Raw genomic sequence first — 144,179 nt, forward strand, 5'->3', positions numbered from 1 at the left:
TTGATCATAGTTTCTCTCTTATCTCTCTGCCTACAATGCAGATATGGAATTCTGGACATAATCATATCTAACAAAAGTATTCTCAGATTTGGGTTTGTGAGACATCTCATCAAATGGAGATCTGTCGGCCCTAATGTGGACTAAATTAGGGGTCCTTGATATGAAAAAGGTTGACTCTAAATTTGAGAGTATGGGACAAAAGTTAAATGTGAAACTCTGCTACATGAACGACAATGTGCAACAAAGCATGCAGTCAACAGATCTGCTTTACAAATCCCTCTCTTCACTGGGCATGTCCGGCCTCTGTCTGTCTTCCATGTGGCTCGAATAACCAAGAACAGACTCAACTCTCGCGGTGCACGTCGTTGGTGTGCTTGGTGAAATAAAGTGAGTTATATCTGAGGCTGTTTGGTCCCTGTTGGACCCGGACCCAGGGGGAGACAGACAGACTGAGAGGCTGCTGCTGCTAGGAGACCTGCTGTAAGCTGGAGCCAAGCTCAGGACTGCAGACACTATAAATAGCTCAGGCTCTCTCTCTCTCTCTCTCTCTCTCTCTCTCTCTCTCTCTCTCTCTCACCCGCCCCCTCCCCCCCCTCCCCGCTATGTAACCACCCACCCTGTCTCCATGTGACAGAACAGCAGCACCAAGCAAAACAACACCATCGCATAGACTGTACCACACCATCCAGACAAGAGGGCAACCTCCTCCCTGCATAGACTGTACCACACCATCCAGACAAGAGGGCAACCTCCTCCCTGCATAGACTGTACCACACCGTCCAGACAAGAGGGCAACCTCCTCCCTGCATAGACTGTACCACACCGTCCAGACAAGAGGGCAACCTCCTCCCTGCATAGACTGTACCACACCGTCCAGACAAGAGGGCAACCTCCTCCCTGCATAGACTGTACCACACCGTCCAGACAAGAGGGCAACCTCCTCCCTGCATAGACTGTACCACACCGTCCAGACAAGAGGGCAACCTCCTCCCTGCATAGACTGTACCACACCGTCCAGACAAGAGGTCAACCTCCTCCCTGCTGAACACATAGACTGTACCACACCGTCCAGACAAGAGGGCAACCTCCTCCCTGCTGAACACATAGACTGTACCACACCATCCAGACAAGAGGGCAACCTCCTCCCTGCTGAACACATAGACTGTACCACACCGTCCAGACAAGAGGGCAACCTCCTCCCTGCATAGACTGTACCACACCGTCCAGACAAGAGGTCAACCTCCTCCCTGCTGAACACATAGACTGTACCACACCGTCCAGACAAGAGGTCAACCTCCTCCCTGCTGAACACATAGACTGTACCACACCGTCCAGACAAGAGGTCAACCTCCTCCCTGCTGAACACATAGACTGTACCACACCGTCCAGACAAGAGGGCAACCTCCTCCCTGCTGAACACATAGACTGTACCACACCATCCAGACAAGAGGTCAACCTCCTCCCTGCTGAACACATAGACTGTACCACACCGTCCAGACAAGAGGGCAACCTCCTCCCTGCTGAACACATAGACTGTACCACACCGTCCAGACAAGAGGGCAACCTCCTCCCTGCATAGACTGTACCACACCGTCCAGACAAGAGGGCAACCTCCTCCCTGCTGAACACGGACATTAGAGACAGAGGGAGAAGTGCACAACAATGAGTATAAGCAGTGATCAAGAGTGGGGTTGTTTTCCCTGTTTGGTTTGGTCTAAATCAGGGGTTTCTCAAAGTGCGGCCCGCGGGCCAATTGCAGCCCTTGGAAACGTTTCTGGTTTCCTCCAGAAAACACAACATCCATTTCTCACATGATTCACAAATGCCATGACTTTTAGTCTAGAACAGGCTTTTCAAGAAAATATTTGTTTTGGAATTATTATGGAATTAATTTGTGTGCCATTTTTTCCAATGTTGGGTCCCTAAATTCGCCCTCAGGCATTGTTTAGGGCAGCCATGTCCAAAGTCTGGCCCGGGGGCCAATTGTGGCGCTGCAGGTCGATTTTAAATGCCCTTCGGCTTGTCTCTCAAAATATAGTATATGTGGCCCTCCACACACACAGTATTGGTTAATCAAGCAAGTTCACTTTGCATTTTTTTCCATTCACCTTAAACGATGACAACACTATCATACAGTTTGTAGACAAGCACCAAGTAGGAACTATGCAGGCGGAACTAATGTTTTCAGATGGTATTACAAAATCCGTAAGAGTGTATGAGTGGTATTGTACAGTATGTGATTTTGCTTAATAACCCATATCATGCGAGAAGCAGCTGGACCCCCGGTATTTTCACATTATCTAATCTGGCCCCCATTCAAAAACGTTTGGCCACCCCTGGTTTAGGGGAATGTTTCCTAATGTGATCATTTATTTATCCTATCCTCGACAATCTGGCAACTTCATCAGCAAGCGTCCCCTCTGCAGCGCCTCCTTCTCTCCCGGGTCCGTGCTCAGACCCTCTGAACTCACAAGAGTTACCCAAACACAAAGGGGTTTGTGGATACATGAACAGTCACCGTGTATCCGTGTAGGTAGTAGTTTGGTGATGTCCAAGATGCAACTTTGTCAACAACAATGATATGCCATCTTTTCATTTTGTTCCCTCCTGCCCAGTTTCTTTCTCACATTGATTTTGGTCTATTTTTATTCCAGCTGATAGTGTTGCCTATCTGCATTTCCTCAAGAGGTCTCCCAGGTCAACAGAACGGATAAAAACATCTTTCCAGCAAACCAAAAGGTTAATGTTGGAGATATCAAAAGCTGGATCCATGCCAGGTTAGGAATACATAAAGGAGGGAATAAGCAGGCAACATTAATAATGCAGTAGGTGTGGTCTCTTAGAACGGGGAGGGGGGGTTATCATAATGCCTTTAGGTTTTGATTGTGTTATACTGGAGTCACTGCTTCGCTGGGGGTCCCTTGAACTGCTGATCAGGCGGAGAAAAGAAAGTAAGACTCTTAACAGAAGATGTGGTTGATCCTGGAGCATCCTTTCCCCCCAGATTAAGGATTTCTGTAATCTCTTCACGGTGATTTCAGATTACACGGATTCATTTGACCACAAGTCCTGCAATACTTCTGACTCTGTGTGTGGCAGGTGTTTTGTGCTTAGTCCTTCTTTTAGGAGGCTGAGAGGCAGCTACAGGGCAAGCGAGAGACTTGTCTTGATAGTTTGACAAAAATGCTCTTTCAAATTCCATGCCAACAAAGCACTCTAAATAGAATTGAGAGAGAAAAGCTTTCCCTGTCACCTCTGAATCCACAGAGAAAATGGCTACCTGGAGCGTCTGTCGACGATGCTTTTACTGGAAAATAAATCTATCCCCAAAAATCAATTAAGTGCATCACGATTTTAGCACCGCTCTGATGTAAATGTGAGGCTATAGAGGTAATCGACCCCCACTGCCTCCCTCCAACACACACCAAAGTCTCTCTCAAAACACACACCCCACCTCCTTCAAAACACACACGCTCCCTAATGCGTATGAACTTAATCTGATTTACTGCATATTTAACACACCCCATTTACACATCGTTTTAAAACGTGACCTGTATCTGGAGAAGGAAAAACATGTTTAATGCAAGGTGTAAAGACATCATGATCAGAGGTAGTCCGGCTCACATTGTGATCAGATCTCTTAGCTTCTTTATCTCACTGCAAACAACCACAATCAGCCTTGGGTCTGTATTAATGAGTTGAAATATTTATTTTTAAAAACTGAAAAAATAAAACAAACCCACCAACATAGTTTTAGTATATCATACAAAGACATATTTCAATGTTGTTATTTGAGTATTTGTTTGTCCTTGACTACAGTGTGAGGCAGTTGAAAGGCTGGCTGAGCTGGTAGAACTACAGACACAGACCCGAGAAGGGGGGGGATAGAGGTTAATAACAAAGACCAACTCTTATTTGGGCAGAAATACAACTGAATATTGTTTCAAATATTCAAATCACTTGAGGTGTGCTTGATTCATCTTTCAAGACATTTAAAATACCCTAAAAAGTGGACACATCACTTGCCATTTTAATCAAGCGCTCCTTACATTTTGTATTCCAAATATTCAAATGAAAAGCAGCTACTCTTTTGCCCAGGTATGGAAGAAGTGACAGAACATGTCTAAAATCATTATTAAATATACAAGACCTGGATCCAACAGTATCCACAAATAATGCTTGCCGTTTGTTTTAACCTGGTTGGAGTGGCAGATGAGTGGTGTTTGCCAAATAGGATACCACAACAAGCATCATCAAGTTTTAGACTATCACCGGAAATGATTTGAAAGTCTATTTAACACACTTTTCTGTGATTAACAACTTAATCTGAACTGTCTGGTTGCAGCAAACCCTACCCATCTGCAATTCCAAGTGGTTTAAAACCAATTCTAAGAATTACTCGCAAATACCGCTTGACCAGAATCCGTTAAATACCCAGTGTCACAACTTTTTAGAAATACACAGCGGAAGCAGAGCGTTGAGAAACTAAGTAAGGATGTTAAAGGGATAGTTTGGATTTTTTGGTGCGGGGTTGTATGAGGTAATTGAATTGCATACAGTCAGTGTACTACATGCAGTAGAATGCAGCCAGCACTGACTGTCGGCAATGTACCTCATACAACCCCACATCAAAAAATCAGAACTATCCCTTTAAGACACAGAGAAAGACAAAAATCAAGAGTATCATCATCATCATCAGACGGTAAGGTGATGGGTTCAAAACCAACGCCTGCTCACCTCACGGTTTTCTCAATAAATCATAAGAAGGCGTGATCAGTCTTTTCACAAAACCAAACTGAGGAGCTAACACAGCCAACTGGAAACAAGCTGAAAGTCAGTCCATGTCTCAGTAGGAACTCTGCCGGCCAAAATCATCACTGATATTAGTTAACTTATGGGTGGCATTCATTTGCACCATTTTGCATCCCCAGTTCAATTAGACTGAGTCCTTGCAGGGAAGGATGCAAAACTGCTGCCAATTAATACTTTCAGATTAAGTAAAAGCAAAAGATCATTACAAACAATAAAAGGGTTGGCATTTTTTTTTTTTAAATATACACAGCTACTTGGTCTTGGGGAAGTGAAGGAGAACACTGAAGTATGTATGTGTGCTGCTCATTTCAGAGCCTATTTGTCCATCGTGGTCCTGGTAATGCAGACTGTTATCCATGATTGCAGGCGGCCATCAGTCCTGCAGGGTATTTGAAGAAGCAGGATCACATAATAAGCTTCTTTCATCTTTCATATATCTCGTATAACAGGTTTTGGAATCAGTATGTGCGGCGGGACGGCTGGACATCCCGCAAAAATCAACATTCAAGTTGGACTTTAAAAAAATATCTGAATATTTAGGAAATAACATTTAGCCAAAGCTATCTGACTGAGCGGGCCAGTCCCATTTCCTGAAATACCCTAAAGGGATCATGGTCGTCACCAGGAGCACCGAGTCTTCAGAAACCAGCAGTGTGAGGAACTTAGAACTTAGTCTGTCAGAGGGCAAAATGCAACAGGGCCCCAGCTCAGTCTCTTGGTTGCTGCTCTGAGTCTTCACTGACAGATTTGTGGTGTACAGTTCGTGTATGAAGAAGCCCTTGACCACTGATTCAACAGCAGCAAAGTCATTATGTCAAAACAAAAGAACAGGAAATCAATGTGCTATTTTCCCCGCCTTTTCTTTTACATAATGCTTTGGGCTGCCTTTGCTAACTTTAACCATTAGGGACAGAAAGAAAATGACGGCATAGCATGTGTTTAAAAAAAGTTTCCATGCAAGTGTCTATAAAAAAACAACAATAACAACAGTCGGCTCAAAAAACAGTCACGGTCGTTAACGATGGTGAGGAGGCGAAAAGGCAGACAAGTCCAGTGGTCCGGTGGAGCGGTACGGACCGAAGAGGTATTAAATCACAGTGAGAAGAGAATAGAAAGAGACTAGGGCCGACTGGGGGGGGGGGGGGGGGGATGGCGGACTAGACCGATCAGGTGAGGCTCCCAATGTGGCACGGCGCACAACGTCAAACTAAACACTCGAGAGAGCATGCATGCCGTCTATGTTACACAGACGTGATTTGGGAGAGGGGGGGTAAATAGTCACTGAGCTCCCCTCCGCCGGTGAGGCTTTGGCCCTGGTGCAGTGCGTCCCGGGACGTCCGGAGAAGAACTTGTGCTCGTAGAGTCTCCTCTGTGTGAATCCTTGGTGGTGCTCCGTCGTAAGAAAAAAAGGGGGGGGGGAACCAGGGAGATAAAGAAAATAAATATTCGACTCGAAAATCAGCGCATCTGCTGCTATTCACCAAACAGTCCGGGAAGAGAGGGGGTGGGGAGGGGGGTCTGAGGCTGCAGAGTCAGGCCGTATTGTTTTTTGTTTTTCTATTTTCCCTCCATCCATCCATTTATATTCCTCCCTCCGTTTCCATCCTCCGCTGAACCCCCGGCGTGGTCCTCGTGGAAGCTTATGGACACTGGAGGAGGAGCGGGTCTAGAAAAGAAGCACCTTTTCATTTGGCTTTACATTTTAAAAACAAACAAAAAGAGAAGAGAAAACGAGGAGGAGGAGTCCGAAGTGTGTGTGTGTGTGATGGAGAGAAGCAGACAGAAGCCAGTCTTCTGCTGGAGGAGAGGGGGGGGGGGGGGTGAGGGGAGGTCTCAACCTGTGCCTGTGGAGGAGAGAGAGAGATAGAACAGGGGAGAGAATGAAACAGAGATTTATTTTTTAGAGCACACTTCATGTAAATAAATGCAATACACTTCACATTAAAATTACAAAAATACAACTAAAATAAAGACAAGAATACATAAAAATAAAGAATACAATAATTGATAAAAAAAAAAAAAAGATAAAATACAAAAGGTATTGACTATTGATACAAAACAAACAAACAAAAACCCAAGATAAAAGGGTGCAAACTATAAAATGAAGTGCGAGAGAATTTGGAGTTGAGGAAGTAAGATCAAATGAAAAGAAGATAAGTAAAAAAAATAACAGTGTGTGGGCGGCCTCACCCTGGTCGTCCTCGCCCCAGCCCTCTGCCACCCCGGCCAGCTCGTAGTGCTTCTTCCTCAGCTCGCCAAGACGCTCTCGCTCCCTCTGGAGCCGCGTCTCCAGCTCCAGAACCAGGACCTGAACACAGAACCAACTCTGCATCAGCCAGCATCTTTTCTCTTATTTCCCCTTTCCTTTTTAGCGTATCCAGCCAATTTATCATCCTACTATAAGATGTAGAAAAGTGTCTGTCTGTCTGCATCTATTCATCTCCCCAATGGGTTGAGCAATCAATCTGAAACTGTGCATGGGCATAGAGTATTGGCATAGGCAGGAACAGACTGATTTTTCCATTTTCCCAACATTATTTTTGGCAAGTCTGTGTGGTGTTGTGGCATGCGCTTCCCTGGGTATGGACCATGGACTAGTTATTATTATTATTATTACTCTCAGTATGGGCATCGTAACATTGTTACAGCCATGCTCATCCATCCATCCTATCATTAATTTTATTTTCTCTTGTCTTCCTTCCTTCCGTCTCTCTCTCTCATACTTTATCAAATCCAAGTTTTTAACACGCAGATATGAGTTAGTTAAATTAAGATATACGAGTGAAGAACACGCTCCACATTAGCTATTTGTACAGTGTCCTTGGCTATCATGAAAGTGCCTTTTGCAGTACAGTTAATTTGTCTTTTTTTTATAACACAAAAATACAGCATAGATTGGATTAAAAGAGAGAGAATGCAGGGGTAAACAATATCCTTGTTCGCCCGATGCCATTTTATTTTCTCTAATGTCCCTTGTGTCCTCGGCCACTTTCACAAACCAAATGAACGGTAATTAATTATTTAACACAGATGTGGGCTAGACTATTGATGATGCACTAAGAAGAAGCCCTGTGTATGTATTTACAACATTGGATTGAGTTTTGAACAAGACCATATTTAAAGGCCAGTGCTTTATGTCTGTGTTTGACTGCTACAGACAGAGTCAAGTCAGTGCCACAGTATATATAGAGCAGTGGGTTCATCTGGGTTTGACATTTGGCTACCCAGTCGCACTGCACTCTCCCTTCAAACTCCTATAAAACATTTAGCATACAGCTACACTCTCATTCTTATGTAAATTCTGAAAAGTGGTGATATAACAGTTAGTAGTGGAGTAGCCTGTGTATTTCCAGGTGCTGACTGTTTCTTCTCGAGAATTCTCTGGGAGCAGATGAGGCTCCATTGGAAACGGGTGAAATCCTCTCACCCCTTGGCAGATGTTTTCACTAGTTTTAAAACAGGATTCTGACGCTCAGTACTTGACTGCATGACTTGTTCAGAATGATGGATCTTTTTTGCTCAGGACCTTGTCTGTCCTACGCTGCTCCTTCCTTACCTGGGCATCCATCTCTTGTCGCTTGATCTGGGTGAGAGTCATACTGGAGAAGTCCATTGTATCTGCAAACGCACGGCCAAAGAGTCACGTCATGAAATCCTCTATGGGATATACAACACACACTCTCAAAACGGTGCCAGGTTCACTTTTCTCGTAATGTATCTTTAAAATACAGCAAACTCTTGCGAACTAAACCAACACAAGAATTCTGTCAACTGAAAGTCAGAAACAATAAAAACAAAGCTTATGGATTTATTATGTTGTCATTTTAACTTGCGATATAAAACTTAATCACACACAAAAAACCAGCCCACCAGTGACATAAACCACCACTCAACTAACCATACAGCCAACCAATCAACAAGCAATCTAACCATCCAGTCCCTGTGATCCACTCACCCTTCTCTTCAATCTGGGACTTCCCAGACTTGGTGGAGGCCACAACACCTGCGGTGGCCTGGGTGACCCCCCGGGACGCCTGCTTCAGGCGCTGCAGGTTGCCACTGTCTTTATCTGCCTTCACCTGGGGAGGAAGGAGGTGAGAAGAGAGATGATGAGATCTACTCGCATCACAAAAAAGTAACCATCCACTCAAATCAACTGTTACCAGGATCAATCAATTTCAGCAATCCAATATATTTTATGTCCTTTCCTTCCATAAAACCCAAATATCCACACAGGTCAAGTCAACCACTACAAGATCAATGCACTTATAGGGATGACCTACAATTGTCTCTGTAGTTAAGAGTCCACAGGTAAGAGTGAAAACTGGATGTTGGTTGCTCACCTTGGAAGCAGCCACGAGCTGTGCCGTGCTGGCTGCTATTTCATGAGAGCACACCATCAACTCCTCAAACTTCCCTTTGCCCTGCACCACCAGGTCTGCAGCATCTCTGCAGGGTCACAACACACACACACACACACACACACACAATCAGCAAACTGACGGAGGCAACACTGCGGCTTGAACCTGCGACCCTCGTGTTGCTAGGCAGGGAATCTAGTGCTGCACTACACGGATGCCCAAAGAAAGGGACAATTTGTTCCCTTCATCCAAACTAAGTCAACTGATTCATTCTTTCACAGTAAAAAACACGCCCAACAAGTGTGTTTGTTTGTGTTAGTCTTGATGATATCCTCTGCTGTAATAGAGAGAGTCAGGAGAGGACTGGCACTTACACCATGACTGTGGCACCCCAGCCCACTGCTTTGGAGGCAGAGATCAGGCCCTCAGTCCAGCGAGAGTTCTTGACATAGAATTCCTTTGTTGTGGCTGCCCCCTGGTGGACAGAAGAAGGTACGTTACATCTGGCCGATGCCACACTTTCACAGCCGTGACCTATGGGCAACAGACTGAGGTAATGTAGATGCGCAACACTGTCGTCAGCAGTGATAAGAACAGGAAAATAGGACAAACTGGATTAAATATTGGGCCACAAGCAATTAAAGTAGAACAAAGTAGGCTGGCGTTGTGGGTTACATTGCTTCAAGATATTCATAATCGCAATATGGTTTTCAACAGAGCAGAATTTTACTGATCTGAATCTCTTTTGAATTTAATATGCATAAAAACTTTGATTATATGTATGAATATATTAATTTCATTGTGGCAAATTATTTCCAATTAATCAACCAGACAGTTCAGAAGTTAGATGTTGGAATTAAGAGATTTTGTTGTAAAACGATACCCAATTTTGTAAAAATAAATAACTAAATAAATAACTAACTAACTAAATGAATAAAAAGGTCAACACATAGCACCCCTCCTCACTGTTTAATAAGAGAGATGAGAACAGGAGCAGTACTGACCCTGCCGCTCTCCACGATGTCCCTCTGCAGCTCTTTGGAAGACAACACCAGCTCCTTGATCGCCTGCATCAGGTCTGTGCAGGAGGCCAGGATCCTGCAGGCGGCGGCAGAGTACACTGACTGACCCAGTGGATCAGGCTCATGGGAGGGTGTGTGTGTGTGTGTGTGTGTGTGTGTGCATGTGTAACTTCCTTAATTATCTATGCTCAAGTCTTTCAGCGTATGACAACCACACTTGCTGAGCTTTATGCTCGCCCCCACGTCTCTGAATGCAAAACGCAGCGGGGTCATCGGGGTCCGGTCTGCTCACCATGCAGGTGGCAAAGTCAAACAATAACAAACCTGATCTCCAACTGCTGCGTTAAAAACAGCAGCAGAAAAGCAGCCTCCTCACTAGCCGCAGCTTCCCCCCCACAGTGCTTGGTTTGAGTTTCATTAGTGTATGACCAGACCAAGGTACCACTGACCTACATTCTCTATATATTCATAGCTGCAGTAGTCCTTTGTTTCTTCTTATCATCATCTCTCACAGCAGTGGTGCAGCAGCAAACAAATATTTGACCTTTCCTTTCCTTTTTACATTCAATCCACAGGCCATAAAATGGAATGTACATAAAGAGTGCGGAAAGTGCAAATTGATGCATTGATTAAAACTGTGATGAACAGGTTGGTTTCAGTACTGTTGAGATAATGCACTTATTTATTGTAAGTCGCTTTGGCCAAAAGTGTCTGCTAAATGACATAATGTAACGTAATGTAACATAATGTGTGAGGGATTTGTCCAGCATGGAACAAATCGCTGTTAAAGTTAGGAACAAGGGAGTTGAAAGTCTGACCAGTAATGCAAACAAAAGATACTGTACTTTCCATTATTGCCAGTGAGCAGCAGATGACCAGATTAACAGTTTATATACACTGACAGTATCCAGGGGAACTTGTGGAAATGGTTACATATTGTGGTTCAGGACAATCAGCGGTAGAATAAAAAAAAACTCATAGTAACAGTTTGTGGAGCTGCTCCAATGAATAGGAGACTGCTTTTGCAGACATCAGCAGTATTACGGTCGTGGTATACTTGCTGTACAAACACTTTTCAGCAGGTATGTATGCTATTCCTGGCAAGTTTGACATTGTAAGTATGACTTGCATTGTAAGTAAGTTGTAAGTATACGGGCAACTTCAAGGGTGAACCTTTGGTGTATCTGGTTCAGAATTTCTAGCACTTTTATGAACCTTATTGGGATGTAAAGGCTGAAGCAAAGTCTTCATCATCATCAAATCATTTGCAGCTACCATTCAGAGTTGATGACATTCACAAAACTGCAATGAACTATGCAAGATGAAAGGAATGACAGAATTTGGGGAAACTGATCCCAGTCTGGTTAACTGTGGCTTTACTGTGTGTGAGTTTTACCTCTCATTGACCTCCATCTTGATTCCTGTGTCGACCGCTCGCGACTTGTTGAGCATTTCCTGTTGGGGGGAGACAGAGGAGAGAGGAGAACAAAAGACACTTTGAAGTTGATACGGCTGGAAAGTGAGACAAGGGACCACTTTTTTCAATACACAACTGCAGTCACACAAACACAAACTGCACACGCACACGCACACACCTCTATCCTGGCAGCAGCCGATTCGACAGCGGCCGATGTGGCAGACATTTCCTGCTCCACGAGATCTCCCAGCTCCCCCTGCTGCAGCTCCAAGCCTCGAGGACGCAGCTTCTGAAGCACGGAGAGAGAAAACAGACATTGAAGGAATTGATTGGGACCATGTTAAGTTAGCATGTCGGGAAGGGGGCTAAATAAGGCTCCAAAGTTAGGTTACATTTTGGCGAGGGAAAAATTTAGCAAGGCCATTTTCAAAGGGGTCCCTTGATCTCTCACATCAAGATATCTGAATGAGAATGGGTTATATGGGTAGGGTTGCATGCACTTTCTGTCAGAAAGGTGTCTTTCCCTTTGAAAATGTTGAAGGTTTTTTCTTTCTTCAATCAACTTCTCTAACTCCAATAAAAGCTTTTAACAAAAGTTCTAATAATGTTTTTATTATTTTAAAAATGTATTTTAGATTTAACATGGCCCAGGCATCTCCATCCAGATTTATTTTTGGCCCTTGATAGAAAAGAATTTGGCCACCTCTGTCCTAAACCGTTCTAGCGCAAGCCAAATTTAGAAACTGGAATCTTTTGTTAGAATCTAGGTTCAGTTAAACTTGTCCCTGCTTCTGCTACGCGGCCGCCCTGGGGACGACCTGACCCATTTCTGTGAGCGTGGTTTAGGGAAGTGGGTTGCAAACAGGTGAGCGGTACGGTACACACCTCAGCTGTGGCCAGGATGCCTTCCAGGGCCGCCTTGAGCTGGAGGCCATCCGCGGAGGCCAGGCTGTCGCGCTCCTTCATCTGACCCAGCAGAGCCAGCGCCTCGGCCCCGCACGCCTTCACACTCTCTGACAGCGCTGCAGGGGGCACAAACAAGGACAGTGTGTGTGCCAAGTGAGTGCCATCAGAATAAACACACACTGAAAGAACAGGGTTAGCACCTAGCAGTGTAATACACACACAAAAATACACAAACTAGAACTGTGGCCCTATTCCGATATGATCATACAGGGATACTTTTTAAAATGTTCAAGCTACCATATTCAATACAGCGATATCATTTACATTCCATTTTCGATTAACATACCAAATTCTGCTTGTTATTTATTAAAGAGCGTGGTGCAGGTAAAAAATATATATATTTACATTTTGGGTAAAGAAAAAAGGCAGAAATATGGAGGAAAAAGTGGCATTCTAAATGGGCGTTCAAAACATCACAGGCGTACAGTTCCATTTCAGGAACAGTGCCCCCTGTAGTTTACAAAAATGAGTCTAGATGCAGCTATGTGTGATCCCATTGCTAATGTATATACCCCTCCCACATATTAATGCAATGTGGTCTCCAACCTGCACCACGCTCTTTAGCCACTTGTAGTTGCAGCAGCACTAATGACACTGATATCTCCTCAGGCAAACATGAGCGTGGGCTAACTTTGAAGCAGCCACCCTGAGCCTGAATGGAAGGAGAGGGAAATGAAAAAGATCTCAGCCGCAGCTGTTTGGCAGCTCTTCAGATTCAAATCTGACAATACAGGAAGGATAGCTGATTAATCTGACGATACAGGAAGGATAGCTGATTGGGATCAAGTCGCATGCAAGCTTTTAAAGGTTGTATTCAAATGGCAATACTCAAAAATGCAAAGCGCTTTCCCATTGATCTCCAGAGTCGCACAATAACAGCCTCTGCTTCAGTTTGGCGAAGAATGCACTGACCCAATTGCAACAACTGAAGCCGGACAAAGTCAACATGCTTGTCTATTTTGGAGATCTAACAGACTGTTTTTATTTACTGTGTTTATGTTCGTTGGAGTAGTAAGACTGCCAGAGCTCCGTTATATTTGGGCATGTTCAGACTCCAGCTCACACGTTAAAAGAGAGCAAATTCCACAAACATTATTTCTGTGATGTCAGAGTCTTGTTTTGGCTCACTAGATGCACTAAAACTTGTTTGATCTTTGTTTAATGAACGGTCTGTTCTCATTGTGAACGCTGCCGAGGGACGTTCACTTGTACAATGATATAAACAAGACGTTACTGCCGACTCAGAGTAGAACAAGAGACTGCAACCTATTTCTCTCTCTCTCACACACACACATACCATCGGCTTGCTCCACGTGCACCATGTGGGAGGTGGCGCTGCCCTGAATGATGGTGTCACCCACCAGGTGGCCACACTGGGTCACCGCTCGCACCAGCTCAGACACACCTGCAGAGACAAAGAGCCAACACATCAGTGAATACTTCATCTCAGGAACAACTTCAACAAATGCTTTAATAAAGTGTCTTTGAGTTCTTTAAGCGTCTTTGAGTTCTTGAAAAGCGCTATACAAGTTCCATTTATTATGTTACTATTATAATTGGGCATAGCATGCGCCTGCGAGCTCGCGCAGCAGACGAGACCTCGAGGGCAAACCAACGAGACACGGTAGAAATGAGCACTGCCAGTTCAGCAGGCGAGCCAGTGAGGGACGCTAGAAAGAAAGACATTTCTAGTTATTTATTATTATTATTATTATTATTATTGAATTTAGCTTGAAAGTTAGCTAGTTTACTATAGGCAGTTAGTTTTACAGTAGCTAGCTAGAGTGGCCCATAAAAGGTTTACCATAAAATGGTAAGTTGAGAAAAGTAGCGTCAGTTGCTAGGTAAAGCTGCGTTCACACCAACCTATTAAAGATTTTCGCTGGCATCGAGTTTACATTACAAAGTCAATGCAAATGAGCGATTGAGCGTATATTCGCCCGGGAGAAAAATTGCTGGGCGTCCAAGCGACAGAGACAGAGCGAAAGGGAGAAAATTAGCTCGTCGCCCGAGATGAAATATCCCAACTCGAGCAAAATTACGCTGGCATCAGTCGCTCGCTGTTCAACGCTGATTGGCTGCCGTGTGAGAGTGAGTCAAGGATCACACTGGCTTGGAACAAACCGCAGGTTTATTGTGTGGCAACAAACCGCATTGACAGCTGATTGACAGGCTGACAGTTGACATGAAGTGAAGTCTGTACTACCGGTATAGAGCTCGCGTTAGGAGCACGCTGATAGGCTTAGCTTGTAAACAACTACGGTGGCTTGTAGTGGACAAATATCATGACATTGCATGTCCGTCAATTATTGTGCCTGTTGACGAGCGATTTAAACAGAGCGACAGAGCGATTCCAAAGGGTTGAATCGAGCGACAGAGAGAAAAATAAATATCTCTGTGTGAACACACAACACAGCTTAACAGACATAAAAGTTGATAACCGATGTTGGATTGAGTATTTACTAAACAGACATAAGATAGGATTTAGTAAGATAAAATAGGATTCCTAAAGTTAGTTAGGATTTGCTTCTGTAACACAAAATCAGAAAAAAAATCATATCTTAGACATTTCCTATCTTAACTTAAGATAGGAAGGTTCTGTAATACAATTGTAATGAGCAAAAAAAAAGGCTCCAAGACACAGCAAACCCCAATGATAAGGCCTTGTGTATTTATTTATGCTGCCCCAAGGTCTTCATCAGAGTGTGGGACTGTGCTCTCACCTGTGTCGTCAGACAGGAACACCTCTCTGGTCGAGTGGAATCGCTCCATACAGTCTAATGAGGCCTGACACCTGGATGCCAGGTAGTCTGTAGGGAGAGAGAGAGAGAGAGAGAGAGAGAGAGAGAGAGAGAGAGAGATACATAAATAATGACAGACACACGGAAACATTCAGATTGAGCTTTAAGGCCATGAATCTAGCAGTATTTAGTGTTGTCAGTTACAATAACAAAAAAGATAATAATGAATAGGCAAATTCAGTAATTATAGGACCTCACTTTTCCCCCTCCAGGATTACATAAATATGATTATATAAAATGTATGCTATATTTATTATAATTATAATAAATAGATTCATATGGAAAGCAACACACAAAATGTAGTCGTGTGTTCCATTACTGAATACTGTAGCTGCAGTGAGCTGTGTTTTGACAGTTAAAACACTCCGTCCGCAGCAGAGGTGTGTGTGGGAGTGCCTCTGACCTGCGGAGCTGGTGCAGCTGACATGTGCCGGGTCGTCGATCTGAACCAGTGAGTCCCTGACAATCTGCTCTGCCTCCTCCACTGCCCCCTGTAGGCTGGACCAGCGAGCTGCTACCAGCTGGCTCTCCAACGCCTGCTCCCTGCTCTCCTGCACATAGAATCACACACAGGCACAGCTCAAATAATGACACTCCTTTATCTCAAAGGTCACAAGGCCAAATGTACCCCAAGGTGCAAGAAATTAAGAAATGAGACTGAGAAATGAAGCCAATAAAGAAGTGCCTTAAACCTGCACCTTTTTAATGGCCAGCAGGGGGCAACTCCACTGGCTGGAAAAAGAAGTCAGATTGTATAGAAGTCAATAGGAAAATGACCCTACTTCTCACTTGATTTATTCCTCAGTAAACACTTTCTAAATGAGTTTATGGTCTCAATCTCTTTTTTCAATAGCAATTCAGCAATTCAATACAGCAGGATGGTTATGGCCCCATTTTGAGTAAAAAAAGACAATAAAGCACACTATAGTTTGGGACGTGATTGACAGGTTGCCTGTCCAGTGATCGCGCAGCTCGCCGATCACAGACCATTAGCAGGCGGCACTGCTCTGTGGGAAACCCGTCTTCTTGCGCTAGCTGTTTCTGGCTCCAAATAACCAAGATGGCGACGGTCAAAATACCAAACTCAAGGCTTCAAAACGGGAGTCCACAAACCAATGGGTGATGTCATGGTGGCTAGGTCCATATTTTTATACAGTCTATAGTACACTCTGGTTCTCAGCCTGCGTATCTGCTTGATTGTCATTAGATACATAACACACAAAAATAACCTTTAAACAGACAACTGACCTTCTCATTGAGTTGATTCTGAAGGGCCTCTGCTGTCTTCACCCCGATCTCCCTCTCACTGGCCAATGAGCTCTGGACTTTCTCTAGCTCCTCCCCCGCAGCAGCCAGCTCCACCTCCTTCTTGGACAAGGATTCGACGAGCTCCACCTTCTCAGACTCCAAGTTGGACAGCTGAGTGCCAAGTGCCTCGCTCGACTGGATGGAGGGGTCAAAAGATGGAAGGATGAAAAGGTGGAGAAATAGAGATTGGTTAATTTTCTTAAGACAGAGGTGTGGCCAAGTCAACTTTGCTCGAGTTTCAAGTCAGTTTCAAGTACTGAGCCACAAGTCCAGTATCAATTGCCTTTTCAAGGCAATATCATTTTAATAGTATAAAAACTTGGTAAGAGCATCATGAGTTTGATTTCTATAATCAGTTTCAACTTCAATAAATTCAATTATTCCATACAAATTCAGAAAACAATTTAAACTCAGTCGTCTGGTGGAACAAAATAAGTCTCATAACTTTCAATTGAAGTCATTTACAAAAGAAACCTTTTCAAGTCAAAGAACCCAAGTCAAGTCAACTATTGTTTTTTGCATAAAGGCAAGCCTCAAGCAATAAAACTGACTCAAGTCAAAGTAATGCGATTGGCGTCCACACCTCTATTCTAAGTAGAGCAAATGTAAAGGAATGTGTCTTGAACTTTGGTTTAGGAACATGTTGAAGACATCTTGGTGAAGATAATCTGTGCCATCATACAAGAGTGCTAACCTCAGTAATAATTGTCACTTTCTGGATAATGCAGAAAGTAAAAAACATACAAACAAAGAAAAAAAACTATCTTTATATGGTGATTATCAGTCATCAGCAGGTCATGGGTGTGGCCAATCGGACAGTTGATGCAATAATAAGGATTTGTTTTGGTGAACATTGTGAAATTCTGCTTTTGCAACTTGGCTGCTGCGCAACAACCCTGAATTATGGCACAACAAAGTGATAGCGTCATCAGATCCCGTGTGTGTGTGCGGTGGTGTGTGTTGGAGGGGTGTGGAAAAAAAAGAGACTTTTCTGTTGGAAAAAAAAGTTTAAAATTTAAGTACCGTATACTCTTTTGTGAGTAGGAGTTTAAGGAGGTTCACACTTGAAATGACAAGCAAATGTGTGCTAGTGTACAATATAAAGAGAAAAAGGAGCGTGAGACTTACAGCCTGAGCACCAGCAGGTCCAGCAGAGAATGGAAAGAGTGTTTAAGAGATGAATGAGAAACAGACTTGTTAAAGGAGAATGTCGGTATTTTTCAACCTGACCCTATTTTCATAATTCTTTTTAATGTATAACTCAATGTGAAAATAAATCTTTGAAATTGGTGCAGTATTGACCAAGATCGCGTCAGTTGGCAGTCACTTTTCCCACATGCCCCTACTGCACTACCCTGGTTGGTGCAGGGTAGTGTGGGAAAAGCGGCTGCCAACTGACGCAATCTTGGTCAATACTGCACCAAGATTTCTGTTCACATTTTAATTATACATACAAAAAAATAATAATAAAAGGGTCCAGGTTGAAAAATACCTCAATTCTCCTATGAACATAAGTTGGCTGCACACAACATGAGCGAGAGAGCTGGAAACTGGAGGTAGAGCAATGTGACGGAGCGATGGAACGTGGGCTATGTGAGAAAGAGAAGAGGGAGATGAGAGAGACGGCAGAGGAGTGGCAGAGATGAGCAGCAGAGTATAGGGACATGAGAGAGATGGCAGAGGTGAGCAGCGGTTACAGGAATAGGGTGACAGGAGGAGTGGGAGGCTGGGAGACAGATGAGAGGAGGGAGAGGAGAGGGAGGGGGGTGCATGTAATCAATCAGTGGCTTTGCCTGGGACTGTGAGGGAATCAATAGCATGGAGTCTAATACACGGTTATTTACAGCTTAACAAGAGTCACTTCTGTCACTCAATTACCCCCAAAAACATTTCATATAAATTGTCTTGCATGATAACAAGATATAGACCCCCCCCCCCCCCTCTTTTACACCAAAAAATCAATCACATTCCTTGTGAATAATTGGCCTTTTTGTGTCTAAAAGGCAGGGACACAGGGGACAGGTGCAACCAAAACATAATGAGGGTTTCCAACTTCCAATCCACTTAGGTGTTCCAGTGCTGGGGCCCTCATTAATGTTTTGGTTGCACCTGTGTTTAGACACATAATGGCTGCTGTGAAAAAAGGCCCATTGCAGGATCCTCAAAATAGGGTAAAGGCTGGTCTAATAAGACTATGCTGACGAGTCCCCAACTTGCACTGGTTTAAACAAGACTGTCAGATAAGATCTACAGTATATTTATTATACAAGGCGTGGGTTGGAAAGGATTTTGACGTTTTATGGCTTCTGTGTTTTTATTCTAGGCGGCTATTGTTTCAAATAAACTTCTAATGCTTTCAATCCCGTGTTGTAAATATTTTTGTCTTGGCAAGTCGTCTCACTTGGCTCAGCTGTGCAGATAACTGCCCGTCCACATTGAGACAGGCTTAAGGGGAAAAGTAGGAGAAGGAATATTTGCTGCAACATGACTTAAATAATCTTCCCACCAGGGATACACCGATGTGAACATTTTGGCCATTACGATAACAGATATTAAAATTGCTGTTATGGCCGATAACCGCTATTTACCGATGCCAATATTATCTGTATCAAAACAAGTTTCTATGATAATCAAATGTTGTACATACTGAAAAAAATATATAAACACTGAATTTGAAAAAGTAATGTCTTTCTTCATTTCCAAAAACATTTGGAAAAGCCCATAAATCATAGATTTACTGCATTGTTTCCTTTCAATATGAAGATTTTTGCCGATATCGATAATCAATATTAACATTGCTGCTATTTTGCAGTTCGGACCGATACGATGCATAAAAAAAAGTGACTGATACCGATTGCTGATATATCGTGCATCCCTGTTTCCACAGGGAAAACCTATCCATTCCATCAGAGATGTTTAAGAGTTATTGTGTCAAAGCTGTCTTTAGTTGAAACCTTATGCTAATCCAACGTTGAACACATTCAAAGTTGGAGCTTATCTGTGTGAGATTTCAAAATGGATAGCATGTGAAGAGCAGTGAGTGGCTTTGTAGTAGAGCTGACTTGAATAAAGACAGTGAAGTGTTAGAGAGAGACAGAGAAAAGGAGCGTGACAACACTTAGTGAATGTCAGAGGAGAAGAGTGTGAGGAAGGAAGGAGATGGTGTTCAAAGTGTTGTGGACCATTTCACTTTGAGCTTGTTCAGAAACAGTCAACTTTAGCTGCTATGGGGATCTGCTGCCATATTGTTTATCGCCCAAACTATACTGAAACCTGGAAAAATGTCTTCTTGAATAGTTAGATTCCAGACACCGAATAGGACGGATCAGCGTGACTTCACAACCCCCCGGAAATGCGGAACCCCGCAGCAGTTACCTAGTATGAGTTGTGCCAAACAAACGTTAATATCTCAAAAACTATACATCACATCGCTTATATTTCGACATTCTGAGTGAGTGCAGAAGTAGCTCAAGAGTCTGATGTATAATATATGCATGTCGTGTTAAAGTTGTTTTTAAAATGAAGTGAATTTAGTAAACAGCACAGCCGGCTAGAGTGATACACTCAAGGCTGGCTCCATAGGGTCCCATTATAAAGTTAGCCCCAGTAAGCTGTTTGTTTACCAACACTGATCCCTCATATTGCTTGGGCCTGACTTTCTTTAGGAGTGAATATGTTAGACAAACTATTTTTAGATGTCGTTTTCAAAATCAATGTAAGAAAGTCCTGCTGACAACAGGTCCCATAAGCAGCCGATTTGTGTGGTTGATCATTCACGACCTCTGATAAAGCTAGGTACACACAAAATTAAGTATTCTACAAAAGTGCCACTTTTGTAGAATATTTACATTTGGAAAAACTCCAGATCATTAATCTTTTCAGACACCCGGTGTTAAAACCTTTGAAGGGACAGAAACCTTTGTCCTTGTATCCGTCACCACAATAACTTTTAACCGTAGCTTTTAACAGGAACATTGGTGACTAGTTTACTGATTCCAGGAATGTTGTTGTGTACAGAGTGACGTCTGAATGTGTGACGCTGAGGGAGGAGCCACCTGCTGTGAGGAGACCACGGTGCTTTTGATGGAGTCCATCTCTGCTCTGCTGGAGACCAGCTCTCTCTGCAGCTCCTGAAGCTGCTCCAGCTGCTCCTTCTCCTAGAAACAAGAGGCAACATCTCATTATATTAACATCAGTGAAAGCAATAGCCTTAAGTGAAAATTCAGTCATTATCTACTTGCCCTCACAACAGTCGAAACTCCACTGACCACCAAACACACACATAGCACGTTACATGTAGCTCCTGTAGTTTCAGCTCAGCCTTTTCGCAACTTGAGGCCATCTTTTTACAGCTAAAAAAGTATAAATGTCCATGGTGTTTTGTAGCAAAACAATTGCACTGTGGGTCCAAAAGTCAAATATATTTAACAAATGTATCTCCTATGTTTTCCTCACTGGCAATGCTACAGTGCTACATGCTACAATGCTACATGGAGTATGGTGCACAAGCTGTTAGAAGATGTTTGATGGGCATGTCATGCTTTTTTGAAGATAAACTGAGCTGCCACTACAGGGTCTAAACGTGCTGTGTTCAAACAAGCTTCAATAGAGTTTAGACTGGCATGGAGGGGAGTAGATGCCAGAATGTGCCATGCAAATAGAGGACTTTGACTTTAAATTGACAGATAGAGAGAGAGAGAAAGAGAGAGAGTGTAAATGAGTTTGAGACATTATTCGCTTCAAGGACAGGCATTCTCCAGCTGAGAAGCATCTGTCCCAGCCTCACCTGTCTGTCTGCGGCCTCACCTGTCTGTGTGCAGCCTCACCTGTCTGTCTGCGGCCTCACCTGTCTGTGTGCGGCCTCACCTGTCTGTGTGCAGCCTCACCTGTCTGTGTGCAACCTCACCTGTCTGTCTGCAGCCTCACCTGTCTGTCTGCGGCTTCACCTGTCTGTCTGCGGCCTCACCTGTCTGTCTGCGGCCTCACTGTCTGTCTGCGGCCTCACCTGTCTGTCTGCGGCCTCACCTGTCTGTCTGCAGCCTCCTGGGCGCCCTTCACCTTCTCCTGCATTTCTCTCTTCACTGCATCCACCTCATCCTGTGCTGCCCGCGCCACCGTCATCTGCCGGGTCACCTCTGCATTCTGCGCACGCACACACACACACACACACACACACACACACACACACACACACACACACACACACACACACACACACACACACACACACACACACACCAAAATAATTAGGACAGAGGCCAGATGAAACAGCTTGTGGAAAATAAAAATGGGGGACTAGGGGGACAGCAGCACTTCAGTTACTGTAACTTGGGCGTAGTAGGGTGTAGTGAAGGGTACAAGGACACAGAAGAGTAGAAGACAGTGAAAAGACAGCCATATTCCCCACCTTCCTCAGCAGGTCTGCGTGACTCTGGACCAGCTCGGTGTACTTCTCCTTCAGTTTGGTGTAGCGCTGCTCATTGGCCTGAGCTTTCCCTGGTAAGACACACACACACACACGCACACACACACACACAGTCATCTGGATATCAGCCAACATCAACAGGGACAGAGTAAATAACTACAGCATGCGAGGGAACTAAAGGTATGTCCTTGAGATGAACCAGCATGGCTAGAATAAAGGACTAGCTTAGCCTAGCGTCTTTTCCTTTTTATTGTTCTCCTTCCATTCTGCTCTCCACACTTGCACAATGTGGGAGCAATTAATGGATCCTTCCTGTTTCTTTTCTGTTCCTGTTTTGAAGAGAATGTGGTGAAAACAGTTAAAGCCCCAGACACACCAGCAGAACTAGAAAGGACTAGCGGCAAATAAGGCCCAACCGTCCCGATGCGTCACTTCACGTCTTTTGTGTCGGGGCCAAAAAGTTGTATTTTAACACAGCAAACACGACAGCCAACAGGCAACTAACACGTATGATCTGCATGTGCGTAAGACCTGATTCATGAAACAAAGCAGCGTTTGTCTACCATTTCGCTCACTGAAGCGGTAATGTAGCTACTTCTAATCGAGAATATGTCGTCTGATAAAAAGTCGCAAATGACACTGGTGTTGTCAGGCCTTGTCTGGTCTTTTGCTTGTGGAAGAAGAAATGAAGAGGTGGAAAATAAGAAGAAACTGTACTAAATGGGTGATATCGTACAGCAAGAGGCTCAATGGACTTTCCCAAAGGCACGTCGTCATGAAAATATCTGTGTTTTGGAATGATCAGATGAGATGAAGTTGTAAAATGAGCAGAGAGTTCTGTGTGCCCTCTCTCCTGCTTTGCTACTCCTGACCAGCCAATCAGAGTGATTTCTCTCTGACCGCGAATATCCCGCCCGGGGTAGCCAGTAGCCACTTACTATGGGATATCAAAGGACCCCTAAAGGACCCAAGGCAGTGGTAAACAATAGCCACGCGTAAACATCATGGGATATGCTTCCTTTCTTGCTCCATATATGGTCAATGATATCACCTGAATGTCAAACAGGAGTCTCTGCTGAAGACATGTTGGAAGAGAAGACGCGCTCGTATTATTTTCCCATATGATGAGGTCAATCCAGTCTTGATCTAAACTTAAAGCTATAGCGTTAGCATAGTATGCTACATGGGCAAGTGCTGGACTGGACAAAATACAGCATGGAAGTTTATTTGGAGTCGACTGCAGCGATCATACCGACATCAGCAGAAACAGTAAGTTCATCTCCCCAACTTGATCCTTTATAGCGTTGTGAAATGTCGAGTGCATGGCGGGCGCGCCGGCGCGGATCTATAAATAGTAGGAAATATTTTGCGCAGATTTATGGCGGGCGGATGGTTCATGCATACACGCAGATTAGGATGGCATAAAAGCTCATCTGTGCATCTCTAGTAGGGGTGGTGTATCCAGAAAAGTTAAAATCACATCCCCGTTGGATGGAGGAGGGAGCAACAAAGAACCCACAAGTGAAGGTGAGAAAGATGAGAAAATTCCCAAACTATTCGAAAGTCAATTTAATGTCTGACCCCACACACAAGCCTGCCTCCACCCTAACCCGTGTCTGAGGCACCCTGTGCAAGCAGCCTGCCTCCACCCTAACCCGTGTCTGAGGCACCCTGTGCAAGCAGCCTGCCTCCACCCTAACCCGTGTCTGAGGCACCCTGTGCAAGCAGCCTGCCTCCACCCTAACCCGTGTCTGAGGCACCCTGTGCAAGCAGCCGTAGTGTAAGTCAGCTAAGTCAAGCAAAGGCCGCCCTCACTCTCGATCTCGGTGAGGCTGCGCTGCTCCTTCTCCGTGTCCTCCTTCACCCTGCGCAGGTCATCCAGCTCCACCTTGAGGAACTCGCTCTCCCCCGCAGCCTGCATCCTCAGGTGGCTCTGCTCCGCTAGCTCCGCCTCCAGCTCATTGACACGCCCCCTCAGTGCCTGGCACAGCCGACCGCTCTGGTGATGGAGGATGGAGAGAGAGAGACAAAGAGAGGGGGAGAGAGAGGATGAAGCATGGGGAATGGGGGAGGGAGAGAGCAACAGAGATGGAGACAGAAAAAAGGTGATTCACTTGGATCCAAAAGACCTTTATAAGCCTGCAAGTGCAACTAACGATTATTTTCATTGTTGATTATTACTATTATTATTACTATTACGTATTACTATTACTATTATCTCGATTAATCAATTAGTTGTTTGGTATATAAAATGTCCGAAAATGGACAAAAATGTCTATCAGTGTTTCCCAAAGCCCAAGATGACGTCCTCAAATGTCTTGGCTTGTCCACAACTCAACGATGTTCAGTTTACTGTTTACTGGAATAAAGAAACCAGAAAATATTCACATTTAAGAAGCTGGAATCAGAGAATTTTGACTTTTTTTTTCTTTAAAAAATTACTCAAACCGATTAATCATTTATCAAAATAGTTTCCGATTAATTTAATAGTTGACAACTACGGTAATTGATTAATTGTTGCAACTCTAGACCTTTATGCATCAACTCTGTGTGTGTGTGTGTGTGTGTGTGTGTGTGTGTGTGTGTGTGTGTGAGTGAGAGAGAGAGTCCCAACTGGCCTTATCTGACTACAGCTCTGAGTGCAGTTGGGAAGATGCAACAATGTGTGTTTTTAATTGAGAATGATGAGAAAACTAAGCCTGTGCTATAAAGAGAGGTTCTCAATGGACACACAGCCTGACTCCCCTTCTTTTTCCTTACCTCCAGTCTAAAAGACTCCAGCTCGTCCTTGAGGGCCTGGATCTCCCTGGTTAGCTGTTCAATCAGACGGTCTCTGATGGATACAGACAAAAACAACCCAATCAACGGCCAAATCAACTGTATTGTCACTGGAGACTGAATGTCTATTTGTTTGATTTTGGTGCCATGCATATTCCTTTCTAATTGTGTTGTGTTTTATGCATAAGGATCTAATTATGCATCTAATTTTAGAATGATGTGTTGTCTTTTAAACATACAGTATATGCAAAAAATAAGTAAAATCAAAGCAAAGGCCTGTGTCAGAGGAATTGTATCTCCAAATCCATCTCACAGCAGAGCAGTGCTGTGAACTCACCATGTGATCACCACTGCTAATCAGTGCAGGAGTGTGAACAATGCAAATCAAACAGAGTGACCGTGCTGTGATGGACCTATCAGGCACATCAAATGGCAACGATTCGATTGTCTTGCTCGTCACGCCAACTAGAATCAGAACGGCCTCTATAATCATAAAGACAAACACATTCTGACGGGATGTCGTGAAGCCTTACTTGTCGTCCTTGCGCATGCCGTTCTGACTGTTGAAGTTGAACGGGTCTGTGGCTGCCGACGTGCCGAACAGGTCGTCAAACTTGGTCTCCACTGGACCCTTTGTGTTCAAAACAGAAGAGTTTTTAAAAGGGGGAAATCAACCCAAAATGATGTATATTGCGATTTTCATTAAAGAAGGAAGAAGAAAAAAACATCAACCACCCTGGTTCATTCTTTTATATTGATTGGTCTTTTAAATTGTGTTCTCTACTAACATGCGCAGATGAAGGCAGCATCCAGCAGAAGTCTGTCGGTGCCTCTTCAAGGAATATTTCAACCCAAAATGAGAATTCAGTCACGAGTTATTGAAGTTTGAATGAAAACCACATATTAAGTCCATAGTTCAATCTCAGCCTTCTTTAAATCTATTGAAGTTAATGGAACCGCACGCACGCACACGCATGCACGCACAAACACCTGCATAAAATGTCCCATCAAAATTCTTTCAACAGCTTGTGCAGTTTTGCACGCTTGCACTGTGGGTCTCGTCTTACAATCCAATATTGACCTTGTCATCTCCGATGTTTGGAAGAAGACAAAGATGGAACTCACTCTATTTGTTTTTTTCTACAAACTTAATGCAGTTTTCGACTGACGTGGAGGGCGAGCAGTTAATGACTGAATTTTCACTGTGGGGTGAACTTTGACGCTCGTTAGCATTACAAGGTAATCCATTCTTACAAATGTACAGTCTGTTGACAGCAGAGACAGCCAGCGTTGTAAAAGTCAACATGGTCAACGTCGTTACAAGAGAACAAAAATATAAACCAGATGTTTAGCGTTGCTTACCAAGAAATCTAACAATATGTGGTTTGGATGGGAACCTAGAAGTGTGTACCCCACTTGCGGGTTATTTCCTGTTTTTGTTTCCCCCAAATTCTCCGTGTATCAATTCCCCCTTACTACTTTAGAATCATAACATCCCTTCTGTTAAATTATTATAATCACTGCAAGTTACTACAGCACCGAGCCGGGAAGCCAACCAGCTACAAAACAGATGGATTCGATTTACAAGGCTGAGTTTGGGGGGTTACTTGTCTCATGGAGTTACCGGCAGGACGGGGATGTCCGTGTCCACCAGGTCCTCGGTCTCCGCCACGTGCTCCGACTCGGGGGACGAAGACTCGGCCGGGATCACCACCACCGGGCTGATGTGCTCTGACAGCGCCGAGGCACGCAGGAAGTTAGGAGGGTTCTGGCACGAAGACAGAGAGAAAATAAGTTCAAAAATAATGATTTTTCCCCATTCGTTTCTATTGGGTTTCAGTAACATTGAGGGAGGGAGAGGCGAGCATATAGAGTGAGGCTGACTGTAAATGATGCATTAAAATTGATTTCAATTTCAATTTATTTATTTGTTCGATAGGGTACAGGTTATTTTACATTAATGAACATTTAAAAAAAAATTAAATGCACGACAATTGCAGTCACAAGACTGATTTCCATTGTTAGTCCCCCTGCCAGATGATACAGGCTTAGAGTCCTGATAGGGGTAAAAAATAACATAGTGCAACAAATACATATTTAAAATGTAAACACAATGCAAAGTGCAAGTATGCAGAAATATACAATCAGATACTAAGAACCTGAGTTTGGGATCTACATAGCTAAGTGTAAAGTGCAAAGTACAAATATACAGGAATATACAATCAGATACTGTACTAAAACCTGAGTTTGGGATCAACATACAGCTAAAATGTAAGATCTACATAGAAGACTTACTCAACAGATATAAGAGAAAGAAAATAAAAAATACAGAGAACACACATATCCATACAGTATAAGCATACTGTGATGTGTACATAGTTGAGTGGACTTCAGCCATCTCTTCAATTGACCCTTAAACATGCCTAGTGTTGGACATTCCCTTATGGCGGATGGAATTGTGTTCCAGAGTTTGCCACCCTTGACAGACAGAACTGTCCCTCCAAACCTCCATTTAGGTTATGTTCACAATGCTCCCCTGAACAGATGTGTAATTATTGTGAACAGTAAAAAGCTGCACGGAAACACATTTTACCATCAATTCCGATCTGGATCACACGGACGTCTAGTACGAAACCGAATCCTTAAGTATGTGACCGTTACTGTTGAGATCATTTTTATTTGCTGTTGCAATGCCATTATGGTGATAAGAGGATGGTTGATATAAGAAACTGAAAGACACATAAAAAGAGCTCCTACAAGGTGTAAGGAAAGGGTTAAGAGAGCGAAGCACTCGCTTTTTACAGCTGTGACTGATGCAAGAACGTGAAGGACACCTAGGCTCCCATCCAAGAGCTCGCGAGTCTATTAATAACTCATGTATAAACTCAAGCTATCGAAGCTATCGTAGAGCCTTTCGATGGGGAATCATTTTGAGGGAAAGCGTGGGACTGAAATGTAAACTAATCCCTTAAGAAGCTCTCTGGAGTCGACTTGGGCGTTGGAGATGGTAGACAAGGTGAAGATGTATTTAGAGAAGGCGGTCCTCACCTCAGGCAGCTGTGGGATCTGAATCAGCCTCTTGAAGTACTGCAAGTTGCTGGAGCGATAGAACAGACTCTTTAACCTGGAATACAGAGAGAGAGAGAGAGAGAGAGAGGGAGAGAGAGAGAGAGAGAGAGAGAGAGAGAGAGAGAGAGAGAGAGAGAGAGAGAGAGAGAGAGAGAGAGAGAGAGAGAGAGAGAGAGAGAGAGAGAGAGAGAGAGAGAGAGACATGGTGAGTCTGAAAGAGAAGGAGCATACTGATAGAGATAGAGGCAGCCATAATAAAAAGAGAAGATGAACACAAAGGGATCGAGAGAGATGAGAATCAGAGCGAGGCAGACAGACAGGCAGACAGGCAGACAGACAGACAGACAGACAGGCAGGCAGGCAGGCAGGCAGGCAGGCAGACAGACAGGCAGGCAGGCAGGCAGGCAGACAGACAGGCAGGCAGCCAGGCAGGCAGGCAGGCAGGCAGACAGACAGACAGACAGGCAGGCAGGCAGGCAGGCAGGCACAGTTGGAACTCACTTCTTAAACTGCTCCTGGAACCGGTCTCTGTGGCCCTGGAGAGTGTCTGCTGGAAGGCCTGGAAACACACACACATAAACACACACACATAAACACACACACATAAACACACACACACACACACACACACACACACACACACACACACACACACACACACACACACACACACACACACACACACAGAGTTCAGTGAAAGTACACACGCTTGTGCTAAGTGTGAATGCATGTAAGGATGAGGACAAGCATGTTTGTGCATTGGTGAGAGTAGGATTAATTTTGTGCATGAATGTGTCACCGCTGTCAGGTGAAATCCTCTTGTTGCCAAAACTAAGAGTTTTTTTGTTTTTAGATTGGACACCTTTTTTTTCTTGCATCCACAACTTTTTTTTCTTGCATCCAAGAGTTCTTGCACCCAAATTACCTTTCAATTCTGGTTCATATTTGTTAGCGATACTGGAATTTAGACTTCATTTTGGTGTGACAACTCAACTCAGCATTTATTATTATTTAGCGTATGGCGCCACAAAGTCAGTGTCCCATTCATCGTCTATGGAGCAGCCCCTGATTTTATATCCCAGTGACATAACACAGGGCTTATCTTCGATTTCTAGCTATTACTGTTAAGTGCAATTATTTCAACTCTGTGTCAAAAGTTGATTTCTAATACAAAGAGCATCATTTTCTTTTACAATTGTTGATGGTTATATGGTACAACGTTGCAGGACTGAGTGAGAGCCTAACCTGCCCTAGGTAACTATCTATACCAGGGAGTAGATTAGAATTCTAAATCGGTTTGATTCTGTTGACACACAGAGGGTGAGTGTTTTTAAGGGGTGGAGCCTGTAGTTGTGCTCTTTGGCCAGCAGGGGTCTGTGCCACTCACAGGAGTGCAGCTTGAACAGCAGCTTGACGGTGTAGTCGTACAGGTGGCTGGAGTCCAGGATGACTTGGATGAGCGGAGCCAGGCGACACTGACCCGCCGCCGTCACCGACACCGAACGGGACATGTCCAGAGAGCTGAACACTGCAGAGAGAGAGAGAGAGAGAGAGAGAGAGAGAGAGAGAGAGAGAGAGAGAGAGAGAGAGAGAGAGAGAGAGAGAGAGAGAGAGAGAGAGAGAGAGAGAGAGAGAGAGAGAGAGAGAGAGAGACCCACCAAATCAATACAAGCAGACACAGATCAATGTACACATACAAAGATTGTCACAAACAGTCATATACACACACACACACACACACACACACACACACACACACACACACACACACACACACACACACACACACACACACACACACACACACACACACACACACACACACAGGTGATTATTAATGCAGAGAGGGAGACAGTCATAAACGAGGCTCATCAATCATGGATTGCTCATTGACCCATCGAGTCATAGTGGCGCTCTTCTCATTTCACCGTCTTGGTCACAATAATAAACTAATAAACTGGTTGAGAAGGGCGTACCACCGGCTCTCACTACAAAGAAAAGGGGGGGGCAGGAAAAACACGGTCTAAACTTTAGACTCTAAAGTCAAGCCGTGTGGGCGGCAGCAACCTGAACACTAACAGGATTGTCAGACTCTCTCGTTCACTCTCCCTCCATCATTACGGCCCTCTTTCATTCACTCCATCTCCAATGCCAGCAGGCCCTGAGAGCCTCTCTTCACTGCAGAGGCGTGGTTTCCTGCACAGCTAACACACATGCATGCACGCACAGACACACGCACACACACACACACGCACAGACACGCACAGACACACACACACACACACACACACACACACAGTCAGACACACGCACGCACACACACACAGACACACACACAGTCAGTCAGACACACGCACGCACGCGCACACACACACACACACACACACACACAGACACACACACACACACACACACACACACACACACACATGCGCACACACACACACACACACACACACACACACACAGTCAGTCAGACACACACACCTCAGGCCAGGCCTCTCAGCTCCTGAATGAGGTGATGCTTCCAAAATACACCAGTCAGATGGTAGGAGGGGGAATGACTGAGGCTTTGAGCTTTGGGCGTGCGTTACCCAGCCAAAACAGACTTACTTGGATCAAGGCTATGGAGAATGTTGTGAATACGGAGTGTGGGGTGGAATATCAAATGGCAGCTCAGTATCAAACTCTCATACACCATGGAACTGAGGAGAGGGAACGTAGCCCCTTTTGTCTTGTGCACTGCTGCTGAGGCACGGCTTTGGCAGATACAGTCTCACAGATATATCAAAATCTATACCCAAGCAGGAAGAGGAAGAGACAATTATCATCCTCATGAGGATGCAGAACGGAGCGTATGACATATAGAGCATGGCATGTGATTTCCTCCTATTCATTTCTAATGGGAGAAATGGATGACTGCATGGTCCTCCTGATCAGTATTCCAGACGTCTATTTTTAGCCTGGTGCTGCATACGTTAAGAAACACTGACCTGGGATGACTCACACACACAGACAGACAGACAGACAGACAGACAGACAGACAGACAACAAGACTACCGTATGTAATCACTAACAGCCTCAGAGCAGACAAGAGTCAAGATGACGTGGAGCACTGATGATACTGTGGGACTCTATTTCTGTCTGCCTATCTCTCTGTATCTCCTCCCCCTGTCTGTCTGTGAAGGTGCGTGTGTGTGTGTGTGTGTGTGTGTGTGTGTGTGTGTGTTGCATCATGCCCTGCCTTAGATAACCCCGGAGAGTAGAGTAGCGAGGAGCAAGCAGCGGGACCAGAATACAGAATAGCTTACCGCCCAGGAAGAGGTTGAGCTCAAGCTCCAGGTAGTCAAACATCTCTACTGTCAACTGGAAGCTAGGGAGGAGAGGGGGGGTGGGGCGAGATATTAGTCTTCTTTCTTACAGTACTTTCAGTACAGATACTCATCACATGCAGTCACTGTATAGCAATTGTAAATGCAAAACAAGGAACGTGTGAGAGAGCTTTAACTAAAACATGCCTCTCTCTCTGTGTCTCTCTCTCACACACACAATACACAGAGAGGCAGAGCAAAAGCATTGCTTGAGTCCACTAGCCTTTGGCATTAGCATGCTAATCAAAATTATCCTGCTTGGTGAAGAGTACAAGGATGCAATTACAGTATTCAAGTTTTCACAGGTATTTTGGATACACAGAGCGATCCCATTCTTCTCCTTTTCCTGTTCCAAGTGAGCGGGCTGATTTCAAAGCCCTGGCCAGGCTAATCACAAGACCATCAGAAAAAAACCCATTTCAAATCAACACTCCTATTATATTCTAAGATGCTCTTTGTAAAGACAACAGTTCCGCTCATCAGTTCTGATTGGCTGAGTCATGCTCATGGTTGTGTTCTGATTGGCTGAGTCCTGCTCATGGTTGTGTTCTGATTGGCTGAGTCCTGCTCATAGTTGTGGTAAAATGCCCGACAAACACACATGTGACCACATAACAGTAGGGGTGTCACAATATATCGTCCCACGAAATTTCGCGATAGTAAAACGTCACGATATGTATCGTTGAGATGAAATCTCATATCGCAAAAAAAAAAAAAAAAAAAAATTTTTTTTTTTTCAAAAATAGACTAAGAAACGTCTTTGTTTGTTGAAGTTCAATGTGTGGAAAGTAGTTCAGTTGAACAAGTCTCTGAAGAGACACATGAGAAGTTATACAGGAGAGAAACCATTCAATTGAGTTTCTGGCAAAACTGTTTACTTGACAGGAAAAACTGAAGCATAAAAAATAGACTAAGAAAAGTCTTGTTGTTTGAGTTTGAAGAAAAACTGAAGATGCATAATGAGAATTTATACTGTTGAGAAACCTTTTAGTTCAAAGTAAATCTAAGTGACGGTGTGACTCATTCTATTTCAAGATAAGCCTTATCTCCAATCTCATGTTTTTTCTAGTTGTTATTGTAATAACAATTTCCCACAACAGCATGTTTTGTATTTGTGCATTTCAAATAAAATACTACTTTTCCAGTCATATATTGTCATTATTCAAGTTTAAAAAAATATTGTTAAAATCGTATCGTATCGTATCGTTATCGTGAACCCAGTATCGTGATACGTATCGTATCGTGAACTGAGTGTATCGTGACACCCCTACATAACAGTCATTAAAGCGGTGACTCATACTGCTACGCGTGTGCTGCTCACCAGCCACTTTGTTTAGCTACTGTTCAAAAACCACTTTGGGGAAGAATAACATTTCATTATGACAACTGAATAATTACTGATTAAAATAAAAGGTTGGTGGAACATTTGCATTATAATTTTTTATTACAACGGTGTGTTATCACGCCCTCTTTGCTGTTTTAGAATGACTGTAAAGAATGGTCTTTTGCGTGGGTTATTCCTTGTATGAATGCATGAATGTGGGCTCTGGTGGTGCAGCGTGATGGAAAGTGACATCCAGTTCCATTTCATTTCACACTTTTATCAACCGCGTCAACAAATAACGCTGGATCTCATTACCGCCACTGCAGCCCCTGACAACAATGACAGTAATAACAGCCCCTGACAACAATGACAGTAATAACAGCAGCCATTCGCCACACTCACAAGTTGTTAACGTCGTTCTCTCCGGCCTCGTCAAGCTGTCTGTTGGACATCTGCAGGTTGCCCGGGAAACGGGGGTTCTGGAACACAAGAGGACATGATGAAGCCTCACGCTCTGTCTCACACAGGCCGTAATGCTGGCTCCGCACTACAGCTGCCTGCTGCAAACCACTAGTCGATCAATCGATAAGTCGATCGGCAGAAGTCTTCCAGTCTCCGTAGTGATTATCTTTGAGGACTGTTGGTCAGGACAAAAGGCGACATTTAAAGGGGGACTAACCCCCTAGATATGTATTAGAACAGTGATTTGAAAATACCTATGGAAAAAACCAAGAAATGACATATACTCTTGTCTATACTAGACTCTTTGGCTGTGTTAAGTCAAGATTTTTTTTCGGAAATCGACGCCATTACAGTTTGCCTACTGCCTCAAAAATAATTTATTTGAGAGGGGCGATATCTTTATAAATATCAACAATTAGCCAACGCTGGTGGCCTGTATGGAAACAGAAAATCCTGAAATGGTTGATAGTTATATCAATTTGGCCATTCAGTGGCGAACTAGAAATTTAATTATTTTTGTCCCATTTTGTCCCATGTGTGTGTGCGTGGCTTGCATGTGGCTTGTCTAAACTTACGTTAAGAGCCTCGCTGCTCGCAGCACACAGCACACAGTGAGGACAAACCTCTCGCTCTGGGGTAACACAATGCGAGATTTCTCCACGTAATTCCCTCGTCTAACTAGAGATAAACCGCGCAATGAAATCCGTTTTTAATTTGCGTTTTGGGGCTTGGGGAGAGCTCTTCTCCTCCTCACACTGTTCCCATGCGAATCCCCCCGAGCAGCACACACACACAGACAGAGCCAGTCGCTCTGCTCTGCTGACTTGATTTCCATAAAAGTTGGCGTTGCTTGTACACAGTGATGATATTATATTAGCCGATATGTTTAGAGAAGCTTTGTCACATTGTCACGTCGTAGTATAGCGTTATATTTTACATGTCCGCTAAACTGCGACGAGATTTGTTTGCTGAAATGTCAGACTGTTGAAAGCCCCCGCCTCTCACTGCTGCTGTGTGCTGCTGCTGCTGCGCGCCCCCGCGGGTGCATGAGAGAGCAGACTGGCCGAGAGAAGTGCTTCCAACTCGGACTGATAATATAAACATCATCATTCGAGCTTATCCAGGTAAGATATCAATAAAGTAATGACACATTCAGCGGGAAACTAACTATAATTAAGACATGTGCCAACTTTGACGACGTTTGGTTCAGTATTTTAAGAGCAAACTTCAATAGGAATAGGCTTGGAGTTCTGAGGAGCCGAAAGGGTACAGGGGGGGTAGGGGAGTAATTATCTTGAAATCCCATAGTCTTTGGGAACACTGTGACGTCAATGTGTTCCTAATCTCCCATTCATTTGAGAAAAAAAAAAAAAGCAGTCTTTGACCCTAAGAGGGCGCTTATGCCAGGTATGCTGCTGAAAAATGATACAAATGGTAAAATGGCAACAGTTTGGTGTCAAATGTGGAAATTCTGACCAGAATTCTTCACACATCACCCCCAAAGTCATATATATTGGTTAAAAGCTGAAAAAAAGTGTTTTGGAGGTTAGTTACACTTTAAGGATGTCATCTTGGGCTTTGAGGGAAAAGTGATCAACCGTTTTTTCCATTTTGTGACATTTTATAGACCAAACGACTAAATGATTAATGTCTCGACGAGTCAACTCAACTAATCGATAATCAAAACAATCCCCATCCCCCCATTTTTCTCCAATTTGCTCCCCAATTGTAATTGGCCAGTTCCCCCTGTTGTCCCACCCCCTCTGCCAATCTGGGGAGTTGTAGATACATGTGCAGTCACCAACTGCTTCCTTTCACGTGACAGAGAGGAGTTTCACGGGCAGGACGTAGCACGTGGGAGGATCACACTATTCCCCCCAGTTCCCCTTCCCACGAACAGGCGTCCCAAGACTGACCAGAGTCAGTCGGTGGTAGGCGAGTGCTTTTACCGCCACACTACCCAGATGCCAGATAATGAAAATAATGTGTTGTTGCAGCCCTACTCCACACAGCATCTTCTGCTAACTTTCCCTGCTTCTTCCACTGTCTGGATGAGTAACTAGCCTAACATGACTGTAGATGGATGTTAAAGCTTTTCCCTCAGGGCGAGCAGCTGTGAGGGCACAAGAGAGAATACATGTAGACAAAATGAAGAGACCCATTGTAGTTGGGTGACTGAGCAAGTTTCAAATTAAAACTCTAAATCTACTTTTGTCATTTTACTGAATAATCCGCACAGTAACCGATTCTAAACATGAAATGGCATAAAAACAGCATTTGCGACATTACTGAGAAAAATATACTGTATATTAATGATTTTGGCTGGTAAAAAATATTCTTGCCAGGTCATTTTTTGAGACAAAAAGTTTGTTTCAGACACTGGAAAATGTTTTAATAATTTGAATGGTGGTGTGGTCATTGTCGAGATGATATAAAGCTGTTTTATAGATTAAACATACACTGTGTGCTAAAGCAGTGGTTCTCAACGTGGGATCCAGGGACCACCAGGGGTCCTTCAGGAGGTTCTGAGCAAATTGATGAATTTTTAAACTTCACCCATCATCATCATTTACAAGAAGTTAACACAGTTACAGAATGCATAAGAGTGACTGTTTTGATCATAGTTTGCCTACAGATATTCAAAGAATTCAGGACAAAATATTCTCAGATTTGGATCCGAGACATTAGCCTAGGTAAACCCAGCCCCCACGTGACCTGCTCTCTCAGTTCCCAGTCACATAGTGACTGAGAACAGGTCTGAGAGCAGGTCACGTGGGGGATGGGTTTACCCAGGCTACCGAGATATGGCTCTAATGTGTACTAACGAGGGGTCCTTGATATGAAAAAGGAATCACTGCGCTAAACTATTAGTATGCATGACAAATGAATTGAGTAAATACTGGGCAGTGGGCACACAGAGGTCAAACTGCTAACAATTTTCTCATTGCACAATGGCAAGTTGATCAAAGGGCTTAAGGGGGTGGGGGGTTAGGGGGGGGTCAGTGTATTGCTTTAATTCTCTTGAATTCATGATTGGCAAAGCAACACTGAAGACACTCACCACCCTTGGGCCAGACTGCCAATCATTAGTCGAGCAACAACTAACCACAGCATCCTGTGATAGTATCACTCAGCACTACTGTCTGCAGCGCTCTCTCTCTACCAGTCCGCTCAGCTGTCTTATAAAAAGGCCTCACTACAGATGCCTGAAAGGCTATTAGTGTAAAAGGCAGCGTTTTCTATGAAGCTGGCCCCCCAGAGAGACATGCAGGCATTACAAGGAGAGTCTGAGACAGAGCTAATGATGGGGGACCGGCCCTGCGTTTTATAGGCCAGGCCAACTCACTTTGATGTGAAACTCCATTTTGGTGATGAGCAGTTTGAGGTAGATGCTGCACAGCTTCCCATAGCCTTCACTCAGGTGACCCTGGGGGAGAGAGAGAGGAAGAAAGAGAGACAGAGCACAGATGGGGATGGGGGGAGAGAGAGGTAGACGTAAGAGAGAAAGGCAAGAGAGACATGATCAAAGGGAGAAACCGTCTTTTCTCCGCTTGCGAGTTTGCCTGGGAGACTTGTGGAAAGTCGACGAGGTATCTTGAGACAATTCACCGTGGCACTTTGGCTGAGGGCGGCATGCAGTGAAGAGAGTGTGCAGAGAGTGTGCAGAGAGTGTGCAGAGAGTGTGCAGAGTGTGCAGAGAGTGTGCAGAGAGTGTGCAGAGAGTGTGCAGAGTGAGTGCAGAGAGTGTGCAGAGTGTGTGCAGAGAGTGCAGAGTGTGTGCAGAGAGTGCAGAGTGTGTGCAGAGAGTGCAGAGTGTGTGCAGAGAGTGCAGAGTGTGTGCAGAGTGTATGCAGAGAGTGTGCAGAGTGTGTGCAGAGTGTGTGCAGAGTGTGTGCAGTGAGTGCAGTGTGTGCAGAGAGTGCAGAGTGTGTGCAGAGAGTGTGCAGAGTGTGCAGAGAGTGTGCAGAGAGTGTGCAGTGAGTGTGCAGAGTGTGCAGTGAGTGTGCAGTGAGTGCAGAGAGTGTGCAGTGTGTGCAGTGTGTGCAGAGTGTGCAGTGAGTGCAGAGAGTGTGCAGTGAGTGCAGAGAGTGTGCAGAGTGTGCAGAGTGAGTACAGAGTGTGCAGAGTGTGCAGAGAGTGTGCAGAGTGAGTACAGAGTGTGCAGAGAGTGTGCAGTGAGTGCAGAGAGTGTGCAGAGAGTGTGCAGAGAGTGTGCAGTGAGTGCAGAGAGTGTGCAGTGTGTGCAGATTGTGTGCAGAGTGTGTGCAGAGAGTGTGCAGAGTGTGTGCTGTGAGTGAGCAGGCCTGACAATACTGCAGGGCTGACCTACACTGCACTAGCCAAGATATTCCCTATTCCCACTGCACAGCTCCAGTGTCTATACTCAAACACTAGGAGTTTGGGTCAGGCACAGCTCTGCTCGGTTTGTGTCCGCAGTGTGGGGGGAAAAAAAAGAGAGAGAGTCCCTGTTCCGAGAGTGTGAACAAAGTTGAATAGCCTCGGCTATGCGGCCGAGTGCTTCTCACTTCCGTTTTCCTCCGCTGTGGGAGCGGAGGTGGTGATGTCACAACAGGAAGGAGAGACCGCAGCCCCGGTCACACGGACCAGACTTCCTGTATCCTCCTAATCCAGTGACATCAGCAAAAAGCAAGTCATAAAAAATGGTTCAGGGGAGTGCATCCAGGAATGGGTTGTTGCTGCTCAGCAGAGCGGGCCCTCCGCCCAACATTGCTCAACACATCATTGAAGAAGAGGCCGTTCAGATTTGCGGCTTCGTGGAACTCTAGAGATCCAATTAATTTCATCAGAAGTGTTTATAGATGGTTTCACTGGAATTCTGTTGTGAGGGAACAGTTTGGACGCAAGTTTATTTCCTGTCAGCTATTGTATTAGCAAGCACTGCAACAAGAAATGAACTAGGGCTCATTTAGAATGTTCATGTTGTCAAGTTGAAACGGTCTACATCAATATTGAGTCGTCTGCTCACTCCGATCAATACAAACGTTATTGGAGAGACTTTCATCTCTACTGGAAGCATTTTCCCAATAATGCCCACTTTTCTAGTCGCCACCTTGGGAGAATGTAAGCAGGCGAGAGTGGTTTTTCCAGACAAAAGAGTTCATCATATCGCTCACCCAGAGCATGTACCGTAGCTAACAAGCATGTAGCTAACAAGCATGTAGCTAACAAGCCGTGTGCTCTCAGACTCAGAGATCTGGAGATCTCATCATCACGCGATCGCGATCTGTGACCAAGCCCAACCACAGGCGGTGGCTGCGTCCTGAAACAAGCCTCACATCACTGGTCACTCATGTTTAAATCACTGGTCACTCATGTTTAAATCACTGGTCACTCATGTTTAAATCACTGGTGGTCACTCATCATGTTTAAATAGCTGGTCACTCATAAATCGCTGGTCACTCGTGTTTAAATCGCTGGTGGTCACTCATGTTTAAATCACTGGTCACTCATGTTTAAATCACTGGTCACTCATGTTTAAATCACTGGTGGTCACTCATGTTTAAATCACTGGTTGCACAGAGAAGCATAAACCAGAGCTGTTCTTCACCTGTGCATTCATCATTTGTTGAATTCATTGTCATTCATAATACAATAGAACAGATCAAAGTTAGCATTATTGTCCCATTACTCTGACTTGTGACTGATGTGACCACATCATGTGTTGATCTCTGTGTCCTCCTTACCCACATCCTGCTCATATCGGTCAAGTCAGCCTTGTTCCTCATGGAGTCCTTTATCACCTGGAGAGCGAGCGGGGGGAAGAGAGGAGAGGAGAACAAAGGAGGTCAACAGAGACAAAGTGGGGGAACAGAGTTAGCAAAACACAATGACTGATGAAGTCTAATGAATTCAACAATGTAGCAGTAGTGCAAATCCATACTAACTGTATTATTAGAAATACAGATACAAATACATTTCCAAACAATTCCTCATAGGGGATGAAGCAGGACTTATAATATCTCTATTATGGTCATGACTATGCTGTTATTATGGTCTTAACATACGTTTGGATGGCCGTCTCGCAGCAGCTTGTGGAAGACGTGGCAGAACTTCCAGCAGAGCACGGCGTTGCTGGAGAGGGGGAGCCGGTTGACCGCCGCCCAGAACGTGTGCGCGCCTTTCTCATGATGGGTCCCCAAGATGCAGGGTGACGGGGACAGTCAAGGATCATCGCATCGCATGACAGCGCGGACGTGGAGGGTCCAGCTCAGGGAAGACGTCCATCTCGCTGTCTTCCTCTCCCTCTCACTGCCTGACCCTCTTATTTTTCTGTCCTCCTCTACCCACCCTGACGACTTCCCGTCCTGCAAAGCCTTTATCTTCCACCTCCCCGGGGATTCCACATCTACTGGGAGATTGCCGTTTTTGTGATTTTCAGTACGCTTGCTTGACCATATCAAACAAGAAATGCCCGATACAAAATTGGGAATACCACAGCAGACACAAAACAGCTCTCCCCTCTCTCTCTCTGTCTGTGTAGCTTTGTGTTTTGTTTCACACGTGACTCAATTAGCTCTGCAGCACAGCCGCCACACGTGGACTGCGGGGGTCACATGAAGTTAATTGTTTGGATCTTGCACGGACAGAACCCTCCAGCCATGGAGGAACGCTTAAGAGTTTCCACAAACACAGGGGAGTCAGGGTAAGCAGCACACTGCGTCTCTCCTTGCCAGAGCAAAATAAACTCCACTCAACAACACGCACATGCTGTCTCATGCTTTCTGGTTCTGCCCTTCACTGACACGATTCTGGGCCAAAATATTTGACTGGTACTCTAAGGCCTACAAACTACAAAATAACCCTTCAGCCGGAGGCACAACTCGCCATCTTTGGCTGCTCTGAGTCCTCTCTGAACTTCCATACAGCTGTGCAACAGCCTCTGACACAGGGGTTAATTGTTGCAACAACAACAAAAACTCTGAAGGAATGGAAGTCCCCCCCTTCACCTCCTTTTCAATTGTGGTGGATGGACATGGTCGCTGTTATACGGCTGGAGAGGCTCAGGTTCTACTAACTCACTTTAAAAAAAATCAAACGACCTGGGACCTGTTTCTAGCATACCTCGATGAGGTTAGGGGTGACGGGTGACTCGCCTGGCTGGTTTCTGGTGGACCCCTCGTGCGGGAATGATCCCATGTACATTTCTTATAAGCACATATATATATGGCTGGTTGTAATATTGAATGTTGATGTTTGTATATTTTTTCCTTATTTTCTTTTCCTGTGCCTGAGCCTGTTTGTTTTGTCTTGTTTGTGTACTGCTCTATTAAAAAAAATTGGAAAAAAGAATATTGAAAAAAAAAACACGCACATGCACGCACGCACACACACCCACACACACACACACACACATACACACACTATGAGGATATTCCTGGCATGCTTCTCTTTGACAGCGACCTCCTGTGTGTTGATGGCCTTATTGATGCTGACAGCCTGTGAAGAAGAGAGAAGAAGAGAAACAGAGAGAACAAATCAGCCCACAGCTTTTTCACATGGCGTACAGAAGTCATTGTCAAGCGTTTCATGTTATAACCTGGCTGGCACCCTGCCACCTTTCAGGACCTTTTGGTGAGGGTTGAATGACCCATTTGCAGCTGGGGCCTGGAGAGTTGGTATGGAGGCAGTCGACTTCTCTTGTAAAGTCTTATGCCGCACCAGAGACTGAGCAAACAACGACTGCAGCAAATGCCACACACACCCAGCACATGTCTGTCTGTCTGTCTGTCTGTCTGTCTGTCTGTCTGCTTGTCTGTCTGCTTGTCTGTCTGTCTGTCTGCCTGTCTGTCTGTCTGCTTGTCTGTCTGTCTGCTTGCCTGTCTGTCTGCCTGTCTGTCTGTCTGTCTGTCTGCCTGCCTGTCTGTCTGGCTGTCTGTCTGCCTGTCTGTCTGTCTGTCTGCCTGCTTGTCTGTCTGTCTGTCTGCCTGCCTGCCTGCCTGTCTGTCTGCTTGTCTGTCTGTCTGTCTGTCTCTCTGCCTGTCTGTCTACCTGTCTGTCTGTCTGCTTGTCTGTCTGTCTGTCTGCTTGTCTGTCTGTCTGTCACCTGCAGAATGAAGGTGCATCTCAAATGAGAGAGGGGGCAGATTTGGGGAGGGGCTCAAAAGAGCAGGCAGCAATATTCAAACTGAGGGTAAAAAACACCTGAACAACCAGGCCCCTTGCTAGCTAAAGAACAGGAATTCAGGCCCCAGAAATAAAATATAGTATTGTTTCTATTAAGGGAGGATGGAAAGACGTCACTGAAATTCAGCAGAAAATACAAACGGACCCGAGACATTTTCCAGCCGGAAGGCTCCATTCTCATGTCTGAGGAACCAAATCTTTGGTACACAAGAGCAGAGTTAACCTTAGGACTGTAAGCAGGCAGACTCAGTGAGATAGGGCTGACCAGGGGAGTATCTGTCTGCGCTCTGATATCTACTGTGGAATGTAGGCCCAGCCTAAACTACATCCCCTCTGTCTTCAGCTCAAATCTACTGTGGAATGTAGGCCCAGCCTAAACTACATCCCCTTGTAGTTGTAGTTTAGGCCGGGCCTTCAGCTCAAATCTACTGTGGAATGTAGGCCCGGCCTAAACTACATCCCCTCCATCTTCAGCTCAAATCTACTGTGGAATGTAGGCCCGGCCTAAACTACAACTACATCGCCTCCATCTTCAGCTCAAATCTACTGTGAAATGTAGGCCCGGCCTAAACTACAACTACATCGCCTCCATCTTCAGCTCAAATCTACTGTGGAATGTAGGCCCGGCCTAAACTACATCCCCTCTGTCTTCAGCTCAAATCTACTGTGGAATGTAGGCCCGGCCTAAACTACAACTACATCCCCTCTGTCTTCAGCTCAAATCTACTGTGGAATGTAGGCTCCATCTTCAGCTCAAATCTACTGTGAAATGTAGGCCCAGCCTAAACTACATCCCCTCCATCTTCAGCTCAAATCTACTGTGAAATGTAGGCCCGGCCTAAACTACAACTATATCGCCTCCATCTTCAGCTCAAATCTACTGTGGAATGTAGGCCCGGCCTAAACTACATCCCCTCTGTCTTCAGCTCAAATCTACTGTGGAATGTAGGCCCGGCCTAAACTACAACTACATCCCCTCTGTCTTCAGCTCAAATCTACTGTGGAATGTAGGCCTGGCCTAAACTACATCCCCTCCATCTTCAGCTCAAATCTACTGTGGAATGTAGGCCCGGCCTAAACTACAACTACATCCCCTCTGTCTTCAGCTCAAATCTACTGTGGAATGTAGGCCTGGCCTAAACTACATCCCCTCCGTCTTCAGCTCAAATCTACTGTGGAATGTAGGCCCGGCCTAAACTACATCCCCTCCATCTTCAGCTCAAATCTACTGTGGAATGTAGGCCCAGCCTAAACTACAACTACATCCCCTCCGTCTTCAGCTCAAACTGCAGTATGGTCCAGCTCATATGATTGAAATGTTATGTGTGAAGTTGTGAAGTGTCATGACTTTTGAATCCAGTCATGGTCCTTACTGTCTTTAGGCTCGGGCCCCGCCAAGGCCATGATGGCTATCAAAGGAGGAATATTATGTGGTGGATAGTAGGGCTACACAATTAAGAATAAAAAAGACAATATCGCCAACTTCTAAATCACAACTAGGGCTCGACCGATATGGGTTTTTCAATGGCCGATGTTGTTGTTGTTTTTTACATCAGATAAAATAAATCACATCGTAACAAATGAGACACAAAATTGCTGAATGCAAATTAACATTTTTATTTACATGAACGTTATCATCTGTCTGCATTATCCGTTTGCTTAAGTATAGATCTGCACTCTGTGGTGCACTTATGAAAAAAATGTATCAACAATGTCCACACAGGTAAACAAAAACTAAACTTTGTAGAAAAATAATTTGTTTTAGTGCACTCAACATTTATCAGCAGATACAGCGTCTCATTGTTTCTGAGAGAACGAGAATTTGTAAATACTTGCATAAACAAATAATAATAATGTTATTATAGTGCACACAGTAGCAGCATCTCTTTGTTTTTAGTCCCAGTGCCAGTTACGAGCAGACATGCAGATACCTTTTAACCGGCCAGGCATCGGCCGATGCCGATCTCTCAAAATGGCAATAATGGGAATCAGTCTACCTGTAATCACAACAGTCAGCATATATTTGAGTTTCAGTTGTTTCAGCTGGCTTCCTAAGCAAGCTATTCTGCTCCAGCATCTGGTCTGCATGCCATGCTGCACCAGAGAAAAGCATACTTGAACCAAGAAAACCCCCAGTCAAGGTTGAGAAAAAGACATTATAGAAAAGAAAACGTGTAGTTTGTCAACATCGTTTGGCCAAAATGCAATGACAATAATCAAGACACGGGAGGAGATTATTACCCTTGTGCTATAATCGAAGGTGAGCATTCATATAAAGGCCCAATTCACAGTTTAACAGCACCATGTAAATAGAACAGAAAACATCAAGCGACACCGTCATCGTAAAACATCCAGTACAATCAGACAGGCAGCATTCTTTCTTCTCATTCACTCTCCAGCTAATTACTCTGGCCTCCAGCATAAGTGTGTGAGTGACAATGGAGTTCTCAAGTGGGACAGCTTCCTTCACCGATCTTTCAAGGAATTCAGCCCAGAGCACCACAAGGAGTTTAGTCTGTAGTCTGTACACTCCTACCTTCACCTGTTCACCACCATGCCATTAAACTTCTACACTACACTTACTACCAAACTAATGTTGTCAACAAGTTCCAACATGCTAACCATCAGGGAGGAGTGTGAAGTCTGGGGTCAGGAGAGGACAGGAGGCACCTTTCAGAATCTCACTTCCCCCAGATGTCCCGAGTCTTCTCCTCCTCTCCCGGCATGGGACGTGTCCTGCCAGGAGTGGAAGTCCAGCGTGATAAATCACTGAAGGGCCACTCCACTGGAAGAGGGAGAGCGGGGCGGGGGCGGGGGGAATATGAAAGAGGGGGTCAAGAGGACTGGAGTGAAGGAGGCAAAGACAGAAGGAGCGATGAAGAGCTATCCCGTTCAGAGGCCTCATACAAGGACAACTTGACCACAAACTCAGACTTTATACTATCGATTATATCAATAATCTCAATAACAAGCAACCAGTTATAAGCTTCCCCTGTAATACCGTGCCGATGGGCCATAGTATGTTAAAAAGGGACAGCTCACCCTAAAATCCAAAATACATATTTTTCCTCTCACCTGCAGTGCTATTTATCCAGATTGTTTTGTGTTAGTTGCCTGAGTTTTGGAGATATCGGGCGTAGAGATTTCTGGCTTCTCTCCAATACAATGGAACTGGATGGCACTCTGCTTGTGGTGCTCAAAGCGCCCCAAAAATGCATTTGAAAAACTCAACCGCAATGTCTCTTTCCAGAAATCACAACCCGGTTACTCAAAATAATCCACAGACCTTGTTGTGAGCAGTTTAATGTAGGAACTATTTTCTTTCCCCCAAACTACACCCTCTAGCTGCTAGCTAGTTCCTACATGAAACTGCAGCTAGCAGTAGCTAGAGCAGCAGCTAGCTAGCAGCTAGTGGGAGTAGATTGGTCGAAAAAGAAAATAGTTCCTAGATTGTCCTGTCACAACAACAAGGTCTGTGGATTATCTTGGGTAACGAAGTCATGATTTCTGGAAAGAGACATTGTTGTTGATTTTTTCAAATGTATTTGGTGCTTTGAGCACCACAAGCCGAGTGCCTTCCAGTTCCATTGTATTGGAGAGAAGGCAGAAATCTGTACAGCCGATATAACGATCTAGATGGATAAATAGCACTACAGGTGAGAGAAAATATATGTATTTTGTATTTTAGGGTGAGTTGTCCCTTTAAATAAGGTTGTGTACCATGATATTTTGGTAGATATCGTGCCGTACTGTGAAAGTTCATATTGTTACATCTGTACTACATTATCACAGTAAGGTGCAATGACACACACATGCTGATACAAACAAATTAACGAATAAACAAACTCCGAGGAGATAGTCAGGTTCCTAATGTTCTGATTTCAACCTTCGTTCAAAATTTTTGGAGAGTTTGTAAACTATACATTTTTGGAAAGCTTAGAGTGTGACGAAACCCAAAACCAATGTTGCCATTTTTTTCAAAGTCTCTATGGTCGCCATCTTGGCCTTTCAAAATGGCGACCACCGAAATTAAACGCCTGCACTGGAAACCCCTATATGGCCCAGCAATGTTATTTCCTATAATCTTTTATGACTGAAATGTCATCTATAGGCGTAGTGGATGAAATTAAAAGTGGTTTCTAAAAGTTGCATCTTGAGCAATTTGAGTAATTAGCATAATGAGCTAATTAATCGCCAAATCGCTAAAATTTTGCTTCAAGTTAACCTAGAAAGGCGATCTAAGAGTCCAAGTCCATGTTTGTCATGTCCAGAAATGCATCTATTACCATAGTGCAGACATGCAACATTTCCTAATTTGCATGATTTGCATAAGGTATGTACAAATTAGGTCACAATTAGGAAATGGCTAGATCTTTCACTTTTAGTCATCTTAGAATGATGATCTTTCTTTGATATTGGGTCACCATATACTGATACGCTTGGACAAGACTGCCGCGGTGGCGTATATCAATCGCCAGGCCGGTGTCCCGTCGCAGGCCTTGAACGAACTAGCGACGGACATCCACGAGTGGGCTCGTGTTCACCTGCTATCCCTGTCGGCGGCCCACATTCGGGGCCACCTCAACCTGGGCGCAGACTTGTTGTCGCGGGGCAACCTGCACAACTCGGAATGGGTTCTCCACCCACAGGTGGTGGAACAAATTTGGGCCAAGTTCGGTCGAGCCGGCGTCGATCTCTTGGCATTGCGGCACGCACACCATTGCCCCCAGTGGTTCTCTGTCCTCGGGGACGACCCACCGTTGGGCCACTGCCGCACGTCTGGCCGGGGGAGGCCCTCTACGCGTTCCCCACAATCCCCCTGATCCCACAGGTGCTAGCCAGGGTGAGGCAGCAGGGCCTGCAGCTCATTCTGGTAGCCCCACATTGGGCGTCGCAGATCTGGTTCGCGGACCTGATTGCTCTGGCGCAGGAGGCTCCGTGGCTGTTGCCACGTCGAGTGGACCTACTGTCGCAGGCAGGCGGGGAGATTCTGTACCCTTCCCCACACAAGTGGAAGTTGGCAGCTTGGTTCCTGAAGGGGAACGGTTGTTAGCCCAGGGCCTACCGATGAACGTGGTACAGACCATACAGAGCACTAGAGCTAGCTCCACTCGTGCACAGTATACTCACAAGTGGCAGTCCTTCGCGCGCTGGTGTGCAGAAAAGGACCTGGATCCAGTGTATTATGGCATACAGTGCATTCTCTGCTTCCTCCAAGGCCTGTACGAAGCGGGCCAGTCGCCACAGTCCCTCAAAGTATACTTGGCCGCAATCTCTGCCTGCCACATGGAGACTGAGGGAAAGACAGTGGGAAGCCTGTCTTTGGTTTCTCGCTTTATGAAGGGCGTCCGCAAGCTTCGCCCCCATACGAGGAGCGTCTTCCCTGAATGGGACTTGGTTATGGTGTTGGAGGGTCTCTCGGGCCCTCCCTTCGAACCGATTGACACAATCAGTCTGAAACACCTTTCGCTGAAGACGGCATTGCTGCTAGCTTTGTCTTCCGGCAAGAGTTGGTGACTTGATTGCCCTGTCGGTGCAACAGTCATGCATGGTGTTCTCTGATGCTGAGCGCAGGGTCACGCTTCGCCCCAACCCCGCTTACCAGCCCAAGAACATTAGGGCCGGGTTCAGGTCTATGACCATAGATCTGGTAGCGTTTAACCCTCCTTACTCGGATCCAATGGAGGAGAGGAGACTCCAGGCGCTTTGCCCCGTACGGGCGCTTCTAGCCTATGTGAATATGACGCGCACATTGCGCACTTCTAACCAGCTCTTGGTATGCCATGGAGCTCAGGCTTTAGGTAAGCCTCTGTCCAAGGAACGCTTGTCGCATTGGATAGTTGAGGCCACTAACCTACTCTGCCGTTGGGAAGATTCCACCGGAGGGCATTAAAGCTCACTCTATGCGGGGTGTTGCTTCATCTTGGGCGCGATTGCGCGGTGTATCGGTAGAGGACATGTGTGCTGCGGCATCATGGTCAACCCACGACACCTTCGTGAGGTATTATAGCTTGGACGTGGTAGGCACAACGTTCGCTCACACCGTCTTATCTTCTTCCCGTGCGCTATGCCATGATGGCCCTTTTTCGTCTGAAGGTCGCACCGCGGTGCTTCGTTGCAGCAAGGACGGTTGTAGGTAGCATTAGTGAGAGCTCGAGCTGAAGCGAAGTAAAACGTAGGGGTTGTGCAACAACCCAGGTTTTACGAGTGAAAGCGAGAGCTCTCACTATCCAGCCTTGCTGTCCGGGTATATACTTGGCTCAATGTTGAATGCTTGGAGTGGGGTTCCCTGTCTGGCGGGCCGCTACAAAATGGCTGACGGTCGCATCCAATCACAGAGAGGGTTCGGCCAGGTGATGCCTTCAGGGGCGGCTGCGGTGTTCCACGTCACAGTCACGTCACCTGGGTGGTTTGAAAGGTTAACTTTTATGGAATAAAAGGTAAGAGCATTCAAGTCTGTGCACTATGCGTGCTAAAGTACGGAAGCTTTCAGATGACTCCAGAGTAACGGTGGAACAACAGAAATGCTTGGCTAGGTTTGTGTGTGCTGCCTACTGCCCAAAAGGAAGAAACATTAAGAAACATTTCAGAGCTGCATTGGCACATGTTCTGCAAGTATATGGCAGAGAGTTAAAGGCTACCACCTACAGAGGGTGCCTTGAAAAAGCACATTGATAGGGTACATGTGCAAGCTCATGTTTGGGGACAGGCAAGCGTTGAGCAGCAAGTACCTTTAAATCCTCTCAAAAATGGCTACTTCAAGGCTAATAAAGGCCAGTTAAGACCCACTACCACTGATGTACTACCAGCTCCTGAGTCCAACATTGAAATGGTGAGATGCCGCTGCAAAGGAGATTGTTCAACACAAAGATGCTCCTGTAGGAAGAGAAACTTACAATGCACTGACCTTTGCCTTTGCAGTACACAATGTGAGAACGATGAGGACTCAAGATCTGAAAACCGGGATTCAGATGGCAGTGATGCTGAAGATCTTGAATTAGATGGGTTTTTAACTAACAGAAGTTAGTTATAATTGCAAATGATGAATTTCAATATGCCTTGACGTACAGAGATCTTTGTTACAATCCATTTGTTATGGATGCTTGAATTCAAATTATAAATATATTTACTTTATATTATATCCAATTGATTTTCCTTCCCATTTTCCTTAAAGTGTTTTGAACATTTGTAATTTTTAAAATCCAAAATGGAATTGACTAAAGCCAAAATATAGATGTCCATTTCAGCCTAATCATATAATTTATGCTAATTATGCTAATGAACAAAGGTTGCATGATTTAGTTATGGCAAGACATTCATTTCTAGACATCAAAACATAGACTTAGACTCTAAGATAATCGTTCTAAGTTGCCCAAAACAGAAGATTTCCTGATTGTTACCTTTTTTTAACCAAATTTATACTAATTATGCTAATTAGGAAAGGTTGCATGACTGCACTATGGTAATAGATGAATTCCTGCACATAACAAACATGGAGTTAGACTCTTAGATCATCTTTCTAAGTTAACTGGAAGCAAAGTTATAGCCATTTTCCAGTTTTTGGCTATTAATTGGCTCATTATGCGAATTATTCAAATTTCTCAACATGCAACTCTTAGCAACCAAGTTCAATTTCATCCACTAGGCCTATAGATGACATTCCATTCATAAAAGCTCATAGGAAACTACATTGCTGGGTCATATAGGGATTTCCAGTGCAGGTGTTTAATTTTGGTGGTCGCCATTTTGAAGGGCCAAGATGGCCACCATAGTGACTTTGAAAAAAATGGCAACATTGGTTTTGGGTTTCGTCACACTCTAAGCTTTCCAAAAATGTATAGTTTACAAACTCTCCAAAAATTTTGAACGAAAATACATAAGGACCTGGACTAAGAGAAAGACATCGAATCCTGTTAAAAATTCAGTTGCTGCCCTGATCAACGATGCATTGCTTTTCCCTGTCTCTGTAATGTGAATGGTATATTATTACCAGTTCGGGCAGGGTGACAAACACAGGCTTAGCTTTGTCTTTACAGAGGAGAGCAGAGGGAGGAGGACTGGAGGCCTACTTGGCTTTAAATTCCACACCATCCACGCCTCTGAACTGGGCTTGTCATCCTGCTGACGACGAGGCACCACCAGGGCATGTTTTAAAGATGACTGAGCACACGTTAACTCAGCTCATTAAACATGTATGATGGGGATTATGTATGGACAACAGAGATACAGGTAGAACACCTGTCCCTTTCCCATCAGCAGTGTCTGCATAGTAAAGGTCACTAACAGTGGGGCTTATACATAGAGTCTGTGAAGCAACAAAGCTACACTCATGGTGTGATCACCCCTATCGTTTATTTCCTTTTGTCCAAACCAGAGGGTAAAGGTTTACTTTGTTTCATTTTTGTATTTGGTTTGTTTAGGTTCACACTGACAAATTACAAGCAAACCAGAGCTTGTAAACAAAAGTCACATGACTCACACAGTAGCTTGTTTATTGGAGAGTTTTGACAGCCGGTCATTCTGCCAGGTTAGACATTTTGCCAGTGCATACTAGCACTGGCATTTGTTTGCCACAATTCAACATGTCTGGTTGTCACACAGGGTAAAGAACAGGGGAGAAATAGTTGAGTATCCGTCCAGACTGTGGTTGTCCCCCTCCCTACATTCATTTTATTATGTTAGCTATCAAATGTCAACATCTGTCTCCTTATAATGCATAAAACCATGTTTTGGAATGGTTTCTTGGTCAAATTCCATTCTCACTGCTGACATTATTTGGTGTCAGAGTTTGAATGACATTGTTGTCACGTGCCCAAACAAACCATAGCACAGGAGTAAACGCTCCAGAGTTTGATTCAATCGCTCCAAACATTCTTGGTGTGGGAATGCACCCTAAGTAAGCAGCATGCTAGCTTGGTTTTGACTACAATGTAGTAGTAGTCCCTTACTTTCCATCAAAATAAGATTGTATTTGTACGTTGCTGCTACCAGTACGAACACAGACACTTTATCAGCGAGGTTATACTAAGAGTTCCATACAGGCTCTACTTTAGCCTAAACACTTTGATTTTCCTGTGCCCTCAAGTGACTTTGTGTCATTTCCTGGTTGTTAATCTGCCCAACCATGCAAATATGACATGTCATCAGAACAACCATGCAAATATGACATGTCATCAGAACAACCATGCAAATATGACATGTCATCAGAACAACCATGCAAATATGACATGTCATCAGAACAACCATGCAAATATGACATGTCATCAGAACAGGGGCCAGTGCAGGAAAGATGACACTGGGCTTTTTGAAACAATGCTTTTAATTTCGATGGCATCAGCTGAAGTTGCATTTTTGCTTTGGATCATTTTAAAAATCAAGGAATGATTGAGAGACTTCCAATGCAAGTGGTTCCCACATGAGGACGACCCAATTAGCCCACAGTGAGACTTTGTACTTTGTGGTGGGCTTGAATGAGAGTGCCAGCTGCCCAGGCCTCCTGGCACTGGCCAGGCCTCCTGGCACTGGCCGGGGCCGACGCGCTGGCCTGGCATGAATGCATCAATGGCCCATTAGCTCCTTGCAGGGCGGCCGCGCAGACCAGCGAGCCGCGTGACACGACCAGCGCTTAGAGAGATGACATCAAAAGGTGAGAAGCAAGTGATTATGAGGACAGACAGAGCAGAGATCAGCTCAGAGCGAGTCCCAGATGGGTTGGCTTCATCTGGACAGAGATCCGCATCATTACGTCTATCGTCCCTCTCGCTCATTCCTTCCATGTCCTTCCCTGACATTAGACTCATTTTCAACACGACAGTGACAGCGAGGACTCTCCTGTTACAGCAAGGACTCTCCTGTAACTTTACTCACTTTCTCCCCAAATAAACACTGTGTGATTCCTTTTTGAATCTTGCCGTCGGCGTCTATAGAACTATGTTTTCGTCACAGCCATTGTTTCAAACAGTGTGTTTTTGACACAGTGTTGAGAGCATGTGGCGTTAGCCCTGGCAGGCTTGTGCAGAAAGCAGGGCATTGATATGCTGAGCGCAGCCTGGCTGTGTCACAGAAGGACCAGGGCAGAGCGCAGAGCCTCAGAGAGGAGGCATCTTCTGCCTGCTAAATGAAAAAGAGTCGTCCCTCCGCGACGTGTTGTTGACTCACTTCCCCATCATCCACTCCCTGTGTTTTGACTAGGGGTGGGACAAAATATCGATACCCACGTTATCGCGATATTTCCACCCGCGATACGTTATCGATACACTGGCGCCAAGTATCGATATGTTTATTATTATTATTATTATTATTATTATTATTATTATTATTATTTTTTTTTTTTTTAATAAACAGGCTAAAATATTATGCTGTGTGTGGTAGTTGAAACATAGTTTCAAGTTGACTTTATTTATGTTTGTAGTTGAAACAAAAACATAACTACTGTAGGCTACATGAATGGAAATGTTTGATCATTAATATCTACTTTTAGAAATTATATAGGTAGGTAGGTAGGTTATATAGGTTTTCTTGTTTTAATAGTAATAATAAAAAGACTTAATGTGTAACTTTTCCTCCGTGGTATCGAAAATGGTATGAGTGAGTGAGTGAACTGCATAATAGTGAGTGCATAATACATGATTTTTTGCCTTCAGAGGTATTTTTTTCACTTGTTACACAGGTATCGTGATGTATCGTCTTCCAATATATCGCAGTATCGCAGTATCGCAGTATCGTGATATATCGTTATCGAGGGCCAAGTATCGTGACGATATCGTATCGTGAGCTACTCAGCGATTCCCACCCCTAGTTTTGACTAGCTCTTCTGACCCACTGGCAAGAAAGCATGTGATTAATGCATGCCTTGGAAATGTGCTTTCCCACGTTAGTCCTGGAGATATGTCGGGGCTCGGTTGCAACGACAGCCCTGCAGCATATTTTAGTCTCTGCTCTGGCATATTAATTACATTTCATCTCACACTTGCTGCTGAATAATGAGACCATCCGTATTCAATCATGAGGAAATCACTGCAAGGAAAAGCCACACGATGCAAATGAAAGGGGACAGAGAGGAAATGTGGAAACATTTGTTCTCGCTGGGTTCATGTCCTCATGGGCTGGGATTCAGAGGGAATATATCCTGGTGTGACCCTGAGTGATGACGGCTGATTCAGTATGGGACTGGGAGTGATTCAGTATGGGACTGGGAGTGGCGTGATCAATCCTGGTTACATTGCTGAGATGATGTGACCCCAGTCATTACGAAGGGGAGGAACAGAGAGGAAACCGCACCGACGCAGAAGCGGCGGTAAGACAAGTCAGCCATGATAGACTTTGCAAGTCCTTCCTCGTCATATCTCTGTGCGGGTGAGACAGCAGCATCCTGTGGGTTCAAATCATGTACTGGCACTGGAAACTCACCCAAACTAACTGAAGATTAGATCATGATGATGGTGTTCAGATGAGATCACCTGATCTCCCATCTGTCAATAAATAACCAGATTTCCTTTTGCCCAAGAAACAAGAGTAAAGAGAAGAACACCTTCTCACACCTTGAGACTTTGAGAAGGAAACGGTGTGTCTCAACACACAGTGAGTGACGAGCGGCGCGACGAGTCAGGCAGAGCTGCAGGGATGTCTGTGCTGTAACCACAAATCATATGGTTCAGATGTCCATCATGAAGGTGGGTGGCACGCTGAGGCTTCCCCCTCGACAGGGGATGATGGGGTCAACAGAGAGAGGACGGAGGGAGGAATGAAAACAGGAATCATGCATGGCTGCCTGTGAATGCATCTCCACTGTTGGCCGAGGTGCTGCGGTGGAGGAGGCAGCACGGTCATTGTGGCTGAGGCCCCGGGGGTGGAGGTAGAGGAGGGATGGGGGGGGGGGCGAGGGGCGCGGGCGGGTGCAGGCGCTCAGTCAGACAGTGGAGGTAGAGGAGGGGAGGGGGGGGGGGGGGGGGGGGGGGGGGCGAGGGGCGCGGGCGGGTGCAGGCGCTCAGTCAGACAGTGGAGGTAGAGGAGGGGGGGGGGGGGGCGAGGGGCGCGGGCGGGTGCAGGCGCTCAGTCAGACAGTGGAGGTAGAGGAGGGGGGGGGGGGGTGCAGGCGCTCAGTCAGACAGGCTTCCTGTCTTGGCACACCCTGTTCTGCCCATTTCCTGCCTGCCGAAAAGTGCCCGGCTCCGCCCCTCTCCAGTCAACCCAAACAGCTCGAGTCCCTCCAGCAGCCAGCCCCAGCAGCTGAGTCTCTCCCTTTCTTCTTGTTTGTCTTTCGTCCCCCCCCCCACCCCCCAGCCTCGTCCAGGTGTCTCACACAGTGAAGGAGTTTAGCCAGGGGCAAAAATACCCCAAGAAATCTCAGAATGCCCCTAACAACCATGATCCAGGGGCAAGAATTGCCCCCAAGATTTTGATCATTTTCTTTTCATTCAATTCATTGAATTTCCAAGTAGAAAGGCAGAGAGAGGAGTGCATCTTATGAAGGATGATGAGTAAAATCCAATAAGGTGCTCTTTGGTACAGGGGTGGTACAGTTGATGAAGAAAGATAGCAACCAAGGCATTCTTGTGGTGAAAAGATTAAAAAGCCTTATTGTGTAATATGGCTATTGGCTAATGCCAGATTAAAAACGTGGCACACAGGCCTTCCCCAGGGTGACAATTTAATTTCCATTTCCATCTCTAACAAACACTCAGCTGGTTGCCAGAAGAAGAAACACTCACACAAAACAGTGCTGTTGTTCACAGTTCACACTACGCTTTAGCAACATTATGCACTAATTATTATTTTTAAAGTGCCCCCCCAAATTTTGTAAATGCCCCCAGTCTTCAGACAGTGGGGGGCAACTTTTGCCCCCAGAATATTTTTTTTAATTTCCTACACTGGTCTCACCCCTTCTCACATAACCCCCCAGCCTCGTCCACTCCAGGTGTCTCACCCCTCTCACATTTCTCACAGCCTCGTCCAGGTGTCTCACCCCTCTCACATTCCCCCCAGCCTCGTCCAGGTGTCTCACCCCTCTCACATTTCTCACAGCCTCGTCCAGGTGTCTCACCCCTCTCACATTCCCCCCAGCCTCGTCCAGGTGTCTCACCCCTCTCACATTCCCCCAGGCTCATCCAGCTGTCTCACCCCTCTCACATTCCCCCCAGCCTCGTCCAGGTGTCTCACCCCTCTCACATTTCTCACAGCCTCGTCCAGGTGTCTCACCCCTCTCACATTTCTCACAGCCTCGTCCAGGTGTCTCACCCCTCTCACATTCCCCCCAGCCTCGTCCAGGTGTCTCACCCCTCTCACATTTCTCACAGCCTCGTCCAGGTGTCTCACCCCTCTCACATTCCCCCCAGCCTCGTCCAGGTGTCTCACCCCTCTCACATTCCCCCCAGCCTCGTCCAGGTGTCTCACCCCTCTCACATTCCCCCCAGCCTCGTCCAGGTGTCTCACCCCTCTCACATTTCTCACAGCCTCGTCCAGGTGTCTCACCCCTCTCACATTCCCCCCAGCCTCGTCCAGGTGTCTCACCCCTCTCACATTCCCCCCAGGCTCATCCAGGTGTCTCACCCCTCTCACATTCCCCCCAGCCTCGTCCAGGTGTCTCACCCCTCTCACATTTCTCACAGCCTCATCCAGGTGTCTCACCCCTCTCACATTCCCCCCAGCCTCGTCCAGGTGTCTCACCCCTCTCACATTCCCCCCAGCCTCGTCCAGGTGTCGCACCCCTCTCACATTCCCCCCAGCCTCGTCCAGGTGTCTCACCCCTCTCACATTCCCCCCAGCCTCGTCCAGGTGTCTCACCCCTCTCACATTCCCCCCAGGCTCATCCAGGTGTCTCACCCCTCTCACATTCCCCCCAGCCTCGTCCAGGTGTCTCACCCCTCTCACATTCCCCCCAGCCTCGTCCAGGTGTCTCACCCCTCTCACATTTCTCACAGCCTCATCCATGTGTCTCACCCCTCTCACATTCCCCCCAGCCTCATCCATGTGTCTCACCCCTCTCACATTCCCCCCAGCCTCGTCCAGGTGTCTCACCCCTCTCACATTCCCCCCAGCCTCGTCCAGGTGTCTCACCCCTCTCACATTCCCCCCTGCTTCCCTGACACAGGGATGCAAAGTCATGGATAGTGAAAAAGGTGACAGACACCAGGGCAGACAGAAAACAACTCGGAAATCCTCCTATTTTGGGATGAGAAGGTAGGTGACTGTCACCTGAAGGTGACTTAATTTGCATCCCTGTGACATCACAGGTGTACAGTTCCATTTCAGGAACAGTGCCCCCTGCAGTTTACTAAAAGTCTAGATGCAACTGTGTGATTTAAAAAAAAACTCATCCACCCCCGAGGGGATTGCAGGGGGGCACAGTGGCGCAGCTGTCGCCTCACAGCAAGAAGGCCCTGGGTTCGATTCCCGCCTGGGGCACTGTGGTGCAGAGGGTGTGTGGAGTTTCCATGTTCTCCCCGTGCTCCCCTGGGGTTTCCTCCATATATATGAGCCCCCGTTAAAAACATGCAAGAAGATGGTCCCCGGGCGGCGGGCGCTGTACGTGCCCAGACTGTATTTCACCAGCCTCCGTCAGCAGCATGGATGTGTGTGTGGCTGCTGTTGTGGGTGTCTGTCTGTGTGACAACTAAAAACGGGTTTGTCCGTCCGGTTGTTGTTGTTGTTGCTATATACCTCTCCCACATATTAATGCAATGTAGTCTCCAACCTGCACCATGCTCTTTACATGTGTGTTGGGACTGGGAGAGGGTACCGATCAGCAATATGATAACTAACAGCAATATTACTTCCCTGTGTACTTGGATGGTGATACCACCGAAAATACATGACCACTTCCTTAAAAAACACACGCAAGTCCCCTCAGGTTAGTGGTTACCCCAACACACACAACACCCAAAATAAACACCTGAAACCAAAAGTGCGTCCCATTACTACAGTGCATTTCACACACAGACAGCAAACAGCATGAAAAGGCATTAAAAACGAAAACACACCTTTAAATATATCCGATAATAAGTGGGAAAAGACTTTTGGGCCAGACGTTTTTTTTCTCCATGTGTAACCCCACCCTATTGAAAAGGTCAGTGCTCTGAACAGGGCCCTGTGTGTTGCTTGTTTAAGGACCATTTTACATTTTACTTCTGACACGAACATCCGCTCTCATAGACCAGTCACTCTACACCTCTTAAAGAGAGCCTGCCTGGCACTGAGAGGAGGAAGGGAGAATAAAAGACGACCTTTTCTGACCAGTTATTTTTCCGGTGCACTTGGACACAAACACAGACAGACACAGACAGACACACACACACACACACATACACACACGCGCCCCCCCCCCCCCCCCCCCCCCCCCCCACACACACACACACACACACACACACACACACACACGCCAAGGGAAAGACCCAGGTAAACGAATAATCTACCCTCAAATTAGGTTGTTATACGGGCCACATTTGGAGGCAACTGAGGCAGTCTGCAATAGAAATACTGACCTGCAATAATACAAACACAATTTGCATCATGCAGACAATGCTGCTGTTGGCGGAATTGCTGTAATTGGTGGTGAAATTGCCCCCATCTACGTTGCCTCAGCGCCCGTCAGCCACGCAACACAGCTTAACGGCAACGCTGGAGTGCAGCAGAGAGGAGCATGACGGGCTGAGAAGATGCTGGAGTGCAGCAGAGAGGAGCATGACGGGCTGAGAAGATGCTGGAGTGCAGCAGAGAGGAGCATGACGGGCTGAGAAGACTTGTCAATCTCACAGAGGCCTCAGGAAGACTAAGTGGGAGCTGGCTCCCCACAGAACGCCCTGCGCTTCTCATTATCCCCTCAATAACAGCATGGACCTGGTGTGGTGGAGGTGGTGGTGCAGATACGCCCCGCGGGAAGATGACGCTAGCGGTCTCTTAAGAGCCCATTATGGGCATGATGAAAACATGGAGCTGCCAGTTTCTGGGAGGAGGTGACCTCAGAGCAGAGGGCTTTGGTGCCTGGGGGTGGGGGGGGGGGGGGGGGGCAGGGGTGGAGGGCAGCAGGTGGTTAAGGACACTCTCTCTCTCTCCCAGGCTAAATCACTGCTCTCTAGCACAATCAGACCTTCAGGCCCAAGCCCTAATGGCCCCCGGTTCATGAGCTTCTCCTAACAGGAGGCAGAGCCATAGAGATATAAGAGTTGCATCATCTCCATTCACTCCAATGGACCAGTTTAATTTTATTTATTTATTTTTACCTCGCAATAGTTCCCGGGAAGTAAGGTTCTGGATTAAGCAGCGCTGTTGAATTGCAGCAGAATGGGTCGTTTGTGATGTACTTTGAAAGGGTAAAGATGTAAGAAGGGGAAGAATCAAATTGTATCAGCTTTATTTTATGCATTCAAACATACTACCAGGAATCATTCCCCTGCACACACTATAGAGAGCCAAAGTGAACGTCACTTCCTGCTTTTCTCCCTGTACCAGCATCCAGCGTGTGAGAAATATGAATGGTGGTGAACGGAGCGATACACTACCTTTTTGATCCTGTTTGAATTGTGCCACGGGAGTACACGCATCATGTTTGTCAATGTAAACGATAACTCTGCAGCAAGTCAAGAAAGTCGCAGTTTGTCGCAAGTTATAGATCAGAAAGACTAACGCACAACCAGTCGCGTGAGCGGCATCTCTCCCACCAGTCCATTTTGGTTGATGGTGTGACGTATAATGTGCGACACGAGATGTAGTTGATTGACAAAACTAAACCTTACGTTTCAATTTCAGGACAAACTGCGACTTTCTTGACCTGCATAGTTATCTTTTAAATTGACACACGACGTAATCCAACATCTGTCTCCGTTCACCGCCGTTGTATTTTTTCTGACACTGGTACAGGGAGAAAGGCAGGAAGTGACGTTCACTTTGGCTCTCTAGCTACGCGAGTCACATGACAATCAAGCATCTTGGCCTTCCGTAGTTCCGTTGGCGCCACTCTGGCTTTAAATCACTCTGCTGTGAAGCAGCCGCCCCGCTGACGCTACGTCTGCTTTGTGTAACCAGTGGACTTCCTGAAGGACTGCTGATGATGTCATAAACACACATTATAAAAGGAACATCTGTGCGGCTCCGCGAGGCTCCTCAGCCCACTGGCTCATTCTTCACAACTTGAAACCCGAGTGGACGTCACCGTGACAACGTCACCGTGTCCGTGTGTTTTCCCAGACCACTTAAAGGTGGATTACGTAGTGATGCAACACCGATTGGGCCATCACTCAAAAGTGAGGAGGATCAAGGAGCAAACTCTTGTAGCAAACAGATTTCTCAAAGCACGCTCATCTTGAACATCAGACTAGCCTCTCATATCATGAGATCGGTAATAGATATATTGTCCAGCCCTACTTTACAGATGTGTGTGCGATCCAATTTTGTCACAGCACTTGAGCAGCATCCAATGACTAAAACGAGACGAAAGTTGTATTATTGTGAAAATGTAATATCAAAATGTGAATCTTCACAACTGGGCTTTTTCCACACAACTCCCACAGAGAACGTGCTGGTAGAGTCTGAATCTGTCTTGGAGTCTTGCATCTATCTGGATCGTGTTTTCATACCATTGTATCTCAGCATGCCAAATAACCAAAGCGTAGCGGCGGTTGGCTGGGAAGAAGGCAGGCGGGCGGGTGAGCAGCTCTCTTCGGCTTGGCAGAGAAATTGAGAACAGCCTTGAAGAGGTCAGTCCGATCCACAGTTTCTCACTAACATTTGCCTCAAATCCACATGAACTTAAAATATTTTTTTGGGGGGTGGGGGCTAGATGTTCATTTGCTCCCATCAATGATTATAATTTATTTTGTTTTCACTCTGTGTCTTCTCCATACAAGCTTGTCAGAGCCTCCCTCAGTTAAGGATCACAGGAGGAGGACTCTGGATGTCCTTTCATCAGCCACCCTCCCCCGCACCTCTACATGGGGAAAGGGTACAGCCCATCCATGCTGGCAATGAAAGGCTGGTCTTGTTGCTCTTGCTCTGGCTGATATGCACCTGCTCCACTAGCCTATACTCTCTCTGGCCAGGTTCACAAACTTCACACTGGAGTGCAGGCTACTTAACCTGCCTGATAGCACATCATTCACAGTGCATTGAGCTAAAGCCAAAACAAATGTACACAAGATATGAGTTTGTTTAGCTCTCTAATGCCTAATAAAGCCTACTCTTAAATATTGTGTTACTACTTGTGATAAAACACGATCAGCCTTTGAACTGATATCTCTTGAGTTACTAGTGTAGTACAACATTAATAACACACACACACACACACACACACACACACACACACACACACACATGCACACACACACACACACACACACACACACACACACACACACACACACACACACACACACACACACACACACACACACACACACACACAGTATTCACTTAACAGAGAGATCTGCCTTTAGGTTTAATCTACAACAGATGTTGACAAATCTGTTATTGACATTCGTGTCACATTTTTGGCTGTGCTTATTTTGCTGAACTTCTGTAACCTGTTGCTTGAGACTGAGCCACGGTCAAACAGAGCTAGTTTGAGGAGTAGAGAAGGGCTTCTTCTCGGACATCCCCACCTCCATACAGACACAGGCCACAGACACACATTGTCAAGACATATGATATGGGATGGCTGCTGCTGTTGATTTAGCGTTTTAAATCTGTGTTAAGTGATGAGAAACGGCGGTGAGTGTGCAATTTAGGATGAGAATTTTTTTTTTTTACACATTCTCTCGTCGGGATCTTTCCACTGAATGAGATTAAAGTGATATTAAACTATTCTTCTGCCTTTTCTGGGGACGCCAGCGCTTCCCTGCGCCCCAGTTTCAGAACCACTGGAATCAACGATGGTCCATTTGCAGCTTCATGCATTCGTGTCAAAAAAAGGGCTACAGCTAACAGCTCAGACAAGTCACTGCTTGCGATCAACATAACTTGCACGTATTCAACCAAACTGTAGGCTACTCGGACACCACCCCCACCCCCCAAAAAATACACGTAGCCTCTGCCGATCTGTTGCGCTCCTCCGCGGACGAAAACCCCCACCATCTCAGCAGCACTTACCATTTTACTGAGATCCATGATCGTCCCCAAACAGTGAGGAATCCTTGGGAGACTCGAGGCGAAATCCGCTGGCTTTAGTAGTAATTAGTGACGGGAAAGATATTTAGGCACCAATGCATTGGGAGGAGATAGGGGAGGTGGAGCGGGCCGTTAGCTCAACATGTGTCCAGATTTGGTATTAAAATGCTCCGGTGGTCCTTCCTTCCTCTCCTCGACCTCCGCGTCCCTTCTGCTTTCTATCCCCGGTCCTACGTGCTGCCTTGTCGGCGAGGGTGAGCAGCATCCGACCGCTGATCGAGACGCGGAACCAAACCGAGCTGTCCGTCCGTCGGTCTGGGTGAAAAAGCAGACGACTAGCAACTCTCGGCTCTGCTCCGGCAAAACTCGGACATTTCAATGCAATCTCTCCTCAAACGACACCACCAACTATTCGCCTGCATAGCGGCTTTAGAGCCCGAGCCAGTGGGCTACCTTTATTTTGCAAATAGCCCGCTCTCTTGTTTAGACAATAGTAGCATGGAGCCTGCAGAGTGGGATGGCTTCACCCCGGTGGTTCCCAAACTGGGGCCCGGGGACCTCCTGGAACTGGAAGTGTGCGTGTGCGTGTGCGTGTGATCTCAGATTTGGTTGCTATCTACTCTAGAACAGTGCTTCTTAACCTTTTTGATATCAAGGACCCTGGGGCCACGGACCACCCATTTGATAAGATGTCTGACATCAATCGTTTTTTATCAACTATGATTTTGTCCAGAACTCCATATCTCTGTATTGTAGAGATAGCAGTGAAACTATGATCAAAATTATTCTACATGCTCTAATTGTGTGAACTTCTTGTAAATGAAATACTTGTAAATTAAATGGTGAAGTTGAACAATTCATCCATTTCTTGGGGACCTCCTGGAACCCCCTCAAGGACCCCTGGTGGTCCCCGGAGCCCACGTTGAGAAGCACTGCTCAAGAAAATCAAATCGGGTCTGTGGTCTAATACCCATCGATTTGTGGGTCCTTGACAAGAAAAGGTTTGGGAACCTCTGGCTTAACCCCCCACCACCCCTCTTAAATGTAGCTCAATGCACTTCCCCAAGCACACTTGGCTTAATGTATTAAAAACTATAAATCAACACTAAATGTTAAGCAGCGTTTTCCTCAAAATCACAAAAGGCTCCTATGACTTTTGCAACAATGTAACTCCATGGAAAGAGATTAGTGTAACAATGTAACAATGTAACTAACAGATGATGGCAGGAGGCCAACTATTTTTTAGAGCCAGACAATCATTTGTCTTGTGAAGCGCTGTGGCCTGTTTTCAGATGTGGATTATGCTGTCAGTGTCTACAGATGATTCATTCTGAGAGCAATATCATGGTTGTGGAAAAGCCTTGAAAAGCACTGTTTTCAAAATGTGGAGCGGAAAGACAGCCCAGTTTACATCAGGAGAGCAACTTTAGGTAAGTGGTGCCCCCATCTGGTTTCTCTGAGACTGTCAACCACAGTCTTCAGTCGTCACATCAGGCAGGTGTGTGTGTGTGTGTGTGTGTGTGTGTGTGTGTGTGTGTGTGTGTGTGTGTGTGTGTGTGTGTGTGTGTGTGTGTGTGTGTGTGTGTGTGTGTGTTGCTCATAGCGCTGCAACAAATGATTATTTTCTTCATCGATTAATCTGTCGATTATTTTCTCCACTAATCGATTATTAGTCGTTTGGTCTATAAAATGTCACAAATAGTGAAAAATGTCAATCATTTCCCCCTCCATCCATCCTAAGGTTCTCAAATGTCTTGTGTCCTGCCCAACAGTCCACAACCAAAATATAATCCGTTTACTGTCATAGAAGACTAAATAAATCAGAAAATATTCACATTTAAAGGGATACGCCAACTTTTTTGGAGTTTTGTCCATTTGCCATATCGCCCATACTTCACCGAGATACACAATGCCTTCGGTACAGTATGTGAGCTACAGTCGTCAAGTTAGTTAGATTCGCCAATGAATTGGGGGAAACGGTACAGCCGTTCAAAGTCACCAAACACACACATTTCTAACAGCGCCAAAAAGAACACTACACAGCGCATGCGCTGTACGCCTGGCGTGCATTTTGGATTAATATTTCATCTCGTGGTGAGTACCAGAGAGTCACAACATGACACATACTAGAGCTTTTTGGTGCTGTTAGAAATGTGTGTTTTTGGTGACTTTGAACGGCTGTACCGTTTCCCCCAATTCATTGGCGAATGGCGATATTAACTAACTTGACGACTGTAGCTCACTATATAACTGTACCGAGAGTGATGGGAAAGGCATTGTGTATCTTGGTTATGTATGGGCGATATGGCAAATGGACTAAACTCCCAAAAAGTTGGCGTATCCCTGAATGAGATAATTGTCGTATTTTTTCCTAAACATTTGTGTATGATTAATCGATTATTAAAAAAATAGTTGGCGATAAGTTTTGTGTTGATCGACTACTAATCGACTAATAGTTGTAGCTCTAGATGCTAATGTAAACAAAGGCTGTACAGTGAAGTTCAGGACAGGAAAAGTAAACTAAGTTTGATGTTGATATCTAACACAATGGGCACATTGCACAATGAGCGTTTTGTTGTTGTTTTTTCAGGTTTTGATGGTTAGATGATACAGCTTGTCATACTGGTTTTTGATGGTTAGATGATACAGCTTGTCATACTGAGTGAGAGCAGAAGTGACCGTATCTTTGAGGAACACAGATCCAGTTTCTGAACGTCAGCACCCAGCAATCAAATATCCATTCAAACCTGGATGTAGGTGACACCCAGAGGGAGAGTTTCTCAAAGTGCATTAGTGAAATTTCCACAGTGCTGACAGTTGTAATAATAATTTGGGTAACTTTACATTGAATTTGTAAAGTTATACCATGGAATTTCAATTGATCAATGCAATTCTCATTGCACTGGACCATTACAACTGGCCTAAAGTGGTGTACGATTGTGACAATTTCATGACAAAGTTACCACAGCAATTTGGTACTTTCTGTGTAAACCAAACATTTCTAGAATCAAATAGTTACTATGAATCTACTACTAGGAGTCCATCATCAGCCCCGCCGGGACCTGAACATCAGAGCTCTCACCAAGAAGGCACAACAGAGGATGTACTTCCTGCGGCAGCTGAAGAAATTCAAAGTACCAAAGGCAATGATGGTGCACTTCTACACCTCCATCGTTGAGTCCATCGTCACCTCCTCCATCACCGTCTGGTACACTGCTGCTACTCTCAAGGACATCAGCAGACTCCAGACTGCATTGCATCATCAGCTGTGCTGAGAACTGAAGGTGATTGGATGCAAACTTCCATCCCTTCAGGACCTGCACACCGCCAGGACGCTGAAGTGGTCTCGTAAAAACATGGCCGGCCCCTCCCACCCCAGACACGGACTGCTTTGAAATGATCGCCCTCGGCAAGAGACTGAGGTCTGTCAAGACCAAAACCTCTCGCCACAAGAACAGCTTCTTCCCAACTGCCATCGGCCTCATCAACAAGGCTCAAAAGCCCCCAGTACTAAGGACTCTACTACCTCCCCAATATCCCTCCAGCACAGCTGGCTCAGCAACAGGCCAGAACCCCCCCACTGGCATGAACCTACCCCTCCAGTCATACGTCACTTTAAAACCCATCTTCTGATTAGTGTGTGTGTGTGTGTGTGTGTGTGTGTGTGTGTGTGTGTGTGTGTGTGTGTGTGTGTTGAATATATTGGACTGCACTTTGAATTTTTCTGTCTGATTTTGTCTTACTGTATTTTTTTGTCTTCAGACTATTGATGTGACCGCTACACTGCATACTTACACTGAGTCAAATCCTGCGTATGTAATCTGATTACCTACTGTGGCAATAAAAGTGATTCTGATTCTGATTCTGATCTTGAGTCAGCAAAAGGGAACAAGGGCTCTGATTTTCCAGTTTACTTGTTAAACAATCTCTGATCTCATGTCTCATCTTGTGGGTCCCACCAGAGACACACCCACAAACCCAACCCTCTGTTTAACATATACATACATATTGATATACATACTGTATATATATATATATATATATATATATATATATATATATATATATATATATATATATATATATATATATATATATATAGCTATACAATTACAGGACATCAGCTGCGTTGAGGCCAAGCCAGTGTGGCACTAACCAATTGGCTGGTCTACCAGTGGGGCAGCACATTAGACTCTTGGGGCTGCTCAAAACAAACAGTCTGTCTCAGGACAATGGCTTCTCTTTTCCACAGACTCTCTTCACTTCGTGGTACGGCGTGGGCCCTTCGCCGAGGGCAGCCCCGCTGAGTCGCAGCATTTCTCACATACAGCCGTCCCACTCCGTCTCCGCCTGGACACTCACTCACTCACTCACTCACTCACTCACTCACTCACTCACAAATTGTCTCACTCACTCACTCAAGCCTCTTCTTCTTTTTTAGTTCATCCAGCTTCCCGAGGTGGAATGAATGTGAGACTTCATCCAAATGTACAACATATTTTAAGCATTTACTGATGGATCCTGATGAATGTTTGCTCTAATCCCATACACAGATGATGCAAAAGGGAGTGTAATTCACTACAGACTGGTCAGGTCAGGTCAGGTCAGGTCAGGTGTTCCTATAATGTTTTGTGTTCTCAGTATGTGTTACATGTAATCCCTTCTCCATCTCTATCAACTGGTCAAAATGAAGCAAAGCAGAAATGACGAGGAAATATCTTCCTCAATTCCTCTAGTATATTTAATAGAGTATTATTACATATTCATATGGTGAAGGAAAGGAAGTAAAAAGTGACCAAACAGCACAGCATCATGCCTCGTGTAGCTCAAGTAACCATCCATCTAAATGTCCATTTACTCAGAGGTGGAGACAAAGTCAACTAATCAGACAGGAGGAAGCCGTTTGTTTAACTACTACAGAAATCATAAACTTCTTCTTCCCATAGTGGTAACTAACACCATCACCATCACGCCAAAGCCTATAGACCCAATTTAGGAGATATTTTTTGACTTGATTTGTAAGTGTTGATGTGTGTAGTCGACTCCTCCGTAGCTGGGAATCGAACTCTGAACCTCCGACATGGGAGGCGGAGGCTCTAGTGAGGAGGCTAAAAGCCATGGGCTCTAGCGTCTGTTGCTAGAGCGTCTCTTGAAGTCTCGGGGAGCACTACCTGCTCTTTACATACATTTAGGACTTGATATGCTGAATCAATTTCACGTCTCAGAAATCTATTCTGAAGGAAAAAGGGGAATGAGAAATAAATAAAGCTGTTTCCAAATTGCTAAAACACAGAGTTATCTGATATATGTTAGATATATATGTGATATACGAGGATTTCATAAGGTATTATCTTTTCTACCTGCTCATGAAGGTAGCTGTAGTAGATGTATCAGGTAGCTGTACATCAGTGGTTCTCAACCCGGGGGCCGCAAGATTATTTGGGGGGGGGTCGCGGGGTGGCTGCCCAAAAATGCAAAAAAAAATAATAATAATAATAATATATTTTTTTAAAGATTTATTTTTCCATTATATCTCCCGTGCAAATTATATAGTCTAGTCATATAATCCATTTGAGTGAGATAGTGAAATGAGTGTGTGAATGCATCCTGGAGCCGGAAGTCATCTTGTGTGGCAGACTGACCCTGGCACTCAACAGGTGCAGCTAATTAACTACTATGCCTGACAGGCTCCAAACACGATGGACGGTGGGGGTCGTGGACCCCAAACATATTTTTTTGGGGGGTCCCGGCTCAAAAAGGTTGAGAACTACTGCTCTACATGATGCACTTAAATGTCCACTGATTCACTTCCATTTAGCGGTGAAGCCAGAACATGGTTTATGTAGAGCAAACAGGCTAAACCAGGGGTTAAAGTCCCCTAAGCCAGATGCCACTTACCCAGACTCAGTGTGACGGTACAGCCTGGGCCGATCAACGCTGATATGAGGCTATAACATGTACTGTAGCTCACTTGCATGATCAAATATGTCACAATTACATATTTAAGTACAAATAGTACATAAAACCGGACCTGAAGGATATTTGTTCCCCGTGCCCCCTATAGTCCAAGAAGGCTTTGATCCACCATCTTGTATTGTGTTTGGGGTTTGTGGCTGGTCAGTCTTTTGGATGTTAGAGCAGTGGGTATTGGTGTCCAGCCCCATTATCGACAGGGATGAAAAAGACCAGACCTGTCACTCATGTCCAGCACTATTATTCTACAACCAGTCACTCACTGACCTGTCACTCATGTCCAGCACTATTATTCTACAGCCAGTCACTCACTGACCTGTCACTCATGTCCAGCACTATTATTCTACAACCAGTCACTCACTGACATGTCACTCATGTCCAGCACTATTATTCTACAGCCAGTCACTAGTCGTGTTTCCATTACCCTCATAAATGCGCAAAATCTAAATATCGCAATAGAAATTGGGTAATGGAAACACGTAAATTTCGAAAAACCTCCCAAATATCGCAAAACGTTTTTGCGCTCTCATGAGGTGGTTTTTCAGACGTGTCGATATAGCAGTTTATCGCAAAAGTGTAATGGAAACAGTTTTTTCGCATTAGCACGTCATGTGACCCGATCTGCTTTGGAAAAGCAGCGAAAAATGAGGAAGAAACGGTTCGATAAGCCGTGGCAAAACCTCCGCAGCAATGGAAAACTTTGAAGCAACGCTAGCAGAAAGACGAGTGTTATGCAAAATAAATATAAAATAGATAATGTTTAATGGCAGAAATCGGTCCATGGTGACAGGCTGCCTGTGTGCGCGCATTTGGCACAGCGCGAGAAGGGATGAAAAGCAAGCACACACCGGTGCGGTGCGTGCTTCTGACTGAAGTGAATACAGTGACTGTGAGTAATACATTACACACGTTTCAGGTGCAGTGTTATAATTATAATAGCTACACAAAATTGTGATTATTGACCAAATCAGCCTTTTCCCCCCTCCATCTCTAAATCGGACCAGTTGTAGGCTATTAGGCTATTAGGCTTTTTTCCTCTGCCTGTCGCGCTCACTGCATTCACCGCAGCCAGCAACATTTTGCAACTAATTTTATTTTGAATTGATAATCAGGCTCGTTTATATGTGTTGTAACTTCATGTTGTGATTTGCATTGACCATTGGTTGGATTTGAGCATGCAGGGGACGGGATATGGGGCAGATCCACTGTGGCAGGCAGCTGCTGGTAGGCTAATGGGAATTGCGTTCAGGTGACCAAACTTAACTTCAATGGAAACGCCTACAAGTCGCAATTGTACATTGTCGAAGTTGTAGAAATATCGCAATTATTTTGCGAAAAACTGTAATGGAAACACAGCTACTCACTGACCTGTCACTCATGTCCAACACTATTATTCTACAGCCAGTCACTCACTGACCTGTCACTCATGTCCAGCACTATTATTCTACAGCCAGTCACTCACTGACCTGTCACTCATGTCCAGCACTATTATTCTACAACCAGTCACTCACTGACCTGTCACTCATGTCCAGCACTATTATTCTACAGCCAGTCACTCACTGACCTGTCACTCATGTCCAGCACTATTATTCTACAGCTAGTCACTCACTGACCTGTCACTCATGTCCAGCACTATTATTCTACAACCAGTCACTCACTGACCTGTCACTCATGTCCAGCACTATTATTCTACAGCCAGTCACTCACTGACCTGTCACTCATGTCCAGCACTATTATTCTACAGCTAGTCACTCACTGACCTGTCACTCATGTCCAGCACTATTATTCTACAGCTAGTCACTCACTGACCTGTCACTCATGTCCAGCACTATTATTCTACAGCTAGTCAGGGCAATGAGGCCACAAACCACCGCCTGCTGTTTCTGCTGCCTCAGTGCTTTTAATGGCCTCGCTTTCATGCTTGCTTGCATGTGTGTGTGTGTCTGTGTGCGCGCACGCGTGTGTGTGTGTGTGTGTGTGTGTGTGTGTGCATCCTGCATGAACGTGAATATCCCGCTATAACTGTCCTGCACTTAGAACTGCAGGTTGAGGGGGGTCTGGGTAGGGTAGAGGTAAAAACACAATTGGCCGTGTCTGTGGGTGGGAAGCCGGTGGGGTAGGGGTCCTGGTCACCGCACTCCCTCCTCCTCGGTCGGGGGGCGCCTGTTTGGGGGGAGGGGAACTGGGGGGAATAGCGTGATGATCCTCCCACGCGCTACCTCCTGTCTGTGAAACTCCTCGCTGTCAGGTGAAAATAAGTGACTGGCGACTGCACATGTATCGCAAGCAAGCAAGTAAGAGTCTCCCCAGATCGGCAGAGGGGATGGAGCAACAACCAGGACTGCTTAGACAGGACAATTGGCTAAGTACAAATGGGGAGAAAATGGGAGAAAAATCTGGGGGGGAAAAAAACTTGATCAAAAAAATAAAATAAAAAAATGTGCAGTTTTACAAAAGGTGAGGAAGACTCAAGACAATGAGCGATAGAGGGGCGGACAAGACATAGAATAGCAGAGGATAGAGAGAGCGACACAGGGACAGAGAGAGAGAGAGAGAGAGAGAGAGAGAGAGAGAGAGAGAGATTAAAAGTGCTTGTCTGGTCCGCCCCGCTGTGTCCTGCTTGTGCCCGAGGGCCGCGGCCCCACTCCTCCCCTAAATTCCACAGCTGCCAGGGCACCACAGCACTAAAGAGGGCACAGGGCAGGAGGGGGGCGGGGATTAGAACAGGTCTCAGCCACACACACACACACACACACACACACACACACACACACACACACACACACACACACACACACACACACACACACACACACACACACACACACACACACACACACACACACACACACACACAGATGTAAACAGATCACATACACTCAGGCACGCACTGGAGTAACCTTCCTGTACACAAATAAAAGGGAGAGCAGGAAGCTGGCCTGGTATTATAAGTATTTTAAGTACAGTATTTAAGTATTTTAAAGTCAATGTAAAGATACAATGTGGTGTCACTCTGAGCCTGCCTGGGCCCACACGCTGCATCAACTCTTCCACAAGCTCTCATTACGCTTCGTACCGGCCCAGAGAGACGACTACCTCCACAGGCCTGCATTTACAAAACCACGTCTCTGGCCTGTGACAAACTCTGGGCCTGTTTTGCAATCCAGGAACGTGTAGGCAGGCAACTCTGACATTTTGGAGCCTGAAGATAAAGCCTGGATTAATTGAATAGGTGCTGCTGCTGTTGGCAATGCGACAGAACATGCGACCAAAACATGGCGTGCCTCCCGGGACAAACACGGCAAACACCAAATCCCCTCAACTCTAAATGAAAGAGGCAGCTGCTATTATGACTGAGGGAAAACATGTCATTAAAAGCTAGCGCTGTGTGCTATCTCTGCCCGGCTCCGGGCTTTTTATAACCCGTGTGGACAATATGACAGAGGGGATCTTGAACACGCCCTAGTTGTTTACCCAACTCCACTGAGAGAGCCCGACCCACAGCCATATAATAGAAGAGTTGCGACATCTCCATTCACTCCAATGGACCAGTTTTTTTTACCTCACAAAAGTTACCGGAAGTAATGTTCTGGATTAAGCAGCGCTGTCAAGTTGCAGCAAAATGGACCGTTTGTGATGTACTTTGAAAGGGTCAGACGTTTAAAGAATCAAATTGTATATTATCAGCTTTATTTTAGCATTCAAACGTAGTGTGAGCCTCCTTCCTGGCTATTCATTGGCTACTGAGTCACGCATTTTGGACCTCCGCTGGCATCACTCTCTTACTAGATTGCTCTGGCCCGACCGTCCTCGGAATCAACAGTTTACTACACACACCTACTAGCTACTGGTTTCAAGTCAGAAGCAATAGTCTGCTAGTGCTGTTCATACTTGATAGTTTATATCCTGCTCATATGCATGTCAAATAGAATATTGAGTGCAGATATCTTGAATGATAGGTTTGGTTTACAGTTCAAAGTGTCTTGTACTAGGTTTGTCTTTGTAACTTCAGTATGTACTGTTCAACTAACTTCGCACAAGTCCCTGTCAATGTCACGCAGACAAATCTTATTATATTTATCACATATGATCATGGAATTGATTCTGATTCTAGCTCAGACTAAACACACACATACACACACACACACACACACACACACACACACACACACACACACACACACCAAATTTGGATAACTTCACTCTACCCTATCACATGACTAGGGCAGAAAATTGTATTTATCATAACATGGGCCAATCCATGTCAACAAGAAAGCTTTAGCCACTTTCAGATATGGACTCAGGATTATCTCAGGGTAGCTCAGGAAAAGATCTTTCCCTGGGCATTACCTGGAGTTACCCTTTCATTGCTGCTTTCTTTCCCTGGGCATTACCTGGAGTTACCCTTTCATTGCTGCTTTCTTTCCCTGGGCATTACCTGGAGTTACCCTTTCATTGCTGCTTTCACATGTGTGGAACACGTCCGCACAGTTTGACCGAGAATGACGAGGCGGCCGAATGATGAGCCTCCGTCAAATTTCACTCTGCTCCAAATTTCTGGCTGAACCCGCTGGAGCTGAAGGGAACTCTAAAAGCCCATGAAGAAGAGAGCCCGCCAGACTGTTGGCTCTCTATAGAGGAGGTGAAAGCCAGCCAGACTGTTGGCTCTCTATAGAGGAGGTGAAAGCCAGCCAGACTGTTGGCTCTCTATAGAGGAGGTGAAAGCCAGCCAGACTGTTGGCTCTCAGAGGAGGTGAAAGCCAGCCAGACTGTTGGCTCTCTATAGAGGAGGTGAAAGCCAGCCAGACTGTTGGCTCTCTATAGAGGAGGTGAAAGCCAGCCAGACTGTTGGCTCTCTATAGAGGAGGTGAGAGCCAGCCAGACTGTTGGCTCTATAGAGGAGGTGAAAGCCAGACTGTTGGTTCTCTATAGAGGAGGTGAAAGCCAGCCAGACTGTTGGCTCTCTATAGAGGAGGTGAGAGCCAGCCAGACTGTTGGCTCTATAGAGGAGGTGAAAGCCAGACTGTTGGTTCTCTATAGAGGAGGTGAAAGCCAGACTGTTGGCTCTATATAGAGGAGGTGAAAGACAGCCAGACTGTTGGCTCTCTATAGAGGAGGTGAAAGCCAGCCAGACTGTTGGCTCTATAGAGGAGGTGAAAGCCAGACTGTTGGCTCTCTATAGAGGAGGTGAAAGCCAGACTGTTGGCTCTCTATAGAGGAGGTGAAAGCCAGACTGTTGGCTCTCTATAGAGGAGGTGAAAGACAGCCAGACTGTTGGCTCTCTATAGGAGGTGAGAGCCAGCCAGACTGTTGGCTCTCTATAGAGGAGGTGAAAGCCAGACTGTTGGCTCTCTATAGAGGAGGTGAAAGGCAGCCAGACTGTTGGCTCTCTATAGAGGAGGTGAAAGCCAGACTGTTGGCTCTCTATAGAGGAGGTGAAAGACAGCCAGACTGTTGGCTCTCTATAGAGGAGGTGAAAGCCAGCCAGACTGTTGGCTCTATAGAGGAGGTGAAAGCCAGACTGTTGGCTCTCTATAGAGGAGGTGAAAGCCAGACTGTTGGCTCTATAGAGGAGGTGAAAGCCAGACTGTTGGCTCTATAGAGGAGGTGAAAGCCAGACTGTTGGCTCTATAGAGGAGGTGAAAGCCAGCCAGACTGTTGGCTCTATAGAGGAGGTGAAACCCAGACAGACTGTTGGCTCTCAATAGACCAAATCACCGTGACGTCACCATGTAAACAAATTTACTTCCGGGTACCACTCGGGGAAGGCGGCAGGTTTAAATGTGCGTGTTGTCAAATAAATGCTGTCAAACCCTCTCGTTGTTTTCGGCCGACTACTTTCAATTTAAATGGTTAAACGGTTGGTAAACATGCTTGTCCGACGTATCTAGCCTTTCTTCTGTGTTTGTTTTATGTAGTGTTAGCTAGCTAATAACGTTTGTTTGTCTGTCAAACTCGCTGTTTTTTTACGTTACAGACAGAGTAACCTCGCGTCACCAGGCTCTTCTCGGCGAGAAAGAGCCTGGTACAGACAGAGCTACTGACGCCACGTCAATTTAATTTAGCTTCAAGTCTACTCTAGTCTGGTCCAACAGGTAAATTAGCTAGTCTGGTCTCCACTAACGTTAGTGAAAGTGTTGTTATGAATGATATTAAACAACAACACAACACGGACGAACCATTTTTGTCTTCTTTGTCTGTTTTTGTCTTCAACACGTCAGTTTGTGCCGTCCACCGCCATTATAATGTGTGGACCTCAGGGGTACCCGGAAGTAAATGTAAACATCCCGCTGATTTGGTCTATAGAGGAGGTGAAAGCCAGCCAGACTGTTGGCTCTATATAGAGGAGGTGAAAGCCAGACTGTTGGCTCTATATAGAGGAGGTGAAAGCTAGACTGTTGGCTCTCTATAGAGGAGGTGAAAGCCAGACTGTTGGCTCTCTATAGAGGAGGTGAAAGCCAGCCAGACTGTTGGCTCTCAATCCACCTTATTTTTGGCGACCATTTTTGCCTGATCTGCTGATGGGTGCTTCTTCCGGTGTGATCCTCCCAGCCTTGTTGCTGACAGCTTGACACCCGTCTGGGCGAACGGAGCAAATCACTAATCAGGTCCAGCTTGGCAAAAATCTCGTCGATAAATATCCCTTTAAGAGCGCAGTGCATTCATGGGTAATCGCCTGCTGTGGCTAATATTAACCATTCCGAGTAACACTGTTTCCATACGGATCACCGGCGTTAGTTTGTTGTTTATAACGTGGCTATATTCATAACGTTTTCTAGCTCGGATGCGTTATTTCGAATCGCACATAGGTTACGCCAAACCCCACATAGGTTACGCTAAAACCACCACCGCAAAGCGTGTGGGTTTCAGGACGAAACAGACTCGAGCCACTAACGTCATCTTAAGAGCACAATATTCCTGGAATGCAAGTTTAACTAAACAGTTGCATGTCCTCTGCATTCTACATAAAATTAAGATATTACGGGTTGTTTTATTTTGTATGTTACATACTTATTGACCAAGTTATGTTCAATTCAGCCAGGGTACAAGAGACTAAGTGTAGGCAGCCATATTTTCAAATCAAGTAGAATACAGTAGGAAATGGCAAGCTGCAGCAATAGTCACGTTAAACCGGACCTTGTACGCACAATTATTTTTTACAGTGGGGCATTCAAAAATAAGGTGGATAGAGGAGGTGAAAGCCAGCCAGACTGTTGGCTCTATAGAGGAGTTGAAAGCCAGACAGACTGTTGGCTCTCTATAGAGGAGGTGAAAGCCAGCCAGACTGTTGGCTCTATAGAGGAGGTGAAAGCCAGACAGACTGTTGGCTCTCTATAGAGGAGGTGAAAGACAGCCAGACTGTTGGCTCTATAGAGGAGGTGAAAGCCAGACTGTTGGCTCTCTATAGAGGAGGTGAAAGCCAGACTGTTGGCTCTGTATAGAGGAGGTGAAAGCCAGCCAGACTGTTGGCTCTCTATAGAGGAGGTGAAAGCCAGACTGTTGGCTCTATAGAGGAGGTGAAAGCCAGCCAGACTGTCGGCTCTCTATAGAGGAGGTGAAAGCCAGACTGTTGGCTCTATAGAGGAGGTGAAAGCCAGCCAGACTGTTGGCTCTCTATAGAGGAGGTGAAAGCCAGCCAGACTGTTGGCTCTATAGAGGAGGTGGAAGCCAGCCACCCAGCAGATTTAGGCAGCTTTAGAGCACAACAGATCACATGAGATTATCTCTCACTGATCCCTGTAAAGCAGAGAGCAGACTCATTGATTCCTGCACCGCCTGCCTGTCACAGCTTTGGGACCCCAGTCAAAAATCAACCAAAAAAGAAAGGAAGAAAAGCAAGGCTAACAGGTTCACAAATGCTATTTAGTAGTAGTAGTAGTAGTAATAATAATAATAACAATAACAACGACAATAACAACAATAATAATAATAATAATAATAATAATAATAATAATAATAATAATAATAATAATAATAATAATAATAATAATAATAATAAAAGAAAAAGAAAAAAGTGGAAAAAGAAAACTCACTAACAAACGCAGGGGGAAATACACTAATCCAGTCAAACTGGTATCATGGTGGCAATATTAAGAACAAAACACCTCACTGTCATGCTGTGGTGAGGACCAAGTCATGTTGGAACACTGACAGATCTAAACTAATAGCAATACACTCCTTGGACTTGTTTTATCTTGCTTGAATACTCGGTACTTCCTACTTTCTTTATGGTGTCAAGCTAGCTGCTTTGCTTGGAGTATCAAAATGCAAAGTTTATTCACTTCAATAAAGTCTAGTTGGATCACAGGGACTTTAAATAAGTAGGCAGATGAATGAAGCTGTTAAGGGACAAACTCCTCCTACACCAAACAAACTCCTCCTACACCAAACAAACTCCTCCTACTCCAAACAAAGTTGCTTCCTTTTCAAATAGCCTCTGCACATGATTACCTAACGGCATGCAGTGCCATGTGTGTGCGTGTGTGTGTGTGTGCGTGTGTGTGTGTGTGTGTGTGTGTGTGTGTGTGTGTGTGCGTGTGTGTATAGTGTTGTTTGACAGCATGCAGTACCATGGCATGAGAAGAAACCCTGTGTTGGTATGTGTGTGTGTGTGTGTGTGTGTGTGTGTGTAGTGTGTTGTTTGACAGCATGCAGTACCATGGCATGAGAAGAAACCCTGTGTGTGTGTGTGTGTGTGTGTGTGTGTGTGTGTGTGTGTGTGTGTGTGTGTGTGTGTGTGTGTGTGTGTGTGTGTGTGTGTGTGTGTGTGTGTGCGTGCGTGCGTGTGTATTGTGTTGTTTGTGCAGCTGAAGACGGCGCTGCCTCGACAGACTGGGGTGTCAGGAGAGCCTGACAGTGACCTAGTGACCAGGCTTGGCTCGGGACGAGACACATAAAGCCACGCATGCGTCCCTCTCTCCGCCTCTAATCCATGCTGCTACTGTCCTGGCTGGGGAGGGGGGCTGGGGTCTGTCCCGGCTGGGGAGGGGGCCTGGGGTCTGTCCTGGCTGGGGAGGGGGCCTGGGGTCTGTCCTGGCTGGGGAGGGGGCCTGGGGTCTGTCCTGGCTGGGGAGGGAGGCTGGGGTCTGTCCTGGCTGGGGAGGGGGCCTGGGGTCTGTCCTGGCTGGGGAGGGGGGCTGGGGTCTGTCCTGGCTGGGGAGGGGGCCTGGGGTCTGTCCTGGCTGGGGAGGGGGCCTGGGGTCTGTCCTGGCTGGGGAGGGGGCCTGGGGTCTGTCCTGGCTGGGGAGGGGGCTGGGGTCTGTCCTGGCTGGGGAGGGAGGCTGGGGTCTGTCCTGGCTGGGGAGGGGGCCTGGGGTCTGTCCTGGCTGGGGAGGGGGCCTGGGGTCTGTCCTGGCTGGGGAGGGGGCTGGGGTCTGTCCTGGCTGGGGAGGGAGGCTGGGGTCTGTCCTGGCTGGGGAGGGGGCCTGGGGTCTGTCCTGGCTGGGGAGGGGGCCTGGGGTCTGTCCTGGCTGGGGAGGGGGCCTGGGGTCTGTCCTGGCTGGGGAGGGGGCTGGGGTCTGTCCTGGCTGGGGAGGGAGGCTGGGGTCTGTCCTGGCTGGGGAGGGGGCCTGGGGTCTGTCCTGGCTGGGGAGGGGGCCTGGGGTCTAGGGGTGAGAGGCGACCATCCAGACAGAGCGAATACCTGTTCTGCACATTTAGGGCCGTGCAGACTTGTAGACTGCATCGACCAATTTGGCAGCAGCTGTTAATGGGAGAAGCAAGTTGCAGCGATCTCGCTGGCCGGCTGAAAAAGCTTCCAGCACGAGCGAAGCAATTTGCTTTGCCTTGATTCATCTGACCTACTTTACCCCCCTCTCTCGCCCCTCTGCCTGGTCTGGAGAGGAGAGGAGAGGAGAGGAGAGGAGAGGAGAGGAGAGGAGAGGAGAGGAGAGGAGAGGAGAGGAGAGGAGAGGAGAGGAGAGGAGAGGAGAGGAGAGGAGAGGAGAGGAGAGGAGAGGGAAAGACAACCAGGCAGGAAGCAGCAGTCTACATAACTCCATACAGCAGTTCCCCTGACTTTCTCCCTTTACGCTATAAAGGCATTCATTATTCATCAGCACAAACGTTAAAAGGAGCCAAACAGAGGAAACATGCTGGGCCCATCTCTCCTCCGCCTGTTAAACTAATGCAGGTCTCCTCTTTCAAGCACTTCCCAAATCCCATCGCACTGTCACTCAGGCCACACTGAGCATGTTGCAGACAGACTGCAGGCCCACAGCTGGCACTAACAGGCTTTCCACAGCAGATCATCCATGGTGCTGTCTCACTTCTCAGGCTTATACAGCAGATAGGATAAACAGCACAGTTATCTGAATTCAAAGGGCTATTGACCTACATTTCAACGGCTCTTTTGTTGGAGCCTATACACAGGACTCACTCTGTTGATCACAAATGCACAACAGTCCAAGTCAAGTCAAACTGAACAACATGCGTTTAGATGCATTCCATGATCTGGATGAATGATACATGTGGTTAAATTGAAAACTGAACACAGGAACGTGATTTCTGTGTGTTATTATTTATGTGTTTAGAATGACGTCTGTGTATAGCGCGGCTGTTGACTTGGGACGCAGCATTTGTGGGAGCTGACAGTAAACATCCTGACATATTTCCTTCCACCTCCTCGCGGGTCGCTCGCAGACCTTTTCCATTTACATGTCCCCCTTTAGGGGAATGTTTTTTAATCTCATGTAACGTTTTAATGTAGAGTACACACACTTGGATAACGTTACCTGGCCTCTCTCAAAGTTTTCCTTCTCCAGCTCCAAACTGTTGGCCCCTCCGGTCCGTCGGATCACTTTGGGAATAGCGTTGGGGACTTGCTGCATGGAGCTCTTCACTCGGTCCATTGTTGTCCGGGACAAATTAGCACAGCAGCGGGAGGTAAAACCTTTCTGACGATAAATATGCTGTAAAAATAAAAAGTAAAAAATAAAAAAATAAAAGCCTACGCGGATTATGGCGGGCAACAGTCCATGTTGCACTCCACTCGTCAACCGTTCACTGGATCATTTGGCCTTTCTGTCCAACACACCCAGCAATGTCAGCAGCATGCCATGAACACAAGACCAGCGTCAAGTGCACCCAGGATATAAAATAAGACGTCCGGTGTTAAATTTCAAAATAAAAGCCATGTTGGCGAATGCTTAGTAAATGAAAGTACAGTTGTTTTCTTCCAATAAGCTTTTTTATTTTTTCTTGGGTTTTTTTGACAGCCCAACATAGCCTAATATGGTAAGCCACAGCTGTGGCACAACTGTACCAAGTCAGTCAATATGAGCCAACACTGATGTGTTTTTTTTCTTGGCAAACAAGAAAAAAGGGAGGGGGGATGCTCAAAGAGCAACTGCATCATGGATGCATATGCATTACTGAATGGGCCAACCTGATACATGATGATACTGTCACTAACCTGCCCCATAGTCGAAGGGCTTTGCCATTTAGGACCCACTGACTGATATAGCCTACGACACAGCTACTGTGCAGCCATACGTAGAATTTGGGCTCAGGAGTCAGGTTACTGCCCATGCCCTTTGTCTCATAATGCGACCAGATGACTTTGAAAGTTTTCTATCTTGTTTACTATCTAGTCTATATTAGCCGCTAGCTGTGGCACATTTATATCTAAAAGCTATAAAACAGGAGGCGTAGGCAGACGAACACAACAATGACTTTGTCCTGTTAGTAGCTGATTTGATCAGTAAGTGTACCCATTCTCAGGGAGTCCTACCTGCACATCCAGGCATTGGCAATAATCCAGGAATTTGACACCTCCAGCAAAAATATTGTCATATCAATGTTCCCACAAGGACACACTGCCATTCTGTGAACACCCTGGCAGAGAAAGAATTTGGTCATTGCAGCTAAATTGAAACAAACAGGCCCCATAAACCAGTAATTCCCTGTAGGATATAATTCTGCACCAACTTGTTACAGTTCTTACAGTTTATACTTGTTACACTAGCCTATTTGTAGGATACAATATAATTGTTAAAATCATCCCCTTGTTGTAATGTAGGCCTACGTGGCTCACACTGAAGAGTATACACATTTGCATGTCTTTACTATCAACACTAACAGACTGACTCGTCTACAGATGATAGAGAGAGAAAACATTGAATAGGCCTATATTGGACTAGCCTGGCATTGCCAGACCAATGCTAGCGTGAGATTCCCACTTCCCAGGCTTTAAGCCCCTCGCTTTTACAGTGATAACTCACTGGCTTTTATTTTGAAAGATAAACGTGCGTCAGTGACAAAGCCACAAGTAATGTTTCAGCTGATTGCAGGCAGCTTCACGGAGCTCCCAGCGTCTATAACATAATAATACATCTCCGACCTCATGATTAATTACGCTCCTCCTGTCCTCCATGTTATACAGCGGCGTACTGGCATTGCTGCTGTACTGTAGTAAACCTGTACGCACTCTGGTCACTTTAAGAGCATCCGCACGCTTTTCATATCTGCTGAGTGCCGCTCCGCTTGACGAGCAGCGCTGATTTCTGTGTCCAGCCATGGTCCAGCCGCACAGCAACTGTCCAGACTCCTCCCACTGCTGTCAGCCACTGTGGGCCCGCCTACATACAGTGTGTGTGTTGCTATAACTGTTTTGCTATATTATTTGTCTTTAATTTTACAAGAATTTTAGCCTGCGCGAAAAACAAATCTTATCATCTTTCCTTATTATATAAAAGGAAGTAAGTGGACTCTGTTTCGATTTTTGTCTCACTTCGACATCATGAGTGATGTCATCAGTGACATCATTATGGACCTAATCTCATGACATCACTGATGATGTCATAGGCATTGTGACATGATCAGTGATGTCATAGGCATTGTGACATCATCAGTGACAGTGATGTCATCAGTGATGCAAAGTTGTGCAATTGCGCGCTGCGCATGCCAATAGGGCAGCGGGCACGCGAGGCCACGCAGCAGCCGAGCTGCGGGTGAGGCCGAAGTTGAGAAATTGTGCACTGAGTGACATCACTTGAGCAGTCCATGATGGGATCAGTGATGATGGTCCCTCGAGCAATTGTGATGTCATCAGTGATGCAAAGTTGGGCAAATGTGCGCTGCGCATGCCAATAGAGCAGGAGATTAATGAAGCCTGCGTTAGTTCATTCAAGACATGATGTCATAGGCTACGCCCCAGCTGTACCAGCTGACAGCCTCTGTTTGGTTCATCCATTCTCCAATCACAGTCATTCTCACAACAAGGCGGCCATTTAAATATGGCAGCCTCTCACTCATTGATCTGTTCCCCACCTTGCTGATCGTTTGCGGCTGCTGGCAACGCTTTGCCCCCTCCACCCCAGCCTCCACCTTTTAGATCAAATGCTATCATGTTTTGTTGCTCTGGAGTCTGCATGGCTCAAAAAATGAACATGTTTCCATGTCTTGCTTTTAGGCTCCCTCTTTTACTCTCTGTGGTTTAAATGTATCTGGAATATTTTATTCCCTTGGGGGATTTTGCTTGCTCTCCCTGCTCGGCGTAGCATGCTGCTGAGCCGAGTTCAGGGAGAATGAAATTAATTAAATATTAAATAAAATATTAAATTAATTATAAGAGCGGAGCCTTCAACGCCAAACATAATTGTATGCATTATATTCATTTATGCAATAAATGGTTAATTCTATGACTTGAGTGTTCTTGAAAGAACTGTAGGCAACCTGTAGGTAAGCCCATCAGGAATAGTGATTTTGATTTTGTTAGGCCGCATTAGACAACTTCAAGCACTAGGGAACTCATGTCAACTCTCATCAGTGGTATGATTGAGGCGAGGCAGAAAAACAAAACATTTTAAAAGTTTCTGTTGCTGTAACTAGGCCTCCTGTTTTTATCGTTGTTGTGTTTTCCCTGTCTTTAACAAGTAAATGTTACACAACCAACCACTCATTATGGAGCGCTTGTCACTCAGCGCACTTCTTCTTCTTCTGGGGTGTTTTATGGCAGTTGGCATCCTTTATGTTGCATTACCGCCTCCTTCTGGGTTTATCCATCTACTGTTTCCCTACATTCTGTTCTGGCCCTGTCTCATGATGATTTTGGTTAATAATGATGTCACTGATGAAGTCACAATGCCTATGACATCATCAGTGATGTCACTCGCTGATGACATCATCCAATGCGGGACAAAAACTGGAACAAACACAGAGCCCACTTACTCCCATTTGAGGATTCTGATTCTGAAGAGGGCTTTCAGCCATTGTTAGTGCTTTCAGCTGGTGGATGCTGCCCTCTGGCGGCCATATTGGAGGTCCACAGCTCATGGCAACAATGATTGAGAACAGATCAGATAAATTTCTGTGCTCTAACTGCCAAATACTATAGTGCCTGATATTCTGACTGAATGTCAACTCATACACTTATTTCCATCTTCTTCAAGAACAGCCAAACTCAACTCCAGGGAGTTGGCGGATTCGGAGGTCTGGACCCAGGCTAGCCAAATACCTTTGAACAATAAAACAATTTCAAGTTTTGATATCAGTCAAATGTAAAATAATTTAAGCATTCTGGTAAATAGCAGTTGTGTAAACATACATACATACATACATACATACATACATACATACATACATACATACATACATACATACAAACACATACAGACTCATACAAGTGTGTTCCATTGTTTTTATTGATTCATTCCTTTATTTAAAAAATCTTTAAATGTAAGAAACACATTAATAAATTGTAATAGGTTACATGAAAAGGATATGAATGAGAAAAGAGCATTAACCATTTTTTACTGTATTTAACTTTAACACACATTGTTTTTTTACTGTATTTATTTCTTGCAAGACATTTATTTTGCTATAAAGTAGAACGTTATAACTTTTTGTTGTTTTACTGTTACAATTCTTCAACATTAAAATGACTTAAAAGTTACCCGGAAAAAGTAGGAAAACATAAATACTTCCCTTGAATATGTAAATGTGTTATCTTAAATATCAATGAATCCTGTCCAGAAAAACAAATGATTGGTTTAATCTGTGTGATTGAGGAGAGATGATCAGAGGACTGAAGTTTGGACCACAATAATTAAAATGGTCCAACGTAGAGTTTCTCATTGAAGGTGCAGCAAGTATAGGAGTAGCGTTGTAGTATCTATGTCATAAAAGGAGACCAGACCTTCGTAATCCACAAACACCCCCACCTTCTGAGGCTTTGTTTACAGAGACAGGACAGGAGAGGCAGTAGAAGCACTGTACTCATTTCCATCCTTCAACCATACAGTCCAGCAGCCATTCACAGTCTTCATTGTGATTCCTCCCTTTCTGAGGATCGACCCTCTGGCCACTCCGAAATACCACCAAGTCTTCCCTTTAACCTGAACCTCGTAATAAAATGAAAATTTCCTGAAGACACAGGGCGCAACAGTAAATCTCTCTGGAATGTCTGGGAGATTCTTCTTTATGCCGCCATTTTTTACTTGTTTCCCATCATCAGACAGGATGAGACGGGGATTTGCTGTATCAGGATCCAGTCACATCCATTGCATATTGCTGGACCCTCTTCAGCTCAACATCAACACTCAACTTCTCCATCTCTTTCCCGAGAGTCTCCACCAGCTGAGCCACAGCTCTCCTCACTCACTGTCCCCTCCCTCATATGATGAGTGATGGACACTGACCTCTGCCCATGCAGTCCTTGGTGTGTGGAGGAATGTTTAGGGATGGGAAGCCTTGGAGGTGGTCTTCAGTGCATGTGAGCTGCTCCACCTCAATGCTTCTCTTCATCAGCTAAGGGATCACCTGTTCCAGCTCTTTGATGAAGACGTCAGCCTGTTTCTCTGTTGTTTTCTGCTTCTATTCAATCATCTCAATGAGCTTAGCCTGGCTTCTCTCCAGAGACTGCATCAGAGCAGCGATGACCCGCACACTGTCTGCATCTTCCATGCTGAGTTCTACTGAGTGTTTGATCTTCTGAATCTTCAGTCATCTCTCCTGGATCTTCTGCTGAATTTCAGCCTCCGTCTTCCCCAGTTCAGCCTTCTTTCCTCCTTCATATCCTTCCTCCAGAGGGACAAATTGATGTAACTTGTGGTCTGACTCAATGCACATCTGGGCCATCTTGCACAGCTTGAACAGCTCAACGGCTCTGTCATGCTTCTAACACAGCCTGCCTTCCAGGTCCTCCACAGGATCCATCAGCGTATGTCTTTTCAGGCGCTTCATTCTCTGATGAGGCTCCAGATGAGTGTCACAGTAGGAGGCCGGACACACCAGGCAGGACTTCTTGACCTTCCTCCTCCTGGTTTGGCACATCGTTGGTCTGGACAGCTGCTGAGGGAGCAAGTGGGCAATGTCTGTCTGTTTCAATTTTTGATGATGTCATAGGAATTTGGCCATCACCGATATCATCAGTGAAGTGACATCATCAGTGATGTCATCAGTGACCAAAATCATCTTAGGACATCACTGATCATGTCATAGATACTGATGATGTCATAGGCATTGTGACATCATCAGTGATGTCATGAATAGGCATTGTGATGTCATAAATCACTTATATAAGCAAGTCCCACTGATGCACATCATTATTGACCAATCATCTTATGACATCACTGATGTCACACACACACACACACACACACACACACACACACACACACACACACACACACACACACACACACACACACACACACACACACACACACACACACACACACACCTGTGTCTTTATGAAGGTCAATGCCGGTTGTTTTACAGTGTTTGTTGCCCCTCCTCCTGCTGCACCATCACAATAGGCTGCTAATAGATGTAGCTATCTATCTATCTGCATAAGATTGGTGGTAAGAAGGATAAGGAGGGAGTGTGAGAGACGACAAAATCTCGCGAGACTAGCACTGTAACGGAGGAGCAGGGCTTGGTTTTGAAGTTTTCAGATGCATCGGTAGATGAACCAGCATCAAGATGTCTGGACGATCCGGCCGCGCGGAGACCCGAAGTCGAGCTAAAGACGACATCAAAAAGGTCCTGCTAGCTATCGAGAAAGTGCGCAAGTGGTACGTGACGCTGACGGGGGCAAATATGGAGGGAAATGCGTTTGTTACACTGTAGCCTGACATCTGCAGCGACGCTCAACAAACTTCAGTCGGAAAAGTTAGATGATTGACTCGCGTATAAACCAATAGATTATCCCGGTTGGAAGAAGAGGCGGGTCTAGCGTCTTTTTTTCCCCAGCCACGAGCTGTCAATATGGCTACAGCCTCGCATGCTGTGCACGACAATTTAGGTTACTTAACGCCTGTCCTGCTCTCACCAAGCAGCTTAGAATCGTGTCTCCATAACAGACTCATTAGTGTGTGGTGGCTGTGCTCTACATCTACATACAATTTGAGCATTGCAGGATTATGTAGGCTATCTGTTCTGGCACGAGACCTGAGTGTGTATGCCATTTTATAGATAGCAACTTGAAGCGAGCTCTTTTCTATTCTCTTCAACCCGCTGTCATTCCCAGGGAGAAGAAATGGGTGACAGTAGGAGACACGTCCCTGCGCATATTCAAGTGGGTGCCAGTGACAGAAACCAAGCAGGTGCTTCTATGTAGCTAATATACAATCTATTCACCACATTACTGTTGCTATTTATTACATGATGTTCTGCTTCTCTACAGCAGGTGATAAGCTAATTCTAGTAGTGTGAGAATCTATCTACTTCCTGTTGTCAGATATATCGCAGCAAATCTACAGGTGGAGAGGGCAGAGGTCTGAAAGACGTGGTCTTGGAAAACACCAACTCTCTACTGGATTTCACTGGTGAGTCCCGTGTTTTTATAGGCTAATGTTTCTCCAGGGTTTCTCTCACACTCTGAAAATACCAAGACGATCAGAAATGCAAGTGACTGACCAGAAGAATATGAGGACTCTCATTACAGAATGCACCTGTACTTCACCATTCAATATAGGATCCAGTCGATAAAAATGTGAGCATTTCTAAACAAAGGGCTCAATTTACCTAGTAGTATTCTTTAAAAAGTACCACAATCTGATTTAGATCAGGACTAATTTAGCTAGATTAGGTGTCCCTTTTTAGCTGGACGGCACGGCGGCCAGCCCGAGAAACCCAAAAGTCGCTGAGTGACTGAGTTGCTGAGTTATGCAGTTGCACCTTTGGTCGGCTGTGGCACGTGGCACACCCATACATGGTGTGAGTTGCAACATTCGCGGTCCCCCAACCAGCCGGGACAGGACTCGGTTCGCTAGCTAGCCAGCCTCAGACAGTGCTGCGGCTGTAGCGGGGTCCTCTCGCCATTCCGAAGTGTCGGCATTCCAATCATTGACTTCTATGCTTTCGGAGAGGCGGCCCTTTTTATCTCCAAAAAAGGTTTCACCATTGCGAAAGATATTAGGTCCGCCATTCCGACATAGCATCTTGAGTTATTTAGCCTACAGGGGTGGGAGAGGTTAGGTTTAGGGTTAGGTTCTGGGGGAGGTTAGGTTTAGGCGTGGGGGGTGGGGTGGGACAGGTTAGGTTTAGGGTTAGGGTCTGCAGGAGGTTAGGTTTAGGCATGGGGGGTGGGGGAGGTTAGGTTTAGACGTGGGGGCTGGGAGAGGTTAGCTCCAGCCGGTCCCCCGGGTTAGGGTTAGGGTCCTTTCGCAATGGCGAGACAGATCTCCATTCCGACAATTTTGTCGGAATGCCGGTATTTCGGAGTGCCGACATTTCTGAATGCCGGAGTGTCCCCGGCTGTAGCCTGCAGCTGGCTGGTTAACAAGCCATCATGAAAAGGGCCCGATAAACAAATGGGATTAAAATGTGTCAGACAATGGTTTTGTACACGGGAGACAAAGCTACATTCAACAGCAGCAGGCAAGAGTTCTGGCTAGCGTTAGCATCGCTGCTAGCTGTTAGCTACAGATTGCTAGCTGACAGGAGTCTACACACACACACACACACACTTTTCACCGCCAGAAACGTTACAACGTCAGCAAAACGACATGTACAGTGGGACGAGTAGCTTTACTGTTGCCTGCTGTAGCAGCGTCATGCTAGCTACAGTTAGCTAGGATGAGAGGAAGTGGGCGGTTTTGCCTTCAGAGTTAAAGAGTAGATTGTGTCACGTTTGAGAAAAGATTTAAAACACGCTGTCTTGGGCTGTGCAGAGCAACATCAATGGTTAGAGAATTATAATAGTATAAAAGTATAATATAATGGTATAAACACAACACATCGCACATGTCCAGCTATATACTATTTTCTCTATTCTTGTTTTAAATGGTGGATGCCTCAATTTGGATTTTTGGGTGAAAGTCTTCATATCATTCTGAACGCCTGATGATGAGGCATTGGTACAGAGATTGTCCAGTTACAAAGGGTGTCATAACAACATGACCCTCTCTAGAACTAGGAAGTGCTGAATACAATGTAATAAAGTAACTGTGATCAGGTTCAAGCAATGACTGAACATGACTGATACCCTGGTCAAACAACGACACATGGGAGAAGTTTGAGCTGTCACTTGTGATTGTTCTTCTGTGTGAGTCCTGTGTTCTTCTGGGTTTCAGATGAAAACAGCAACCAGAGCTTTCTGTCGGATGTTTACCAGCCGAAGATGGACAATAGCAGCAGCACCTCCAGCTCCCAGCAGGTCAGCCCGCCACACAACTCCAGCCTCCGCACAGAAGACTCTCAGCCTCCCATGTTGGGCCAGGAGAGTGTGGATGGTATGTGGGTCTCTAGCATTTTTTTCACTCAAAGTCACATGGTATTGCTATGATTTTAAATCAAACTAATTTGATGTTAATAAATGTAGAGGTATCTCCAGCGGGGTTTAAAACCAGTGAACCGGGTCTCTAATTGTCCCCAATAGATAAAACTCCACGGATGATGACTTGGAGATATTTTAGTGAACGGTCATAAACAGCAGCAACAAACGAACATTAGGCACCCAGCGTTGCACTGCACTGTCACTGTGTGTATTTACTGTTGATGGAGGAGCTGCAGGATTTCTCTCACAAAATCATTAAGTGTGTGTGGGCTGTGTGGTTTCTAGCTTGGGGGCAGACTTGTTCATGTTCACAAATGTAGAACTGTTGGTTAGCAGGCTATTATTCATATGATTTTTATGCCTCCGCTCCGCCCGGTGATAGCCGTGGCCCGAGTTGGGATTCGAGGGGTGGGCAGAGGGAGTGCCTAGGTGAATGTGGGTGGTGGGACGGGTGGGGGGGGTCAAGGAAGGGGCAGGGCCGGGGAAAAGGGGCTGTAGCTAGCCATAGCAAGGTCGTAGAGAGTCGGGATTCAAGAGGTGATTTGGGGGAGTGGCTAGAGGGATGTGGGTGGTGGGAGCGGGTGTGGTCAGTAAGGGGATAGGGAAAATGGGCCATAGCTAGGGATAGGACAGACAACATTTTCCATGTTGAAAACGATTAGCTGTCAACGATTTGTTGAAGTACCCCCAAACATGGCAAAGTTGTTTTACTTGCCTAAACCCAACCAAGTTGTTTTACTTGAAACATAACCAGGAAACAGGGTGCCGTTTTCAACCAGGAAATGGTGTCACGCCACCAGGCTGGCTGAGCGGGTCTTGCAACTCGTGGCCATGGTGGCTCGGGTGACTCGACTCGCTGGCACCGACTCACGCCACCAGGGCAGGGTTTGCTTTGCTGTTGGGAAACATACAGATTTCCTGGGAAATCTATGTTTCTCTACATTTACCATAACATATATACCACATTTAATAGTACAAGTATAATATTTTCCCACCAAATAAATATGCCATCAAATCAATATAACAGCACGATGATCTCAGATTGTAACTCCATGTCTCATGGTGAACGCAGAGCCACTTCAGCCCGGACAAGAGGGGGCAGATGAACCTCCTACTCTGATCAAGGAGGACCTTCTTTCATCGGGGAGTGGCAGGCGGAGCACCCCAAGCACACAGGTTCACCTTCTGAACATGCTCTCTGGATGTGAATTACCCATTGATACCTGATGCAGCATTTGTGTGTCGCGGTTCGCGGTCTTAAAGGGATACACACACAAATGAGGGATATACACGCAAATGCTGCATCAGGTATCAATGGGTTAAGACCAAAACCTCTTGCCCTATTAAATTGGCATTGGAATGAAAATAATCAAAGCCAAGCCTTTGCTTAATTCATATCCAGCCCTATTTCTTGAAGAAAAATGTATAGATTAATCAAAACTGTATTTGTTTGTAACAATGTGTTTATTCATGTAACCTCTTTTAATATGTTCAAATTCATTCAACAGGAGGAACTGGATGGATCAGGAGCACCTCCGTTAAAGAAGATCTGCACAGGGGAAAACACTGTTCTGAGATAGCTTATTTATAATCAGCTTTTATCCAAATGCATATAATACCTGTCCTCAGTTGTTGTCAAATTAGCTAAGCTTTTGGAAACATTCCAATGTTCTTTTGATGTATTTACGCAGTTATTACACTTTAAGTTACAATAAACAACAAAAAGAGGCATTCACTGCAAATCTTTGTACACTAGTAATTAAAGTGTAACTTACCCCCCAAAACACTTTTTTTCTGCTTTTAACCAATATATATGGCTTTTGGGGTGGTATGTGAAGGATTCTGGTCAAAATCTCCACATTTGAGACCAATCTGTTACAATTTTACAAACCCCTTTTATTTCAGCAGCATAAGTGCCCTCTATGGGTTCAAACCTGCTTTTTTTGTGCCCTCAAATGAATGGGTGATTTGGTACATCGTTACGTCACGGTGGTATTTGCGCGTGCCTCACTCATGTGATTTTTTCCCCCATGTGATTATTACTGTAGTTCACGTGGCGTGAGCCCTTTAACTGCAATGCATCATGTGTAAACGCCTACTGTGGCTAATGTTAGCGGCTAGCTAGTTATGTTACATGGCAGAAAAACGCCACTGAATGACCAAATTGATATAACTTTTAACCATTTCGAGTAACACTGTTTCCATACGGATCACCAGTGTTAGTTTGTTGTTTATAACGTGGCTATATTTATCATTTATCGTTCTCTATCTCTGATACACTGAAAATACTGGGAGGCGGGATGGTGATTTGATTTGACAGTTCTGGGCACTGGCCCATCCTGGTATGTTCCACCCCCAAATCGATTGTGTTCTGGCGCAAAGCGAGTGGGTTCCAGACTACGAAACAGGCTCGAGCCACTTACGTTATCTTTAGAGCAGCGCAGTAAATAGAATATTCCTGGAATGCGAGTTTAACTAAACAGTTACATGTCCTCTGCATTCTACAACAAATAAAGACATTACAATTTGTTTTATTTTGTATCTTACATACTTATTGGCCAAGTTATGATAGTTTATTCTGCCAGGGTACAGAAGGGACCTGCAGAGTTTTCAAATCAAGTAGAATACCCTTTTGCAAGAAATCTGGGGGGGGGGGGGGTCAGTCCCCCTTTAAGGTCTAACTTCCTACGAGTCTCTCATGATTGAAGTGTGGTCTTTGACTGAATTTCAATCATGGAAGACTAACCTCTACTACAGCATAGTTTAGAGCACCCCATGCGTACATGCCCCTCGTCATTCAGCGTGTAACTCCTTAGTGACATCACTGATGACATCACAATTGCTTGAGTGACATCACTGATGACATCACAATTGCTCGAGTGACATCACTGGTGACATCACAATTGCTCGAGTGACATCACTAGTGACATCACAACTGCCCCAGTGTTTTGCTGTTTTTTATGTGAATACCAAATTTACTGGAAAGGACTTTCCAAAATTTCTGGGGCTAGTCCATTTTTAATAGATAGGCTACTGAAGGCAATTTGTATTTACATTCACATGCTGCAAATGTAAGTTTTATGGTGATTAATTGTCTCCCTAACTATACATTTGAATGTTTCTTTTGCATGTTTGCATATCCTATTGTATTATTTTTGAGTTTCATAGGACATTTTGAAAATGTTAGCTTTAAGCAGATTAATGTTTAGATGTGCCAAGACATATTAAGACAGTACTCTTTTTGGATTGACCTTCAGTGCAACTATTGGGTCATTGCAGTCAAGGATAAAATACATGTTGTTTTATATTTATAGTGTAATTTGCTCCTGTTTATAAGACTTTTTTTTGTAAAGCACAATAAATGTTTCTTTCCATTTCAGTTCAGAAATGTCAGGCCTTGGAATTTGTCCACAGTCCTATGTCTTGTGAACATAGGCCCATAGGCTGTGCTATTGTTTATTCCAGTCATGTTCAAAATGGTTCCCTCACGACTGGTTTAGAAACCCATCCCAAGAGTCAAAGGAACACTGCCTTTTTTTAAACAAATATCATCAAAAATGTTTAAAAAAATGTTTTCATCTCGAGGCAAATTGATCATGGGTTTTTCATTGTCATCCCCTGACCTCTAACCTTAAATTTACATTTAGAGGCGTGACTTTGTCGAAGGGGCAGTGTGGACTGACAACAGACAGACCAATGAGGGATGGCTATAGAGCAAATTGGGTGAGGGCGCTGTACATGGGAAACCAATCAACTGTGAGAGAAGGCGATACATGTGCATGCGACGCCGCTTCTTGCTGCCGGGGAAACGTACGGAATTGTGCCGGTGGATGGAGTAGAAACTCCCGCCATTTCGACAAAGAATTAACCTCTTGATTGATGAAGTTCACTTTCTCGTAAGAATCGCTAACCCCGTTATCCTGATAACAAGGAGTACCGACTACGCGGAATGCCACGAAGACAATCCATTACGTGTGAATTGGCGTAACGTTTTAGTTTGCAAAGACCGCAGAGAGCGCGCCAGAGCTGCTGAACCAAGCTTTTGCTTTGCCGCGAGTTTGATTTGGGTACGTTACAGCTTGATCTCCTCATCTTCAAGCCGGAGGACCTAAAAGTTTCCCAACTATCGAGAGATTCAACTTCAACTACTCCGTTTCATATCAAAGACATACAGCCATCATGACACCGGAGAACACAAGAAGAAAGCGATGAGGCTGGTGACAAGAAGTGCAGTGTTATTGTTTTGCAGCGAGGTAGCCAACCAGCCCGCTATTAGCTAACGTTAGCTAGCTGCTACACGTTGAGTGCCGTACCGGGGCCTGCCGGTAACGTTAACGTGGAACGTGCTAACGTTAGGTACTGACATTTGGATACATGCTAAGGTCATATTATTGTATTATATAACTAGTTTGAAGCTAGAAGGGTTTACAGTAACGTCAACGTTAGGCGTCAGTGCCATCTTCCATTTGCGATGGCACCGCTTTTGGGCCGGAAACCTCATCCGCTGGCTAAGCCGTTAGCCGTGCCACCAGGCCCGGGAGAGGAGATCTACATCATCGAACACAGCAAGGAGGCCTTCAGGAACAAAGAGTATCCTTTACGTGATGTTGATGCCTCAGTCTCGCCATATCGAACCAACAAGCTTTCGAGCTGGTGTTTACTGTCTAGCTGCACTTCGTTAGCATAACGTTAGCCACATGAACATCCCTGGGGGACTAGATAATGTATCGGGGCCAGCATGCTGGCTAGCATTTTTCATTATTTGTGCATTGTTTCCTCGCATGGACACACTGTACAGGCTTGGATAGCAAGCCTGTAGCTAATGTTAGAGCTAACAGAGTCACTGTATTTTACAGCCCAGCTAAATGTAAATTTTTAGCAAATGACACATTTGCCTTGCTTTACTAACTTGAACGGGATGTTAAATCCAGTTCTTGCTGCAGGTTTTATGGGTCCACTGTTAACGTTAGCCACTAACGCTAGAATGCGTAGCTAACGTTAGCTGCTAGGTTACGTTATGTATCCCATTTTGTGTACAATAGCCCGTCTGCTTGCCGGGTGTAGCCATTGCTTGACTGGGTAGAGTAGCCAGCTAGCCCGCCGCAAACCTTGTTGGTTCGCTAACGTTAATCAAGGCAGGGGAACAGCTATCTCAGCTGTTGACTGACTGGTTTTCTGTGCTAGAAATCGCTTAAGTTAACACTACACACTTGCGAAATTGTTACTATATTAAAAGTCAACGTTAAACGTGACAGGTCCGTAACTATAATGTGCAAACTAAGTTGAAACCAGTGTTTGACATCTTCAAGACGCGACAACAGTGTGTTGCCTTTATATCCGTATTGGCGTAGGAACTCGTTGACATGACGTTTCTTATCTATCTTTTAACGGATTATGGTTTGAATAGCTGATAACCGAAGCGCAGGCCACACGCTTTCTCGTTCTCCCACAATACAGTATCGTTAACATCGTAAGTTTGCCCTGCTAAATCAGAGGGAGCATAATCACACTTCTCATAGTTCCCATCTAGCACTCGTGATTTTTTTTAAACATATTTTACACAAACACCTTCATTTCAGTTTAGGTGAACATTTCCAACCCCCTTGCTTTTTTGCTTCAAGTTTTCCATTGTCTTTGATCACATCCCCTATGCTCTTCTCTATTCTGATGTAGCTACATAGCCACGTAGTTTTGTTTTGTTATGAGATTATATATTAACATATGTGCTTGTGTTGAAATTGCCCCTGTGCCTCGCCCTTTTAAATTATTGACACACATTGGTACAGCTTTCATTAATAATGGATCAGGGGTATCTAGCTTTCTGGCTGGTGGGAAGAAGGGCTAAAGACTGACATATTTACATGGGGGAGTACATGTAGTGAAGGATTCAGATTTAAATGGGGATGTTGTGCTCTGTCCTGATCACATTCTTTAGAATTGCAATTTCCTTGACGAAATGATTACAGAGAATATGAGGCATGTCTGAAGAGGTACAGTGAGCGCATCTGGACATGCAAGAGCACTGGAAGCAACCAGCTCACACACAAGGAAGCATGGGAGGAGGAGCAAGAAGTCACCGAACTGTTAGTATTGAATCTAAAGTGTGTGTGTCTGTCTGCATGACGTGTATGATGTCATCCGATTTGTTAAATAAGAACCAGCAGTTCACTCTCTAGTGATTAGGCAGAGGTTTAAAAAATGTGGCCGTCTTTAATAAACTTTTTTTGAGATGAGCAAGTCCTGCGCAGTTTCGACCAGCGACTTGCTTCGTCCGTTGGATGGTTAGAAATGTTGTCTGACTTGGTCTGCTGACCTGCCAGCGGCATCCATGGGAATCTCGTGGGACCGAAACTGCAGCTTTTGGAGTGAGGAGCTGCATCTGCTCTCCGCTGACTGCACAACGCCGAAGATGATGGGGAAACGCATCAAACTGAGCACTCATTAGTTCATCAGTTGTATCACACACCCATTGTGAAATGAAGAAACTTGAGTTTTTATATCTATTCCAAGATGTCACACTGTATAATTTGTATTAGAATGCTATGTCATATTTTCCATAAATGCCACCTGTAATGCCTTCATTAAAAATTAAAATAAGTAACGTAAAGGGCTGTGGTATTAGAGAACAGCGAGAGTGGGTGGCAGATATGCACCTTTAAAAATAATCGCCGTTAACAAAACTGCAGAAGAACTTCGGAAAAGAGCAGTGAGTGCAGTCAGGAGCTTTGGGCTTGTTGACTCCTCTCCTGGCTTCTCTATTTTCCAGACGTACATTCATCTCAACAAGCCTATTAGCACAGTATACGTACAGTGAGACATACACATAGGTAATTGGCAGTGTTCACATCCAATGGATGGTCCAGTGAAGTTTTGGCATTTGTTTCTGAATACCCAAACAAGTGCTGGATATTAAGAGACACTTGTCCAAAAATTCACACTTTTGCTTCTAAGCACAAATTAGCCTGTCGGACACAAGCTCAGAGTACAGTAGCATCTTGAGCACCACCCACTCTCTGTTGATAAAGGTCGCTACGCTGGCTGCTGTGCTTTGATTGGGCAAATTTGGTGCTGCGCTTACTCTATTTAGAGGGTGTGTGATTGAGGCATCCTTGAATCTGAAATGGGCTGGAGAGAATAGCTTTATATTATTGCTCTGCATAAGGAGAGGACATAACTTACGGTAATGCGAATTAGACTAGATTGTTTGTTTTTTTGCACCATAGACGGTTGACTTTCACACCATCCAGGTTACCACACTGTGTCCACCAGAGACCTCACAGGCTAAAACGGGGCCAGGTAATGCTCAGCTGCCCAGAGCTCAATCAGAGAGGATCAGAGCTGTATTTAAGCAGTCTATTTATACCAGCCAGGAGATTTTGCTCCCTCTACTGGTCAGTCTCAACTCTTTGTTATGCTGTTATGTAATGCTCTGGTCCTCCTGTGATGAAAGCAGTCCATGAAAATAGGCCTAGTAAGTGGTGGATAATTCAGCTGTGATAGATATCTAGACATTGTGGCTGGCAGATCAAAGGTTTTAACTATTTCAACAATATAAAATAGGTTTAATAAAAAATGGTCTACAGAAATACAGAAACCCAACCTGTGTGAAAGAAAATATCTTGATGGAAGTGGTCGTGGATCAACTAACTAAATGTGGGTGAGGAAAAACCAGCGCTTGCGATTCATTACCACCACTGAGGTGGACTTGAGCAAGGCCCTTAACCGCTTCGGTGCAGGTGATCAGTGGCCAGCAGAGCTGACTGGTTGTACTGGTCAGTTTCCAGGTGTGAATGTGATCAGGGCGTTCCTGAAAGAGTATATTTTTGGTACTGCATTAAGTGAAAGACCGCGTGATGAGGACGCAAAATATGAAGTAAAACTAATCCAGTAGGTTGATAGACTAAATACTGTTCATCTTCTGCACAAACAGTCTGCAGGAGGAGTATCCTGAGTGGTTTGAGAAGCCAGTGCTGGAGATGGTCCACCACAACACAGTATCTCTGGACAAACTGGTTGAAATGGCCTGGCTGGAGATCCTCACCAAGTACGCTGTGGGCGAAGAGTGCGACTTCCTGGTCAGTCTAACTTCTTCCCTTGGACAGTAGATGTTGTTGCCATTCTTTTTTATACATTTGAAATGGTCTTCATTGTGCAGAGACCTTGCATGTCCAAATTTGTTCTCTAACCTATCATCTCTGTTTAGATGATTATGTAACCTAGCATTTGGGACATAAGGTGTCTCCTTTGGGGGAATCAGAACCATAGCCGTAGCAGTGTGATAGCCATGCTTCACCCATTGAGCTAAACATGGCCACTATGTACAGGACATCCAGGATTGTTATATTAAAGAAATTCATTCACACATGATTTTATTAAATAAAACTCAATTCCTCCTGATATTTAAAGATCTTAATGTGATCATTACTGATCACCTCTTTAAATCTAATAAATAGTTCTCCTTATCAACTCCCACTCCTATGTTCTCTTTAGGTGGGGAAGGACAAAAATTTGCGAGCGAAGGTGGTGAAGATCCATCCCTTAGACAATCCAGAGGGTGAGACAGGGGAGAAGAAGTTGGAGGAACCCTGCGACTCTCCATCCAGTGACAAAGAGAACACCAGCCAGGAGAACCAGAGGAAGGAACCTCCGCCCCGAGAGGAGGAGAGCCGGAGGGAAAGTCTCAGTGAGTCCTAGTCAGTAGAAATAGTTTAGGCACATCCAAAATCTTTAAATCACTTTATCTATCTCTTTAAATCACTTATATATCTATCTTTCTATAGCCACTGTTTTATTTTTAAACCACATCTTAATATTTGATAAATACAACACAGAATGCCACATGCATGCCACACACACGAAGCAGTGAGCAGACGGCCCGGTGCTTGGACGTGCTTGGAAACAACAAGCCTGGTTTTCACAACACAGAGTGGGCGTGGCGTCCTTCGCTGCTCACAACAATATTACTCACCTGTCTGGCTTGATGTATAGTAGTGGACTGCTGGCATCTAGTAGTGCTGAATATCGCATTTAGTGGCTTTAAATACTTTTTCATACGAGAATAATTTTTTTGCTATCGTTGATATCTATAATTATTTTGTCCTGTTAGGTGACCGAGCGCGACGTTCGCCAAGGAAACTTCCCGCGGCTATGAGAGAAGAGAGGAAGAGATGGGTGATGCCCAGATTCCTTCCTCATAAGTACGATGTGAAGCTGGTCAATGAAGATAAGGTTTGTTACCTCTTGTTTGGTCCCGATAAATGGTGTTTGAACCTTTTCGGCCACCGCAAAAATCATCCCTATCAGCCCTGTACTATGTATAATATAATAAAACACAATACACAAAATGTATACTTTATATTTTGCCCATATTTTGCCTCCTGGTACTAGGAATGCAAAACTGTTGTCTAATTGACTCTCCCATAGGTGATCAGTGATGTTCCAGTAGACAGCCTGTTCAGATCTGAGCGTCCTCCAACCAAGGAGATCATGCGTTACTTCATCAGGCATTACGCTCTGAGGCTGGGCATGGGAGAGACCGCCCCCTGGGTGGTTGAGGATGAACTCGTGAAAAAGTTCAACCTGCCCAGTAAATTCAGTGACTTCCTCCTTGATCCACACAAGGTAATTGACCAGTTTTTCTTTTCTTTTTTTTAGATGTGACTAGGGATGGGGGAGAGTACTCGAGTACTCGTTTGTAACGAGAGTACTCGAGTACCGTTTCCGCTGTCCGGGTACTCGCCCCACCCCCCTCCCCTATAAAAATGGCCGATCTAACGTTAACAGCGTCTGGCGAATCGCCAGCAACACAGACGTCCATGTATATTAACGCAATCTATATTCAGCAGATGTAAAATAAACAAGATTTGATTGCAGTTGTTTTCCGTTCATGGCCAATTTATATATAGATGTGCAAGCAAAGATGGTAACGTTAGATGTTTTTTACTCGGACGGACCACTTTGACTAACGGACCCCTGACAGTAACTTTGTTTACCATAGCCAAACGTTCCGTGTTTCACCACGGGCGGGGACCATCACTCGGATGTTGTTGGTGGTTTTTGCGGTTAACGTTAGCGAACATTATTACTGTTTGCAGTTATCATGTTTGCAGTTATCACTTTTTGGCAGAACACCAGAGTTTTTAATAAGTGGATTTACTTAACAGTGATCAAGAAGCAGTATGGAATGATTACCGACATGTATTGGGAATTACTTTTACTGAGGTAGGCTAACGGCTAACACCGGATCACCTTATCACAGTCAATCTGTAAAAACTAAAAAGTGCACCAGGCAGCGCTTTTTCCATGCAAAATTGGTAATGTGTGTGAAGTTGCTGTGAACAGCCCCATACAAAGCAGATCACCCCTGCTCTCATCACAGGCATTTGGTGAATGCTAATGGTAACTGCTTAACATAGCCAAACATAGGATCTTTCATGTGTGTGTGTCGTTCCCCCGGGGGGAGTACTCGAGTACTCTTTCATAACAGAAGGAGAGTACTCGAGTATTTAAATCCCTTACAATGCCCATCCCTAGATGTGACCAGAAGCTAGTATAAAGAAATAAAGAAAAGAAAGAAAAGAAAAAAAATACTGCCCATGTGCCTTTGTGGGACACGGTTGTAAAAACTCTGAGCCTGGTTGGTTGCATCACTTTGAGTTTAGCTCGGTTGGTAAAGCATACTGTAGGTTTTCCACACCAGAGTTACCAGGTTCTGATCCAAAGTAAGTCAATTTAGCACCAAGTTGGTCACAACTTATCACACTTTTTTTTTCTTCATTTAAAAACTGTTGTTTCTGTGTGTCTAAAGTTTTTAGCTGAGGGGGAGCGCAAGCGCAAGAGTTTGTCGTCTCCTGAGGGTAGACCAAGGAAGAAGCTCAAGACGTCTAACACCCCAGGAGAGGAGTCGGGAAATGAGAAGGGAGAGAAGAAGAGGAGAAAGAAGAAAGATGATCTCGCCATGCCCCTGAGTCCCACTATCTGGGGTCACATGCAGGTTAGCCAGCTTGCTTATGCACTCTTGTTCGACTTATTACTGTTATGGGGTATCGTATCACTTGAAAGTCGAGCTCATCTCAAATTCTGCAAAATGGGTCAGATGAAGATGTCATTCTACGTGTTCTTTTTTCCAGAAAATGGGGGAGAAAAAGGATGCAACAAAAGCTGAGAAGAGCAGCGACAAGAAGCTCAACTGCCTCAAAGCCTCTAAAAAGGACGAAAAAGCGGGTTCCAAGTCGCCGAAGATGAAGCAAATGACTCTGACCAAGTCGCCGAAGATGAAGCAAATGACTCTGACCAAGTCGCCGAAGATGAAGCAAATGACTCTGACCAAGTCGCCGAAGATGAAGCAAATGACTCTGCTGCATCTGGCTAAGAGCCCCTCCGCTGGCAGCCCCAAGAAGAGAGCCCGCAGTACTGGTGCGGTTACTCCTAAACTGGGGAAGCCCCTGCACCCCATGGCTCTCCACCTCCTTCGTTACTATAAGGAGAACAAGGGCAAAGAGGACAAAAAGCATTCCCTGTCCTCCCTCCTCTCCAAGGCCGCCAAGGCCTTGTCCCCAGACGAGCGGGCCCGGCTGCCTGAGGAGCTCAAGGAGCTGCTGCAGACACGCTGGGAGCGACTGGAGCAAAAGAAGCGCTGGGCAGCCATGAGCGAAGAAGAGAAGCAGGAAGAGCTGAAGAAGAAGCGTGAGGAACTCAAAGAGAAGCTGCGAGAGAGGGCCAAGGAGAAGCGTGAAAAGGAAATGCTGGCTCGCCGCGAACAGTCGCGCCGCTATGAAGACCAGGAGCTCGAAGGTGGCAAGAACCTGCCCACGTTCAAACTGGTGGACATGCCCGAGGGGCTGCCCAACGCCCTGTTTGGCGACGTGGCTATGGTAGTGGACTTCCTCAACGCTTATGCGGGGCTGCTAATGCCAGACGACCAGTACCCGATCACAGGAGTGGCTCTTATGGAGGCGCTCGCAGGGGAAGGATCTGGCTTCCTCTACCTGAACCGCGTGCTGGTGGTGCTGCTCCAGACGCTGCTACAGGACGAGCTGGCGGAGGGCTACAGTGAGCTGGACATGGCCTTATCGGAGATCCCCCTCACCTTGCACTCGGTGTCGGAGCTGGTGCGGTTGTGCCTGCGGCCGTGTGATGCTCACGGCGAAGGCAGTGGCAAGGACTCCGAGGACTGGGGGGCCCTGGGGGGCTTTGATGACGTGGTGACCAGCGAGTTCCTGGAGAGGCTTGAGACGTCCGAAGTGTTTGAGCTGAACCCCCTGGAGAAGGTCAGCCTACTGGTGGCGCTGTGCCACCGCATCCTCATGACCTACTCGGTGGAAGACCACGTTGACGCAATGCAGCAACGGTCTGCTGAGTTGTGGAAGGAGCGGCTGGCGATGCTCAAGGAGGTCAATGACCGCAAGAGGGCTGAGAAGCAGAGGCGTAAGGAGGAGATGGAGGGCAAGGGTAGGCGTGGCAATTGAAAGTTCTACCTGCGGTTAATAATGTAAACTTTTTTTGGTGCACTAAAAAAAGCATACACAATTAATACAAAAATAAAACCCATAAAGTGTAAAAACATTTTTTTTGAGTAAATGGTACTTGACAATGAGATGTTTAGACCATTATCCATTCTTGACGATACCAGTGAAGAGAAAAATCCTCAAGGTATTGGTCATTAAGTCTTGAAATGCACGTGCAGACATTTTCACTTGACGCAATTGTAATGAATTATCTCTTCACTATATCATCCCCCCTGCATCCCTAGTCAAAGAGGATGGAGGCACACCCAAAGGAGAGAAGAAGAAAGATGGCGGTCCAAAGAAGGAGAACAAGAAAGAGGAGAACAAGAAAGAGGAGAACAAGAAGGTGGAGCCGGAGCCAGAGCCGGAGGACATGATCAGCTCAGTGAAGAGCAGGCGGCTGATGTCCATACAGGCCAAGAAGGATAAGGAGGAGCATGACAGACAGAACAAAGGTGAATTTGGAGCCCTTCATTCACTGCAAAATGTGGTTGATTTTCTCCTGATGGTGTGTTAAATGCATGCGAGAGCCTTTATAACAAAGGTTCTTTCCTCCTTTTCCTCTCAGAGCGGATGGAGAAGGAGGCCGAAGAGGAGCGAATCCGTAAGCAGAAGGTGGCGGCAGAGAGGGCCTTCCACGACGGTATCGCCAAAGCCAAACTTGTCCTGCGCAAGGTGCCACTGGGCACTGACAGGAATCACAACAGGTTAGAATCGCACACACACAGTCTTACCCATCCGAACCAGGAGTCTTAGTGAGTCAGTGTTGGGATGCTTGGCAAACTTGTTCTCCATCCAGTGGAGTTTAATTGATGGCACTGATCGATGGCATGCATTGAAGTTGCATGTTTTTTTAAGACAACTCAAAAGGTGACTTAATTGATTGCTTTGAATTACGGTAGTTCAGAATCTTTTGATTTTTTTGGTGGGGAGGGAAAGTGTGCTTTTCCACTTGACGGAACCAAAAAAGCAGCTTCCTTGAAATCCTTGGAAGTTTGTGAATTTGGAACATGAACATGGGTCATTGAAAGTGCTCTAATTTATATGTTGTGCAAGAATAGAAATTGAAGTTCTTTTGATTTTATTTACTTAGCAAATAGGTTTAACACAGCACAGTTGAGAAGCACACATTCAAGACTCTCTTTTCAATTGTCTGTGAGCTTCTATAAAGCCTGCTAGTTTTTTTTATATATACATTTATATATTATTTATTTTAGTTGGCCTATTTATGTTTATTATGTTTTATTTCTATCTTAATTTTATTGTTATTTATTTTTCAGTTGAATTATTATATTTAAATTGAAAAGGAATCCAGGATTAAAGACCATTTCTTTCAAGTTCAATAAATGCATGATGTTGCCAAAGTCAATGAGTAATCACGATCTCTCAGTCAAAATAATTGTGATTATTATTTTTGCCATAATCGAGCAGCCCTATCTTCTGTATGTTAAATGCACATTGTATTGCAATGTACAGTCGTATTGTGCTAGTGAACATTAGATCTTGAACTAACTGATACAGTGCCATACAAAATTGAGATAAAATGTTATATTATGTAAGCAAATTTAAATACCGGTACTTGAATAGCTTAGTAGATTTTAACCTTGGTGTGTTTGTTGTTTTTGTCAGGTACTGGCTCTTCTCTGATGTGGTTCCTGGACTGTACATTGAGAAGGGCTGGGTGCATGAAAGCATTGACTACAACTATACCCCTCCACCAGAGGAGAAACCAGCAGAGGAAAAACCAGTAGAGGCTGAGGTAGATGAGGATGGTGAGTCTGCCACTACACCTGACAAGACAAAGTCTGCTAACACTTATACAGATATTACTTACGGTACATTGTGACCAAAACATGTCACGTTGTACACATTCTGTGTCCATGCCTCTTTGAAAAATTTGATTATTTCAGAAAAGATCTGCCAGGGTGCACATTTTCACTCCTTCCATCACAGCAAATGTAATGTCTCTTCTTAATGCAGTATTCTTTACTCCAGTCCAGCTTTTCTGCTCTAGTTAATGGACTAGGACTGGATATTATGCATTTCTCACCCATTTTCAGATTCATGGCTTTTGCAGATTGTTCTTTGTGTTTAATGCTGTCTTGTCTCTAGAGTAGTGAAACTTTCAGATGGATCGATCTTTTTGAGACTTTAGCAATTGTGATCTGTGTTTTAGGAGCTGAGAAGGATGATGCCAGCACAGATGGTGCTATGAGTGAGGTAGCCCAGCAGGGGGCAGCGGCAGACATCTGCAGAGAGACCACTGTTCCCAAACAGGGACAAAACCTCTGGTAAGAGCATGGCATGGTCAGCTGGTGTATGGCAATTGACTGCGTTTTGTTTTTTGATGTTTTTTTTCTCCCAACCTTCCCTAAAATGGAAGCATTTTAATTCCAGTGGTCACATGGAGAACAATAATTTTTCATGATGCACATACTAGAAAAGCTGGCGATGTGTACAACAAACTGCCATTTGGAGTAGACTGCTATTCACAAGTTTTGTTTAAAAAATAATCAAATTACAAGTGACCATTGACATGAACAGACGCAACAATTCTAATAATCCTGCCTCTCTGTGATTACAGGTTTGTATGCGACACCCAAGCAGATCTAGAGGAGCTGGTGGAGAGCCTTCATCCTCAGGGGGTCAGAGAGAGCGCGCTGAAGGCAAGGATACAAAACAGGTAAAAGCGTGCATTCACTTAATTGATCATAACAAGATGAAAATGAGATTACCGTAAATTCCGCACTATAAGCCGCACCGGAGTATAAGCCGCACCTGCAAAATTGCCTGTTTGTTACATATATAAGCCGCACCGGACTATAAGCCGCGGGTGTTTTAATGTTTTTTTTTTTTTTTTTTTTTTGTGTTTTAATGTTTAATTACCATATGTAAGGGTTCATGCACAGAGGGGATTGTCGGGAAAGAGATGGCTGTTTGAGGAAGCTCCCATTTATTAACATTTCAACAAAACAACATAACACAACACCACCTGTGTTTTTTTTTACAGTGCACACAGTGTCCGCGGTGTGGTGAAAAGAGGGCAAGAGAGGAAATTAAAACAGAAGTGGATTTATAGTTAGAAAGAGTGCTAAAAAAGAGAGATTCTTTTTTTTTTTTTTTTTTTTTTTTTTTTAATTCATAGATAACCCGCACCGGACTATAAGCCGCAGGGGCCAAAAAAGGCCAAAAAACGGGGGGAAAGCCGCGGCTTATAGTCCGGAATTTACGGTAAATGTGTGCTCTTGAACAGGCATTTTAGACATTCACGCTACAACCAGGACCTAATAATAATCCTTCCATCACTTATCGACTTTGGCAGACTAGAGGGATTTAGATATAGATGCTTGCTCTGTTGCAAACCTTAAAAACATAGAGGCAATAAAAATGTATGAAGCTCATTGCAAAACCATCCCTGTTGCAGGTACCAGGACATCCTCCACTCCATCCATTTGTGCCGCAAGGCTAAGGTAGGCCTCAGGACCTGCGACGGCCACGAGGAGCTGATCAAATACCTGCGCAGTGACATCAATGAAGTTGCCTCCCGTCTCCAGAAGGGAGGCCTTGGATACCTAGAGGACAACACGGACATCGAAAATCAGGTGATTTTTTTCCCCCTGTTCATATCCAGTTGGTATGGGAATTTTGTGTATTTGTCTGACTGATGCTGAGAATTCTTTGATGTCTTTATTTGTCAAAGGCTTTGATACATTTGTGATTCTTCATGGTACAGACGCTGAGCAATGAGTCTGTTCATGTAGCGAGTTATTGTGGACAAAACTTCAAAAACGTACTGGAATAAGTCCAACACCCGTGAGAGCCTGGAAGCAGGATGATTCATAAAACTCACTCTTGGGTATGTGTGTGTCTGCTGTCCCTTCTCCCTGCACAGGTGTCTGAGCTGGAGAGCTCGAAGGAATTTGGAGAGTTCATCATCACCATCCAGGCCTGCGTAATCAAGAAATTCTTGCAGGGATTCATGGCCCCTAAGCAGAAGAAGAAGAAGAAGCAGACGGGGGAGGAGAGCAGCAAGGCTGAGGAGGTGGATGAGGAGAAGAAACTGGCGGAGGAGGCCCGGGTAAGAAGAGATGGGATTTAAATTGTTTTGGGTTGAAGTATGCGTCTCTCACAGTACCCTGACCCAAGTAAAAGGGCCTACAAAAGTTAATTTAACAGCTCTGTCATGTATTCTTCATCTTCCCTTTAATAGTATAAATCAAGGTTTTACCAAAACTAATAGATTCAAGACCTTATTAAAACAATTTAATATATTTAAGTTGAATAATTGAAGAAAAAAAAAAGCTCAATCGTGTTGCTGTGCTGCCAGACATAGCAGTTATTTCCATGTCACAATATTGCACTGCATGTTGTCATTTCTGCAGTAATGTCCATCTTGTTTTTAGCAGATAACTTTGTCAAGCCTGTCCTTGGTTAAATAAAACCCTAACCCCTTGGTGGTATTCCATTACAATTACATACAGTTACCGTCTAATCAGCTCTGTCATGGTGTTGCTGTGCACGCCACAAGGTACCATTCTCTGTAGCTTCTGTATATAATGAGTTGTCCGTTGACGTTCCCCATGTTGCGCTCCTCCTCCCAGGTGGCTACAGCAGTAGAGAAGTGGAAGGCCGCGATCCGAGACGCCCAGACCTTTTCCCGCATGCACGTGCTGCTGGGAATGCTGGATGCCTGCATCAAGTGGGACATGTCTGCCAAGAACGCTCGCTGCAAAGTCTGCCGCAAGAAAGGTAACGCTGCTAGAGACGTGCTGCAAATCAAATGTGCACGGTGGACCGTGAGCACAAATGTAGTCATTTCTGTTGATTTCTGTTCTAACAGGGCCTCCTGTTTTTGAGTCAGTGACTATTTACATGATGAAAAATCAGCTCTGATTCCAAATTAAATTGACCTTAAAAACACCTCAACAGAAGTAGCATACCGCCACTGGCCCTGTCTGAAAAAGCTACTGGTTCTTCTTTTTCCTCTCAGCTAAAATAGTGCAATATTGACTATAATAATAATATTGTCTGACTTCTTTTCTAACAGGTTTGGTAGATTTTTGGGTTGTGGCCTGCATTCAAATCTACCGGTACTCATTATTAGATCAGTCACACCTGCCCATTGATTGAAGCGGTGCCATTCCAAACCTCGCCAGTAGGCCGCGGTAGAAAGCCACTTTGGGACGGTGACCAAGTTCATCCTTTGCCATTGCAAGTCAATGGGGCATAATTGCCCACTTGTACCAAGAGGAAACTCAGCCTGTTTGCAGCCTGCTGACCTGTTGTCTTCTGCTCCCTGTTTAGCGCTGCCAAAGAGTCTCTCTGTCCTGAAGCTGACGGAGATTAAGACCAGTTCCAGAGAGCGCTTCAGCAGCAGGCTCAGGGCAAAGCAAGCTATTAGTGTCAGGCAGCTCCGCATTGGAACAGGTGAACTTGTAGTGCTAAGATGAGGGTAAAGGCTCGGCCACTTGGCCAGCAACACCGATACACTGGGCAAAGTACAACATGTTGGGTGGGTTAAGAGTCTCCGAAAGTAATGTCACCCAAACATTTGACCTGTGTATCATGACTTCTTGACCTTTTGTGGGAGTGAAGACTAGGACAAGTAAGGCTGTGGGAGAACAAGGATATATGCATAGGATACTGAGTTAATCCTAACATGGAGTTGCATGAATGTGAAAGGGTGCCAATGCCTGATGATGGAAGAGTTTTCTGAAACGGCTACAAATGATAATTTCCGCTGTAACTCAGTTTCGCGATATGCACACTGATCTCTTCCAGGTGACGATGAGAAGCTTATCCTGTGTGACGAATGCAACAAGGCCTTCCACCTGTTCTGCCTGCGCCCGGTCCTGCACCGCATCCCCGACGGCGAGTGGCTGTGCCCGGCCTGCCAGCCCGCCACGGCCAGGCGTTGCTCCCGTGGGAGGTAACCAACCCGCCTCTCACTGAGAGGAGTGTGTGCATCCCATTCCTCTGTTTCTGTGCTGCTGTAGTACACTAGCACTGCACCTCCACGTCTGTCAAATGTTTGGATGTAGTGTTGAATAGGTTTTTCATAGCTTGTATCTCTCAAATGACTGCTTGACAAGGGTATTCCTTTTATTTTGGCACAACTAAAAACTGAACAGTTTGAATTTGATAAATGATCCCTCTGAAAGAAAGTAATTTATAGTGACTTTGTGCATAGCCCTAATAGTGTTTCAAATCTTGGGCTGAACAGTTAAGAAACAAAAACAGCTCTTTAGTGTGTAGAGGAACTCAACACCTTATTTACAATTATTACCTGTGGGCCCAAGGAAAAGTTGGTTAGACCACTGCGTTTTTGGAGCTGCCAGCATCTTTCTGCAATTCATTCTCTATGTAAGGACGCGCTAAACGTGCTCCTCTTTTAATGAACGCACCTGGCGTTTAAGCGTTTCCAAAATCTGTTGTTTTTGGAGGATCGCTGTGGGCGTTTTAAAGCTGAAAAAAGTTGAACGTTGAGGAAAAGCTCGCTGCTCGTCATTCCCACTCATCCTACCTTTTCTCCTCCAGAGGGATCCTCCAACCTCCGCTTCTGCCAGAATTGGCAATAATCTGGCTTTCATGTTGACAGTGAACAACATCAAACAGGCAAAACTAGCTGGCTTGTGGTTGTTGTGTTCTGATCTGTACTGCACGCGACTACAGGGGAAAACAAACGGAGTGCAAAAAAAACCGCTCCGTGCGCTGTGTTTTGTGCACAATGGAAGCGCTCTCAACATGATTTTCATAGCGTTCTGACTGAAAAAAACGCTTTTGGTCTGAATGGCCCTTTATTGTGTCACTGACCACACGGCTGTGCAAAAACATCGATATGGGAAATATCGATACAGTATCGATTAGGGGTGGGAATCACCAGTTGCAGATGCCCAGTGGCCTGGCATGGCATGGCCTGCAATTTTTTTTTTATATCTATACTTGGCGTCCAAATATCGATACAATATCATCAGGCAATCGCGATATATTGCCCTATTGATTTTATTGCACAGCCCTAGATTTAATAATGGATCATATTCTGTCATCAACAATAATGTGAAAATTACATGACAGCCTCTCTGCGTTGCAGGAGCTATAAGGAAGAAACTGATGAAGAAGATGATGAGGATGATTCCGAAGAGGAGGATTCTGATGAGGAAGATGAAGAGGAGGAGGAGGAGGAGAACGACTACACGGCCATGGGGCACAGCTGTGAGTATCAGTGGAGGAAACAAAACGTCTCAGCAAGCGTAATCCTGAATCCATTTCAAGCTAAATGGTTACAGCTGATCTTAATGAGTGCACTGTAGTAGCTGATATGATTCTGATCAAGGGTATTGTGTGTATGTACATTGTACTATGCACCCACTCAAAATTTAGATCATTCTGCTAACCTTTAATAATGTTGGAAATATGAAATAGTGAAGTATCATTTGCTTTTGCTTGATGACGTCTTCTGCAGCCTGTGTGACTTTGCATCTTTCCAAGCAAACATTTCTTTAGTTGATATAGACACAAAATAGCAAAAAGCGATTGCGAGTACTTTTGTATTATCATTGTAGACAGGCATCTCATTTGGCTAATATTACCATTAGGGGTGTCAAAAATAATCGATTATAAGATGCATCGCGATGCGGATGTGCACGATTCTGCATCGATTCACAAATGTCAAAAATCGATTATTAAAAAAATAATAAAATCAAATATAATGGAAGTACATGCAGTTGTTTATTTTAATTATGGATCATAATACAATGCAATTCCAAATGCACTTTTATTTTAAATGTAGCCACACAGTGAGAAAAAAGAAAGTAAGAAAAAATATAGTATTGTAATAGTATTGGGGGGGGCAAAGTGATGCATCGATTTAAGATGCATCGATAATCGTAATCGAATCGTAGCCCTCTGAATCGTAATCGAATCGTGAGGCCAGTGAAGATTCACAGCCCTAATTACCATGGGCTGGAAAGGGCCTGGCTTTCTCTCTGTAGTCCGTTAATCAAGTTTTATTTAAGTCTCTATAGTGCAATTAGCACAAATTTGCCTGTAATGTCTCATAATAAAAGCCATGGTGCAGAGGTTGCATTACACTTTCTCGTTGTCTGTCATTTTGACAGACAGGGTCGTAATCTATTGTTAACTTGTGTTAAAAGGACAGACAGCCTTCCGATTTTCCTGTCATTGGTTAAAAACAATAAAAGACGGAAAATATTTGATTAATATTCGGACCATTGCCATGGCGTGAAATAGGGTTTTAGCCTTCAGCCATGACTGAGTGGGAATTCCAGACACATCTTGATGTTAAGGGCACTGTCATTTTGTGGGCCGGAGGATATAAAGATAAGATAAAAGTTTTAAGAGCTGAGATGCTTTTTGGGAGACGGGGCCCGGGTGCTGAGGGTTTGGAATGGGAGGAATGCGGAGGGTGAAATTTGGCCCCTGTCCTCTCCCCATCTCCATTGTCTGTGTGTGGTGTAGCGCTGCTCTGGCTTTGATGTAGCAGCCTGTCACTCTGGCTTGACTGAGAGTATGTGGCAGAGTGATCCCTCTGTGAATTCAGGCCCGCATGTCAAGGTGGCGCAGGGCTATTGTGTTAAGAGGCCTGAAACTCAAGCTTTGTGACCCTTCATTCATCCCTCCCAAATCTCTGCCAAAACATCGTGTGAGGAGCTCTTCATTGCTTGTTTTGTGTGTGTTTGTGTGTGTGTGTTTTATCCTCTTGCATTTCCCTTTCATAAAGAATGTGCATACTCATCACAGGGACAACTTGCTCGACAGACCAAGATTTTTCATTTATCCACTGTAGAAAATGGTCAAAATACCAGGATCTGCTTTTCATAATAAAAGTGATTTGTTTCTTTATTATAAGGATCCCCATTAGCTGACGCCTAGACGACAGCTAGTCTTCCTGGGGTCCAACACAACAATACAAATTACATGAGAGACAGCAATGAAATGAAATACAAAAATAATATCATAATAATAATAATGCTTTTCTGTTCGCAGCCAGTGAATGAGTTATTCTGCTTAGAGGGCAGGTGGTACAGAAACTTATCAGACACAACACCAATAATGATCAGCATGTGGATTGCACTAATTCAAGTCTATTAAACAAGTGGCTGGCTACCAGTCATGCTTCCGCTTGTAGTAAAGCCAAAGGATTGTTTAGATGGACACAAAATGGCTGCTGTAGAACATCATCATCACAGCAGATGAAAGCAGAAGGAGAGACTTGCCAGGGGACATTGCCTGACAACAATGAATCACAATTGAAAGTAAACTTATAGCCTGACATTGGACCAGTGTCATACCAGAGAACATCTGTCTTGTAAAATCGCTTATTAAAACCATTGGCCTCGCCTATTAATAAGCATTGGCCACACTGTGAACAATGGATACGTTCATTTCCTGCCCAGGTTGGAATACAGCAAAGAGCAAATACGAATCTGGTCTCACTGATGCCCCCAGTGTTGTCAGACCCGCGTTCGTTGTTGTCATTGTTGTCAATGTCTAGACCAACTTAATGTTTAGATTATGCATGGAGCATGAAGATCTTACATTCGCCTGGTCTTTATTCTTACTGCAAAATAATGGTCTATAGGCTGGTTGCAGGGTATGAGTGTGACTTAAGTCCATTTCAGTTACAGTACAGTAAGTGCAGCCTGACTGTTATACATGATTAATTGTGCAGCCTGTTTTTTTAGGCCATTTTCAATGTCACTGCGTCATTGTCGTACACCAGATGGTCCTGAATGTTGTTCCTGTGCTCTTATAGTTTTCAGTTTGAGATGGCACATGAGCTGCTTAGAAAAACCTTTATAGATGGATATTGTTTTTCTGCTTTTCATGCTCCTGCCGTATGTCTTTCTTCTTGTTCTGATCATCTCTTCATTATTGCTCTACAGTGAGATCAAGGAAGAAAACTAAGCAGCCGCCATCACGCCCTAAAGGCTCAAAGAGCAAACCCAAGAAGCAGTCGCCTCCCAGTGGTCGGAGTAGCAAGCAGAGGACCGGCCCCAGCAGCCCCGCAGACATTGATGAGCTGGTAAGAAAACACGTGTGCACTGACCGCGCTCTCTCACTTGCCCACAGGCATTGCTGAACATGTCAGCACATTCCACTGATGTCTTTTCCTTCACAAATCTCTAAATGCCTAACTGTTAACTTGAACATCTATCTATATATATACAGTATATAAAAGGGAGCATGTGGGCAATGTTTGTTCTTTGTTTGCTTCAATTTATGTCTCACTGATGATGTCATTGGAGGCATTGTGACATCACTAATGATGTCATCAGTGATGTCATAAGACTGATGTCATAAAAGGGAGGCAAAAATAATCTTATAACATCACTGATGACACACACACACCCGCGTGTATCTGTGTTGTCTGCTAATTTTAAGTTGTGTGTTTGTGCACAACGTTTCTCTGTCTGTGTTGTCTGCTAATTGTTGGTTGTGTGTGTCGTTTGTGCAGGTGCGGCAGAGCTCCCGGACAGGACCGCGCAGACAGGCACTAGAGCTGGAGAGGTGTGAGGAAATCCTTCGGAAACTGATTAAATTCCGCTACAGCTGGCCTTTCAGGTGAACACACAACTTGCTCTGTCTGTATTTACACTCGTTATCCAGTTTATTAAGTACACCTTAGTACCAGGTACTGGGACCCCTTTTTGCCTCCACCAACCATCATATCAGGTCCAAAGAGACTTAAATAACAGTCACTACTACAGTACTTTAACGTCTGCATGTCTTGTGCGTGCTTTATAATTAATGTTGGCTTTATACTCAACTCACTTGTTTGGAGGAGCATGCTGTTTGTCTAAATGGGGAGGTGTCCCTAAATAAACTGGATATTGAGTGTATGTGGTTTGGTCTGTATCGCACTTCTCAAACTGGTTTGAAACCCACATGATTAGCAGCATGGTTTAATGAGACAAAATTAATCACCACATTTGACTTCATAGCAAACATCACTGTAATATAGATTTGGCAAGAGTTTTCAAAGACTAGGATGTAGAAGTGGTAGATAAAGATATCTAATAATCCCAGAGAAAATGCTTATTGTGCCAAATTTGTTGTTTGCTGCATGAGGTAGGTTGGGTTAACTAATTGGTGCTCTGCAGTCTAAAAACATGTATTCACAATATCGGGTGGTGACAGACGATGTTTTGCGTGTGTGGAACTTTGTTCGAGAATGATACAATCCTTGATCTATATTCCATTGTGGCCTTCGCCTCATACTCTCCTCCTCTTACAGAGAGCCTGTGTCCTCAGAGGAGGCAGAGGACTACCTGGAGATCATCTCCACCCCCATGGATTTCCAGACGATGCTGGGCAAGTTAAGCCGACGCTCATACCGCCACGCCCCGGACTTCCTGGAGGACATGAAGTTGGTCTTCTCCAACGCCGAGGAGTACAACCACGAGGGCAGCACAGTGCTCTCCTGCATGGCCAAGACTGAGCAGAGCCTCACCGAGCTGCTCCAGAAGCTGCTGCCTGGCACCAGCTACCTCCGCCGGCACTCGCGCAAACGCGTCAGCCAGGTCCCCGCAACCTCTGAGGAAGAGGAGGAGGAGGAAGAAGATGAGGGAGAGGAGGAGGAGGAAGAAGAGGAGGAGGAGGAGGAGGAGGAGCAGCCGAAGGTGAAGAAGGTGCAGAATGGCAAACGAGGCCGACCAAGGAAAGAAGCTGTGGAGCCGGCAAGGAAAACCAAACGAGGCAGGGGAGCAGGTGGCAGGTGGCAGAAGGTGGAGAGCGAGAGTGAGGAGGAGGAGGAGGAGGAGGGTAGTAGCAAGAGGAGGAGTAAGCGGACCTCCAGTAAGAGGGATTACAGGGAGCAGAACAGCGATGGCGAGCGGGGCATGCGCAGAACTCAGCAGCGGGGGGGACAGAGGGAGAGGGCGGGCAGCAGCGACGAGGACAACTCCGAGCGACATAACAAGAAGCAGAAACGCTCGTGAAGTCCCAGGGTGCTTTTGTTGTTTTGTTGTCTCACTTTTCTTATCTCTGTCTCGCTCTTCAAAAAAAAGAAAGAAAAAATATGAAGAACACCCCCCATATCCTCCTCGCTCCTCCCACAAATGACACTTAATACTCAGATGGAGTCTTTTTGGAAGTTATGTTTGTATTTTGAAAAACAAACAAATGAAAAGAAGCCTGATTTATATTTGTAACATGTTCAATATTGGTGATGTTTTTTTTCAACCAAGTAAAAGGAGATGTCCTAAAAGCTCTTAAGAGACTTTAATTTGAATTTCAGTCCAAAGTCAATAGCCTCACACCATCTTAGTCTTTATAATGGGTAATTTGAGTCTATTTGCCAGAGGGTTTGAGCTGGTAAATAATAATCCAAGAGAATATTGTTGTCATGTGATCTGTTATCTTCTGTGTTATTTTTGCCCTGCGTGTCCCTGAAACACGAGCCTACAGTGTTATCAGAGGCTCAAGCCACACAAACAGTCCAGCCATCATCACTAGCCTTGGCTCTTGCAAAATGGGGAATTGTAGCTGTGAAACATTTGTCTCGCCCATAACTGGCTGGATGGCTGACATGAATCTGTTTCCTGTATCCATTGCTCTTATCACCAACAACACTAGAACTTTGTTCTAATGCAAATCTATCAACGAACTCGATGACATTTTCCTCGTCCCGTAGCCCAAGGCTGATGTTTTTTGGCCCATGTTGGTGCAAATTTGTTAGAAGCCAGAATTGTGTTAAGAGATGATACAACTAAGACTCAGCAGGTTAGCGTTGAAATTGAGTTTCATCCTGGATCTCGGTGCCAACAAGACTTAAGAATTCAAGAACAATTGTCTTTTTGAAGTGTCTCTGTCTAGAGCTGACTAACCTTTCACCTCAATATCTGATTGGAAGGATTGGTACCCCAACCTTGTCAGTTTGCACTCCCCTACAGGGAAAAAAACCCACCCACTTAATGCCAACTGCTGCAGGAGCAGGCGTTATTCCATTGAAATGATGTGCATAAACATTTGTAACCAGTGTTTAAAACAACAAATGTTGAGAAAATGGGCATTTTGAAATTGTTCTGAACCTTTTGCACATTTTATTTGATATTGTATATGATTTTGTTAGTTCGTATAAAGAGCATCCTACAGATTTGCGAGGTCCAACCAAGGCTGTCCGTCAGCGCGGAGAGCACGTGTCATTTATCACAGCGGCCTCCTGTACATTTGCAGCAAACTGTTTTGTCTCCCTCACATTCATTTAAATCCAGTTGGAGAGACACGGGTGAAACCCAGCCCTCAAAACCCCGCTTCCCAGCATTATGACCTGGCAGTGTCACCAGGTGGTGCTCTATTCCTGCACTCTCAATACCTTTTTCAAAGGTCCTCTCAGCAATCCGGTGGCCTGGACTCCGACTGAAGTGCAGAAGTCAGTTCAGGCTTGGAGTTCGTCAAGTCACTCAGTAACCAGCAAGCTTCTTTTCTATTCTAAAAAAATAAATTTGACATTTTTCAATCAGATGGGCACAATTCCCATCAAACAAATACCTGTTTGACTTTTGAATGTCAAGGTTTTCTTGGTGGGGTGGGTGGGGGTAGCAGCAATGTATATACTGATTAGGCAGTGGTTTACAAAATGGTTTGCCCTGTTCTGGGTCTGTACTGTGCGGTGCTGTTTTCCTGTGTTTTTCTAGTGCTGGTGTCATCAGGCCTTTTCTGATCTCAGTTGGATTGAATTTAGCCACTGCATATATTTTTGAATCTTTTGTAAGTGCATCAGAATGCCTTTTGTTTTGGTTCACCGTTGTACATGACCTAATTGAGAAGTTGTCATTGGCTGTTAAAATCACTTAATTATTTGACCTTTTAATAAAAACAAATTTAAGGGGGGAAAAAGCATGCACAAGTGACTGCCCTCCTCAAGATCAGACCCGACTGTAAATGCTTTCTTTATATTTCTGGAGCAACTACAAAAGGCTTTTACATTTAATTTTTTATATATATTTATAGTCTCAAAAACGGGGGGGGGATTCACGTTTAAAGAATTTCCAATAAAGGCAATGGATCAGGAGTAGTCCTACTTGTTTCATTGTATTGAGGTGATAAGCATCCCCAGGCCACACGTCACTGCCAGCTGTAAACCTTGTCGATAAAGGGGGAGGAGAACGGGGTAGCCATGATCGCAGACTTATGTCTTCTTTACTTTTTAATAAAGATATCCTACAATTGTCTTACTCTCTGGTGTGGACTCTTCCTCAACCGTTTCTACAAGTGATGTGCTGTCAGATTTGACTAGTCTTCATGAAGGGGTCAAATCCTCAGCGCTTAAATAAGGTGCGCATATGGTATGTATCAGGGTTGAAAAGTATTAAAAGTTCATAAATCAATTTTGGGGAAATTTAGGCCCTTTAAAAGTATTAAGTCTTACTCGGCATTTGAGGTATTAAATGTAGCTATTGTGCTGATGGTGTTAAATGGGCATATATTGTCCCATATCGACTGCAGACCCTGAATTGAATCGTTTCGTGGCAGACTTTATATCAACAAATATTGTATCGTCCAAAGAATCTATAGTATCGTGATGAAACTTGTGACACCCCTATCGCTGATGTGACGAAAGTGGCGTTGGTCTTGAAAAAGGTATTAAAAAGTATTGAATTTCACTTAAGGATCCCTGCATATACCCTGATGTATTTTTTCTTCAATATTTTATTTCAAATGTTTTAATGGAGCAGTACACAAACAAGACAAAACAAACAGGCACAGGAAAAGAAAAGAGAAAAAACATACAAACATCAATATTCAATATTACAACATGGTGCTACCAGCCACATAAGGCTAAAGAAATGTACATGGGATCCACGTGAGGGGTCCATGAGAAACCAGCCCGCCTGGCTGGTCACCCGTCGCCCCTATCCTCATCGAGGTAGGCTAGAAACGGGTCCCAGATCATTAGACATTTTCTAAGTGAGTTGGTTCTCAGGAACCTCGAGCCTCTCCATCCATATAACAGAGATCATGTCCATCAACCACAATTGAAAAGGAGGTGAAGAGGGGGACTTCCATTCCTTCAGAATTAGTTTTTTTTTGCCAACAATTGTCCCCAGTGTCAAAGACTGTTGCACAGCTATAGGGAAGTTCAGAGAGGACCCGGACGTATGTTTAACCCTGCAGAACCCAGAGATAGTAAAACATAAAAACAATGTTTTAAAACCTTTCAGATGGTGTTGTAGGAGGCCTTTGGAGATGATAATGAAGTGTTTGTAAAAAATTATGTTTTTGTAAGGTTTTATGGAAATAATATTTATTTAATATTTATATTATATATAATATAATATTTGGGGAATGTATTTCACAATAACATATGTACATGTACTAGTCATTTTACTGATCACAAAAAAAAATTAAAGGCATTTTACTTAGAATTGATAAACCCAGTCCAATGAAACAAAGGGTGGTTAATTCTCAGCTAAGTTCTGGAAGTTGTGATACATCATGACCTTGTGGGCGGTACTTATATACAAATGTCCTATCCAATAGCATTGTTAGACTGAACAATATGACCCAATGACTATGTTTATGAGGGGGGGGGGGGACACAAAAAACAAACATTTATACCTTTTTTTAGATCAAATAAAAAAATTGTAATTTTGCAACAACGGGTCTTACAGGGTTAAGCCCGAAATGTCATTACATAAGACAAATGGCTTCGTTCTCTGCACTCATCACAGTTTCTTAAACTGTAGCCTGCAACTCTAACTGGGTTGTGGGCCTTGTCAAGTAGGTCCCCACATCACACTAGTTCAAGACATTTTCATGAACCTGGCTTTCACACTTGACTCTACATTTGAAGAATTAAAAAGGGAACAATTCCAGGAAAGGTTGGATCTTTACACAAAGCTCCTACAGTGTCTTGATTGCTGGTAAATGTGCTTTTCCGGATCAAAATAACGACTTAGTGGTTCTCAGCGGTCAGAGCTGATTTCACTGAGCAAACATATCCCCATACAGGTAGCAGGGCAAAGTTGGAGCAGTCCAAGTGCAAAACAGCTTTCCAGTAACACAGTGCTATTGAAGTCATAGTGATGTATGGACCAGGCGAGGGAAAAGAGGACAGTAAGATCTTATGGAAAAATATCGTGAGGTGTTGACAGACTGTGAGCCATCTGTAATTTGGCAACAGGTGCAGAGGCTGGGATGGGTCGGAGTAAAGGTCACAGATGTGAAAAGTCAGTGAAAACGTAGCACTTGATTAGTGCAAGTTCCATTGATGTGAACGGGGGGAAAATTGGTGACAGCGCTATCTATGACTTATTTGTTTTTTATTATTATTTTTTGCCTATAGCCTATTCAACAGTTCAAAGCAGAGATAGTGGAAAGACCGGGTTACACGGGGTCCTGGGTCGGATATGAACCCAGGATGTTATGTTTACACAGTTCATGACTTATCCAACAACTCTATAACTTTATTGAACCTAGAGTGATATTTCACTTTGGTACATTTTAATTCCCCAGTAACTCTCCCCGGTCTCAACACCACAAAATGTCAAAGTCTCACATGAACCCACAGGGGATTTGTATCAACCACTAGATGTCATAACTTTTAAATAATTCACCATAAATATTGTATGTGTCAAGATGGTGTGCTGTGTGTGTGTGGGTGTGTGTGTCCGGGGAAGGGGGGGAAGGGGGGTTGCGGGTGTGTGTGTGTGTGTCCACCCAGATATCTTTGTAACTGTCCCAGACTGAGCCACGAAGGAAGAAATAGGATGTGGGTCCATGGGACAATAGATGACCTTGACCCAGAGAAAATAAAAAGCTAATGGCAGATTGAGGTCATTACGAGCTACAAGCCCTGAGGTGTTGGTGCAGCGTTGCAGTCTCTAGACTGTCTTATTGTTATTTGTGTTAAAAGCAATATTTTGCTGGCTGAGATTGACTGACTGTGACAGACAGACGGACAGCTCTGGTGGTCGAGTCTTCGCCACACAGGGGAAATTGATTCCAACACCAACTGAACTGTGCTAAAGCAATATGATTTATGGTTTGATTGAACGTCAGATGAACTCTGAGAAGTACGTGGATCAGTTTGCTCTGGGAACGCTTGGTCCTCTTAGCATTCAGGCATTTGTTGTTTGTCCACTTTCATTTCACACAATACCGTGCATTCATGGTACAGCAGTTTAGCCAAACATCTAACTTCTGCTTTTAGAAGTGTGTTGAATCTCTCTGGCTCTCTCTCTCTCTCCAAGCTCACAAAATATGTGAACAAGCAACAAGAGTACATTCCTCACGCTGTACATCCTACGCAGTGGACAATGCTAGAGACATGCGATAAATAGCCAAGGTTCACTCCCTGTCGATGCCAAAGCAATCAGTGACTGTAGACCACACATGGTCAAAATGCGGCCCCAGGGCTGGACCTGGCCCCTGGACCATCTCAATCCGGCCCTCAAGGTCTTCAAAGGAAAACAAAACAACCCCCCAAAACTCAATAAAAGGCAGAATTATGTTAATAAATCTCATCTGCTACAGCCATTGGATTTGTATCACTATTATATCAGGAGATTAACAAGAAATTACCAATCACAACAGGAGAGAGGGTTAAAAATAGCGAGACTCCCATAAAAATCAGGAGTGTTAGCAGGTATGATCTTCAATGTGTGACGCTTCGCTTACTTGATGTAAGTCAGTATGGCCCTCTGGAAAAAATGTTGCCCCCTCCTGCTGTAGACACTACTGTGTCAGCCTGTGGCCAGAAGACCAGTCTGCCTTAGTTCGGTCTGCTTGGTACACACCATCCCTTCAGGTCAGGTGTGTGACAGGAGAGCAGTCTGCCATTTCTCAAAAGTCAATTTGAGTATAATAATAATTCCCATGTCATAATTGAACAAAAGAGTGGTTGAGAACGTAAGTGCAGGTGACAGAGCTCATAAAACACTGCAGCCTGACCTCTGACCTCTCTGCTGAAACGCAGGCCAGCATGTGGGTCTCAGATGGATACATTCATATTATGACTGAGAACTCTACATTCAAACTGTCCCTCCTCACCACTAACTTCATGTCCTACAGCAGAACAAAGAAAGATGTCAGCATAGTCCAATGCGTCGAAGCCATACATGGTTCAAATAATTCTTGGGTAACACTTTATAATAACGTTAAGTTGTAAGTCATGTATAAGCCTTTAATTAATGATGAACTAATCACTTACAAAACATGAATATAGATTTGTAGATTATTAGTTATGTTAACATATCACAAAAAGAAATCTAGAAACTTTTAGTAAATTAAGTGTTCCTCACCTGTTATAAATAATGTGTTAATCATTTACAATTAATTTACAAGGCTTTCTGCATCCCCTAATCTAAAGTATAAACCATTCATCACACATAAATGTGTTACATACAAAGGGGTAGCTCTGTCAAAATTGAAGCCAATGCGGAAGTGCACTTAAACCTGCATTCTTTCGAATGGCCTGCAGGGGGGTGACCCATTGGTCTGTGGACTTCTGTGTTTTGATGCCTCACGTATGGCATTTTGGCCATTGTCATCTTGGATCTCGAGACAAGTCCAGGGGTTTCCCACAGAGCACGGCCTGCTATTGGTCTGTGATCGGCGAGCTGTGTGATTAGTGGACAAGCGACCTGTCAATCACGTCCCAAAACATAGTCTGAATATAGCGATTGAGACCATAAACGCACTAGGAAAGTGTTTACTGAAGCCATACTTGAGGCTTCAAAACAGAAGTCCACAAACCAATGGGTCGCCCCCTGCAGGCAAAGAGGACACTTCCGCATTGGCTTAAATCTTGACAAACAGAGCTATACTCTACTCTACTATTTATGTGTGATGAATGGTTTACACTTTAGATTAGGGGATGCAGAAAGCCTCGTAAATGAATTGTAAATTATTTACACCTCATTTACAACAGGTGAGGAACACTTAATTTACTAAAGGTTTATAGATGACTTACAACACATTTGTATATGTTAACATAACATTTATTAATCATCTACAAATGTATGTTCATGTTTTGTAAATGGTTAGTTAATCATTAACTAAAGGCTTATAAATGACTTACAACTGAACGTTATTATAAAGTGTTACCCAAACATTCAGTACTGGAAAGTTTTGATAATTACAGTAAAGTACTTGAAATTCAATTTACAATAGTTAATTGTGATGTGAACTGCCTGATGCAGCAAATCCTATCCATCTTAAACACAAAGAATTATTTACTAGGTTTTGGGTTGTGTCAGCTATCTCACGCAGTTTGCTCGACAGAAACGGTACCAGGTGCTCGAGCACTCTTAACACGCAAACACGCCACGCGCAGAGTAACCTTTGAACCCTGTGCAAACTGACAGCAGGAGAGAATAGAGAGCCATCCACAGCCTGTGTGTAGGAGCAACCCACCCAGCAAATATTGACCTACAGCTAGAAGGCCCAGCTGAGTGCAGAGGGCATCTGACAAGGAGCCAACAAGCCTGTTTTCCCCGTTCTCATTACATGAAACATCATCCGGCTCCTGTATGTTTTCAAGAGGAGTGTGACCTAAAATGACTTTACAGCTTGAGTAAATGAAAGATGAATCAAGTAGTGGTTTGACTGCTCATCAACACAATGTTTCTCTGTGCATCTGCTAATAGCAGTGGTTCTCAAAGCTTTTCACGTCAAAGACCCCTAAACCCCTAAATGTTTTGCTTTTAGATGTTTTATTACAGAATAAAACCCATGATCAAAATAGTCATAATATTCAGTCATTGTGAGAGATGGAATTATAGTGAAAATAAATGATTGACTTTTTAGCTGGGGACCCCTCGGAACCCCCTCAAGGACCCCTGAGACTGTCCCCAGACTTCACTTTTGGAAACCACTGCCCTATAGTGTGATGATGCAGATGATACAAGCTAACAAGGATACAAAAGATTTCTCCCTGTCTTCCATTTAATGTCAAAATGACGATGTGTGTCATGGCTTAAACAATAGGTGAGACTAAGAGGAGGTTATAGCACTTGATTACTGACACCTGTCCTGTCCCATCGGTGCCACATCAGCCACATGTCATGGTGCGTCAGGCTCTCCTGCTGGTGTCATTGTCGTGGTGTGTTCATGGTGTCATTGTTGTGGTGTGTGCATGGTGTCATTGTTGTGGTGTGTGCATGGTGTCATTGTTGTTGTTGTGGTGTGTGCATGGTGTCATTGTTGTGGTGTGTGCATGGTGTCATTGTTGTTGTTGTGGTGTGTGCATGGTGTCATTGTTGTGGTGTGTGCATGGTGTCCTTGTTGTGGTGTGTGCATGGTGTCATTGTTGTGGTGTGTGCATGGTGTCCTTGTTGTGGTGTGTGCATGGTGTCATTGTTGTGGTGTGTGCATGGTGTCATTGTTTTGGTGTGTGCATGGTGTCATTGTTTTGGTGTGTGCATGGTGTCATTGTTGTGGTGTGTGCATGGTGTCATTGTTTTGGTGTGTGCATGGTGTCATTGTTGTGGTGTGTGCATGGTGTCCTTGTTGTGGTGTGTGCATGGTGTCCTTGTTGTGGTGTGTGCATGGTGTCATTGTTGTGGTGTGTGCATGGTGTCATTGTTTTGGTGTGTGCATGGTGTCATTGTTGTGGTGTGTGCATGGTGTCATTGTTGTGGTGTGTGCATGGTGTCATTGTTTTGGTGTGTGCATGGTGTCATTGTTGTGGTGTGTGCATGGTGTCATTGTTGTGGTGTGTGCATGGTGTCATTGTTTTGGTGTGTGCATGGTGTCATTGTTTTGGTGTGTGCATGGTGTCATTGTTGTGGTGTGTGCATGGTGTCATTGTTTTGGTGTGTGCATGGTGTCATTGTTGTGGTGTGTGCATGGTGTCATTGTTTTGGTGTGTGCATGGTGTCATTGTTTTGGTGTGTGCATGGTGTCATTGTTGTGGTGTGTGCATGGTGTCATTATTGTGGTGTGTGCATGGTGTCATTGTTTTGGTGTGTGCATGGTGTCATTGTTTTGGTGTGTGCATGGTGTCATTGTTGTGGTGTGTGCATGGTGTCATTATTGTGGTGTGTGCATGGTGTCATTGTTGTGGTGTGTGCATGGTGTCATTGTTGTGGTGTGTGCATGGTGTCATTGTTGTGGTGTGTGCATGGTGTCATTGTTTTGGTGTGTGCATGGTGTCATTGTTGTGGTGTGTGCATGGTGTCATTGTTTTGGTGTGTGCATGGTGTCATTGTTGTGGTGTGTGCATGGTGTCATTGTTGTGGTGTGTGCATGGTGTCATTGTTTTGGTGTGTGCATGGTGTCATTGTTGTGGTGTGTGCATGGTGTCATTGTTGTGGTGTGTGCATGGTGTCATTGTTGTGGTGTGTGCATGGTGTCATTGTTGTGGTGTGTGCATGGTGTCATTGTTGTGGTGTGTGCATGGTGTCATTGTTTTGGTGTGTGCATGGTGTCATTGTTTTGGTGTGTGCATGGGAAGGGAAGCTGGTGTCATTGCTGTGGTGTGTGCATGGGAAGGGAAGCTGGTGTCATTGCTATGGTGTGTGCATGGGAAGGGAAGTCAGCTGTAAGAGTAAACTCAGTTTGTGTCATGCCATGGCACTCTTTTGGAATGAGCTCAGCCAGCCAGTCTTCCGGGGCAGTCTATAACGCTGGCAGTCTGTAACGCTGGCAGTCTATAACGCTGGCAGTCGCAGCAGGAAGGCACATAGGCGAAAGAAAAGGAAAATGAGGACAGGGAAAAGAGACAGAAAAATTCTGACCGTCTGCCAGAAGGGAGAGAGACACAGTAACACAATCATTCACAGAGCATAAAGGTGAGCTGACAATCCAGCGCCAAAACCAACTCATCTGACCGCAGCAGTGACTCATCTGAGCGCAGCAACGACATGCCCTAAATTCCTCTCTTCCAATGCAAGTATGGCTGATTATGAATGCAGTATTCACTAAACAGAGCTCCCGCTACCCCACCCTTCTCCCCCAATTTTCTCCACTGATGTGCCTCCTCTCCCTTTGATGATATAACCAAAGTAAGAGGGGGGAAGCGAGTGAGTGCAGAAATAGAGGAGTTCAGAGGATGGGCTTTCCTCCTGGGAAGACAGAGCGCTCTCATCCCAGAGGGGATCCTGCAGCACTCTTCTGAAACACGTCTCCAAACAGCACTATTTACATATCAGTCATATATCCTCTCTGCCATGACTGCAATCAGACACACGCAGCACAAAGCCCACATCACACAGACTTGACAATTGTTACAGTGTATCCCTTTGCCTGGCTTCGCATCACACAGGTACATGCAGGGTTCCTCTGCATGCTGCACCCTTTGTGAATAACATTTTATAATGAAAGGATTGTATCTACTGTATGAATGCGTCTTACAAACCTTGAAGCCCACGGTGCAGTGGAGTGCCCCTCACATACCTGCCCCGCCTTCCCCCCCGTACCACCACCCAAATCCCCCCAATGACTCCCCCTACCTACCCCTCGAATCCTGGCTGTGTACCACCATCCTATCCCTAGCTACAGCCCCTTTTCTCACTAAACTAATTAAACGTCCATGCCATGAGTGACTGACTGACTGACTGACTGACTGACTGACTGCTTTGCTGATTGCTGACAAAAATGTGTTATTGTAAGTCGCTTTGGATAAAAGCGTCTGCCAAATGACGTAATGTAATGTAATGACTGACTGACTGACTGACTGCAAGTGTCCTGACTTTTCCATCTTCTGACCCCGGCTGGGCCCTGCTGGCCCAGCGCCGTGGGAAAGTCATAGCTATATCTGTGAAAAACAATGAAAAGAATAACCCAGGGCTCTCCTATAGGGATTTCTTTGAAGTCAGGGATTGATATATGGCAGTGGCAACATTTAGATGTGCAAGGGGGGAAGATGAAAGGCAATCAGACCTGTCAAGTTCATCATCAGGTGTAGGTGCTTCATGATACACACTGAGGCTTCACCTTATGGTTGAGTCAACTTAGTGATCCTAAATATTGTTCAGGCTTATATTTCTCTGGGCTGAACCGTTGTAGGCCTATTATTTATAAAGCAGTTGTGGAAGATAGAAAGTCTCTCTCCCACAGTTATGAGTAGGCACTAAAAAGTACGCTCACTACGCTGTTAACAAAAATATGGCCAAAATATGCTCCGATTTGGCATAATGGTTCTGGTAGTCTGGTAGTGATAGTTTTAGAATAGACCCTTTTCACGGGGGGCATTTTGTGTTGAAAAGGCAGAATAAACACAGGTGCAAGCAAAACACTAATGAGGGTTTCCAAATTCCAATCAAGGAATTTGGAAACCCTCATTGTTTTGCTTGCACCTGTGTTTATTCTGCCTTTTCGACACAAAATGCCCAGCGTGAAAAGGGTCTATATCTGAAGAAAGTGGACCAAGAATTATCCTTGAAGAAGACACCCATGCCTTTGGTAAATTACTTTCCAAAGTCAAGCTCAGTCTCTCTCTCATTCCTCTCTGTGAAGAAGTCAAAAATCTTAACAATGTAAAATTTGAAAAGACAAATTGAGAAGGCAGGACTAAGTCTCATTCAACATGGGTCCAAGAGCATACAGATGCCCCCCCCCCCCCCATCATTAAATCTAAATTTTCTCTCCTTCACGGATCAGATCCATCTAAAGTTACCTGATGGCTCATGTTGCTCTGGAGTGTGCATATGCCTGCTGAGGAGATGTCAGCAATAAATAGATTAAAGTGTGTAATGCTCCCATACCCACCAATGCACTGCTCAACCAAACATGGCTGATTCATTTAAAGAGAGAGAGAGAGAGGGAGGGGGGGGGGGGGGTTAAGGCTGCAGCTGTTGGGCCTGACATAAGTTCAGATTCCTGGTTTAGTTAAAAAAAAAAAAAAAATGGAGGTTAATGTATGTGTGTGTGTGTGTGTGTGTGTGTGTGTGTGTGTGTGTGTGTGTGTGTGTGTGTGTGTGTGTGTGTGTGTGTGTGTGTGTGTGTGTGTGTGTGTGTGTGTGTGTGTGTGTGTGTGTGTAAGTGTAAGTGAGAGAGAGAGAATGTGTGATTGTGTGTGTAAGTGAGAGAGCAAGCGAGTGAGTGAGAGAGAGCGAGAAAAAGAGAAAACATATAGGAAAATGCTTATTCAAATGTGTGTGTAAGCGTGAGTGTGAATGTGTGCAAATACAAAGGTGTGTGTATATGAGCATAATCATGTGTGTGTGTGTGTGTGTGTGTGTGTGTGTGTGTGTGTGCGTGCGTGCATGCTCACTAAGTGTGCATGTGTCTTAATAGGAAGCAGTCACAGCGCTGCTGACGGCTCCATAAAGGAGCCTTTGAATGGCTTGGCTCTGCTAAATTCATAGCAGATGTGAAGGAAAGAATATCCGCCCAGGTTGAGTGGCCCTTCACTGAGAGGCGACAGGAGTCCAATCCAGGGGAGGCAGACGGACGGCAGACAGGAGCCAGGAGAGAGAGACATACACACACACACACACACACACACACACACACACACACACACGCACGCACGCGCCCACCTGTAACACACACACACAACCCTGTAAACTATCTTAGTGAGGACATTCATTGACTTAATGCATATTCCCTAGGCCCTAACCCTAACCTTAAAGGAGAAATCCACCAAAAAACAATACTGATTTATTTTGCACATAATCTCACGCATATCCAAAAACTGTAAACAGTTTTGGAAGCATTCATTTAGTTTGACAGTTCTTGAGAGTTGATTTGAGTTCAGTTGTGGGGACCAGTATTGCCATTCGTGCATTGTCCCTTTAACCATCACAACTAAATGCCTAATCCTAATCCTTATCATTTAACCCTTAAAACCCTGTCTTAACCTTCAAACAGCCTGTTGAAGGTGTGTGAGAAAGTGAGGAGCAGCCAAAATGTCCTCACTTTCCTCAAATGTCCTCACTTCCCAGGTATAAAACTCAAATTGGTCCTCACTAAGATAGCTGTACAAGCAAGCACACACACACATACGCACGTACACGCATGCACACGCACACGCACACGCACACGCACACGCACACACACACGCACACGCACACACACACACACACACACACACACACACACACACTGGGTGAATTCCAGTCACTGGGTGAATTCCAGTCAGCCAGGGAAGGATCTCTGTGGGGCACTAAGCGGGAGAGAGGAGAGCTTTTCATTGAGTCACTCTGGCTTCTAAATAACAAATAGTTGTCCTTTTTATGTAAAGTTTTTACAAACTGGAGTTCCCGGGGTTTTCCATGAAGGTATAAAACTCCCGGCAAAGGTGTGGGCCTCGGGAACGGGGACGGCCTCCGCAGTTTGGAACAGGCCTCCTGGGTTCCCTGTGGACCCGGGGAGTCTGGAGCGCTCGGAGGCCAGGCTGCGTGCCACCTCTCCTGGCCCTGACTGACGCTGGCGGGCGGAGGGCCTCGGAGAGACTGGCGCCTCACCCCCAATTAACATCCTCTCACACTGAGAGCACAGCCAGGTAACACACGATAGCAAAGAGCTATAGCAGCCATTTGGTGAGTGACAGTCAGGTGAGGTCAGTCTCTTTAGCGTATCCATACGCCGGACCTCAATGTCAATGTGGGGCGACCCCAGGCAAGTGTTTTTCAAGCACTGAAGAAGAAAGAAAATAAGAGTCTCCAGATTATGCTGGAGAAACTGCTAGCTACTTAAGCTGCTGGTTTTCTATTGGAAAAGCCGTTCTGGTTCCTACAATGTAAATTAAAGGGACAATTCAAAATTTTTAAAGGCCTATTTGCTACTTACCAGTGATGATGTTGATTGGTAGCACAAGCCATGCTGTTCCTCATAGTAGCTCTGGAAAGTTGAAAAAACAAAAACAAATGCAAAGTCAATGGGGTCACGCTCCTGTATGTACAAGCTAACTGAGGCTCACTGAAATGTACTTTGTGTGGCTGTGGATGACATTTCAGTTAGCCTCAGTCAGCTTGTACATACAGGAGTGTGACCTCATTGACCTTGCATTCGTTTTTACCCAACTTTCCAGAGCTACTATGAGGAACAGCATGGATTGTGGCGAGAAAGAACTCTACCAATCCACATCATTGGTAAGTAGCAAAATAGGTCTAGACTTAAAAAAAATTGAACTATCCCTTTAAGTTAAATAAAATCCTGTCGGTTAATAGGAGTCTAAAGGCAGAATAGAAATAACATAAGAATAATATTTTTTTAAACCTGAGACCTTGGAAAGAAAAGTTCAAAACACGGCTGAGTCAAGGTAATGACTCAGAGGGCTGATATGGAGCAACAGTGTAGACCGGTGCTTCTCAAACTTTCTGACCCCTAAACTGACACAAAGTAGCACTTCACATGTGTTGTGTTCACATTTTTGTTCTACTGCTTCAACGCTTGAATAAAAACACTCTGGTTGGTCCTTTCACCAACAATTCCATCCAAAAGAAAGTCTGCTCAGCAAACCTTGGGGTTGTTGTCAAGATTGTTTGCAAAGTGGAGTTCATTTCTCAGTTTTCTCAGTACAGTGCTGATTTAGAGTCATGGCAGGTATCATTTCATACCATATTCATTATCATTCAGAATATTCAGAAGAACTAATTCTAGATCAGGAACTCCAAGTAAAAACCTACAGTTTAATAATATGAGAGATTACAGGTATGTAACCCCTTTATCCATTTTAATAATCTGTTGATCTGGGGTTAAGCAGCATAATCTGAGCCTAGGGGCAAGGGGTCCTCGGTGGATGTTATGTGTGATTAGAATCAAATCTACATTTACAGTACATTATAATAATGTGTACGTTTCTGCAAACAACGGATATGTTGAATGCCAACATTTGTGAACCGAAAATACATTGCAATGCATAATATCAACATTATGTTGATATCAACATTATAGAGTCTGCTATTGAAATAGCATGGTGGCCAGTAAGGGTGTTGTGGTCAGGGTGGATGGGGGGCGGAAACACGTGTCTTTCACATCGGAGACCAGGGTATCATGTCCTAGTGTGTTCACAGTCGACATTTCAACCGCACGTCACATTAACGTTATAACCCTAACCCTTACAGTATGTGGCATTCCTTTTGTATTGGGAGCGATATCCCAGTTGAGTGACGTCGCACCCGAGTTCAGTGCGTTCCATTCGGGAACCCAGCAGGGTTCGCTCTAGCCAGCCATTGTTAGCAATAACAGTTGATAAACAACGCATATCACAGTATTTTGCACATACAAACACTGTAGCAACATGTCCGCAGTTACAAGTTAGACAGTACTGACATGACTGATCTAATGAGACACAAATAAGACAGAAGTGCTAATAAACAGTTTTTCCTACAACTTTAACTACTGTTGAAGTGCGGAGCTGCCATCTTGGATTTTGAGGTGGTGGCTGGTGAGGCTCCCCCGAGATCGGGGTAGGGAATCTGAGGCCAGGTGACGTCACAGACCTGACCTTAGAACCATGAAATCCCCAGTTCCCAGTACAAAAGGAATGCCCCATTAACCATAACCCGAACCTTAACTGAGTTGTTTTAGTTGCCTAACCATAACCAAAGTTGTTTTATTTGCATAACATTTCCAAATTAAACTACATTTTCAAATAAATTAACTGTTGTTTTGAAATAAAATTTTCTAATTTACGTTGGAAATGGTTCTGTGGTTGGAGGACTTGTTGAAATGTTGATAGGCAACGTATTTTGAAATGCAAAACATATTTTCTGTTTCAGAAACGCTAATATTGAACATACTGTATACATCTGTGGTTTGCAGAAACGTAAAATGACATTTCATTCTGACGTTGGGTTGTGGAAATAGATCAGTAATTTCCCCAAAACACTGTAGCGCTAAAATCACATTTTCTTAACCACTGTTAGACTAAGAATTGCCCCCTCCCCCCCCGTTTGCCTGGGGTTGTGGGTTGAAGAGGTGTAGGTGCATCTGCTCTAAGCCAGTAGGTGATCTTGCGTGCGAGGGCACTTTAGGGAAAGCAGCAGGCCCTTGAGAGTAAGCAGATTCTTCTGTAAGCCCCGCCTGGCGCTCTGTGTGGGGGCGCTGAGCACTTGTCTGTGACCCAGCCTGTTCCATCTGACTGCAACTGAAAACAAACAACAAGAAGGGAAATTTCACACCATCAGCACCTCCTGAGTGGCCCTCTGCCTCTCGCTCTCCGCCTGCTCGCCTGTTTCTCTTGTCTTTCTGTCTCTATTTGACCTTTAACCTTTTCTGCCCCATCCATCCATCTGTCTCTCTGGTAACACTTTTAAAATTAGGGTACATTAATTAGTGATTAATGCGTAATAAGCTAACCCTTACAGCCTTGACCGTAAGCTTGCTCTAACCTTGCCTCAACCAACCACAATAACGTAGTTAATATGAACACGATTCGCGAATGATTACTAGACACATTCGTTAACTGTTAATTAAGGGTTAGTTAATGCTTGATGCATTAACAAACCCTTAAATAATGTACCCCTTTTTGTAAAGTGTCACCCCCCCCTCCCTCTCTCTCTCATGCCATTTCCACTCCAGGCCTCTATTCCCTGGCTAGATTAATCTCAGGGGATAGACAAAGCTGGGGGTGGTGAGCCGGCCGGGCATCACTTTTCACTTTTAATTAAAACTTCACACCCAAATAAATGTAGGCGAGTATCACACCCACTCATATCGCCCTATGAAAAGAGCCCGCCGGGGCCAGATGTTTGCCTTAGCGAGGATAAATATCTAAGTGGCAGCTTTCTCTGTAAGGGAATCTGCTCCCTCTGTCGTTTTGTCGGATTAGCCCGGGTAAGGAAAACATGGGGATCGTGTTCCGTGTGTTTCCCACTCTCTGGCTGTTCAGCATAAACACCCCGGCTCCTTGGCCTCCCTCACATCCGCCCCCGCGGCTCCTCCGCCACTCGCCTCGGCCCCGGGGGCTCCGGCCCAGTGGTTTGTTTTAGTAGCGCAGCCCCAGAAGAGTGTTTGGTTGTGTTGTGTGTCACACTGTGCAAGTGTGTGATGATGTTGAGCGTCGCACAGCTGGCTGTGCATGAGCAGAGAGAGTGTGTGTGTGTGTGTGTGTGTGTGTGTGTGTGTTTGTGGGGGAGGGGGGGCATATGCATGTCTCTTATGCTTGGGGTCCTAATCCCTCTTTGCTTTGTCCTTTACTCTCACAGGACACTTCACACTGGAGCTGTGGACGAATTCCTGTGGCTGCTCTCTCCCTTATTTGTCTCTAAAGGGTCTCTCTCTCACACACACACGCACGCACGCACGCACGCACATGCACTCACACACACAGAGGTCAAGTCACACACATACAATGTTCAAATGTACACATACAAAGACAAGATGAATCAACACCTCAACTCACTCAGATATTGGGCATCCAGGTAATCCCTACCTACCTACCAACATGAGGGTCACAGGTTCGAGACCCCGTGTTACAGTACCTCCGGCTTGGTCGGGCGTCCATACAGGCACAAGTGGCCGTGTCTACGGGTGGGAAGCCGGATTAAGGGTATATGACCTGGTCGCTGCACTAGTGCCTCCTCTGGTCGTTTGGGGGGAACTGAGGGGAATAGTGTGATCTTCTCAAGCGCTACGTCTTGCTGGTGAAACTCATGTGAGGTGAAAAGAAGCGGCTGGCAACGGCACATGTATCGGAGGAAGCATGTGCTAGTCTACAACTCTCCCCAGATCAGCAGAGGTGGTGGAGCAACGACCGGGACAGCAGGGGGAATTGGCCAAGTGCAATTGGGGAGAAAATGGGATTAAAATCAAGGGGGGAGTGAAAAAAACCTCACTCAGATATTTGAAACCATATTCATTCATACTTTTGGCATAGTTGAGTGGCTGCGTTTGCAATGCGATCAAGTTCACAAACCCCTTAATTTCAAATTATAATCTGACACATCGACACATCATCACTGATGGTAACAAGACGCAAAACAAATAAACAAAACATGAACGTGGGAGGCGGTGGAATTAATGATATAGCGAGCGAGTTCTGTTTGGCGGTGTTGTGGAAACCAAGCTGCAGCGCGGAGCACCTGGCCCAGTTGGGTTCTGGTCTGGGGGCTATAGTCTGGCCCCACTAATAGGCACTTCAGCCCCCACCACATCCGCCCAGCGCCATGTCCCACTTAATGAGGCTCTAGCTCAGCCTGTAAACAAGCCCAGATGCAACCCCAAAACACACACAGGAAATGTCTCATGACCATAACAACACAGGGAGCATGCCAGCTCAGGCATGATGGGGTGTGAACAGGAAGGCTGATCCATGCAGGTTTTCTCCCTCCACTCCACAGTGGAGTTTGTTGTGATCCTGTGGGAGCAGACTGTAGTTGTGATCCTGTGGGAGCAGACTGTAGTTGTGATCCTGGGGCAGCAGACTGTAGTTGTGATCCTGGGGGAGCAGACTGTAGTTGTGATCCTGGGGGAGCAGACTGTAGTTGTGATCATGGGGGAGCAGACTGTAGTTGTGATCATGGGGGAGCAGACTGTAGTTGTGATCTTGGGGGAGCAGACTTGTGATCATGGGGGAGCAGACTGTAGTTGTGATCCTGGGGGAGCAGACTGTAGTTGTGATCCTGGGGGAGCAGACTGTAGTTGTGATCATGGGGGAGCAGACTGTAGTTGTGATCATGGGGGAGCAGACTGTAGTTGTGATCTTGGGGGAGCAGACTTGTGATCATGGGGGAGCAGACTGTAGTTGTGATCTTGGGGGAGCAGACTGTAGTTGTGATCCTGGGGGAGCAGACTTGTGATCCTGTGGGAGCAGACTGTAGTTGTGATCCTGTGGGAACAGACTGTAGTTGTGATCCTGTGGGAACAGACTGTAGTTGTGATCCTGGGGGAGCAGACTGTAGTTGTGATCCTGGGGGAGCAGACTGTAGTTGTGATCCTGGGGGAGCAGACTGTAGTTGTGATCCTGGGGGAGCAGACTGTAGTTGTGATCATGGGGGAGCAGACTGTAGTTGTGATCCTGTGGGAACAGACTGTAGTTGTGATCCTGGGGGAGCAGACTGTAGTTGTGATCATGGGGGAGCAGACTGTAGTTGTGATCCTGGGGGAGCAGACTGTAGTTGTGATCATGGGGGAGCAGACTGTAGTTGTGATCCTGGGGGAGCAGACTGTAGTTGTGATCCTGGGGGAGCAGACTGCATGTGGTGCTGCTGCTGCTGCTCTCCCTCTGGCTCTCCGTACTAAAGTCCTCACCAGCCGCCAAGATCATCACAGACCACTGCCATGCTCCTTTTCCAAAGCCTACAGTTACAGTATGTACACAAACCACCGTTTATTCAGCGCTGTGTTGGACCTGGCGTGTCAGCTTTGACATGCCACAATAGGAACAATGTCTGTCTCTACATAAAGAATATCTCTCATGCAACAAGGTCTTATTGGGGTTGTAGGGGGGCTGAGACCTTGACAAAAGGTCCAGTGTGTGAGTGAAGTGTGGCCCCAGCTGGTTCCCTTTACTACGAGACTGGCTAATGTACAGTGATCAGCCTAAGTCAACAGCTCTCGCCGGAAAACTGCCTTAATTGATGATAGGAAATTTTGGGGGCAAATGTGTTTGAACTGCCCAGAACTGTGCCGTTGAATTTTCTGTCTCATTTTGCTCACGAAATACAGACAACACTGGACGACTTCACCGGCAGCTGTACTACTACTGTACACACCGCGCAGCATGTGCTAACGTGCACTGATCGATGTTCATTTAAAAATGTCCGCTTGGAGGAACAGAAGACACAAGACAGGCACACAGAACACTGTGACCATTGGTGTAACTTGGGTGACACTCCAGAGACCCCCAAACCACACATGTGCGCACATACACACACTCTCTCTCTCTTTCTCACACACATACACACACGCACGCACGCACGCACGCACGCACGCACGCACGCACACACACACGCACGCACACACACACACACACACACACACACACACACACACACACACACACACACACACACACACACACACACACACACACAGGCACAGCTCTTTAATTAGCAGTGCACTGAATGTAGGAAGGGTAAGGGGGGGGGGGGCTTGTCTCATTATATCCCTCCATATAAACCTATCAGCAGCCTCACAAAGGACTTTTAGTCTTGGTCCGGCTGATTAAAATAACTCCTGTCTGTGACTGTGTGTTCACATGTCGAGGAAACTGCAATCAATTTCAAACAGTCAGTCAGTCGCTCGCTCGCTCACTCACTCACTCGCTGTGTCGATGATAGGACCAATAAAATAAAAGAATCTAATAATGATATATTTAACTAATTACATACAAGGTCAAGGCTGTCTAAGTTGTACAAATGAACACTGACTCAAGATCCAAACCAAGACCAAGACAAGTACAATTTGAGTCTATTTTAAGGCCAAAAAAGGAATGGAGTTGCCTGGGTCCAGACGTTTGAATTCGCCCACTGCACTGAGTTGAGTTTTGGCTGCTTCTGGTCGGACATCGTGCAACAATGATTTCCTCAGTTGAACAAATTATTAGCCAATCAGCACCAAGGGGGATTGATGATTAGCCAATCAGCGCAACAGGCAGAACTAATGCCATTGTCAAGCAGTTGTCAAGTGTGCCAAGGAGTAATAACAACAATAGTGGCCACCATAGACAAGATAGATGTTGATATCGAGGCTGTTTTAAATCGATTAAAAGTACCACTTACGAACAGCACTCTGCTTTGAAGGCATTCATTCAAAGGGGTGATTTTTTGGATTGGATTCACTAATGTTCGATTCAGGCCGATACATTGGTCTCAGGTGATTGGTTAAGGGAAAATGGAATTCCCCTGGGGGATCCCCCTCATAGAAATCACTTAAACAGGGGGCAATCTCAGACTAGAAGATGGAAATGGAGTGTAACGATTCAGTCTGATATCAAGCTAGGATTTAAAGCACATTATTCTCTCCCTCCCCCCCCCCCTCCCTCCCTCCCCTCATTCACTCACCACAAGGCCTATTTGCAGCAGTATAAATGTGGGATCCAGCTGTAAAAAGACACATTTTCTTTCAGTGTAAATAGGACCTTCACTCACACAGTAGGACACTGCAGCAGCATTGCCTCCTGCTACCGCCAAACGTTATTTAATGTCAGACATTTAGCCTATCAGTGGTTCTCGACCTGTGGTACGGGTACCACTGGTTGTACACGGGGCTCCCTCCCTCTCATACTTTTATGGTGATAATTTCTGAGGTGGTACTTGGTGTAAAAAGGTTGAGAGCCACTGGCCTATATGATAACTCAAATACCTATTTTGAGAAAAGCAGTTTGATTATTTGAAGGCAGCATCAGTGTCCCAATGCCAACTCTGTAGCAGGTACATCTTCTGAATCAAACCAGATGACATGAAACAAAACCAAGCCAAAGGAAGGTGGGGGGGGGGGGGGGGGGTCAAAACTCCAAATCAAAGGGTGAGAAATGCAAGGGAGAGAGATCCTTAGCGACCCGACTGTGCCTCTTCTGTCAGAACACAGACCGAGGGGCGAGCCTTTGATGGTGGGAGCGTGACATGAGCTTATAGCCTGGATGTGAATCGGCCCTGTTTTCACTGTCTCACTGCAACACATTTCGCTATGACTTTTTGCAACCTTCTGGAAAACCCCCATTTATACTGTAACATAAATGCTGCATTACCCTTACTAACTGGTGGTGTAGTGCAGGGTATACACAGGTATACGCAGGTAGGCTATATCCACTTATTTTTCAGTTGGCATTGAGTACTCACTTCTAAATGCCTCTGTAGCTAGTGTAATAACTGCAGGACAAGGTGAGTGAAGGCATATGTAGCTATCTATTGTTGTTTGATTAACTGTACCTAATTAGCTTTAGCTAAATGCTGCGATACATGTCATCAGACATTGGAAAATGTTATATGTATGTATCTGTGCCTATACAAATAAATGAAATTAAATTAAATTTACAGTGATGCAGCCTATCATATATTATCCTATTCAAGTTAAACTGAATATAGTCATTTGAAAAGTCTCCTATCATCAGCCATCAGTCTTGTAACTTCTGAATACATGTAACCTGCATTGGAGGCGGGATCTCCCGCTTGCAAATGCACATGCTAACCGCAACCCCAAGAGAGCTAGCTCCCTTGGCAGAGCTGGTTAACGGGCCTTTATACTGGGGAGTGAGCGTAACCAATAACTTGCTACCACTTGGGACTCACGAGGACTCTGATTCAGTCGGTTATACATGCTGATCTGTTTAACAGAGCCAAATGGAGGCAGGAGTAACAGATTAGAGCAGACCGACCAGCATAGTTCAGGTGACTCAATCTGCACAAATTAATACAACTATAAAAAGTGTATTCCTGGTTTGGCTTAATATGTTGTTGATGCCATAAAAGTGATGCCCATCTCCTAACTGGTATCCTTGTGATAAGGAGCTTTAACACAGGGCGTTTATCCTTTGCTGCATGGGCCGCTTAATAAAACTGATAGGCGGGTCGGGGGAAAAATTAAAGGATGCTTTAGCGATTAACACATTTTGTATCATTAATACTCTTGGTAATATAAGCACATGGGCAGTGTTTTCTCTCTGCTTTCCTCACAGAGAGCTCCCATTTCCTCCTCTGGCACAATATTGTGCCTTGTTAAGGCTCACATCAGAGCCTTAACAAGCCTTAAGGACTTGCAGCTGGCAGGGGCGGAGTTTCTGCAGGCAGAGAAGGGGAGGATTTTTCTCCATGAGGTAAACAGAGAGAGAAGGTAAACACTGCCCATGTGCTTATATTACCGAGATGATACAACGTGGGTTTATAATCGGTAAAGCCATCCTTTAAGAGTATACCCACTTCTCCAGGCACCACTACACCACTGGCCTTACTCGAACACTAATCTGTTTCACCACAACATGTGCAGCAGCAGGGAAAAATGCAGCTTCAGATGCTGAGCGGACACTGTGTTGAAGAGGCCGCCGTGTGATTGGCCGCTCCTCCTTTCCTTATTTAGTTAGCGGCACAAACAAAAGCAGACGGGTGTACAGCAGCTCAGAGGTTTCTGGGCCTAGCTAAGAGTCTCACATCCTGTCCCTTTCCACTCCCTCTCTTCAGAGGGTTTCTAAAGCTGGCCTTGCATGGCTCCGTGTTCTTTGTTGATGTTGTTTTCAGATTAGTTCTTCGTCTTTTGTAACTCCTGCTCGCTCTCTTTCTCTCTGGGGAGAGAGACTCTTTGCTACAAGAGATTAGAGCGACTGCTGCCTAGCAACTGAATAAAAATGGCGGCTACAAAAAGGGGCGCTCTCGTTCTCCAACGTCTGACCTACATAATCCCGGGCCTGTGATCGTGCAACATAACAACATGATAAAAGACCCGGCGTGGTTTAACCCTCAAACAAATACTTGCCATCGCTGACCCGGCCGGCTCAAAGAACAATCTGGCCCGCTGCGGAAGGCCAAAGGGTGACTTTTGAAATCTTGACGCTATCTAATTGGAAAGGAAGAGGAGGCTGTGTGGACACCATTGGAAATGAGATGAATGTATTTTGGGAAGATGGCAGCCAAGTGGCAAAGGAGATTAACAGTGATCACAGCAATGCAGTACGCTTCAGGGCGAGAGAGAGGCGGACCCTCCCTCTGTTCACCCATTCATCTCTCTCTTCAGCCACAGGCAGCGAGCACAGAAGGAGGAGACGGCTTTACTTCTCTCGCTTCTGCTTATTGATCAAAGGAGAGGAGAAAACCCACGGAAGAAAGATAAGAGGAAAAAGCGGCAAACTTTTTCAAGAAGCTATCGTCCTGTATACTGCACCGGCTTCTTAATATAATCTTCCCGGCCTTCGCACTTCTTTATGACTTATACTGGCTCTGTGTCTGTGATGAACCTTTCACATCTTTGCCAGTTAGCTTAAGCATTAGTGTCTTCAGAAATATATGAGTGTGAACGTAATGCATATTTGTAATGTTGGTAATAAAAAAAATCCACTTCCGGTTTGCACATTGTTCCTGTAGTTTGTAGGTTTCCTTCCACTTGATATATATACAGTAAAGGTGGAATCAACCTTGTTTGCAACCATGTGATTCCGATGACCCCACTGTGGGGCAGCTCTCCCAGAGCTACTATGGAGAATGGAGGAAAGCATGTATGCAAGAGGGTTGGATGCTGCTCCACGCTGCAAGTATTGCCAGAAGATTGCAAAACATATAGGATATGATCCATATACAATGAAAATCTTTCCAGCAACTTGTCCGATTTTGCTAGTGCTTCCCTATGTAGCCTGCTGCTGGTTGCACACCAGCATGATGGTGTGGTTTGCAAACAAGCGAATGGTGAATGGTCTCGCCCCGGTCGCCATCTTGACGTGACGTCACCTGAAAACAACCTATAGGCTATTTGTTATGATGGTATATAAAATGATACATTTATTCTGTAATCTTCAATTGCGGTAGCTTCCTCCGAATTACAGCACATGCTAAATTCCTCAAATGTGTAATTGCCACTTCTTTTCAGTTACATCACGCCTGGACTGACTTTTCTATGAATAAGTTAAAATCCTTTTTGGTCTTTCCTAGAATGTTAATTAGTTATTCACTCTGATTTGAATTGAAAGAGATCTGTCAAAAATCAATTCAGATTCCTTCCATTGGTATTCATGTCTCAACCCTTTTTAGATTGAGATGAAAGACCGGAGATGTTGATTGAGGCTGACTATTTACATCCTTGAGTTCAGTTCAAATACAGTTGCAACACTCGGCCCAAAGAAGGAGGAATATAAAATGAATGAGGTTTTTGGATGATTAAAATTGTATCAAATGTTGATAGATGTGTTGCTGCTGTGAATATATGACGTCTTTGTTATTTTGAACAGTATCAAAGTCTTGGTGGATGGCACTGCGCTATCATTAAAGTATCTATGCTATGCTTCTGAAATTCCAAGATGTGCTCTGTTCTGCGAAAAATTATTAATTTTCTTGGCTTTCGAGCTTTCGCTTAATTGACTTGCTGAATGCTACAGTGGGATTTCGGCTGCTCTATCTCTTCAGCCACATACTCAAGACTTTTCCCCTCATTTCAAGTTTCAACAATGTGTTATAGCGAAGCCAACCGCTCAACCAAAACCTCTGTTGCACTTTTACAGCTGATTCATGCTAGGGGTCACCATGTAGGCCCACATGTTTATGTTTGAATAACGATATGAGTCAGTGTCTGTTCATTTGTGTGTGTGTGTGTGTGTGTGTGCACGTGTGTGTGTGCGCATGCGTGCGTGCGTGTGTGTGTATGTGTGTGTGTGTCTGTGTGTCTTGTTCTCAGGGGCGAGACGGCAGCGGTGGCAGACTGGGTGTCTGATTGGAGTCCGGTTGCGAGGAGTGGTGAGCTGTGTGAACTCTGGTGCTCTCTGACTGCCGCATTTTCATGGAAAGCATCTCTTTGGGGGCCCGAAGGTTTTCAATACGCTCATTTACACATCAAAACAGCCCAGGAAAGGGATAGCGCTCAAGGGGGGTGAGAGGGACCGTAGGAGGAGGGAGGCCCGGGTAATGAAGGATGCTTTATTTTCCCTCGTCCCCGTCCCCCCCACCACCCCTCAGGGTTGGGCGCGGGGGGGGGGGGGGGGGGGGGGGGGGGGGGGGGGGGGGTTGGAGTCTGCGAGGGGAGGGGCCTTGATGCGGTAATGATCGCCTTTAATCAGACCCGTGACCAGATGGAGGGATTTCTACCCACAGACAAAAACACAGTGTCAGCAGCGAAACCAGGATGGCCGCTTAAGTTGTGAACACACACACACCTTTTTATAGAAAACAAATTGGACAAATCCTGAGAAAATACAACTGTACCATATTGCTTTTGTCAATAAATACACCGTTCGGCTCACACGGTGAACACAATGAGGTGATTGAGAGGGGAACATGTTCACTTTTCAGGGAGTAGCCTGAGTTTTGGCCCAGACAAAGAGCTGCTCAGGGCGACTGACTCTGACACTGTTTAACCTCCCGAGCCAGAGGAGAAGAAAAACACTGTGGAGACTCAGCCAAGCTAAACCTTTCGAGCGAGACCAAGCTTACTTACTCCTGAAATTGGGCATTACTGGAAGATGGGGTGGGGTCTTCAGGGCAGCCCCTGTGCTCATTGGCTGGCCCAGCTCCAGCAGTGCAGACCTCAGGTGTGTGTGTGTGTGTGTGTGTGTGTGTGTGTGTGTGTGTGTGTGTGTGTGTGTGTGTGTGTGTGTGTGTGTGTGTGTGTAGGGAAGGTGTTCCCGGCAGCGGCTCTGTCCTGCACCGGCAGCCACAACTCCGGCGCCAAAGGAACCGCAGCTCAAACAAACTGTGTTTTTGGAACGAACCTCCTCTCCTGCCTCTATCTGAAGCATATTGTGCGATTTCTTTCTTTCCTCTGAGAAGACAGAACAGCCCGCTAAAAATAGCTGCCAGTGACCTGAAAAGAGCAACGATAGAATTCATATCTGTGGAAAAAGAAACAGAGCAAAGACCTTGCTGCAACAACATCCTTGTTGCCACTATAACCAGCTATTTCTCTTGACATTTAGAATTCAGAGAAACCTGTCTCGGTAACGTTCAGCAATAAATCGAATGGATAAAAAAAGAAATGCAAAGGGAGAAAAAAGGAAACAAAAATAAATAAATAAAGGAAAAAAGGAAAGAAAAACAAAGCCATGCTCAGTGTTGGACTGTAAAGTAAAGTAATGCGTTACTGTAATGTTATTACTTTCCCAGTAACTAGTAATGTAAGGGATTATCATTTCCAAAACAGTAATTATATTACAGTTACCAATCCAAGTAACTTCAAGTAACTTTACAGCACTAAAACAAAGTGTGGAGATGGCTATGCAAGACTAGTGCATGGCCAAAAACGATTCGTTTTTTGTCCTATAGGCAAATAAATTTAAAAAAGTATGCAGTTTGAGTGATTATTGACTCCTCCTCTAAGGTTAATTATTGTTTCAATAAAGTTAATTCAGTTCTAAAAGGAGCTGGCTAAACAGGTCGTACGTGACTTTTTCAGAAGGGGGGGGGGGGGGTAGCGGAAGTAATATAGTAATGTAACGAGTAACGTAACTAATTACTTTTGATACCAAGTAATAAGTAAAGTAATTGTATTACTTTTTTAAGGAGTAATAATAAGTAACTATATCACATTTCGTGAGTAAGTTGCCCAACACTGAGTAAAACAAAGCCATGCAGCAGAAGACTGAAAAGAAAGTGGCCCTGCAGTCCGCACCCCCCCTGTCCTTAACTCACTACAGTTGGCTCCTTCCTATCTAATCAGTGTAGCTAAGTGCAGGTGGGCCAGGCTGGTTTGTGTCTCACAGAGCAAGTGTTTGGCCTCTCTGGGCCGTGTCACTGGAGTGTAACCCGCGGAGGAAGCACGCGCCCCGTTCAGGCGCCCATGAACTGGAACATGTGGGCTTCGACACCACCAGTGGAGCCTCTGGCTGCCGACAGGCTCCAAGCAAAACACTCCTTTTTAATAGTTAAATGTGATCCACACAGTGTCAGAGCCCAGAGCTAGCTCACACGGCTAGCCTGCCAAACCGTGGACACCGTCTACAATGGCTAAGTAATGAAAACAAAGGGGAGGATGTTGGTCGTTAACCCACATCTCGTTCTGAATAAGTAAGGAATTAGTAATTTAAGTTAACTCATGCGTCGCATACATCCACGCGGCGCTGCACCAAGTGGAAATGCGGTTAATTTACGACAGAGACGCTGTTGTTTTTTAAATTCGACTTTGATTTACTCCGGTGTGGGTGGAAAGTAAATGAATGCTAAAATACACATGGAACAAGCTGTAGTACACGTTTTAAATGTTCTTTAACTCAATTGGAATGTAAATGGGGCACAAAATGAACTTGAACAGACAAAACAAACAAAAGCAACAACTTTTAACCTTTGGAGATGTCAGCGAGCACATGGCTGGTTAACACTAGAGAATTCCTGTTGAGCAAGGTTCCAGTAATGTAATGACGCTACCTAGGAAAACAAGCTCCTGGACATCACACTTTTCCATGCTATCATTCCCATATGCTGGTGGTGACACAGCACACAATTACCCACAGACATAATAAACAATCCAGTCCAATGTCAAACACTATAAGTTCCACTATGTTTTGCTGTGAAATGACTTGCTGCGTGTGGCTGCAATTGACGTTGACATTCAAATTGTTAAAGTACCGTCTATGGATTTCATAATGTAACAGCTATTTATTTTTACTTTTTTTATGGCCCGTTTAGGAATATGGTCACTGTTGCACATAATAAAGAAATGTGCTTTATTAGTTTCAAACCAAATCTTAAACAAATCTCTCCAACTCATTTTAAATCAGAGGAATGCTCTGCATATTTCTTTGCTCTGAATCACTCAGTGATGACAAATTAATGATATCTGTTGGTAGTTAGTAGATAGAATTGGCATATGAATTCTTGAGCCAGGCAACACAGATTAAAATACTGCTCAATACTCAATTTTAAACTGGAGAAGTCACAAATTATACCACCGAGTTGGCCTATTGGAATTCTCCCCAAACATATTAGACATATAGCTTCCTAGCACATGCAGAAAAACATACTCATAAATGACTTATGACCCATAAACTTGAGTATTAACAGTTTATAAACCACCTCTATGGACAACCGCAATTCCTTGTGCCAGTGCCAAACTTGAAGCTGCCAGCAGATCCGTGCAATAAGGCTGAAATCCACTTCAGATTTGTCCTCCTAGATCAAAGTGCTGAGTATTTGCATGAGGGATCAAACAGAGCAGGGAAAGTGAGAGGGCATAATAGTGATTCTGGGGAAGGATTAAAACAGCCATCAATTAAATATTCTTCCACGAACTGCTCCTGCATTTTAAAGATGAGTATGTGAACATTAGTAGCCTACTTGCCACGGTTTGTCACTCTATTCATCAACGATTCTCTTTGAGGATTATTGCTGGCGACGCCTCTGGGATGTAGCATGCACTTGCAGCACAACACATTTGGAGCACTGTAAAAAATGTCTGAATCCCAGCAGCAGAATCAGGAAGAGGCAAAGATGGGCCTGAAATTAACATTTGTTAATTGTAACGAACTGTTTAAGACTCAGATTTGTACTTAAATATGTACCGTAAGCCACTGGGAGAGGGGTATAGCTATTGCATTGTGTTACCACAGAACAACAATAAAACCAGGCAGTAAGGGAGTTGAACATGAATTCCACAATTTATTTTCCTCCAAAAGGCCAGAACCAGTTCTCGTGAAAGGCACTTAATTTCCCTTGACCTTCACTACTCGAGCTTTAATGAATGCACCTAAACGTCGGATCTGGTAAGAGCCAAGGTAAACTTAAATTAAATATATTTACAATAAATAAAACATTTATACAAATTTATACAGTCAACCATGCCACTTTCAGGGAGGAGAACAGACTAATATCTCCCAGGATACCTCTTATATCAGTCTCTTCTCTTTGCAATGCTGGGCATGTCTATTGAACACAATGTAACAGAAAACTATGGGTAACAAATACTGAACATTTCCCTTTATGCATCGAATACTGTTTATGGATAGTTCCTCACACACTGATGCCTGTGTGACCCTTCGCAACAGCAGAGCAGTAATTGACAGTCCGGTTCAACCACTCATCTCCTCAAGTCTTTTTTAGCAGCTCCTTACACAGGGCAAAGGTGTGTATCTGTGTGTGTGTGTGTTTGTGTTTGCATGTGTGTGTGTGTGTGTGTGTGTGTGTGTGTGTGTGTGTGTGTGTGTGACAGAGAGTGTGTGCTCCCTCTCAGACGTGTGTGGGGCTGTCTGAGTGCGGGTCTGTCTTGGCCATGTGGAGGACCACAGCGGGGGATTTGTAGTGACAGTGCGTGCTGCCGCAGCTGACCCCCCCACAGGCTTTTCTGCTACTAGTCCTGTCGGCCAGCTTGCGGCTGCACAAGCCCTGCCAGGTCTGCAGTGTCTTGGAGCTCCACACCCACACGCCGCTGGTGATGCCCACCACCAGGGACATGAAGATCTTCAGCATGAACACGGCCACGGTGGGCACGGACGTCTCCAGCGAGCAGTCCTCGTTCCTGCGGCCGGGGAACGACACGCACTTGCCCTCCAGCCCGCGGAACTTCCAGTAGTCCATGTTGAGGCGCTCGTAGAAGTAGCAGACGATGACGCAGGTGGCGGGCACCGTGTACAGGATGGAGTAGATGCCGATCTTCACCATCAGCTTCTCCAGCTTCTCCGTGTTGGTGCCCTCAGTCTTCATCACCTTGCGGATGTGGAACAGGGCCACGAAGCCGGTGAGGATGAAGGAGGTGCCTACGACCAGGTAGCAGGAGAGGGGGATGAGCACGAAGCCAGTGAGCGCCGCCGGGTCCATGCTGCCCACGTAGCACAGCCCCGTCAGCTCGTCACCGGCCACCTTCCGCATGGTGAGGATGACGATGGTCTTCAGGGCGGGGATCCCCCAGGCGGCCATGTGGAAGTAGTTGCTGTGGGCTTCGATGGCCTCATGGCCCCACTTCTTCCCTGCGGCCAGGAACCAGGTGAGAGTTAGGATGACCCACCAGATGGAGGAGGCCATGCCAAAGTAGTAGAGGATGAGGAAGACTATGGTGCAGCCCGTGGACTCCAGCCCTTCCTGGATGATGTACAGCTCGCCATTCTCGCGGTCGCAGGCGATGTTCTCCGCCCCGGCCACCGAGCGGATAATGAAGGCCACCGAGTACACATTGTAGCACATGGAGAGGAAGATGATGGGGCGCTCGGGGTACTGGAAGCGGTGCGGGTCCAGGAGGAAGGTCAGGACCGTGAAGGCGGTGGAGACGAAGCAAAGGATGGACCAAACCGTCATCCAAATGAAGGCGAAGTCCTTGTCCTGTCTGGACCAGTAGACGTCCACGGCGGAGGAGCAGCGCGGCGCGCACGACTGGCTCTTGTCCACGTACTGGAACTTCTCCGGGTTCTCGCAGGAGCCCAGGCTGCCCGCCGCACGCCCGCTGCTGCCGCCCGGCTGCCTGGGCCGGGGCGGCACGGGAAGCATGCCCTCTCCCTTCTTGGACTCAGCCCTGGTGTCGTTCTCGGGGGCCTCCATGCACAGAGCGTTGGGGTCGTTTCTGGTGGGCAGCTTGGAGCAGTCGAGCGAGTCGGGCCAGGCGTAGTTGAACTTCTCCATTATGGGGGAGCACTTCTGCCGGGCCTGCTCACACATGGGTCTGCAGGCGGGGATGGAGGTGGACACTTTGTCTGTGCACATGGGGGCGTAAAGGGAGCACAGGAAGAAGCGGAGGTGCACATCACATCCGTACTCCACCAGCGGGGCAAACTCGTTCAACTTGATCGCAGCCTCCTTTTGGTTGTCGTGGTCCATGAAATTGGGCATCCTGGTCAAGTTGTAGCCGATTCCCTGGCACATGGGTATGACGATGGGCTCGCACTTGGCTGGTCTGCCTCGCTCCAGATCATAGGATCCTATCTCAAAGCTGGAGCCAGAGATGACCAGCAAACACCACAGGAAAATCACCATCTTCAATGGGCAGCCATCCATGCTCATCTTTAGTCATGTGTCAAAAAACGGCGCTCTGTCTTCTGAAACAATGTCCATGCAAAAAGTGAAAAATACAAGAGAGGTCCCCCCACTATTTCCACATTGCGAAGGCAGGTTCCAATTTTGCGTTATGGCTCCCTTACAAAAAGCATTCCCAGACGCAAAACACAAATAAAGTCAGAGTTTCATTAGCGTACTGAGCCGGGGAGGCGTCTTAAAAATCCAACAACACCCCCCGCAATCGTGCGTAATTAAAACGTGAGAGTGAGACTCGGAAACTTCGACCAACAATGGAGGAAAAGGATCAAAATGAACCACCGAGGCACCGAGAGCGGCAATTGAGCATAATCCTCGAATCGATCCCTTGTTAAATGAAAGAAGCGGAAGATTTCAAGCGGCTATTTCTCGTGTCGGTGGGTGGGTCCTGGGTCTGTTTGGCTGAGACTCGGTCCGCTCTTCATCCACTGCTTTCGGACTCGACACTGAAGTTTGCCTGCAGCTCTCCGGGACTTCAGCGAGCGAGAGAGAGGGGGGTGGGCACTCCGTGACGCGCACATTTCGCCTGGCGCGCAAGCAGCAGCACCACACAAGGAAAATTATCTGACATATTTTGGAGGCTGGTCAAAATACCTCAAACGTGTCTATTCTGAAGGAGGGAGCGGGGATACAGTGGTAAGTGGCCACTGATAATCACTAGGCGCCATATGAACCACACAAGTTGTGAGTTGTGACCCATAACGATTAATTAATTAGTTACCAATTAATAGCCTATATCATGCTGATGAAATGGGTAAAGTCTAAAAGCGAATCAGATTTTAGGTGGGTTTACCCTCCACTAGATCATCGGTCAGGAAAGGACTTACAATGTTTCATTGAATCGATCATGTCTTATTGTGCCCCTTAATCCTAGTCTATTGCATAGGCTACTGTTGCCATGTGATAATTACTATCATCTCTTTCTTGCAGCAAACCCCACCACAAAAGTGCAAATGTGGGTCAAAAAAGGAGAGAAATGGTAAACTGTTGCATACCACATGAGAGATTATAAAGTCATTGTATGTCAGCAGCACCATGCAATAGACTATTAAGGCTCTATATGGTTAATTATAGACAATAACCTGCAGTTGTTGTTATTCCATTATCCAGCCACATTAGCCTACTGGTAAAATGATAGTCCCAGTGGATTTTTGTGTGTGTTGCTGATTCAGAATTACCTGAATCGCTGTCACTATTACTCAACATTTTTATGTAATGTGACACATTTTGACCCCAGTTGGAAAATTCCCTCCACTATAATCATAGCAGTCGTGGAACTCGTAGGGGTTCAGTGTCTTGCTCATAGACACTTCAGCAGGGCAGATGCTGGAATTGCTGCATATGAGCCAGCTGAGGGATATGGCTTCTCATAACCACACACACGTTTAACAAAATGTGCATGTGTGTTTGCGGTGAGAGAAACCATCCCCTCATAATTGTTTTGACAAGGGGGTTGCTTTCCCCTATCATGCCAATTCAATTCACCCCCTGGCTGTCATAAAGACAAACCAGCATAACATGCAAGAGAAAAAAATGAATGCTCAAGTGACTGTGCCGATGAGAAGACTATTGTTTCCATCTAGTGGCTGAATGGGAGAGCCAACAACTCCACAACTGTTCCAGTATAAGCATTTGATCTTTTCTGGAACAGGGGAGGAACTTGAGGATTTTGGCCTCTAGCCCTGCAGGACTGAATTGGCTGTCAACTGCTGTCTCTATTAGCTCCTGGTACTCGGGGCAAATCTGCTGCCTGGTCAGAGAACTGCTGGTCATAAACAGAGATCACAAACTGTAGCTACAGGATTGTGTAGAAGTATTAGGCACCCTCAAATTTGTTTAATATAAATTTGATTGTAGATGTTTGTGTCTTCTGACATGTCAGAAGACATGTCATGTTCTCTTTATAGTGCTTTTTTTAAATTTCATAATTTTTGAAAGTGCCTAAGACTTTAAATAGCCTATTTGTCAAAAATGAGCATGAAGATGTGTCTCGCATAGGCCGTTCTTTATTTACTAAGTGTGTAACTGTCTCGTACATACCAGACTTTTTATGATCATACTGTGAGTTTACCCCTATCTTAAGAAAGGTAATCTCTTTTTCTTATGTGTTGTTGGTGACAAATTGAGGCCTATGAAGGCAGTGTGTGCTGCTGTATCAGATCTGGCATGAGGTACAAAACCCCTTTCT

General features: G+C 45.1%; 4 protein-coding genes across 5 annotated transcripts; 2 read left to right on the plus strand and 2 right to left on the minus strand.

Annotated features, from left to right (window-relative positions):
* Window positions 1-3,692: 3,692 nt before the first annotated feature.
* Window positions 3,693-60,815, minus strand: hip1 (huntingtin interacting protein 1). Its single transcript, XM_083637826.1, has 31 exons — window positions 60,339-60,815; window positions 40,496-40,574; window positions 39,143-39,285; window positions 38,822-38,878; window positions 36,463-36,543; window positions 33,057-33,133; window positions 31,271-31,332; window positions 29,347-29,487; window positions 28,461-28,518; window positions 27,939-28,014; window positions 26,515-26,658; window positions 25,424-25,521; window positions 24,873-24,945; window positions 23,928-24,111; window positions 22,095-22,183; window positions 21,713-21,829; window positions 20,743-20,844; window positions 16,628-16,822; window positions 15,783-15,930; window positions 15,302-15,388; window positions 13,876-13,983; window positions 12,498-12,634; window positions 11,791-11,901; window positions 11,592-11,650; window positions 10,178-10,271; window positions 9,548-9,648; window positions 9,156-9,261; window positions 8,768-8,891; window positions 8,369-8,430; window positions 7,003-7,120; window positions 3,693-6,656 (listed from the first exon to the last, which is right to left on the minus strand). Exons 1-31 carry the CDS (start codon window positions 60,354-60,356, stop codon window positions 6,646-6,648), a joined length of 3,060 nt encoding a protein of 1,019 aa, XP_083493952.1. The 5' UTR covers window positions 60,357-60,815; the 3' UTR covers window positions 3,693-6,645.
* A 22,394-nt stretch (window positions 60,816-83,209) lies between these two features.
* Window positions 83,210-89,370, plus strand: bcl7bb (BAF chromatin remodeling complex subunit BCL7B b). Of its 2 annotated transcripts, none has more exons than XM_083637091.1 (6): window positions 83,210-83,344; window positions 83,800-83,875; window positions 84,010-84,097; window positions 85,847-86,005; window positions 87,122-87,225; window positions 87,558-89,370. In XM_083637091.1, exons 1-6 carry the CDS (start codon window positions 83,253-83,255, stop codon window positions 87,627-87,629), a joined length of 591 nt encoding a protein of 196 aa, XP_083493217.1. In that variant the 5' UTR covers window positions 83,210-83,252; the 3' UTR covers window positions 87,630-89,370. The 2 variants fall into 2 exon arrangements, with proteins under 2 accessions (XP_083493217.1, XP_083493218.1); XM_083637092.1 differs by having other exon boundaries at window positions 87,122-87,191; window positions 87,557-89,370.
* Window positions 89,371-90,361: 991 nt separating this feature from the next.
* On the plus strand, window positions 90,362-112,698 carry baz1b (bromodomain adjacent to zinc finger domain, 1B). The gene is made up of 21 exons (XM_083637059.1): window positions 90,362-90,639; window positions 92,016-92,132; window positions 93,980-94,124; window positions 94,540-94,732; window positions 95,156-95,277; window positions 95,473-95,670; window positions 96,857-97,042; window positions 97,179-98,499; window positions 98,801-99,010; window positions 99,124-99,262; window positions 100,185-100,327; window positions 100,732-100,846; window positions 101,140-101,238; window positions 101,980-102,157; window positions 102,448-102,633; window positions 103,157-103,304; window positions 104,337-104,484; window positions 105,646-105,767; window positions 108,461-108,600; window positions 109,033-109,139; window positions 109,813-112,698. The coding sequence occupies exons 1-21, from the start codon at window positions 90,521-90,523 to the stop codon at window positions 110,513-110,515; spliced, it is 4,839 nt and encodes a 1,612-aa protein (XP_083493185.1). The 5' UTR covers window positions 90,362-90,520; the 3' UTR covers window positions 110,516-112,698.
* A 26,723-nt stretch (window positions 112,699-139,421) lies between these two features.
* On the minus strand, window positions 139,422-142,409 carry fzd9b (frizzled class receptor 9b). Its single transcript, XM_083637451.1, has one exon. The coding sequence runs from the start codon at window positions 141,959-141,961 to the stop codon at window positions 140,201-140,203; it is 1,761 nt and encodes a 586-aa protein (XP_083493577.1). The 5' UTR covers window positions 141,962-142,409; the 3' UTR covers window positions 139,422-140,200.
* Between the last annotated feature and the right edge of the window lie 1,770 nt (window positions 142,410-144,179).

This window comes from Poromitra crassiceps (assembly GCF_964638095.1).
Source record: "Poromitra crassiceps genome assembly, chromosome: 5".
Lineage (NCBI taxonomy): Eukaryota > Metazoa > Chordata > Actinopteri > Beryciformes > Melamphaidae > Poromitra > Poromitra crassiceps.

Excerpts from the sequence above, each read along its gene's own strand:
- bcl7bb (XM_083637091.1), top strand. The coding sequence starts at position 83,253 with ATGTCTGGACGATCCGGCCGCGCGGAGACCCGAAGTCGAGCTAAAGAC. Across the intron at positions 83,876-84,009 it reads CAGTGACAGAAACCAAGCAG|ATATATCGCAGCAAATCTAC; the intron begins GTGCTTCTATGT and ends TCCTGTTGTCAG. Across the intron at positions 86,006-87,121 it reads GGGCCAGGAGAGTGTGGATG|AGCCACTTCAGCCCGGACAA; the intron begins GTATGTGGGTCT and ends TGGTGAACGCAG.
- baz1b (XM_083637059.1), top strand. The coding sequence starts at position 90,521 with ATGGCACCGCTTTTGGGCCGGAAACCTCATCCGCTGGCTAAGCCGTTA. Across the intron at positions 102,634-103,156 it reads AACTGGCGGAGGAGGCCCGG|GTGGCTACAGCAGTAGAGAA; the intron begins GTAAGAAGAGAT and ends TCCTCCTCCCAG. Across the intron at positions 103,305-104,336 it reads CAAAGTCTGCCGCAAGAAAG|GTGACGATGAGAAGCTTATC; the intron begins GTAACGCTGCTA and ends GATCTCTTCCAG.
- hip1 (XM_083637826.1), bottom strand. Across the intron at positions 28,015-28,460 it reads TTCCAGGAGCAGTTTAAGAA|GTTAAAGAGTCTGTTCTATC; the intron begins GTGAGTTCCAAC and ends TCTGTATTCCAG. Across the intron at positions 16,823-20,742 it reads CCGTGGTCTCCTCACAGCAG|TCGAGCGAGGCACTTGGCAC; the intron begins GTGGCTCCTCCC and ends CCCTCCATCCAG.
- fzd9b (XM_083637451.1), bottom strand. The coding sequence starts at position 141,961 with ATGAGCATGGATGGCTGCCCATTGAAGATGGTGATTTTCCTGTGGTGT.